Raw genomic sequence first — 143,200 nt, 5'->3', positions numbered from 1 at the left:
ATTTTTTTACATTTGAATTTACTTATGTTAAGAATTTAGGTGAACAAAGTTTTCAGTGTGGGAGACAAACAAATGCTAGACATCTGGTGCAGTGAGAAACATCATGTCTCCACTGTAGTGTCTTTAATGCACACCCCTCTTCTCTCACTGAAAACACAGTAAAGACTACCATTGCTACAAAAGCTTTTTAAAAATGTGTTGCTTTCTGGTTCAATCGGTGACCAGATGTTCATTCAGGTAACACATGGCGTCCTCAGGGATTCTTTATACATATACATGAAAGACCAAAACTTTTAGCTGTTTGTCTTCTGTAGGGTTTTCAAAAATTAGCCAAATATCAGAAAATGCAAGGAGAAAAAACATGGATTTGAAGCGATTGCTTTTATGACACAACTTGGTAATAGATTGAGATCCAGCTATATGGGAATGGTCAAATTAAAATAATTTGATTATTAAGCTTTTAACTTTTCTAATATATTATTACACGGTCACATTTTTGATGTACTATGTTGGTTCATCTATTGTTTACACACGGTTATCAACGTAGTCTTGCTAGAGGACTGTTGCTTGTGTCCTGTGGCCATTGGGGCAAGAGGCAAGGGACATCCCTGACAGGTCAGACGTCATTCACAGGTCAACATGAAGACACTGGACCAGCAACCATGTGCATACACACTTACTCATAAGATCAATTTAGAGAGACCATTTAGCCTGACGTGCATGTTTTTCCAACTCTAGCAAGAAACCAGAGTATCCATATTTGCTCTGGAGGAGGGCTGCTAAAAGAAGGAAGCTAGAGCATGTTGGAGTCTTTATGAAAAGTTTTACTTCAGATAAATGGACAGATCACCTCACTCTCTTGAATTTACATTTAAGCCATTTTTTTTTTTTGCTTTTTGGAAGTCATATTGTCGTTTAACTTTGTGTCTGTACCAAAAGTCTTTTAGCTTGTTGACCTCTGGTCTGGTGGTAGATTTACCTAATTTTGTAATTCCTTTTTTGTTCCTCTTTTTGTTCTTTCAATCCTCTGGATCACACATCTGTGGAAGTTGTAAGCGTTGCATTGAATGATTTGCTGACGTCCTGTAAAACTCTAAACCGCCACCCACTTTGGAAACTGAAGGCCAGTTTTTCCTGTCTCACCAGCTCTGGTTTAGTTGAGCTGTACGTTTAACAGTTGCTTTTCATAGGAACCTCAAAACATTTCTTGCTTCATACAGCGGGTGCAGAGAGAAATGACTTCAAGGGGAAACAAAAAAAATAAATTATATTTAAAAATCCTTCCCAGTGAGACGTTTTTTTTTTTTTTTTTCTTCTTCTTCTTTATCCCTGTCTCAAGCCTCCTGGGTACCGTGTCACACCAGCATTCACCATAATCTGATCTGAAGGCAGTTGTGCCATCACATCTCATTTCTTTAATGCAGGCACCAACATGTTGTCCCTTTTCAAAAATGTCCTCAGGTCAGTGTTATTTCCTTGCACCATTTCACCTTCGTTGAGCAGAATGACGTCTGACTTCCTTGGAGCTGCCTTGTGTACGTGTGCAGACATTCCTGACGATCAGCAGATTTCATGTTGGATACATGAGAGAAACGGTTTATAAATGATCAGAATGCAGTTATGTTTACTTTTTCACTTGTTTTGATGCATTGCTGACCTGTGTGTTAACTAATCGTGCAGTTTGGGTTAAAAGGTGCACCGAGCCCGAGTTTTATTAGTGATATTAGTGTAAGCAAACAAGCCCCACCCCGCACTATTGCTTGATTACCAGCCCACATGACTTTAGTTTTATGGAAGCGTTTGGTCACTCCCCTCTTCTAGCAGAATCAACACACTTCTTATGTTGCAATTCTTGTTTTGTGTCGGAAAACGAGTCGCAGCAGCTTAAGTCACATTCTTTATCTCTCCTCATTGCCGATTCTTTTCTTTTTTGCCCGCATGTACACACACAATGGGAAAACCACCTGCAAAACATGTCCCACATCCTGTGGGTCGTTTTGGTCGTGGTGACTCAGCCTGGAAATGCGTTTGTGGGGCGTATCAAAGTAAATTTTCAAAATAAGACACGAGGAGCTTTTGAAAGTGATTTATGGAAGTTGTCTCTGTAGGTTGTAGGTGAAGTCGGACCTGTTTTTTTTTTTTTTTTTTTTTTTTTTTCCCCCTTCCTTTTTTTTCTTTTTAATCTGATGTTGGCCAGCTTTTCCATTATTTTTGGAAGTGCTGTGTTATTGTAGAGAGAGCTGTGGGACCCAATCCTCTGAATGAGCATGTTTTCCAGAGCTCTTGTCTGCCAGCAGATTTTTGTCTTGTGAGGATTTTCCCTGAAACAACCACAAAGTCTTTTTGTTTGGGTTGGGTATGGCATATCCTCTTCTGGAAGTGGACCTCTCTGTCCTGTTCCACTGATAAACGTTCTTGTTTAATATTCGACCTATTGGAAGATGGGATCCTGAAATAACTAGGAACCCTTTAAAAAGGCTTTAAGATATTACACTTTTTTCCCCATAAAATATATCTACAATTTACATAACATTGGATTGCTTTCAGCTGTCAAAATAATCAGTGATATGTTTAAAAAAACCCACACACACACAGTAGCCTAACACATCTACATACATGTTGCTTCCAAGTGAAAGAAATGCTTTCAGTTTGCAGTAAGAAGTTCACCGACATTTGAACGTCTTAAATATTTCACTCTCCTCACTGCAATTCTGCTGAATGTTGCTTTTCTTTTATATTCGTTAATTTCAGCAAAGCGAGCCTTAATTTTCCAGCTGTTGCATGCAACTTTTTTTCTTTCTCCCCCTGCAGATATGAGACGAGTTGTACGACAGAGCAAATTCCGTCATATCTTTGGCCAGGCGGTGAAGTATGACCAATGCTACGATGACATTCGGGTCTCAAGGGTCACATGGGACAGCTCCTTCTGTGCAGTCAACCCCAAGTTTGTTGCCATAATTATTGAGGCCAGCGGCGGTGGAGCTTTTCTCGTTCTCCCTCTTCATAAGGTAAGTTTTCGATAATGTAGAAAATGTTTGTATTTACTGTACATGCGGCATTGGAGGAAGATGGAGAGATCCAGATGAGCTGATGAGTGTTTTTTTTTGCTTAAAGTCTGATTTCTGACTCGACAGTAGATTACAGATCATACCTTCGTTGTGAGATTTTTGAAAGGGTTAAAACATTTTACATATCCAGCATGTTTCATGAAAGGCAGAGCTTGTTGAAAGCTAAAAAGGCTGAAACTGAGCAACTCTGTGCTCTAATCAGCCTTTAACTTGTGCTTTATTTCGCAGCCTGTACATCTTAATTTGTCACAGAAAATATGGGTTTCTTTTTCCGACATGAATTTTCAAACCCTCACTGATGAAGAAAACTCAACTTCAAGTCTCCTTTCCTCTCTAAGTGGCCTGTTGGGGCTTGTGCTGATCGATGACAGTCATTTTATTTATTTTTTTCTTCCCAGTGGATCATTATCTTTAGCTGAAGGAAGTCCTGTTGTTGGTGTTACATATGATTACTTTGTCAAGTTAAATTGAACACATATTTGGATGAATGCAAAATTAACATGAAATATCTGTGTTTTTATTTTAAAGGGATGCATTGGTTAGTTTCCACTTTTCTTTTTTTTAAATAAAACAAATGGTCATTTGTAACGAGCACTACCTCGTTTCTGCTGAACCATCCAGTCGGTGTATTCTGGGATTAATGTTTACCAGCAGGCTGCTTGACACGCCCTTATGTGTAAACCTGAAACTACTCCAGAGCTCTGAAGTTAACAGTGTCCTGATTTTTTTCTCCATATAAGGAATCACTCCTAAGATTTAAGACTTTTGTTGGGCAAGACTGCTTTTATAGAGCGTCTTGATGTAAACAAAGTAACTGAGTGTACTTGCTTCTTGTCTTTAAATGTGCTGTCATAATGGGATTAATTAATGTGTGGCAGAGGTTAAACCGCATCTTAAACCAGCCTCTGTCCTACTTAAAAGCAAAAAACCCAAACCCTTAGATGTCAGCATGGTTAATGGCAGTTAACCGTTTAGCCTCTTGTTTCTTTTCAGCAGAGGCAGATACTGGCGGCATGGCAGGTTCTAACACTATGAGTGACATAAGCACTGCAATCTGTTGACAGATCTGCCCAAAGTCTGTAATTAATGTACAGTGGTACTCTGCTATGTCATATGAGAAGGATCTGGCATGGGAACTGGATCCTCAGGGCTGTCATCGCACAGCTTACACCTCTCAGCACCTCATTCAATGCAGGGCTTGTGCTGGAGGTGGGCTGTGGGCTCAGGGCTTTCACGTTCCTGCTGCCCTTCTTTCTGCGTCTATCTTTGTGTGAGCTGCCCTCTGCATGCCATGTGAATGCACAGCGGTGGTGCAGCCAGAGAACAAACTCTGCTTTCACGACTACATCTGCTGCTGAAGAAAACCCCGGGGCAATTACCTCAAATCGGACAGTGGGAAAAACGGATACATTTTCAGACCGCCTTGCATTTAGGTTGATGGGCTAGAACTTGAAAGACCAGTCCTTCAGCTGTAGCGTTTGACCTATTCATTGAGAAACTGGAGCTGAAAGGGAACACTATCTTTCAGAAGAGCTTTGTATGTATCCTATGACTTAAGACAGTTTGCAGAGTACAGCAAATGAGCCGGGTTCACAATTTGGCGAGTGGAAAGGATTTTTTCCTTGGAAATAATGGAGATTCCCTTTTTTAATTTTTGCTTTTTGTTCTTTAGATCATTTCAGCCTTTTATCTTTGTACAATTCTTAAATAGGTTTCTGAATTATAAAAAGTTTGTTGGGAAAAACTGTTCCTGCAAGCAGTAGAAACAGTGAATTACTCTTGTAAACCTGGACTCTGTGTGTGTTATGTTCCAATAAACCAAAAGTTCATTTCAGGAAACCAGAATTTCATAAAAATGTAAATTGAAGTAATTCATTTTATATGGATTCCCTGCACAGTATCCTGCCAATACCAAGAATGATATTCTACAAGTGTTGATGCTGCGACATTTTTTACAGCTACAACCTCATTTTTACATATTTTATTACAGTGGTCATGTTTTAACTTCCTTGATTAGGACAAAACTAATAACTAAGTGGAAATTCACCCTTTATAAAAATAGAAAATGTAAAAGTCACTTCCTCGTTTGCAAAACATATTTTTGCACTGTTAACAAAACTACACAGCAGCAACCCCGTACAATTTCTGTGTGTGTGTATTTTAAGTGATGAACTGCAGCAGCAGGGTAGTTTATGTCTGATTAATTTTTTTACCCCCACACGGTGGATTGTGATGTGGATTCGATCAGCCTGTGGTTGTGATGAGGTCCCTCCAGAAAGTTGCAATGTTGCGATCACAACTATTGACACAAATTCATTTTTCATTTGCAAATTTTGCGCGTACATGCAATTTTCGCCATCTCTTGTGCAAATCTGACCAATCACCTTAACGTTTCCTTCTTTTCTGACCAATCACTGCAACTCAGCTAAATTTTAACCAGGTAGATAATTTCTGATTTAATTTCCTGTTTCACAACGTCCGAGGCGTCTTTAAACGCACCGCGAGCGTTCACAGGCTGACGCTGGTTATACTGTGGATCTGATCAGTGAAGGGAGAGCTCCAGGGTCCGTCATGTTCAGCAACTAGCCAGAGCCAAAAAGCAAAAAAAGACTTTGCTGTTTTCTTCCAAACAAACTGTAAGCTGAGTAATGCTGCTACATGCAGCAAATGTTAGCTAAATCATTCATCTATTTTAGTTTATAATATTAAGCTGGTTAAGAAGAATACTAATGTTATCTATTTTACACCCCTTGCTTCTTAATGCCTGGAATAAACCCAATCCTCTTTAATTTCTGTACAGAAGTTATGCCCTCTGTTGCTTTCCACATATTTAATAGAAAAGTTTGTCACAACAGAGAAATCAGTGAGGGAGGGGACATTAGACCAGAGGCCAGCAGCAGGACGATGATGCAGGGTCTTCTCAGGTAAGGAGGGATTATAATTGATGAGAGAAAGAGGAGGTTATGTGCAACAACTTCAACTTTTTTTGTAATACCATATTATGGCAAAGATGAAGCTTGTAACTAACTGTTTTAACTATATGCTAGGACACTCTTGTGAAAGACATCTTTGATCTCACAGGGTTTTATCCTGGCTAAACAAAGGTTTAAGAAAAAATCTGTAACTTTGACTACAGCTTTTTGAAAAAGGTGCCACAAAATCGGTAATTTTAGGCTGCATCAATCGCAAAGAAAACATTGCAGCATCCTGGAGGGATGCTGGAGGGTCAAGGGAGCCTGGGTTGCTTTAATGGTGGCCATCAGCTTGAATGTCTTGTTGGGTTTCTTGTATCTCATATTCCTCTTGATCCCCACAGAGACTGAGGCTTAAGTCAAGAGCGTTTGCTGGCCAAACAAGGACAGTGATGGGCATTAAACCAGACATGGGTACTTTTGGAAGTGTGGCCTGTCCAGCTGGAAAATTAAATCTGCATCTAAAGAGAATTTTGACCCATTGAGCAACAGGGTAGTCATTTTACTCTCTAGCTCTAATAGAGACCCGTGTTGTTATCTCTGGTTCTGGAGTGGTTTAACATGGCTGCGATTGTCTCCTGGATGTGGCTGCTGTTTGGTGGCCATTGAAGCAGTGACTCCATTCTGCGTCTGTAGCTTGTGAGTGTTTCTGTGAATTGGCATAGCTTCACAATGCTGTCATGGCTGTGGTTTTTCTTGCTGCTTGTGCCAACTTTCTCCTGTACTTTTTTCTTCCACTTAACTTTCTTTTTCTTTTGTTTGATAAAGCACTCTGAAACCCAACTTTGTTGATCTTCCACGTTTTACCCTCTTTGCAGTAGGAGTTAATATGGACATGTCGAGTTTTCTTCATCATCGTGTAGGTCATTGTTAAATTATATGTGAATTTTTATTAAGTGTCACACTAGTTTCTGGTTCCCCCTAGCTGTAAGCCATAATCAATGCTTAAAACTGAGAGTGTGATTTATTTGGGTTTTGTTTTATTTTGGTGCTGTTACTGCTGCAATCCTCCCATCTCTGATACATCCGTTCTGTTAGCCCATCTGCTTGTGCTGTGCAGCTATACGTCTCTGTAGGCAGCCAGCTGCTCTGGGCCTTTGTCCTGCACTTACTCCCTCTGAAGCCTTTTGTCATTATTGCATTTTAGTATTGGGAGGAGGGGTTGGGGGTTTAGTTTGCTAGAAGTATGATCATGCTCCTTCCCCCCTCACAATTAAGCCAGTCATTGTTATTGTGGTGTAACAATAGGAGTTTAAAGAAATATCTTTCTACATTCCTATGTTCTCATATATCTGTTTTTTTTCTTATTAGAAATTTGAGTGTCATCAATAATTCAGAGGTACTTGCAGTTTTTTAAGCTAATTTGAAGCCTCATATTGTGATGGGATGGCTCTTTGTTTGACTCCCTAGGCTGTGGGTTAATGCAGCAGGTTCCCCCGATTCGGCACAGATATGATTATTGCTATTCATTCTGTCAGAACAAGAGTATATATATGTACACTCTCTCTCACACACAGGGGGGATCAGATGTCCAGCTAAACAGATTTCTTTTCTCGTCCCTCATGCTTTGAATCTCCACTTCTCATTCTTAGTTGAACACCAGCTAATTTATTCCCTGATTTCCATATGAAGGAAGTTGTGGGAGTGATGGCAACTAGCAAGTATTTGGTGATTCCTTTCTGTATGTGCTTAATAGGAAAAGGGAAGTTATTCCAAATACTTTGATTTAAATCTGCGGGAAAAAAAATTGACAGTGATTTATACATGCATCGGAACATTTTTAACATTGTTTTAGCTGAAACATTTATTTTCCATGCTGTGTGCGTGCCCACTGTTATCCACTGTATGTGGAGTTTATTTGATTTGGATTCATTCCCTCAATGATCCATTCATCCTGTGCTCAGTCTTAGCTTTTAGTAATCCCAGGGTGTGTGTACAATGACACAATATTTGTCCTTTCACACCATCTTTAGTTCTAACCGAGCTTCATTCAGCCTCTGAGTGCATAAACCTTTTGGATGTACATTATATCCCACATCTTTCACAATACTTTGGTCAGTTTGTGTTTAAAGACTTCTGTATTGCTCAGTTCTCTCTGCCTTTACCGCCCATTCCTGCTGACTGCAGATTTTACCATATATGGTCATTCACTGCTCCCTGCCTGACAGGCTTCCAAGACCATTTCCTCATGCTCTGCCATTGGCTGCTTCATGCCGTGTCGGTGCAATTCTGAAAACTGGGATAGGCCAAAATGAGACGCGCTCAAGATGATAGAGCTGGGTTGAAGTCAGATGTCGTCTCTATCAGAAAGACATTAATTGTGTTCATAGCCGATTTTTAAATAGTTGTTTTAATTTAGTCTGTCGGGGCTTAAAGTTTACATATATTTATTTTTAAGCAGCAAGCCCTGAATTTAATCTGCTTCATTTTTACTAAAAACAGGTGTAGACTCCAGTGTGTTTCCCCCCCTCATCCTCTCCCTCCACGTCTAATTAAAAGCATGCTGTAAATGGCACAACTTCAAAACACATCTGGAATTGATATTACTGCTTCAATCTGGCTGTCCGTTTTTACAGATAAAGATGCATTTTTTTATAAACTCCAGATTATTTGTAGTAATGTGGACTAATTTTAGCTAAACTGTCTGCACATGGATGGGGCGAAAGGCAATAGATTTTGATAACATTTGCACAAAGGCATTCCCCTCTATGGATGTACAATATCCTTTATGAACTTTTTGATCAATAATACAGCAGGAACTCGATGACCCCTGAATGTGAAATTCATTGAAGATTTAACTTGCATGAACCGCCTGATCTCAGCACTTGGACCTTGAACAAACTGGCAACACAATTGGACATGGAAATCGTTATAGTCAAGTCCACAATTATTCATACTTGCAGATTTGGATTTAAAATTAAGTCGGTTCAACCAAAAAGTTTGTATCTGATACAAAGTGATGATAATAAATCAGTGTAAAATATGTAGAAATCTTGTCAAAAGTCATGTACCTGTATATCCTTATTAATTGTATTGATACAAATTAACATTGTGGCAATCAAACTCTCCTCGTGTTTGCTGACCAGCTTGTTTGGACTTGTACTTTGATACTTTACCTTTTCTTAATGAACTCAAAGTCTTTCATGCTGGAAGGCCTTCTTGCCAACACCCTAATCTGAAGATCCTCTATCAGTCAGTTCTGACTCTTCATGGGCCAATGCAAAACTTTTATATTCAGTAAATTAAGAGGCAACTTTAAACCTAAATATGTGACATGTATAAAAAATGTTGAGCTTAGCAGTCTGTGTATTTATGTCTGAGTTAATCTCACATTCCAGAGTGAAAGACGTCTGGATATTCAGATGCAGTCTTCCACATAGCTACCTTTAGAAATGGACGGAGAAATCAGACGGCGGACACAATCTGAATATGTGCAGCTCGACTAAAGACCTGTTTCTTCTCACTACACACATTATACACTAGAAACATTATGTATTGCTTTGAACAACACTCTACAGTGTGAAAATTACTACCGAGTGATTCTGTTATGAAACATGCTAAATTTTGGAAATGAAACGGTGAAAGGCCTCCATTCTAAAATTAATACACAGTCTGATTAGTTGGTAATGCTAACTGTACTAAGGACAGATTAAGATGTCTCAAGAACCGTCTTACTTTGGCTGCTCTCACCTACAGGGTGTCGTCAACTCTTCAGATTTTTTTTTTCTTTTTTTTTCTTTTTTAAGCACCACGTCTTTCATACCAAAACGATTGCTTCACACTCTGGTATTATTGTCATGAAGAACTTTTCAATCTTTAATGTCATTCCTTCCCACTTGGGAGCTCATTTGAGTTTTCTCCCTTCCTCGGCAGAATGACAGAATCTGCAGCTCAACCAAGACTAGCCCACGCTAAACTGAAGATCATTGTGTTGTTGAGACTGCCCCCGATTGGCAGCAACATGCTGTGGCATGTATATTTCAGAGCGGGAGCATACTTGGTTTTCTCTCAACAGCATCTATCTGAAGAACTTCAATACTGAAAGTAATCTTTATTATTTTTCCTTTGTTCCACACGTACTTCCAAATCAGTAAATTAGCTCTTGGCTCAATTTCTCTGAATTTAATGAAGTTGTTCTTGTCGCACAATGGAGTATACACCACTCGGTGTATGCTTGGTACTTGTAGAAGGCAGTTTTATTGTGTGTATTTATTGCATGGTATTGTTCCCCATCATAAAGATAGGCCAGATCATAAATTGCTTTAAAAAAAAATCCAGGCGTAACCTCGTTACCTTCGCTGCCTCGGCTGTTTGCATTAAACTTGCATTCGAAGGCTTGTAAAAGTGGAAATTTCCATGGAGCTCTGAGCAGCTCTGGACAGTATGCATGAAGACCCTTCAGTGGTGTGTGTGTGTGTGTGTGGGTGTGTGTGTGTGCGTGTGTGTGTGTGCGTGTGTGTGTGTGTGTGTGTGTGTGTGTGTGTGAGAGAGAGAATCACATGTTGAACTGCAAGAAAAGGAAGTGTGCAGCCCTCTTATTTGAATGAAAAGAATGTCCTCTCTTGCCTTGAGGGAATATTGTTCATGGTTTTTTTCCCTGTGTGTGTTTCAGTGCTGTGCTTTGTATCCATCGCCTTGTGATTCACTCATTTTCTGCAACCATACGTGTTGCCATGCAACTGGTTGTTTTGAGGCCTCAGACATTCCTCTTAAAGGAAGTGTAGTTTAGTCATGAACATGTTAGATATTCAGCTGCTTGGCTGGAGTATGTGACCATGTAGCCCCTGCATCTTGTGTGGGTAGCTGCTTTATGGCTTTTAGGTGCAAGTGCATTTCACTTTTTGGATATTCTTTTACTTATGGATTACTTGGTGGCCACCTTATTTGAAAGTGACTCACTAACAGAGTCTGGTAGGGTCCTGTTTAGCACTGGTTACTGTTAGCTAAGGTTACATTTTGTTAGGGAAAACTCAAAAACCTACACTATTTACAATTTAATAACCTTAGATATTAAGGCTCAATGTATTGCATGAAAAATTGCACTATGTAATATGCAAATTTCTTGGACTGCAAAAAGAATTAGATGAAATAACATGCATCCAGACTCTCTATTCTTGTCATTTATTTTGTGACACTTGAGCAAAAGAAAAAGTAAAACAAAGTTGTTTCGGTAGCAAAAGAGCAGATGGCAGCTGAAAGCAACTTATTTAAACTTTGAATTGTGTATTTACTTATATTTTACAGTGGCTGGATAGAATGAAACCCAAAGCGGAAATATTTCAACATTTCACAATACTGAATCTATTGCATGTGATATCACAACATTGATCAGTATTTTTGCCTATTACCATTTTTTTTTTTCTAATATTGTGCAGACCTATTAGCTGGCTGGTAACTAGAAGAAGTTTTAGAAATGGTTTTATGTCCTCTACTTAAGCAAAGTCAGTTTTAGATTTTGGTTAATTAGTATATCTGCAAGTCACTTTTAGTAAACATGTATTAAATAAAGATTAATAGACATGACAAAATGTAGTGATGCAGCCGAACGATTGAAGTCAGGCGGCCAAGAGGAAGAGCAGCTTTTTATACACTTGCCCCATTTCATTTTTAGTTTTTGAATCAAGTACAGTGTGACTGGAAAGATTGTTAAATGACCTCTGCTTATAGCATTAGGAGCCATAACTGTTCCCAATGAACCTGCCACAATCATAACACAGCAATGCAAAGGTGAGAATAAAGCTGCTTTTTAAAATCATATCAGGCAAAACAATATGATTTATTTCCGTTTAAATAACATTCAGAAATGCTTGCTTTTAAAATGACTTACAAAGTTGTGGGGAAATTCCTCAAAAAAGTAAAATGCATTAATTAAAACCTAAGTCATGGCGACAATTTCAGAAGTAGTAAGATTGGCTAAAAATCTGCATAAAGCTGTTTTACACAGCCGAGCAAATTTAGAACCAATTTTCTCGCCCTTTAAAGAAACGGTAATAAAGCGCATCTCCCTTTTGTCAGATTTGCTACCAAGCCCTACCATAACCATGAGTAGCGGTCACAGAGGTGACCTTGAATCTCATATCTATCCAGACTTAACAGTAAAAGTTTTTCTTTAACTTCTGTACCGATGCTCCTTTGTCCTGAGTTGTTTGCCATCCAAATATGTGGCGTCTGTATTGATCCAATATCATACAATTAAAAACGGCAACTCTTTCTGGGCTGTTCATTTCTAATATTGTGCCTTGCTTCCTCAAAAAAATTACATTTACTATATGGTGACAATTGCCCTGAATTGTTTTAATTTCAGATTATTACCTTGACCTGCACTACATTTTCTGTTGAATTATAAATCTTAAAACAAATTAGTTTGCATTTGTAATTTGAAATGCCATAAGTCTGAATCGGCTGATCAGACCTCAAAGGTTACAGCAAATTAGTGTTTGCCACTAAAACCCGTTTGCTGCAGCGTTGCATCAAAGGGTGAAGTTTTTGACATATCTTCGCTCTTATTGGTTACATACACATTTTTGGATGCTTTTGGCCAAGCTATGAAAGGTGAGGAAGGTTTTGCTGCTTGGTTCCTCATCTCTTGAGAAGATCAATAGGTCTAATCTGATATCTGATTAAAGTTTTTTTTTGTCCAGCTTTTTCCCTATTTCATTTCAGAATGTGCTGGATAACAATAGACTAAAGCATCGAAATTTTGAGATGGTTTATGTGGTAGAAATTAAATTGGGTTCATTGACACTGCACATTCTGTTCCTAAAGTATTTGGCAATGTGAAGGATGAGTAAACATATGTACAGTACTAATTATTGTTGAAATATTCTTACATGCCAGAACTGGTTAGAAAGTGATGATACTCTAAGGGATGTTGAACTGGACTGAACGCAATCCACCGTATCATTATTTGGATAGCGTTTTGTATTTTCAATACTCCAGTATCTTAATCAGAGGATTTATTCTCACACTTGTTTATGTAGTTTCTGTCGCTACACCTGGTATTCATTCCATTTCCTTCCTGCTTTGCATCCTGCTCCAGTTGCCTTCAGGAAATGGAAGAACAGGAATACGTTGATATAAGCTGTTAAGTACATTAGAATCTAATATGTCCGGTATGCAGGGATTTAGTCTCGTCCTTTTGTTGAAAGTTTTATTTGTTGAAAGAGGAATTTCCAGTGAACCCTGCTACATGTAAGGCCACATTTTTCTCAAACTACAAGTGTTATCTGACACTGAATGGTGGATCAGAAATTTCTGCCAACAGTGGCGTCAGATTTAGCTTTTTGCCAGCTCTAGGGCAGAGTAGGTTTCTGGGTGTGATTTGTTCATGGTAAGGTTTAGAACATAATGCAAATAACATTTAATGCAAAGATCCTTTCATTTTTGCATTAAATATGTTGACATGTTAAAAGTTTTGTTTGCCAACTGTACACGCTGGTTTCCAAGCAGAATCATGTCTGCCAGATCTTTATAGTTTGCCACTATTTGTCAAACCAAAAACCAAAACGCTCCTGTCAAGGTTCCTAACCAGTGGCTGATTTAGAAACAAAATCATTTTCTTCCAAGTAAGGAAACCATTTCACCAACAGCACCAAGCTTTTGTTTAACCAAAGCAAAAAATATAAAACTAAATAAAAAATAGATGGCATTTTAGAAGTGTGATTCTGTAAAAATGAACTTGCTGCTTATATTTTAATTGGAGTATATTAAGTTTATTTGTACAGATATTTCAGCAACAAGGCAGTTCAAACCTTGCACCATAAAAACATGATACAGTAACAAGCGATAAACGGTACATTTTGTCAAATGTGATAATCAAATATCTTGATCAAGAGTAGATGACGTTCTGATCAATTTTGTTTTGGATGAAGAGATTAGTTTCCCTGAGAGACTTGGCCTTGCAGCTAGACAGAGGAAACCATTTCCAAAGAGAATTTAAATCTCAAACATGTCAAAGTACTTCTAAGTACTTCACATTATCAAACCTTTGCTGTTGTCTCTTTACATTTGACTATAATTTACATGGTTGCAGTGAAGGTCATTTGATTTGGTGACAGTATTTGTCCAGGGATTAAGTTTTATCTCGGCTTCAGAGTTGAAAATGTGGTCTGCTTAACCTGCATTTTTTATTTATTTATGTTTTTACATGAAAAAAGTATTGCAGTAGAGCATGGGCCAGTCCAGTCTTCAGTCTAAAACTAGTTCTATTTAAATAATAGACACATGCTAAAGTGGTGGTAGTGTAAAGATATCTGCTTTGAAAATGGCTCCACTCATCATTTAGCTCATGTCTCCAGGCAAAATCTGTTATCTAAAGTGAAGTCAACCAGAATTATCAACCAGAGGCAAGATATTGACTGTTCACAACCCTCTCCACTAAACCTGACAAAAACAAGGCAAACGTACGAGACAAACACTTCAGTTCTGCTGTGTTTACAAAGTTTAGACTGTTTGGCATTTACTGCCTGGTATTTTGATGGGAGGAAGTTAAAGCAGGTGGGAGGATGATGGTATTTATTCTCAAACTCTTCATTTTATGGTCCCCTGTTTTTTTTGGGTTTTTTTTAAGTTATATTTTTTGGGGACTTTGGTTATGATGCCATTTTTTTGACCTCCATCACATTTTATTTTTGAATGGGGGCATTATTCAGACATGACTAGTACACAAACCATGCTTCTTAAAAACTGAAGCTTTTCCTGGTGAAACAAGAATGGGACAGCAAAGTTGTCCACTGACCATTTATAACAGTGCATCTAACCGATCTGTTTTTCTAAGTACTTCAATAGGCGCTAAATTAGTCTTGGCTCTGCTGTTATATCCAGTCAAATAATCTTCACCAGTTTCTAGTTTGTCCATTACATAATATTCAGTTTTTAAGTTTTAATGGCTATCCTTCAGTCTTTCCTGGTACGATGGTGGAGTATCTGCAGGCAGTGCGAGACTGTTTCTGCTATTAGACTGTTAAGCTTTAAATAGAGGCGCTGCTGCAGGGCTGCTCAGCAAGTGACATCATCTGGCCCTGTGGTGGTACTGAAAGTAAACGCAGACTAGGGTGTGTCTTAGACACCCAAGATATTAACCTAAAGGCTCGCTAAGGTAGCTTAGTATTTGGAGAGAACGTGTCAGAACCTGTTGTCTCTAATAAAGCTTTGTGTTTGTATGTCAGAAATTTCCATCCGTTTAGTTTACGAGTTGCATAAGTAGATTATGTAAAGGCCACAGTTCATTGCTTGATTTAGGGTTTCTAGCTTAAATGTAAAACTAAGTCTTGGCATGACATCACCACTAATGACGTTCTTTAATTACAATGGCTTAGATGTTGGAGCTGAATCTAATCGGAGTTTACTTCTGCGTAGCTCCAGAAACACTGGGGAGGTTTTTTGTTGTTGTTGTTTTGAATGAAAAAGATTTGCATGTTTTTTTTTTTTTATTAATATTATTTTGGTTCTTTGTTGGACAACATTCAGAATATTTCCTTTATTTCTTGCTCATGTCACTCATCTATTGTTTTTACGTTGGAAGAATCCAGCTTTGTATGTGAACGCTTCTTCCTGTAGCTGGGAAGAAGAATTGTCCTGTTTCAAAACACAGACCTGATTCAGACTAATCTTGTTCTGTTTATCTTTACAGTCAGGACGCATTGACAAATCCTACCCAACAGTATGTGGTCACACAGGCCCTGTGTTGGACATCGACTGGTGCCCACACAACGACCAGGTCATTGCCAGCGGCTCTGAGGACTGCACAGTGATGGTAAGGTTTACCTTCCCTGTTCTACCTAAAATCACGCATCTGATTAAAGTGATTAAAGGTTGCATGTTTTTTTTAATTTTTTTATTTTATTGGAAGAGGCCTGGCTGTTGTAGCTCGGAGATGGGTGCAGGCCTCACCCTCTGGATTAGATTAGACTGAAATATGTGTTATAGGAATCAGAGGAGGGGAATGATTTAGCTGTTTATTGAGCTGAGGTCACTGACTTCTTTTGAGACTGTTGTTCCTTTTTCCTCCACATGTCCTTATTTGGGCTGTTAAATGCAGAGATTAGTTTTCACAGATGAAACATACCAGCTATTAAAGTTGAAGAAAAGTGCATAAAATTTGGGATCTTTTGATGATGTTGAGGATAACTTTCTCTGTAGCATTGCATTTTTTTCATGCTTTTTAAAATTAAAATACATTTTTGTTGTGCCTTTTATTTTTTGTGATTCTAGATCATTGTTCCATGGGATAACACTTTAATCTCTTGTTTCTGTGCAGCTGATTTCAATATTTATTTGTTTTCTTGTTGTTTTTATTGAGCATTTCATACATTAAGTTTCTGTTGCTTTGGTGTTATACTTCCCTTTAAGGTGACTTTACCCCATGTCTTGGTCAATGCTGCCCCCTGCAGGTTCCTAATAATATTTAGGATATTTATAGCCAGTAACACTGTATTGAGTCAATTCCATGCTGGTTGCTGTCAGTGAAGGATGAGATGCAACCTGTGCAGTTAATCTTTTCATTAACTTTTCTCTGTATTAAACCGAAAACAAAACAAAGGACAGCACATGTTGAGGCAACTACAAAAGTCCAATTTTAACATGATCTTCAGATTAGTTCAAAGCAGGGTATCGAGAGCTTTCTGGAATAGGAATTTCTTGCAAATCAAAGTGTCAGATTTAACTTGTAACCCCAGAAGAACTGTTGTAGTTGTGTCAGATTTAGCATCACTGCTAGACTCTGAAGCAGGATACACTTGCTACTGGTTTTCAATTCGGAACAAAAATACTTTATTAATCCCAAAAGAAATTAAAATTCAACAGTTCTTAATTGACTGCATTGCACCAAGTTTAGATTTTAGAGGTGGTACTATGGTTTAGGTTGCATTTTTTTTCAGAGGCACGGTTCAAGTTACAGGAAACTCTTAATACGACTGCGCACAAAACCACATTGGATAACTTGCCTGATTTGGTCCATAAGGACATTGTGTACGTTTGGTGTGGAGGAACTTTACTGGTCTTCACAGAAGCTTGACCTCAACCCAGTTATACAACTTTGTGATGGATATCCCCGTGAACGTTTGTGGAAAGCCTTTCTGAAGAGTTGAAGCTGTTATAGCTGCAAAGGCTGAGCTGACTCTATATTAAAGCCTCCGTATCAAGATTGGGATGTCATTAAAGATCATGTATATTTAAAGGAAAGTGTGTCATTAGTTTTGGTGATGCAATATATCCTGGACTTTACACACACTAAAAATGTATTTTAATCCAGAACGGCTCTTGGTGGGTGTGCTTTTCTTTTGAGCCTCATTCATATCCTTGTCCGTTGTAGGTGTGGCAGATTCCTGAGAATGGCCTCGTGACCGCCATGTCTGAACCAGTGGTGGTTCTGGAAGGCCACTCAAAGCGTGTGGGAATCATCACATGGCACCCAACGGCACGAAATGTCCTTCTTAGTGCCGGTAAGAGCCCTGCATTTGTCTTCAGCTTTTTAAGTTTAACAATAATATCACAGCAATAACCCTTTCTGGCTCAGTGACGGTGTATGTTGTCTGATTTATCGCTGCTCTCACCAGGTTGCGACAACCAGATAATCATCTGGAATGTGGGCACAGGAGAGGCCATGATCTCCTTGGAGGACATGCACCCTGATGTCATTTACAATGTGAGCTGGAACCGCAACGGTAGCCTTATCTGCACTTCCTGCAAGGACAAGTCGATCCGTGTCATCGATCCCCGCAAGGAGACCATTGTTGCTGTAAGCCACTTCCAGATAAACTGTTCTGTGTCTGTTTATTTTGCCCAAAGTCAGAGGTAATTATAAGTGGATTTTAAAAATGCATTAAAACTGGGTTGTTTCTAGTTATTGTGGTACAGAATGTAGATTTATTTTTATTGCACAATTATGCTAAAACTAGGTGTTGTCTGATTGCTGCAAACATCAAGAGCCTGATTGGAGACAACAAATGAATACATTTGGAGAAATGAAAACCACATCACACCTTGGTTTTAACTTTGTGCAATCAGCATATCATTTTCTGTAATTTTGGTTTTCAACTTCCTGACTGCATGCACATGCATTCAAAACTCAAAAAAGGTGATTTTTTTTTTTTTTACTTTTTTTTTTCAAACGCATTTAAATTCATGTTTAGCTGCAGTCTGGTTAAAACAACAGCCTATGAAAACTACTGTTTTGGGAAAGGCATCACAATTAGTAAATTATTTTTTAAAGAATCCAAATTAACTGTCAGATGCTTTTTTTTTTTCTTTTTTGACATTGAAATTCTCAAATAAAATTTTTTGAAAAGTAGAGGATTGCAGATTTTGAAAGGAGCTATGAAGTTAGTCCAGATGCTGGTAAAGCAGCACAATGTGCTAAAACCAACCAAATTAGAAGCCATTTTTATTGTGCTTCATGATCTGTGGAATCTGCAGATAAGGAAACTATTAAAGCAGTTTAATTTGAATACGTTATAATCAAATACCTAGAAAAAGTCTTGAAATTTGATTCTGGAACAATCAGAAAATGTTTAAAACGAGAAATATGTAGGAACACTTTTATACGCCAATATTTTCACTCTGATCATGTAGCATAGAGTAACACAAACTGGTGATAATGGTATCTTCAATAAGCGCCTCTTTGTGTTTTGCAGGAGAAGGAAAAGGCACACGAGGGCGCTCGACCCATGAGGGCCATTTTCCTCTCCAACGGCGACATCCTCACCACCGGCTTCAGTCGAATGAGTGAGAGGCAGCTGGCTCTCTGGAATGTGGTGAGTTGTTTCATGTCCCCTCCAGACCCCACACATGCAAAGTCCTTCTCTTGTGTGTCCCTCAAGAATCAGAAGGATCCTAAACAGCTTTGTTTTGTAAAGCTTTGACTATATTTATATATTTCTTTCCTGTTTCTCCAGCAAAACATGGAGGAGCCGATGACCGTCAACGAGATGGACACGAGCAATGGGGTGCTGCTGCCCTTCTATGATCCAGACACCAATGTTGTTTACCTCTGTGGAAAGGTGCCTTTCCTTTTCAGCCATCGGTTACTCGCATAACTGACATTATTAGATTATTAGGAAAAGATTTAATTTTATCTTTTAAGCAGCAGGAATAAACAAACGACTTTATTCCTCTGCAGGGTGACAGCAGCATTCGTTACTTTGAGATCACGGATGAGGCTCCGTACGTTCACTTCCTGAACACCTTTGTGAGCAAGGAGCCACAGAGGGGCATGGGGTACATGCCCAAGAGAGGCCTTGATGTCAATAAGTGTGAAATTGCAAGGTAAGCAAAGATGGGAGGACATCCCTCGTGTTCTTTCCATAACCTCATTCAATGCTGTAGCCACTTACTGACTTCACCACCAGGAGGCAGTAAAGTCATAATGATGCACTTAATTCCAAATCATGGTGTATGCTGTCATGTTATGCACTGGACTGTGAATAAAGCAGTGTGTATTTGTGTTGTCAGGTTCTATAAACTGCATGAAAGGAAGTGTGAGCCTATTGTGATGACTGTACCAAGAAAGGTGAGTTCACAACCAAGTTGGCTTAAAATCTTCTTTGTCGTTGTGTGTTGGTCTTGTCGTAGGTGAAGTTTTTAATATCTTGTCCTTCCTTGCCAGTCGGACCTGTTCCAGGACGACTTGTACCCGGACACAGCGGGACCGGACCCCGCCCTGGAGGCGGAGGAGTGGTTCGAGGGCAAGAACGGAGACCCCATTCTCATATCCCTAAAGAACGGCTACGTCCCCGGCAAGAACCGAGAGTTCAAGGTCGTCAAAAAGAACATTTTGGACAGCAAGGTCAACAAGAACACGGAGAACTCGAGCCCTGCCAACAAGTCTGCTTCTTCAACTCCATCTATTGTGAGTTGCATGTCATTTTCTGTGTTTTCCAATGTGTCAGATTGCCACTTTAAAATGTCTGGTCTGCTGTGACTTTAAACTGCTGCACCTTGAGTCTGGAGGAGTAAAAGAGTAATTAAAAAAATATTTGAAAGTTTTGTGGGTAGACTGAAGAAGAAATATATGATTTTAAAATTGGATTCACTGATATTTTTCCCCCCAAAACTTTGGTTGGGTGGGGGGGAAAAAAGCATGTTGGTTTGAAACTGTTTCTGGACGACTTAAATACTCAAAGCATTTATATATCCAGAACTGGCTGTTTTCTGTAGTATTTTTCTCTTTTAACATGTGATCTTTTGTAAAACTAATTTGCAGATAGCTAGAAATCAGCCTGAAAAAGCCAAATTGGTGCCCTGTTTTTATAGAAAACTAAGATTCTCATCTGTCTCTTGTTCTTTACAGAAATCTGAGGCAAAGATGGAGGAGATCTTGAAAGAAATCAAATCCCTCAAGGACCTGATCAGCAGTCAGGAGAAGCGAATCATCAAACTTGAAGAGCAGATGTCCAAAGTTGCCATTTAGGGGCCATTTATCCCCCCATCCCACTACAATTCAGGACGTTCCTTTAGCTGGGGACTTCAGGGTGAGCGGGAGCGGTAATCCTCTGTCTTTCTGACGGCGTTTGGTCTGAATCCTGCCAGCCAACGATCCCCAGCAACATTCCAGACGAACTTTTTCTTAGCCAGATCCCAACCCTCAGTCTAACACAGGTGGAATAAGAAGGATTTGGTAAATTTAGCAGAAAGTACTTTTGCTTTTTGATGAAAAGAACATTCCTTTTATTCTGTTTCAGTCTTTTATTTCCCCTAGCTGATTTAAAAAAGAGGTCTTAATTCGTCTCATTTTAGACTGACCAAATCGACAACAGTTCCACTTTTTCTGATATCTCTTCATTTTTAAGTAGGTGCCAGTGTTTTGTGTTGGCGTGTCCCGAAACGAAAATGTTGCCAAATTTAAATTGTGTTTACACCTCCTGAACAGTATTTTCTTTCTCTTTCTGCGAGACTGTTTTAGACTCAAACAGTGAAGTTTGGTGAAGTGGACCGTTTATATAAAGAGGAGAATTTAATCATTTTACTACTATGAAAACAGGTAACGTAGCTGTAAAATGATTGAAATTTAGATGCCGGTTAAAGAAAAGGCCTCCCAGTTTTTCAGTCAACATTAAACATTTAGATAATACCCCAAATGACAAATCCCTTGTCTTAGTTCAACCTGCACAAATCTATCCCTGCTTTCTTTTCCATTGACCTCCATGTAGACATGCATACCTTTCCTTCCCGCTACATTCACATGAACTCTGAAATTTTTGTAGAAAATCACATTCCACTGATCTTATCATGAAAGGACCAAAAAAAGTTCCCGCCTCCTCTCTGTGTAAACGGTCTGCTGTAGCGGCTCTGGTCACCTAGTTCATGCTTTATGTGCTGCACATAGAAAGAATAAGAAGAGCTTTTTTCTTTCGTCTTTGCCACAAAAGCGGATTTGTCTTTGTAGGACCTGCAGCTTCCAATCTCAGTGTTTGTTGTAAACAGTCTTGCTAAACCCACATGTAGTTAGTTTGTTTTCTGTATAATTAGAGAAGAAAAAACACCAACAACAAACTGATTTATTTCAGAGCATCTTATGATAAAGGTGGATATTATAGAAGAAGCTGTTCATGGTGAAAATCACGGGCCTGGATGTCCCTGCTTTGTTTCCAGCTCAAAGCAAAATGAAGGTCCATTACCTGCCTATAATTTGGGAAAAAAACGAACAGTTTGGATACCGCTTACCTGTTTTTTTTGTTTTTTTTTACTATTATTCTGTTTCTTGTTCCAGCTGTGCTTGTATCCCTCTTAGCACTTCCACTTTTTAAATCCTGTGAGTTAATTATGTCCTTAAATCAGTGTAGTTATTCCAAATACCAGAACCATTGGATTGTCCAACTGGAGTCGTTGCGGTCCAAAAGAAGCTCTATTTTTCTGAGGTTTTAGATTTGTTTCCCAGTGGGAAGCTGAGACGGGTTAATGGTTCAGTCTGTTGTTTGCCTTTGTTAATTAACACTGTACAGACCTGAAAGTGCCATAGAAGAAACCCTGAAAGTGTGTGTTGGAGGTTGTGTAGTGAATGGACGAATTGAAAGGTGCCTGGATTTTAAAACCACTTTGAGGTGCTATACTTTGTACTGACCCCCTGTTCCTAAAGTGCTGATGACACCACCGAGTCCTGCCAGTCATTCCGACACCAGGCAGCGTCTTCGCTCTCCGTTCAATCTGAGCATTGAGCCACTGACATTCTGGCATTTTTCTTCTTGGTACGGGTATAAAAATCTTTTTAAAATTGATTTCAAACCAAGAATTTTGCGGCTGTAGCACGGCCGTGGAAGTCAGCGGCCATCGGGATGCACTTTGAGCAGCGAGTTGTACATAACAGGAAATCTAATGAGGCTGCCACTCCGTAGATTTTTATAGCATGGTTGGTGCAAAACTTTAGTATCTAACAGCAATCCAAAGGGATAATGTAGGTGGAAGTGGTGCTGAAAGATAGGTGTATGTTTGTAATTAAGGTTTAGAAAAATGAGTGAAAGCTGTGTAAATATGATCAGGAATCTTTTTTTTTTTTTTTTGTGGTTGTGCTAAAGAGGGTGTTTGTATGGGTGATGGGTTTTAAACGTCTTCCCCCTCCCCTCCTGTTTTGTGTTCCTTGCACCTTTGCCCCCGTACCACCATAAGAGAAAAGCAGAACCTCCATCGCATATGAAAAATGAGAAACTAGATCAGACAAAAACCAACCAGGACGAAAGCCTCGGTGAGGTCTGCTCAGCTTCTTTTGTTCATTATCCTTGCTTCAAATATTGGACATTGATTATAAGAAAATTAATAAAGAATTTTTAAAATGAACTCGCTGCTGATTTTGAATTGAGTGGGATTGGTGGGCTTGATAAGAAAAGGCCTGCATTGATTTCAGATTGTAACAGTTTGAATCACCGCAGGACGTTTCTCATACTCCATATTGTCAAAAGTGTTTACTTGTCTTCCTAAACAAACATGAAATAAGATCACTGGGATCTGATGAAGCATGTTTTAGACAATTATGAATAACATTTTATATCCATTAAGTAGTTAGTGGTATGTTGGACAGCAGTTATGAGGCACAAAATGTTATTGCAGATGATCTCCGGTTGTGACGAAGAAGCTACCTTCCATTCCTGGGATGAAAATGAACTCTGGATGCCAAATGGACACGTAGAACGGGAACTAGTAAATAAAGCATCGATCTGTCTCCTAGAGTAAAAGAATGAGAGTCAAAGAATTTGAGGGAGGATGGACGAGAGCTGTGACGGTACCTCCAGCACCCTCTAGTGGCGAAACTGGATTGATGACTTTTTTTTAACGTTCTTGATAAGCATGATAAAAATGTTAGATTTAGAAAGTTAAGCTTAATATGAGTAAAGTAAAAAAAAATCTTTATTTAAACAGGCTAGTGAGGCTTTTGGCATTGAACTGACCAGCTGCCAAGGCCTTGCAAACGTGTTTAATCTCCTGGTATGTTCTTTCATTTTAATGACCAAAGAACACACAAGACAAGTCAGAGATGAAGTGTAGTTTATAAAATGTCTCAAGATTTAGATGTTGATTTGTTTAAGCTACCGTCAAAGAGTAAAGCAAACCTACCACGACATGGCCGTCCACCTAGACTGACAGGCAATCAGAGCATTAATCGCAGAAGCAGCAAAGATTTCCTGACGACCTGTCCTGCAGAGATCTGCAGCTCAAATGGAAGTATTTCAAGTAATATTTGTTGTACACTCCACCAGTCTGGCCTTTATGAAAGAGCTGCATTTGCAATTAGCCATGGAGGAAGATGCTCTGGCAAGATGAGACCAAAATAATCTTTGTAGCTGATACGCATGACTGTGTGGTGGGAAAACTAACATTACACATCACCTTGAACACAGCATCCTAGTTGAAACAAAGAGGTGGCAGCATCATGATGTGGGATTACGTCCCTTCAGCAGAGACGGTGAACCAGGAAGTTGGATAAGAACAGAGCAAAAGACTTGAGCCTGGTGTTTTAGTTCACCTTCCAGCAGATCCAACGCTCCAAGCATACAGCCAGAGCCACAATTAAAGGGTTTACAGATGAGAGTATAGTTTGTGTTTGGCCCAGTCAAAGTCCAGATCTAAATCTGCACTGAAATTGTGACATTTTGCTTCAATAAATGAGCGAAGATCTCAGTCTCCAGCTGTGCCAAACTGCTAGACCCATTTCAAACATTCAGTTGTAGCTGGAGTGGAAGATGGTTTTCCACATAGAACTGACTAAACGTGGATAATTACAAATATGTGGAACATTTGTCTAATTTGCTTCATTTTAAAACGATTGATATTTTAGTATATTTAAAAAAAAAAGTGTTTTAAACTGAAGCATAACCCTTAAAGGCAAAAACTGATAACCAAACGGCTCGTTTTCTGCGAGGCGGTAAATCACTGCTCAGTACCTAAAGTTGAGGTCTTGTGAAAGAATTAATTTCAATCAGAGGGACATGAACAGCTTTGAACAAAAGCCTTTCATGTTCAAAGGTAAGGACGCCAAAATGGTCCTTAAGTTTACATGTTCACTTAGTTTGGTGTGTTTTTGGGAGGAAACTGGTGCTTTTTCTTCCCTGTGCTGCCTTCCAGAGTAAGGCTGTAATCACCACGGTCTTAATTAGAAAGGACTCGGTGGGAGGCAGGGACTGTTTGGTCAGACTCGCCCCAACAAAACCAGAAATAACCATTTCTGCTAAAACACGAGACCTGCGCACCTTCTGCAACATCACTGCAGCTGCTGGGGTTAAAGTGCCAGACAAACTTTGGGTTGAAGAGAAAAACGCAATGTGCTGAAATAAACACATTATGTAAAAAAAATAAAAATAAAAAAAAATCTTCTTTTTATTCTAAGATAAGAAATCAGTATTATAGACAGACTTGATTTTAAAAAGGAAAGTAAAAATCCAAAATGGCTCCTGCATAAACTTGGATGGATCCTGAGGATGGAAAGCTGAGAACGAGGGAGGAGACGCTGAGGATGGAGGGCTGGGCATCCTTTTGCTCCGAGGAGACATTTTAAAGCTGAGTGAAAAATCTAAGTATAACTCAGCAGGGAGGGGTGGAATATCCTCACTCTCTCCTTCTTGTTGCTTTGTCCCTTCTCTTTTTTTATCAGTCCGAACCTTTCTGCTCTGCATCTGCTTCCCAGTCAGACAAACGAAGGAGATTCCTTCTGTAAGTATGTCATTAACATTTATATTTAACTTACAAGCACAGATAACGGTAGCTTCATTTGGTCATGTGTGTCTTTTTCAAGCTTACTTGTGTTTTTAAAGATTAAAAAAAGAATTGCTTTCCTTACTAAAATGTGGTTATTTAACATAATACATCAATTTTATTTAAAACAGATGTAGATATTAATTGTTGCTATTTTTATTATGCTACATATTCAACATTTTGGTCTGCAAATCTTTTCTCTGTATTAAATAATTTAACATTTGTCCCTCTTATCAGATTCTCAGGTTTTGTACTGATGATTTATTTGCAGACTGTGTGTAGTTTCAACGAATCTTTTAGATAATTACTGATAGTTTTATAGACTTTTATGTTCGAAGACGGGCCTTTTAGCTCCTCACATAAAGGATCGGTCAGGTCGATTTGCCTTTTCCAAAGAAATATTGTGGTGCTCTTTGCTTGGTGGCAAATCTATCGTCAACATCTAAAAATACTTAATAGTTGCGAAACTTATTCACAAAGTTAAAGAATTGTCTAAAATGTCAATGTCTATCTGTGGTTTTCCTGAGAAAGGTAGTAGCCATCTGCCCATCTCATTTACACCGACATGTAAACCCGTATAACTAATAACTAAAAATATGCTTGATTTTGTTCCGGTTGTCCTCTTTGTTTTTCAGGAAACAAACATTTTTATTATTTGTTCTTGCTCCTGAAACAACCAGACATTTAAGCAGCGCTCTGATTAATCATAGTGAAGGAGCTTTATAGTATTTTCCATTCTTTCTACTGAATGTTCTCCAGCTGGGATCATATTTCCTGTCCATCGGCTGCAACAATTTGTTCAAGTTCAGTAAAATGTTTTAAGTACAGACTCACTTTTAGAATCAGACTCACACAGGAACCAGTAAATGAAATTTTCATTGAAAATTTGTTTACTTAATATGAAAAGGTGCAGTGTCATTTAATTTCATACATAAAAAGTATTTTTTTTTGTACATTTTTTTTTTTACAACTGACTGAATGTCCTCCAATAGTTGGGATTCCATTTCTTTTTCTTTCACCAGGTGTTGAAATCATTTAATGTTGGAAATGTTAGAACTGGAAAAACAGAAGATCAAACTTTCCAATTATGGCTTATAATTATACATCTAAATATCCAGCTCTGGAAAAAATTTAAATGATCACTTGCTCTGATTTTACTTTTTATAGGTTTGTGTTTTGAGTAAAAGGAACATCGTTCTTTTATTCTATGAACTGCTGACAACATGTCTCTGAAATTCCAAGCAAAAATTTCGTTTTTATTTGCAGAAAATGAGAAATGGTCAAAGCAACAAAAGAGAAGCAGTGCTTTAAGAGCACAAATAATGCAAAGAAAACAAATTCATGTTGATTTAGAAACAACAAAACTAATGTTTTAACTCAGGAAGAGTTCAGAAATCAATATTAGGTAGAATAACCAGGAGGTTTTCAAGGGCTTTCAGTGCAGTGGGCTCTTAAGTTTTTCCAGAGCTGTATACGTATCTATATGTCTTTTTTGCTGGTGATGTTTTTATTATTATTATTATTATTATTATTATTATTATTATTAGTGGCAAGAGTAAAACTGCAAGTAGTTCATATCTCAGCCTAATCAAAATTTGAATCACAAATATAAGAGAAAAAAAAAGTTCAACTTGGCTTCATCATGCAAAGCTGCTTTTGGGGAATATTAGAGCTTCACTGATTTTCATTTTTCACTTCCAAAGAACTGACGCTGTCAGGAAAATTCACAAGAGGTGCTCCGAATATTTAAGTTGTTTCTTTCTCAACTTGATGTACAATTTTAAAGTTACATTTTTGAAGTACTTTGCACAAAACCAGAGTTGATCACCTGTTAAATAGTTTCATGTTTTTGCAATTGATTGAACATCTTCTAAAAGCTGCGGTTCCCTTTCTGAGTAAAATTATTGAGACTGGAATAAATTAGACAAACTTCAGATAAATCCGTTTTGTAAATACAGCCCTTTGAATAGGATTTAGATTTTCTAGCCCCTCTACGTTCATCTTGAAGATCATCTAGAAGATGACCCCGAATGTAACACAACACCTCTGTTGTGCTCCCTTGGGGGCTTGTGGAAAACTTTTGAATTTTTTTTTTTCTCTTTTAAAAATGACTTTCTTCTTCCACAAAGACTGGAGACAGATTCTCCCACCTGAGCTGTCGATCTCTGCAGCTCCCCCAGAGCCACCACAGGCCTTGTGGCTGCTTCTCTGGTTGCTGGTCTTCTTGTTAAGCCTCTCAGTTTAAGTGGGCAGCTGTCTTGGCACACAGCTTACACAGAGCTGGGCTCTATCTACAACAACGATCTGGGAAGTTAAAGTGGACTGAATACAAATACTTGATATGATTTTAGGTTTTTATCCGTAAAGATGATTTTCTTATAGTACCCAACCATGCACAACTTTGTGTCTGTCTCTACCATGAAATCCAAATCAAATAACTCTTCAGGTCTGTAGCTGTAATGCGCCAAAAAAAAAACAAAACATGGAAAGCTCAACTTTTCCAACTGACACGACGCGACCGGTCGCGTAAATCTTACGTCTGTGACGGCGTGGAAGCGCCTTAGAAGATTTAAATGAACTCTGAGGAAACTGAGCAATGTCCTATCTGATCTCTGCATGTTCTAATCTTACGTGGTGACTGAGTGGTAATCTCAGCCCCGTGGAGATATTTTGGAAACGTAAATTTAGCTGTAATTGCCAGACTCAAGACGCAGAGCGGTCATGTATGGCTGTACATCCAAGGATGAATACCCAGCCCCACCATGTGGTCCAGCAGAATACACACTGCATGTTTGACCACACAAGCAGCGGAGGGGTTCGCACTGCTGCGCCACGACGAGCAGCAGCAGCTTCGCTCCAGCGCGATGCTGATTAGAGGCTTGTTTTCATAGCTTGGTGCTTCATAATTATACGCCAGATTAGGAGGAAAAAAATGTTGCTAAAATAATGGCAGCTGGAGTTTTCCTTATTAGCGAGAGAAAATTCAGTGAAAACCCAAGAGGCACCGTTTGGTTGGGGGAGTTTATTCAGTCAGTTGGCCTGTTTCACAAACACAGGTTTTCCTGGAAGCAGAAATATCTCCCTCGGGCCTGAGCTGCTGTGGGCGGGTGTGCACCAGCTGGTGCCCGGTGTAAATATAGAGGCCACAGCCACAGGTCTCCCACGCCTCTGTGCTCCCACTGGAATAAAGCTTCCTTCTGGCTTTGGTGTGGTGGATGGGTGGCCTCCCTCTACTTTACAAATTATAAGGCCAAACTTTGCCGTCTCCACCCCAAATAAGTAATGGCTACTCTGGAGTCGGCTGAAATAGATCTGGTGCAAAAGCAGGGAGAGGCAGAAAACACGGACACACCAGAGATGGAGGGAGAGTTCTTCACGGAGAGACGTCTCACAAAAACATTTAAATCTAGATGCACAACGCATCTAGGTCTTTGGTAGCAAAACAGAAGCTTCGTTATTATATGATAGCGGGCAAAAATCTTTGGTCATAGTAAAGATAAACACGTTAGACCTTCATTGTCCCTCTGAGGGTAAAATTAATCTCACCTTTCTTTTGTGTTTCCTTTCCAAAGAGACATAATCGTATTCGATCTTTTAACGATTTAATTACATTGTTCATTAGGTTTTCTGTCGACTTCATTTTCTGGCAGAAATTCCTGTTGACTTCCATTTAGATACTCGGGATTGTCATATAGTCTGGATAAACCAACGCAAATGTTCTGTCCACCATTTTCAGGAGAATTGTAGTTTTGCGAGTTAACACTGATCTAAAAGTGTTTCAGTAACTTTTTTTAAGCTCTCTAAATAAGGATTTAAGGATTTTTGTCAAACCCTTTTTGATTTTAATTCATTCGTTGATTTAGTTGTTGTGTTGCTTGCATGTACTGCTTTAAATTTGACTTTAGAAATCAGTTTTCTTGTGTACGTTTTTAAATAAATTTAAAAAAAAACCCAACTGATTTTGCCGTTGTTGTAGGACCCGCCGTTGACGATGAAGTCCCATCTGGTTTTTCCCGTCTCCAGCGCCGCTCTGCTCTGGCTGTGCTGCGGCCTGTGCCACTGCAGTCCTCTGTTCTACAACATATCTGTGGACGGCAGCGGCGACGAACCCGAGCTGGAGCTCATTTTCCCCACCTCCTTCTCCACACGAGCGCCCGTCGAAGTCTCTGCTGCCACTCCGCCTCCCAGCCTCACCAACACCATCACCACCACCATGATCCGCCTGAAAGACTTTGTCCTGAGCCGAGTGGTGGACTTCCTGCAGGAGAACCTGCTCATCATCATCGTTGTCACCTCTCTTCTCATTGTTTTGGTCTTCATCATTTGCTGTGCGTTCGCCATGAGCCATAAGCGCAAGCTGGAGGCTTACAAGCCCCTGCCCAGCCCGCCCAGGAAGTACGCCGCCAGTAAAGCCGGAGCTCGCAAGAACTCAAGCGAGCTCCAGGAGAAACCGTACGCCGTGGACCACGTCAAGAGGGTCCACGTTCAGGGTCCGGCTTCCCCCAAGCATCTGCGCGTGCCCTCCAAGGCGCTGGTGGGAGACAAGGGAAGAGACGTCAGGTCGTCGCCTCGACAGGAGGCCAGGAAGGTCGGAGGCACAGAGGAAGTGGAAAAAAGGCGGGAGGAAGTGAAGTTCAAAGAGCCAGTGAAGCAAAGGGAGGAGGTCCAGAAGAGCGCCAGCTCCAGTCACCCGGTCTGCACCTGCCACCTGAAAAAATCCAACCACTAACACACAGCCGAGCCAAAACCGGCCAGAGTGTCACTCAGAAGGGAATACGTTCAGGTGGAATCACACATGCTATGAAAACGTGCATAAAATCGGAATAAAGTCCAACAAAAGACAGAAAAGCTGAGTGTCTTACTGAGCGGGTCTGTAATTAATCCACCGCGCCTCAGCGGGTTTCATTATCAAGATTAAAGAAAAAAAAAAAAAAACAGAACCTCTATATATTTATGTGAGGGAAAGGAAAAAGCTGTGCAATTTGTAAACAATGCAAATGGGAAATCCTAATGACAAGTAAGCGAATGGATACAAAATGGGTGGATAATTATGTGCATAATGTGTATGAATTCATGCACACAGCAGCACCCTCCACAATTACTTATGCCTCTAGTTAAGATGTGTGGAAGATCTGTAAACTTGTCAAGCCTCGTTTTCCACTGATCGTTTTTTTTTTTTTTTTGCTTGTTTGTTTTGTTTTGGGGGGTTTTTGTTACAGCTCCGTCTGCAGATATCGACACATCCAGGAGCGTAACTATTTTTATTTTAGCCATTTCCTAACTAATGAAGACCAACACACATCTGCCTTGCTTGAATGAAATGCTGTCTTGTTTTTCCCCTTTTGAAGAATGGCAGAGAAAAAAAAGCTCCTATAAACGAGGTCATATTCATACCTCAGGGAAGTGCTACTTCATAAAAACTCTGATCAGCTGAAAAAAAGTAAAGTATAAATAAGACAATGCTTCAGGTTTTACAGATGCAAATAACTATAACACCTTTAGTTGTATTTAAAAAGACATTTTTATTCCTTATTCATGATCTCCCACCATGGAATAAATTCTGCCAAATTAAAGGTTGATTTTTTTTTTTTTTTTTTTTACATTTTTCAGGTGAAATTATGCATTTTGTAGATGAATTCATTTAAGAGTTTCTACACCAGGCGGGTCAATAAACACGGAGTGCAGTGTAATTATTACAGTACATATTTTACATCAGGCTGATGCTTCTCAATACTTTGCTTCATGAAACCACATCACCATTTATTACTTATAAGGCAGAGATGAGTAACAACGTCTGATTTTTCCAAATGTTACTTGACGGGACTGTGATTTCAAAAAGATCATCGTGGCCAAGCAGAGGTTTTTCATGTGGGGGAAAGTTTTACCCCAACCAGAAAATCTCCGCTTTGTGTTGTATTTTTAAGAGCTTCAGAGCTGAACCAGCCACTCAAAGCAACGTCTTTGGCGACGTAAATAAACACATAAATGCCAGTAAACCTGACTTGATGAGCAACAATTATTCTTTTCTTTATTAATATTAACTTTCATATTTACCTCTACTTTAGTGTTGTTATATCTGGTGTCTTGTTGTATTTTGTTTCAGAACCCAGTCAGAAAACCAACATGAAGAATTGTCATTAATTTTATTTCAAAAAATATTTTTAACTAAAAGAGAAAAATATTTTTATTTTATCCTTCATACGTTTATCGGTGTTTTTGTTACCTGCATTGTCACATGGAGGGATGAAAAATAGAAATTATAGGGTTCGTTATTTTATATTTATATATTATATTAACGTCTGCTTTTCTGTCATACTGTAAAGAATAAAAAAAAATGAGTCAGAAAGTTAAGTGATTAAATGGATTATATTTACACCGAGCATCTAAACTTAGATAAATTTGTATGTTTTGTAGGTTGTCTCTGTTTAATCCGAACCTCACACGTTGCTTTCTCTGTGACATTCTACAAAATGGCAGAGGTTTGTTTTGCTAATGTTTAATAAAACTAAAGAAGGACGTGTGCTTGTCATTCTTGTATGTGCTGCTACTCAATTAAAAAAAGAAAAAAGAAAGAAAGAAAAAACGCAGCCCTGAAGACATAAAATTAGGAAAGACAACAAGGTTCCAAAAATAAAGGAGGACTTCTACATAAACATCACGTTCCTCTGAACATCTGTAATTTGGAGCTGCATCCACTCAGGGATCACAGATGACTGCTTTACGCAAACAAAAGCTTCATAATATCTGCTGCGACAAGGCAGAAGATCTCCTTTAATTTCGCTGACACGGCAGGAAAGCCTTGACTAGGCCGTCGACGCCGCAGCTCTGAAAGCGGGAGAGCAGAAGAACGGATTGGTTTCTGGCGCTGACGAGACGGTCCTTTGTCCCCACCGGCTACTGTACAAGGTTCTTTAAATATTTCAGCAGATGTAACCCAGATACACACACGCCTCCTTTGGCCCCTGTATTGTCTGCACAAACGACACACACTGATTTGTTCCAGTTTAGGGTTCGCAAACAAATAAAGTGGCTATTAGGCAACACGCAGCATCCTCTGGGAATATTGACAGAGGCTGGTAGATGTTTTGAAAAGATATTCAACTAAACTATTTTCAGTTGCAATTAACTGCAATGGAGTGTCTCGAAAAAGTTGGGAGGCTGATACTGTGAATAAATACACGCTTTATGAGTAAGTTTATAACTGTAAATAATCCTGCAGCTTCTTGTTTCTCGGGGATTTAAAGACGATGTGACACGGAGGCTCATATGTCTCAGCCTCCTCCTCCTCCAGAGGGGAAGACGAGAAAACATGCCACTCAAGTGAGGCAAATTACTGTCGAGCTGCGTGAGTCACAAAATTGTCACAGGAGAAGAGCCGTTTACCCTAACTGGACGATGCTTATGGCCAGAGCAATCATTACAGAGAGTTAAAATAACTGTAATTGCAATAAACAACACAAGCTGGACCCGAGGCCGTCCTGTCACCATGCAGTGGAGGATGGTAAATAAATCACAAAGTTAAGCAAAAACACCTGGTCACAACAATCATTATTTAAAAAAAAATAAAAGTATGGTGGATGACTGGTAATGCTGCATTTTTTTTTTTATCATAAAGGCTTTTCCTTATAATGCATCAGGAAGTTTTTGAGTTGTGCTTTTGGCTATTGAATTGTTCTGAACTTAAATGGATTTTTTTTTTTTTAAAAAAAGAAGAAGAAAAAAAAATACTGCCCCCGTGTGACTAATTCAAGCACTGACTTTTCCTTTTCTCCCCCTCACCCCCCACAAGTTTCACCATTTGTCTTTGTGATGGGATTATATCAAATTTATATATAAACTATGAAAGTAAATCTGATCTGAGTCATGAGCAGGTTAAAACATCAGAGATCAAAAATAAGATGACAGCAACTCACAATCAAAAAGCAGCCAGGTTGGCAGGAAACGTGAGCCCTGACAGAACCCACGGGTCAGATTCCCTGCTCTTTAGCCGGCAACGCTCTAAATAATTCGAGAAAGTACTCCCCCCCTTCACTTTCACTCCTCCCATCAGGTAGCAGGAAACACAGAAACCTTCTCTTGTTAAGGAGCCCCGCTCGTGAGAATCAGGGTGTTGGATTTTTAACGAGCCCGGCCTGCAGAGACCTCAGCTACAGAGGACACCTGAGACGCATAGACCTTTCTATTCCTTTCTCAAACTGATTGTTTTCGTGTTTTTGCCTGCCTCTGACAAACAATAGGACCTCTCAGTCAATGTGCATGGTGAGGAGGATCCAGAAGAGGTAACAGAGCACCTTGAGGCGCTCGTGAAACTTTGATGAGAGTCCGCCTGGAATTTGGAGCAGCAGTGGTCATCGTTAAAGACCGAGGATCACAGACCCCTGACCGTCCCTACAGAGGAGCAAATAATCCCAAAGCAGGATAATGGTGAGTTCAGCCAGAATTTAGCTAAACGGGCAGCATTACGGTCAATCCCAGCCATGTAGTGTCATATTGTAGCACAATCAAGTGATTATGTTACCTTCAGTTGATATGAAAATGCTACACTTGTCAAACGTGACTTAAAAGAAATTTGACTTTGTGATTTAACATCTTAAAATTGGGCCTCTGTCTCTGTAAAACAGATTAAAGTAATTTAAATAAAATAAAGTTGTGAGTTGCCAGATTGTGAAAAGAAAAAAAAAGGTCAATCACGATACATATATATCTCAGTGATATATTAAACTTTTTTTTTTTAATTAATTCATAAGCTGAAAAAAAAAATCAAAGATTCTCTTTGGAAAGAGGTGGTGAACTGCTCCCTGTTGTGACTGTAAATCTGAATTTAAGCACGGCGCATGATCTGAAAGAGGAAAAGCAGAACCAACAGTGGATGAGTCAGGAGTTCATATTTCTGTCTGTGACGAAGCTGCTGCAGGTGGAAGGACATTTACTTTAGTATCTGTAATGCAAAGATTCAAACCAACTTTCTGCACGGTGCTTCTTTTTTTTAGTTACGCTTAAGATTTATATCTGTTGAAAAACAGCATCTGGAGTATAAGTTTATAACCTGGCAGTAAAATTTTGTTTCAGGAGTAACTTTCTCTATAAAACAGCTCACTTTATTTTAATTTCTGGGCTTCTCATTGCCGTTTTCTTTTTGCTTTGGTGCCAAAGAGACTTGATTCATTAAGAAAAAGATGATTGTTTCTATATTAACATTCAGACATTACAGTATTATCTCCATGTTGCAAAGTCAGCCAGCTGGAAACTGCTAGGTGAGAAATCCTTGAGGTCAAATGTCCCCTCCTGCCTGCAGTGGCTGTTCTTCCATTTCTTAGAGAGGCATTCATTCTGTTTGCAGCAGAAAGACAAATGTTCAGGACTGGCGGTGACTGACTTGTGTCAGAGTAGAGACTCTTCAATGTTTTTATATTAGATCCAGCACTAACTCTAACACATTTTATTAGGATTTGTCACGGTAGGCCAACTCAAAGCAGCGCTTAACTGCGGAAGAAGAAAAAATATTTTTCCAACAGTCTCATTTGTGCATTTGTGTTCCACGTTAATCCCCAAATAAAGGCGTCACCTTATTGGTAAACAGAGACCAAGGAACTCAGCGGACAGGTCAGAGACAAAGTTGGAAGGCCGACGGTGACTCTGGAGGAGTTGCACTTCTCCAGAGTCACCGTAAGTTTGATGTGAATTGCTCATGATGAGTGGCAGGTCTTTAAAACTTTGACAGGACATTTCCAGATCCTTCCTCTCACTGCCTCCTTGAGTGAATAATTGATGAGGAAGGGATCCTCTGACGATCATCACACAGTCACCATATGTCAACAGACTGGATCCGTCCTCTAAATGTTACATTTTCAGGCAATCTGTCAGGGAGAAGTGTGCTTAAATAAAATGAATAACGATCCAAGGAGATCTGGTTGAACGTTGGAGCAAGAGGATCCAACGGTATCAAATGTAATCAGTGGTTCTTAATAAGGCATAAATTAGAACGTTAGATGACTCATTAAGTAGTAAAACTGTTGCATGTGTCTAACTAGCTCCTCATCCTTCACAGTGAGTCATGCTGTGGTACAGACGTCATGTCCTCCTCGCTCTCTTCGTCTGTCCCCTGGCCTGCCTCGCCATGTCCCCGTGTCCCCCCGGCTGCTGCTGCCCCGGCCCAGGCTTTCTGGTCCTGTGCGAGTCTCTGGGTCTCAGGTCGCTGCCCCGCTCCGTCCCTCTCAGCACCTCCGCTCTGTCCGTGGCCAGAAACCAGCTCTGCAACGTGGACCACCTTCTCCAGGCCTTCTCCGGCCTGCAGGAACTCAGCCTCAGCCACAACCTGCTGGCCCGCTTCCCCCGCGGCTTGCCCCCCAGCCTGGAGTCCCTGCTGCTCCAGGAGAACCGCATCACTTACATCACGTCAGGAGTCCTCAGGCAGCTGAGGAACCTGACCCGCCTCCATCTGGAGGACAACCGAATCCGTGCCATCCAGCCCGGAGCGCTGCTGGGTCTGAGAAAGCTGCAGCTCCTGACACTGAAGGGGAACAAGCTCACCAGCCTCCCTCGGAGTCTCCCGCCATTGCTGACACATTTGGACCTGTCGGAAAACTGCATCTCGTCTCTGGACCTTCCCTCTCTCGCCGCCCTGGTCAACCTGCAGGTCCTGCAGATCAACAGCAACTGCCTGCGCTCAGTGCCTGAAAACACCTTCGACAGCCTGCCACGCCTCAGGTCCGTGGGCCTCACCAACAACCTGTGGGTGTGCGAGTGCGACATCTTGTATCTGTACCGCTGGCTGCTGAGCGGCAGACTGAAGATGGCTACGGATCTGGTGTGCAAAGAGCCGGTCCACCTCGCTCATCGCCTGCTGCTCAATCTCTCCGTCGTGTCCATCTGTCCACGTGTCCTAAAGCCAAATGAGAAGACACACCTGCCTGTGGTCGCCTCTGTGGAGGCGGTGGGGACATCAGATCGAGGTTCACATGAAAACTGGGATGATCTGCAGTGGAAAATGTCAAAAGAAGCCATTGTCACAAACGAACAAAACCTCCAGGGTTCTCGGGTTTTGCCCTACTCCTTCGAGACTCTCACCTACGAGGAGTGTTTAAACTTCAATGCGTCTCCATCAGTCACTCCCACTGACCTGAAAACTACATCTTTCCCAGAGGACCGGGGATGCAGAGAAAACACGACATTTCCCTACCCTCAAGGCAACGTGTCCTCTGCTGCAGGGACACAGTCAGGACTGTCCACCAACAGAGAGGAGACAGTCCCTCCTGTGGACCCCCAGGTGTCCCCCCAGAGCGACTCGAAGGTGATCGTCTCTCTGCTCGCCCTGCTGTGTGTGCTTCTGGTTCTTGTGATGCTGGCAGTGCTAACCCTGCTGAGAAAGGTTCTGATGCGCCAGCAGAGAGTGGCGCCGGCAAACGAGCGATCTGTTGGGTGAAAGCAGCGGACACACCGAGGAGGTTGAATCGTTTATTTCAAAAATAAATATATATATGAAACTGTATGCCAAATAAAACCACAAAGCCAAAACAAATAAAGACAAATGCGAGTCATTTTCATTTTGCTCCTGGTTTATTAAAGATCTCAATTTTGTTTTTTGTTGTTGTGTGCAGGAGCAGGAGAACAGTCTGGGCAGCAAAATAAAAACCATAGATGTCAAATATTCAACTTGAGACTCAAAGCTTTTCAAATCATCAGCACTTCTGATCATTTGAACCCAAATGAATACACAAACGTCTTCAGGAAAAGGCAGCTAAACTTTATTAATGCTCCCTGAAGGCAAGACTCAGTCACTCATCTTGACAGCTCTGCCGAGAAATGTTTGTCATCCTGACGTTGATGAAATATTTCAGTACGGTCGGTGCATCGTAGCTTAACTGCTGGCTTTGGCACAACCCTATTTCTTCTCCTCTTGTTTTAGTCTGTAGTCCGACAGCGCGGCTTTAATGGCGTCTTCTGCGAGCACTGAGGAAGAAGGAATGGAGGAGAAACAGAAAGAGTGACCAACAATAAAAAAAAAACCATACTGAACTATAAAACACAACATTATAAAACATATAATCTGTTCATATAAACTATTTACATATAAGAAATTCCATATAGAGAGCAGAAAAGGACAATATTTAGTCATATTTGGACAGTTACCTTAAAAGTTAGTACTTAAAAAACAAATTAAGGTATTTAAAGAGATTAGAAGTGAAATCTATAAATCCTTGTCAACAAGAAAGTTTAAATTACTAGTAATGAACAGTTTCTAATACCATTTTGTCAGCTTGAGGCAGAAATCGAAACATTATGTTTACTGAATTAACTAATCTACTTTTAAAATGCACCTAGTTTACATAGCTAAAATAAAGTCAAGAATTTCTGTCACAATGTTTGCAAAGGTGTAAATAATCTTCCATAATCTGGTCTGAAAGTAGAACCTGGCCAAATATGAATTATTCTTATACACTAGATACAGCTGCAAAAATAGGACCTTGAACTTTTTCATATTATTACCACAAAACTTGGTTGCATTTTATTTGGCTTCTATTTGATCGATCAGCACAATGCAGAAAATGGTTGTAAAGTGGAAGGAATTGATACGCGTTTCAAGTTTATTAGAAGAAATTGAAAGGTGTGGCATGCAATTGTTTCCAGCCCGCTTTGCAGGGGTCTAAGTGGTTTAGTCTCAGTATAAATCCAGCTGTTCTCTTACAGCCTCACAGATTTATTGGAGAACAAACATAATTATGACGACCAAGGGAAAGAGCAGAACAGCCAAAGGTTAAAGCTGTGGAAGAGTTTAAAGCAGAGTAAGGTTAAAGGGGAAAGAGTATACTCAGAGGGCAGTTATTATCCATGCAGTCCACAGACCCGTTAATGATGGCTTAAGCTTAATCGCAGGTTGGACTCTGGAAGAAAACCTGTTAGAGGTGGATTGCTTCTACAGTTTTAACTTACTAGAGCAATGAAGCTTGACCGGAGGAAGGCAGAGTTCTTTGGCAATGTCTGTGTTCTTGATCTTGAGAGCTTCATCAACCTGCAGGATGAAATTAGATCAATCAGGTCCTCTATATTTAAATAATCAATCAATCAACATGATAGTGCTGTTCCTACCGACTTCCCCTTCACCCACTCAGTCGCAAGAGAGCTGGAGGCGATGGCTGATCCGCAGCCAAATGTTTTGAACTTTGCTTCCACGATCTTGCCGTTTTCATCTACTTGAATCTGGAGCAACACAAGAGGCAGACCGTTAGTAACACACCTGTAGGACGGAAGTCCTGGCAACGGTCCTGTGCAGCTCCAGCTCACCTGAAGTTTCATAACATCCCCGCAGGCTGGTGCACCCACCAGCCCTGTCCCCACGTTCTTCTTGTTCTTGTCCAGTGAGCCCACGTTTCTAGGGTTTTCGTAATGATCCACCACCTTCAGAAAAGGTAAACATGCGTGAGGTTATCTGTTTTTGACTTCTAAAGGACAACATACCAAATTTCCTCTACTCAAAAATAAAATGGTTAGCAGCCTGAACGGTTCAGTCGGTTACCTTTTTGTGATAGGAGCAAAGCGCGTTGAGCTCCGGTCGGAAGAAACTTTTGCTGAATAATAACAGCAAAGACCTGGAGTTTCGTAAAGTGACGGCCGCCATCTTTGAGTGCCAACGGAAGTGAACTAGCAGGCACGAGAAACTACGGCTTCTTTGTTGACAAACAAGTGGGTATGAGTTTTGTATCAGGAGAACGCCCTCTACCGGCCAATTGTAGACTGAACGTTGTTGGACTCATGAACGTTGTATGGCAGGCTGAGGTAACTTATAATTGCACCACAATCCGAGCTGTACTTAAGGGATAGGACTCCCGCTGGCATGATGAGAAATGTGCAATAGAACAGAAAGTAAGGAGAACTGTTTAATTCAAAAATAGCACGTCGTCATCTTTCTTTTTGAAATTACGGATATATGTAAATCCATTACCAATACAATCATTATTTTAAAGACATGGAAGTATACTTTTTCTTGTTTATGTTGTGCTTTAAATCTCAAAAGTTAAATGTCACATGGACAAGAATTGACTTTAATATCAACCTGAACACAGCTCCACAACTGAATGACATGTATTACCACTAATACCTTTTCTATTTCCCTTCCACTTTTTTAACATAATATACCACAAATCAACACAGAACAATATGTCAAAAGTTTTTTTTCTTGATCTTCATTTAAAAACCTAGAAATAGGCGTCTTCAAAAACTTATAATTTGTTTTTACTTAAAAGGTAATGTATTTGTGGGGCTAAAATGACTCTTTGGATAGTAAAGGTTGCAAAACCCTGACCTAAAACAAACTGTGTGGGTTAATTCTATACTACAACGGCCTACCATACAACCCGCTTCCCATCATCGTGTCGCCTTGTTGTTACCAGGCAGACAGCCTTTCCAACATGGCAGCGCCAAGCAACGCAGAGCAAACGCAGTTGCAAGATATGGAGGAGGAGGAAGCAGGGATGGAGGAAAGGGAGATGGAATCGGACGAAGAGGAGGGCATGGGTGTAGAAAACTCCGAAGACGAAGAGGAAGACTCTTCTGAGGATGAGAAGGAAAATGAAGCTGAGATCCAGCGATTGGAGGAACAGGTAACTGAGTAGCAGCCCTGCCAAGCTGCTCGGCTAACCACCGCTAGCCGAGCACCTAATGAGAATGAATGAGTGGTGAACACACTTAACCACCAGGGGGGAAAACAGTAGCAAACGCTGAGCTGATATGGATTAAATAAAACAGATTTGGTCGTTTTAGCGACCATTAAAACGTTTAAGTCCACGCATTAGATATGTCGTAGTTTGCACGCCGTGATTAGCTAGCGCTAATCTGTGATGCTAACCGCCTGTCGTACATCACCCGCCACTTTACTCCACATGATGGAGTCACAGTAAGAAGCAGAATCACATCAAATATTGTTTAAAATGAATTGACTGCTCAATCCAGCAGTCAATTCAGAGAGACGGGAGTAATAATGATGTTGTTCAGCTTCCAGTTTGGTAGACTGAACTGAATTAAACATAGTTCAACACGAACTTTATGTTAAGACGGCTGCATTAAAACATAAAAAAAAATCTAATTACCTCTCGTGTATTCTGTAAATACGTCATATAATATTTAATCATAACCATAGCTACTAATTAATAGGTCAACTGGATATCAGTAAAACAGCATCCAAATCTGGATCATGTCTATTTTATTGCGCTGTGTGGTGCAGCTGACACTTTTATCTGGATCTGGCTTACATGTATAATTATTAAAACATCGGTTCTTTTTGTCCTGGAAAAGAAAATAAAGCTATCAAAGATAACATACTGTGTTCCAGATTGTACCATTAAATTGTATTAAAATTGAAAGTTAGTTCACACCCCATAAATCTGTAAACTAACACTGCCCAGTCTTTCTTTGCATATGTGGAATTTGAGGTAAATACTTTTGTGATAAAGTGCCATAAAGACTACCAGAAAAATGTAGAAATGAAAGATTTGTGAAAATCCAGAGAGGGGAAACATTTCTCTACTCATATTTCTTTGTACACCTGGAGACAACTCTGGCTGTATTTCTGTGCTTTTCATTAAAGAGCTCCAAACCATAGGGTTTGCACGAAGGAACATTTTAACTGGAAAGCAAATTTATTTCAGAAAATGGTTTCTAAATGATGTCTTAGGACCCAAACAGCTGGAGGAGCTTTGAGATGATGTCTGGAAGATCTAAGGATCGTTGAGCTCTAGTTGGAAGGAAGGAAAGCGAGTGACTAAATGTGCTCTTTATAGAAATACTCATGAGTCAGTGTGAAGGAAAAATCCTGCAGTCATTTAAGACAAGAACAACCAAGTTCACTTTCTTTTTTCTTCAAAACTCAGCGATACGAGCTTGAACGCGAAACCTATTTTAGCTTCATGTGCTTGTCTTAAGTTCTCGTCAGACTTTGTCATACTTGTTTTTATGAATCGTTGCAGCTGTCGATCAACGCCTTCGACTACAACTGCCACGTGGATCTGATCAAACTTCTCAAGCAGGAGGGAGAGCTTTTCCGCCTGCGAAAGGCGAGACAGAAGATGAGCGAACTTTTCCCTCTAACCGAAGGTTTGTTTGTCTGATCCAGCTCAGATGTCAAAGGAGGCAGGATTTCCAAACGAGCCGCAACTAAAACGTTTTGTTTTTCAACCCTCCAGAGATCTGGCTCGACTGGCTCAAAGATGAGATCCGGCTGACCGAGGAGGATTCAAACCGAGAGAAAGTGTATGAGCTGTTTGAGAGAGCTGTGAAAGACTACATCTGTGAGTGGGCCTCCTCCACGGAGACTGTTTGGTTTCATATTTGGCTCTTTAAATGAAGTTTAATTATGTTGTTGTTGTTTAGGGCTGAAACGATTCCTCGAATGATTCGAGTACCTCGATTACTAAAATTCCTCGAGGAAAATTTACCTGCCTCGAAGCTTCGTTAATTTATGTTTTATTAGTTAGCGCACCGTGTTCCGGCCGGGACTTCATTTGCGTTGCGCGGAGCTCTCACTTCCGCCTCTGAGTTGTTGACAAAAGCTAAGTCTCAGCGGCATAAAGTCCAATCTTCAAGATTGGCCCGTGGGGATTTTATTGATTGATGATAATGCCCGACTTTTTATCGTTTTTGGGGAACCAATAAGCATCCTTAAAATGACTGGGGAATGCCTGGAGTACGGCAGCATTTCTCCTCCGGGGCTGCTGGTTGAAAGCGAACGGCGGGAAGAGCGCTGAGGTGAGCGGATAGCCTGAACAGGGCGGGCGGCTGAGTAGCTGATGCTTACCGTGTAAATGTAGCTTTACCGACGAACCGCACAATAAATTTCATATCCCGGTCTGAAGAAACGGGTGGCGGAGCGCATCGTACATGGCTGGTAGATGAGTTTCTGAGTGACCAGTGAAGGTGTCGTAAATATCCCGTATTGTTCCCCCCGTGTTCGTCCCCCGGTCTAACGGTTCGTCAGTCCGCTGGTCTATTTCCTCCCCTCCACCCCATGTTCGTTCATTCGCCCTCTCCTCCCACTCCAGGCAGCATTTCCCGTATTTTCAAACCCAAAGCGTGACAGGTTAGGTGGCAAGGTGAGTTTAATTAATCTATTAAACTCACTGAAGATGAATACATAAACTAAAAGCTGGATTGTAGACATTTTTTATAAGCATATTTGTGAGCCTGCCTCTTTGTTATTAAATTCAATATAATTTCAGATTTTTCTATAACTTTTCTTCTGGTTAACTTAGAAAGTGAGCTATTATTGTTACAGGTTAGTTTTCTAAACTACAAAAAAGCAACTGTTAGGGATGCTCAAATATGAAAAATTGGACTGATATTGATATCTGATAGTAACACTGGTATTATGCCAGATTTACCAATATTTCATTTTATAATTTTTTTATCCGATTACTCGATTAATCGTAAGAATAATCGATAGATTACTCGATTACTAAAATATTCGTTTACAACAGCCCTATTGTTGTTGTTGTTTTATTTTTTATTTTTGCAGGTCCGGATATTTGGCTCGAATACGCCCAGTACTCTATTGGTGGCATGGGGTCACCAGGTGGGATAGACAAGGTGAGGTCCATCTTTGAGAGAGCGGTGACGGCGGTGGGGCTTCACATGACCAAGGGACAGACCCTGTGGGAGGCGTACAGAGAGTTTGAGAACGCGGTTTTGTCCACAGTGCAGGTGTGTGTTTCCAGACACTTGACTCTATATCCAACATCCACATGCATGACTTATACCTAGATCGCTCTCTGGCCATTTAAGGGATAATTACCGTTCTATCTGCTGTGTCAACGCTGAAGCTAATTCCTCTCGTTTTTAAGCAGTCTCCACATTTCAGTGTCGTTTTCTCTGCCGCCTCTGTCTCAGCCTCCCCCTGGCAGGATTCCCAGCCGCGAGGAGCAGGAGCTGCTCTCCGCTCAGCTCGAGCGAATTCATACGCTGTTTCGCCGCCAGCTGGCCGTTCCCTTAATGGGTGAGCACGGCGACTCCTCCGTCCAGATGGATTGCTGTAAAGTGGGAAGGATTCCTGTTGTGTCGTGGCCTTTCTGAAAGACCGAATTGCATCATTTAAATGTTAATATTAACAAGATGACACTTTCTTCAGTTTGTTGTAGGCAAAGTTAGACGTATGTTAAGTTATTGATTGTTCCAAATCCACAGTCTAGTAATGTGTTTTGTGGTTCTGCAGACATGGAGACCACCTACGCAGAGTATGAGGAGTGGTCAGAAAACGGAGTCCCCGAGACGGTCGTCCATCTGTACAGAAAGGCTCTGCAGCAGAAGGAAAAGTGCAAATCTTACGAAGAGGCTCTGGTAAGCGACTGACCATGTTTTTGATCTGCTGTCTTCAGTTTCTTTTAATCACATGCACGGTTTTTGCAACCGAGTACATAATGTCTTCCTGCAGCTGGTAGCCGAACCTCCCAAACTGGCCGAATATCAAGCCTACATTGATTTTGAACTGAAGGAGGGCGACCCGGCACGCGTCCAGATAACATTTGAACGGGCTCTGGCTGAGAACTGCCTGGTGCCGGACATGTGGACTAAATATACCACATACCTCGTAAGTATTGGTTAGTGACCGACACCATCGTGTTCTTTCAATCAGATTTCTTTTTAGGGTTTTTTTTCTTTTGCTTTTTTTTTTGCTTTTGTAGAAGCCTGGTTAGTTGAAGGTTACCGGCAAAACGGCAACTCAGACTTAAATGTTGAACATATAGTAAAGTTCATAAGGACAGATTCAGATAAGACGACTTGTTCAGTGAGGAGGAGGAGGAAGTCAGTAGAAATGTTGTGTGAGTGCACCAGCCTGGAGACTTAACGCACCGACACCCTAATCTGTGATTTATTTAGGCATGCAGTTGTGAACCCATTCTCCCTGTAATCCACCACAGTGATGAATGACCACTTGTGAGAAATATTGTAATTGGGAAAACTGAAAATCTGTCATCATTTATGCATATGTTGTAATTTCTGCTCCTCTGTTGACCAGCAGTGTTACTCTGGAGAACATTGTTCTGAGTCAGCACTTCTTTTCTCCAAACAGTCCGACAGGAATACTTCAGCGAATTAGTAATACCTGCAATGAATAAAAACAAACAAAAACATTTGTGTTTTTTTTCTCAATAACCTGCAGTTTATATCTTAAAAAGACGCTCTTACTAGATATGTTGAAGAGAGACGAACACAAAGTGAGCTTTTACTGATTCAGTTTCGTAATGAAGTCTGCAGATGTGTTCGTATTGACAGTGAACACATAAAACGTGAAAACACTCATTTCTTTTAACTGGGAAACATTATGCTCACAAACAGCATTCTTGGAGTGAGAGGCTGGTTTTGGTGGGTACTACCGTTACGTATACTATGTCTTCATCTTTATATGATATTTCTGTTTTAGAACGATGTGGCTTATTATTTTAAAGTTTTTTTTATTAGTTCCAACATAAGAAATTGTATTATTAAATCTGCAACCGCTGACAGCAAAAAGTAAAAGAGATTTGACTGGTTTTAATCTTATTCTCTTTTATTTCATGCCTAAGGTCCCTTAAGATATTGCAATTTAAAAATGTTTGGTTATCTTATGTGTTAGTGGGAAGATGTTTGCTATACACAAGCCTAAAGTGTAAAACAACACATCTTGCTTGTTGTTCTGTAGTAGATTTGGCAGATATGCTCCCATCTTTTCTTATTTTATTTTTATTTTTTTTATTTCTTTTTAGGACCGTCAGTTGAAGATCAAGGATTTGGTCCTGTCCACTCATGAGCGAGCCGTCAGGAACTGTCCCTGGACCATGAGTCTGTGGAAGAGCTACCTGCAGGCTCTGGAGAGGCACGGCGCCGACCATCAGAGTGTGTCAGGTAACGGCTGAAGTGACGCCTCTGCATGTTTTTAATATTGCCGTTCCTCTGTAGAAGCATCGCGTTGCCTTGACAGCGTGTCGGATCTCATTTTGTCCTTCCGCTCAGATGTTTTTGAAAAGGCGCTGAATGCAGGTTTCATCCAAGCGACGGATTACGTAGAAATATGGCAGGCGAACCTCGACTACCTGAGGAGACGAGTGGACTTCAGTAAAGGTGGGAGCAGTGCTGCATCATAGGTGAATCTGGGATCAACCGTTTAACTGATGGTGTTGTGTTTCTGTTCTCTAGAATCCAGTAAAGAGCTAGAAGAGCTACGCGCCGCCTTCTCTCGATCCCTAGACTACCTGAAGCAAGATGTTGAAGAAAGTGGGTGGATTTCTCTGAAACAGATTTTTTTTTTTTAATCAGCTTTACTTTGATTCAGTTCAGTTCTGTGTGTTTGTCATGCAAATTCACAATGTGATGTCAAGGATCTTTACATGGCAGACTTATTTTCATACATCTTGTTGTTCGAAATAAATAAACATGAGTTCACATCAAATATCTAAACAGAAACATGCAACCAGATGAATCCAAATTGGAAATGCACTCCAATATGATGCTGCTTATAATACATTGCAGGATAGTTTTGAAACGCGAGACGTTGTTTACCTAAACGAGGTTACGCCGTTGTGGTCTTGACTTTGCAGCAATCCCTCCACCGGAGCAAGAACATGGCAGCAGTGGATGACTGATCTGAATCATTAGCCTTGCAGAGACTCATTTCTCTGAACTCGCTCTTTATTTTGACACATCTCTCCATGTTTTGTGACCTCAGGGTTTGGTGAGAGCGGAGATCCGTCTTGTGCCATTATGCAGATTTGGGCTCGGATAGAGGTAGGCAAACCCTCTTGTGACGAATCACTTTTTAAGAGAGTAAGTGCTGTTACAATTATGGGATGTTTGTCAAGGCTAAATGGGGATTTGACACAAGATTTTCATCAAAAACCTTTAAGCTTCATGAAATCAGTGCGGAGAAAGCTACTGAAATGCAATGTGCAGTTTGTAGAGGACTTGTTCAAAATCAATTCAAAAGTATGTAATATATTCTGTCCTTTTAGGATGTAGAACAGGAAAAGCTGAATTTTGTCATCTTTTACATCCTCTGCCCACCAGGCCCACCACTGCAAGAACATGCAGAAAGCAAGAGAACTGTGGGATAACATCATGACTAAAGGGAACGCCAAGTACGCCAACATGTGGTTGGAGTACTACAGCCTTGAGAGGTTTGTCAGATGGACTCAAAAAGAGGGAAACTTTATTTTAAAATGGCACAGAAAGGCTTTATAGACTTAATTCCCCCAACATTTGTTTCCCCTCCTTTCTGACCCATAGAGCTTATGGAGACATGACTCACTGCAGGAAGGCTCTCCACAGAGCGGTTCAGTGCACCTCAGATTACCCAGAACACGTGTGTGAAGTCCTGCTCACCTTTGAGAGGGTAGAAGGTGAGTTTCATCCTGGAATAAAAAAAAAGAACAGAGAAATAAAGAACTTTTTACGTGGCAGAGGAGACATTTTTTATAATTTATTGGACCGATGCCGACGTTAATGCATCCCCAGTTGAAACGCACCTTTATTTATTTAAGGATATTGAAAAATGTCAGTCTTCTTAAACTTGATAGCACCTATTTATTTAGTTTAAATTGCTTCATATAAACTTTTTACCACATAGCAAGTCATAAGCACTGTACACATGCAGCAGTTTTCCAGGCTCCTAAATATTTGAACCGTCTTAGTGTGTTTGCTGCAAAGTCTGAATGTGCTGAATATTAGAAATGAATATTTACTGAAATATGTTGGAATACACATTCTGCAGAGTTCTAACAATCACCATCATCCTCAGGCATGTCGGCCTCAACCTGACTTTAGCCCTTGGAAGAAATGTCCTGCTTACTTCTACTTTTCAAACTTCAATTGGTGTAGCAGCTGCTTTTCAAAAGCTTTTCTGCTTTTTGAAAGTGTTTCCACATTAGACTGACTCCACACTCAGACTGTTCACGTATAGATGTGTTCTAATCCAGGTACGTTGGAGGACTGGGACACAGCGGTGCAGAAGACGGAGACGCGGCTGAACAGAATAAATGAGCAGCGAGCAAAGGTAGGAGCGTACGACGGCCCTGCAGCGTCGCTCTATTATTGTGCACCTGCACACCGTGCTGATGCACTGTTTGCGTGCGGCTGTGTTCGGCTGACGTTCCCGTGTTCTGCCCATCTGTCAGGCGGCAGAGAAAGAAACCAACCTGGCGCGTCACGAGGAGGAGAAAATGGAGCAGCGGCGGAAGGCCAAGGCAGAAAAGAAGGCCCAGAAGAAAGCCCAGAAGACAAGTCGAGGCGGGGAGAAGAGAAAAGCAGAGCAAGATGATTATCAGGGGGACTGGACTGAGGAATCGGGTAAAAATGTTTGAGTGATTTACAAAAGAAAAATAACCTACATTTTATTTTCCGATTCAGGGAAATGTTGACTCCCCCCACCCCCTCTCCTCCCTGTATTTTACAAGCTCCTAAAAGGCAGAGAGGAAACGGTGACAACAACCCAGACGAGTACATGGAGACTGAGACCGGACTGTTTGGGAGGAACGCCCCTCCTGGGAATAAGCCTGGCCCGGGTGGAGCTAGAAATGCCCAGCAGGGGGCAGCGGTTGCCGCCCAGAGGCAGAATGACGACCGGCGCGAGCTGCGAGACGACAGCTGCAGCGTGTTCATCAGCAACCTGGCGTACACCCTGGAGGACCCAGAGGCCAAGCTGAAGTCGCTCTTTGAGAGCTGCGGTCCGATCCGACGGGTCCAGCTGATCACCGGCAACAGAGGGATCTCCCGAGGCTACGGCTACGTCCAGTTTGAGTCGGCGGCGGCGGTCCCCGAAGCTCTGAAGCTGGACAGGAAGGAGGTGGAGGGCAGACCCATGTTTGTGTCACCTTGTGTTGACAAAACCAAAAATCCCGAGTTTAAGGTGAGAACACACGTGTGCTAATATCATCAGAAAGTCTTCCCAGCTCAGTGTTTATGGAATGGATCACATTTACCACCTTATGCAAATGTAAAATTATTAATTTTAAAAAACGACATGAAAGTTAATTTTCCTGGGTCGTGTTGATTTTTGTTTTTCTCCCATTTAACATTTAGATTTTTATGTTAAAAATAAAAACAGAAACTTGGAACACCTCTTGATATAATGGACTAAAGAGTTAATTTCCTGTGTTGCTATAAGTTGATTAAAACTTAGTGAAATTGCAACAACACTGAACGGACACTGAAACCTTAAAGTCCCTTTGACAACACATTCGATTTCAAAAATGCTTAATTTTCATTGGGCAGCCAGTCACTGAAAATTCATATGTGTGCTTCAAATTATTTTGATGAACAAAGTCCTGCTACATGGTGAACATGTCAAAATGTTGTTGTACCTTGAAACCACTCCCCAATTGTTTTGTTTACCTAGGAAGGGAAGACTTAACACATTTTCACAATGATGTTCTCCGCAGGTGTTTAAGTACAACACATCGATGGAGAAACACAAAATCTTCATCTCTGGGCTGCCGTTCTCCTGCACTAAAGAGCAGCTGGCTGAGATCTGCAAACCTCACGGCAGCATCAGAGACGTTCGCCTCGTCACGTTCCGCTCAGGGAAACCGAAGGTGAGAGATTCGGTTTCTTGCAGAAGTATTCACGCCCTTTGAACTTGTCCACGTTTTGATGCGTTACAAGTTTAAACTTCAGTGTTCCTCGAGGAGTTTGACGCAGTTTATTTATTTATTTTTCTTAACTAAATTGCTTGTGCGACGTCAGACTTCAGATCAGTAACAGTAAACAGCAGATTTTAAGTGTTGCCACATTTCTAGATTAGATTTTCAGTGTTGACTAGGCCGATATCACACATAAATATACTCTGATGTAAACAATTTTCTGCAGCAATTCCCTGAAATATTAGTTTTCTGCCTCTGGAACGTAGGACAAAAACTTCTGTGCTACTTTGTGTTTGTCTATCACATTGATACAGATTAAATTGCATTGAATTTTGAGGTTATGATGCCATAAATTGTGGAAATGGTCAGTGGCTGTGAATATTTTGTCAAGATCCTATAAAAGAAGCCAGAAGAGTTAAACTATCCAAGAGAGCCATGTTTGTGATGCACTGACCTCTCTTTGCAGGGTCTGGCATATGTTGAGTTTGCAGATGAAACGCAGGCGTCTCAGGCGGTGCTGAAACTAGACGGCATCGATGTGGAGGGTAACAAAATCTCGGTTGCCATTAGCAACCCACCACGCAGAAACCTGACGGATAAGCCTGGCTCCAGCCGGCCCACAGGAGACATAATGCCTCGTCAGGCTTACGGATCGTAAGTTCACCAGCGTTTCTTCTGCATTTCCAGCGTGTTGCTTGTCGTTGCAGCTCCTAAAAGTGATTCCACGTTTCCCCGTTTCAGGAGAGGGAGAGGACGCACCCAGCTCTCTTTACTCCCTCGCTCTTTGCACCGCCAACCGGCGCCTCCAGGCAAAGTGGAGAACGGGACCGCAGCCGAGCCAGCGCCTCCGCCGCCGCCGCCAACAGGCAGCACGGCGGCCAACGCGGCCGGAGAGCCGAGGTCTTTGTCAAATTCAGACTTCGCAAAGATGCTTCTCAATAAGTGAGCGAAGCCGAGGGGAACTGTGAACTCCTCCTGCTGAAAGCCATCCTGTGTCCTTACAAATTAGTGTTGGTGATTTCTGCTGTAGTTGGTTTCCTGACAGTCCCTTTAATCTCACTCACACCTTCATCATCCGTTCTGCAAGATTGCCTTAACAGTCATGCACCTTCCCTCCGTCAAAGACCCAAACAAACAGAATATTTTTTTTTCTCCGGTGTGACTGATTGTTTGACTGCCAGACTGGTTTATATATGTATAAAAAAAAAAAGAAAAGTGTATTATATTTGTGTGTAAATATGTGAAGCTGTTGAGTTTTCTGCTTTTGTTTCTTGCCGTTTAAAGGATCTGATAGATGATTATTTGAGAGTATTTTTTAAATATTCAAAACAGCCGAACTTGTATTGATTTAAAAGGGAAAAAAAAAAAGTATATGCAAAGGCTCTGACATGGTGTAATATAGTTTGTGTGTACATAGTGTGGACGTGCTCTGGTGACGTTTTAATTTTGTGTTACTTAGGACACATCAAACACGTTTAGCCATTATATTTTTTACAGGTGCGTGGTTTTACGAGTCATTGTTAAGTTATTACGGAGTGCACCTAATTCATCCATCAAATTAATACGGATTAACTTTTTTTTTTTTAATCCATTGTGAGAGCTTGTTTTACAGTAGAGAAGCTGTGACACTCCTGAAGCTGGATTTTTCTGTCGTCATTGAGCCGTTCCAGATACATTGTCCTATCATTTATCGGTTTTATTGCATCCTTTCAGTCGTTACAGAAAACGGCGTCCGCTACCAAGTCGGTTACGTCTCAGAAACCGATGGTTGTTTACGGCCCAAACGGGGATTTATCGGAGTTGAACTGGATTTCCTTCTTGCTGTGAAGTTTTTAGTATTCCAAGATATTTGCTCACTCCGTGACGATCAACAGCTCACCGATTGTCCGACCGCGTGGCGCTCCAAGAGTCTGTAGGCGAACCTCTTATCAGTTTTGATAAGCTGTTGAGTAAATTTAATTTCACAACTTGTGGGGAAAATAAATGGTAAACGGAGTTGCGAGAAACTTTTAAAGGGAAAGTGCGACTGGAAAGGTGACGCTGTGCCGTTCAGTCCCGGGTTTTGTCCTCAGAGGTTCGTTTCGTCCTTAATCATGTCAAAGGATCTCCACGGTAACCCACTAAAACAAACGACGGCTGTCATCTCACACGTAGGTCTTTGGAGAATCTATGCAGTTTTTCCATGTCGGGGTGAAGAGGTTGGGTTCTTGTACATACTGTTCGGTAAACAAAGATCTCCTTAGTTTGTAATAAAAGCAGATTTACATTTACAGATGGTATGTGTTGCTCTCACCACAGTGCCCTATGTCTAGAGTGAACTAAAAGTGTAAATACCAGTCTGAAGTCATCTTCTGTTTTAATGTCCAGTACTAAATGGTTGTATTGTGAGTTTTGCTGTTTTGTATGATTTCTAAAGTTCATGTTTTAAATTTGGAGGATCTGAAAAGAATAAAAGGCTTTCAGAATTTATTTTAGTTTGTTTGCAGGTGCATCAATTAGACCATGGAAAAGTTCATGTTCTAGTAGTGATCAAAAAGTGAACCGTATAGATTAATTGCATACATTTTTAATAATGCTTTTGTGGTTGATGAAAACCTTAAATTCACTTTTTTTTTGGAGATTTGAATATTACACAAGACCAATAGTTCATTAGTTGGGCTTCAAGGAGGTTCTGGATTCAAACTGTGGATTGAGGTCTTTCTGCATGTATTGGGTCAGTCCATCCCTCCTGCCCTCCTTCGTGGTGGTATTACTTATTTGGCCACCCTTCCTTTTTCACTTATGCCCTGACGTCTCTTCCGCAAATTTTCTTTGTTCATTTCATCTTTTCATCTATGTGAGCCTAGTATATTATATTTTAAAATTAATGTAATGGATTGAGTACTCTGGAAGTTTGCATTTCTAAAAGAATGATTTTTTTTCTTTTACATTCTATATGATGATGTACTTATTATAGAATTAAGGCCTAGACATTGATGGGAAAGACTAGCTGCTTGACAGAAGCTCACTGTTCACAGGATGCAACATCCAGGCATATTTATGGAAAGTTAAGTGGAAGAAAAAGGTGCACCAGCAAAAAGGATAACTGCTTTGAAAGGACTGTGAAGCAAGGCCCATTCAAGAGTTTGGGGCAGAAGAATGGAGATTCATTGCTTCTGTTCCTCAACACATTCATGCAGTAATGAATGTAAAAGGAAACCCAACAGAGCACTTTTTACTGTATCAGGATTTTTTTTTGTCATTTGAACACTTTAGTATATTTTAACTAAATTTAAGGTTTTTATAATATGAGTCAATATTAACAGAACTAAACACTTGACATGCATTTTTGCACTCATCTAATAACATAAGAAAATAATTTCAATATTTGAATTAAGATGCTCCTGTGCATCTTTGTTAGACATTTTATAACCAAAATCTCATTCGATGTCAAAAGGGGTTTGCGCATGGTAAAGAAACAATGACTTTTATTTTAAAATAAATACATGAAAGTGCTTCACAGTATTAGCAAACAACTTTTCCTCAAGGCAAATATTTAAACACTTTTTAAATTGCAGCTTAAAAATTAAATAATTTCCTCACGTTAGTAGTCAAAACTTCCGTTTGCACTTAAAGAGAAATAAAATACTTGCAAGATGTTTAATGGTTTGACTCTGGCCAAATGAACACCATAATTTAGAAGAAACTACAGACAGAAAAACTTCTAAATTAAACGGTGCACGGTGGTGCAAGAGTACATCATGCTCCCTCTTCTCTCCGTTTAGTTGTGGGCTGGAATGGTCTGTTTGCAGCTGGGACAGGCCTGGTTCCGGTCGGCTTCTGGGAGTCCCACGGCGTACTCCGTTGTGGAAATCAGCAGCGTGTCCAGTGTCATTTCCGTGCATTTGGCTATGAATCGAATGAAGGGACGCACGTCCCCCTCGTTGGCCGTGTTCAAAGTGGCGTAATATTCTGCCCGTTGCTCTTTGCGGATGGTAATTGGCGGATATCTCGCCTGCATGAGCACGAGGTTCATGAGCAGCCGGGACGTGCGTCCGTTCCCGTCTACAAATGGGTGTACGTACACCAGCTTGTAGTGGGCCAGAGCTGCGTACTCCACGGGGTGCAGCTGCAGGGCTTCCTCAGAGTTGAGCCACTGGACCAGCTCGTCCATGTGTCGCTGCAGGTCTTTGGGGTGTGGTGGGATGTGGTGGCCCACGAACACCTGGCTGGTCCGCAACCGACCGCCCTCCACAGGGTCTACGTAGCCGAGCACTCGTCGGTGAATCTCCAGGATGTTGCCGACGGTGATGGCTCCTGATCTGGACAGCAGCGTGGTGTTGATGTACTTCATGGCTGCATCCACGCCGATGGCCTCGTTCTGCTCCTGCAGGCTCTTACCGGGTACGGCATAGCGCGTCTCGATGATGTGTCGGATCTCGGACAGAGTGAGGGTGTTGCCCTCTATCGCCACGGTGTGATAAATGTGGTGGTAGTACGTCTCCTCCATCACTCGACGGAGCGCCGAGTTGCCTTTGGGAATGGACATCAGCCTGCGCACTTTACTGTCGATTAGGCTGAAGTAGCGCTGGTCGATCTCCTCCACCAGGGGAAGGGTTCGGTCTCTGCTGACCAGAGCTCTCTCGTTACACGGCGAGAGGGCCAAGGCCTTGGTGTAGAGGTGGTCCGCCTGGACCACGTCCTTCTCCTCCTCCAGTATGGTCCCCAGCTCCGTCAGAGCGTCCACAAAGTCAGGATTCATACTAAGAGCGTGCACCAGCAGCTTGTGAGCCTTCTCCCTCTTCCCAAGTTTCTTCATCTCCAGAGCCTGCTGCAGCGCTGCTTTGGCCTCCAGCTCTGTCTCTGCATTCAGAAAACAGAAATGATGCAAGTGAAACATACAGCAGGAAACTAGACTCTTGGGGTACAGAATAACAATTATTACAAAGTACTCATTGAGACACGTTTTTAATTACTCTTATTTGTTATTTTAGTCACATTACAACCAAAAACTTTAATCATTTTGAACTTTTTCTAAACAGATAAAATCAGAAAAGTGTGGTCTACAATTATAATCACTTCCTTTTACTTTGATACCCCTAAATACAAGTGAGGACTACTAAGAACCTTCAAAAAGTCACCTGTGTAATTTAGTTGTGGTACGATTACAATTTGAATTGTTGTTAACAGTTTGAACTCTAGTCACTGGATACCAAAATATTAAACTTTGTGGTCCATGTGTAAAACAGGATGCAGTAGGAAAACTCACACAGTCCATTATTCTCAATATAATCATACAATGCAGGTACTTTTCTTTAGCAGAGACAAGAAGGTTGATGGAACCAAATCCTTGGCAATGGTGAGAAAACAAACTGTTTGAGGACATGGCAGATTTAAGTCTGGGGTAGAGCTTCGACCTCGAGCTGCAGTAGATTGATTCAAACAAACAAACAAACAAACAAACAAACTCCCAGTGCCTTTAATAGGCCATCCGTACCTTTGCTGGGTTTGGTCCTCTGAGGCAGCACATCCAGGGCAGTGAAGGGGACAGTCAGGCTGGTGGACTGCACAGCTGGAGGAGGCTGTGAGCTCCCCCACAGCTGGCAGCGGAGCTGGCTGATGCCCCTCGTGGAGCCACAGCACTGGTTCTGCAACCCTATCAGGGGAAGCAGGAGGGCCACCAGAGAGCCGAAAACCACGCACAGTAGTGGGCCCCATCCTCCGAGGACACGGCGGCCGCTGATGTAGCACCACTCCGTCACAGCAACCATGGTGATCCCAAGTTAAATCCTCCATCCTTCGGCGCTAACAGCCCCCCATCTAGAGCCGAAGGGTGGCTGAGAGGAGGGAAACCTCGACCAGAATGAACACCTGCCTGGTCACTGGAGACTTTAAAAAACCTACGCTAGCTGTTTTGATTTACGTCTCTGTCGTACTTTGTTTCTTTCAGTTAGCGCTTCACAACAAATTCTGATGAAACCTTCAGAGTAAGATTGTTTCTCTCCGTCGGCACGAATGTGTACACATCAGACTTCCTCTTGGAGACATCTGAGTAATCTCGCGTATTATTGGTCAGAAGCTTACTGAAAAGCTGTGCCTATTGGTTAGAAATACAGCAAAACAATATGAAGTTCGTAACCGTTTCTGATTGGTTCATGTGTGGGATAGTTTTCCCTCAGCATAATCTGTCAGGCTTAGTTTACGCAACAGTTAGAAAATTACGTACACAGAACAAAGAGGAGTTAAAACTATTTAGATTTCCCGATAAAATGAGATTGTGACGTCGTTTTATTTTTTTTATTTTTTTCCCTGTCACAAATTTACATATTTGTCTAAAGATGAGTAAATAGCCTTAAAGTAATTTCAGCTTTCGTTGTAAGTCCGTTTATTTGTAAAAATCTAACATTTAGCTTGAGTAATCTTATTAAGTGTATTTTTTTTCTAACAGCAGTATATTTTGTATTTAAAAGAAAGTGACACTGGAAAAACATCAATTTATTTAATCTAATTTACTCTGTGTAGAGTTGACACCTACGACTAGGTAGCTGGTAAGAGTCAGAAGCATTCAAGATAGTTTAGTCGGTAGCAGTGAGTATTAATATGAAACATATTAATGGTTTTGTAAACACGATTAATACATTATTTTATGAGATAGGTGGACTTATGTAAATATAAGTCCACTGATATAATTAAAGTATTTGGTTAAAAGCAGAAACTCATCAAAAATGCATAAGATACTGAAAGACAATAAAAATGTTTTCTTGTAGACAGAAAATACAAATTACAGTTTAATGATATGGAGAGATGATAGAGTTAAAACATAATATAAACACACAACATTGAAAGAAAAATGTAAAAAAAAAGTTTTTTCTTAATTAACAGCTGTGTGGATATTCATTTCAACCTAATTAACACTGATACCCTTAAATGAATTAATGTGCAACCAACTGTCAGAAGTAGTTATCAAAGTCCACGTGTTTGTAATTTAATCTTGACATGAATGCATTTTTTGTTCTGTAGGGGATTTGTTTTTAAAAAAACACCAGTAAACCAGCAATATAATGATTACAGACTAACACAGGACACTGGTCAGGGTCTGAAGAGAGCCGGCTGGAGAAGGTTTTATTTTAGACTGAAGGGAGCTTAGTAGAAAAGCATGGTAGATTTCCCAGATTACTATTAAGTAAAATAATTATGAAAATCTTGCATTGTTTTCCTTCAATTGCAATAATTTAGTCTTTTTTTTTTAACTATCGGAGGAAGTTTGAGTACCCAGAGAGAATTCATACATGCACCATAAAATAATTGTGCACAGATTCATAAAATCTGTGCACAATTTGTCTTTCAAATAGCAGTTTGTAGACGCTAAGGTGCAAGTGTGATTTGTTACTCTTTTAAAAGGCCAAGATTTCTTCAGAATCAGTGTGTAAAACAGTGTTTTGATACTGCTGCACCACAAGGTCACTCAGTATAACCTTATCACACTCACACTGCCGAGGCATGAACAGTTCATGTGGGTCACAGACATAAAAACACTAAGACACACACACACATAGTGAATCTTAAACAGTGTGCTTCTCTTAGAAGAATGGGAGTTGATAGCATTAATACAATAATTGTCTGAGGAGGAAAGCAGAGGAAGAGCAAGGTTGTTCTTCCAACCATTCATAATTATTTTGTATTCCCATCATCATGCATTGCATCGAGAAACTGGGAACCATGTAAAATAGAGAGAGAGACACCTTGTGTAACCAAAGGTTGAAGAAATTACCAACAATAGTTCTGCAGTTTTCTATCCTCAAAATAAATCCAACACACAAGTTTTTAAAACTCCAACAATTCGAGCTGAGGACCTTTCTGTGCTGCCATCTGCGGCCTTCTAGCCCACATGTTGACCACGTGAATTTTTATTTTAAGGACTGTAGCGCTCTGTCAATTTTTCAATTTTATGTCCTTACAAACGCTAGAGGGCAGTAGTGTCCTTTTAAAGTGACATGCCAATCACAACCCAACACCTCTTGTTCTCACTGCAGCACCCATGGCCTAAAAATCAGTAATTTTAAGACATGAGCATATGGCTTCTAGATTTTAAACACAGACTGACAGGAGAGTCTTAAAGTTTGTTTTTTTTCATTAAACCCCTGTTCTGTAATACACCTTATCTATTTATAGCAGCTTTAATGTAATTGCCACCTGCTATGAACAGCATGAGGTGATCAGGACTGACTCCCTGGATAGTTGCCAAAGCCAACGCACTTCTCTTCAGCAGATGGGCATGGCGGGCGATCAGCTCTAAGTAGCTGTTATTCATGCACAGCCTGTGACTTTGCACACCCAAATACAGTCACTACTGCTACTACAGTTAGAGTTATGAATGAATAATTCTCTCCCTGTTTCTTTGTACTTTTATAAGTTTTAAGTTTATGAGGTTTTCCTCGTTGTGTTAAAAAGCCCAAACCTACGGCATTTCCCACAACTGAACAGTCTTTTTCTTCTCCTTTGGCTAACATTCACCTTGAAGCATAATAGCGATGACTATTAGTACGCTTCTATGTTTTATTTATACCCGTTAACGAAAAAGGAGGCTGTGTAAGTTACATTTACCTTTATATCCCAGTTGTCTGTCAAGGATGATGGATGGAAAGGAGCAAGAAAGATGGAAAACATGATGACATTTAATCAGCCTGCTGTCACTGATTAACTGTGATGGCTGGAAGGACAGCTGCGCCTCGTGGGATGCAGGCCTGAATATTGTGTAACTAGGTTAAAATTATACAGACTCACTGCTGTATAAATTTTGCCACTGCACCAGGACATATTCGTCAGGCTGCAGGTATAGGAAGCCGCTTTCTCTCCATAATGCATGAAACCAGGCCCATTGCCGTGGAGGCCACAAGGAGCCACAACAGGAATTTCCACATACGCAGCCTCAGCATGCAGTCTGTGTTTGGGCCATTAGAAATGAAGAGCAAAATCCTAGCAGCACGCAGCACTGCCGTGGAAACAGTCATTATGACAGCCTCACCCTCTCCTAATCAGCACTCAGGGAAATATTTACCTGTTTAGCTGCACTGAGAGCTGCTTCATGCAGCTTTTACTATGACCACAACTACATAAGACACTTCTATGCAGGAAAAAAAAAAAACTAATCAAAAAAACAACAACAAAACAAACCTTTTCTAACCTTTCACCACTTTATTTTATATAATCTATATTCTGATGTAATTTATCGTTTGCTAAGGAACTTGTGTAATTATGTTGAAATGGTAATGCTAAAAAAAAAACTACCAATAACATTTTCTTTGTGCTACTAACCCCTATCATCTTCTTTAACAGTTCCAGATAAACCAATAACTTTCTAGTAAGTCAAAATATTTGGTCAAATTTAGGGGATTATTTGCTGTAACAGCACAATATCATAATCAGCAGCTGGACGTTCTTAGATCCGGAACCTGGGGGACAAATTTGCAGGGTTAAAAGATGTCTGTCTGTCTGTCATTACAGATAATGGAGGATTGAGCAAAACGGCAAACAGCAAATCATAAAACTTTGTCAGTAATTCAAGATTCTTTCAAAATTGTATGTAAATCTTCATTACTTTCTGAAACTTCAGTTTTTGGGGTTTTCTTTCTGTTTTTGCCCATTTTTTAAATCGATACATTTAAAATTTGATGGATGGATGGATGGATGGATGGATGGATGGATGGATGGATGGATGGATGGATGGATGGATGGATGGATGGATGGATGGATGGATGGATGGATGGATGGATGGATGGATGGATGGATGGATGGATGGTGAGACATTCAGTTGTTAGAACCCAAAAGGCAGAAAATGTCCCCATCTACTGGATAGGTAGAGATTATATTCAGCCTGTTTTTGCTCATGAACACAGAAGTAAAAATTAAACACCATTTATAAATGGTATTTAATTAACTGTTTGCATATGAATATTCAGGATGAAACTTGCCTAGATCTAAATGTTTTGCTCTTCCTCCAACAAGGAAGAGCAAAGTGACTAATAGTGACTAATAAATCTATGTTTTTATATGAAATATGATTTTTCTGCGAGAAATTCCCCTTTTGTTTCTTTAAATTCATGCACATTACAGAAAGTCGGTGTTAGAAGTATTTCCCCATTCAGGAATCAGTGGATTCCGAAATAGGAGGTTGCAGTCATTTGAACTTCCAGACAAGACCTCGGTTTCTCTTTTCCACTGTGGCGTTATTGTTGCATTACCACTTTAGGTCTAACTTTTGTTCTTGCTTCCAAATTGGTTTGGTTAGAGCAAGAAATGACATAGATAAGCATAAGTATTAGTGGGTGCTGCATTCACATTTACCTATTAACCTATTTAATAGGTTTGAATTTGATTGAAAAGTTAATTTATTCCAGTAAATGAACACATTATATAAATTCATTGCACAAAAACTGATGTTTTCAAGCTTTTTTTCCCTGTTAGTTATAATGATTTTCAACTTACAGCTGATGACACATTTAAGATTAGAATATTACATCAGACCAGTGAAATAAAAAAAACCTTTTAATACAAATGTGGTCTTAATGATATGTATGTTACTTGTTTAATCTGCCAATGGAGCTTTTTTAGAAAAGTACCTTCTTCATTAGCTATGTGACAAAACAAAAATAGTACAATTTAAGGTATTCTTAAAATGCATTACATTAAATTTTATAATAAACAAATTACATCAAATTCACAAATATTTGATCTCCGTCTGATTTACATAGTTAAGTGTCCTGTTTCTGAATGTTATTGTGTGTTCTGTCCGGACTGTTCCTTTGAATAGTTTGGCATTTGCACCTTTCTAAGAAATAAAATATTTGAGCCTGTGATATTTAGAAATTTGTAATTTACCCACTTACCTGTTGCTTAATGTGAATCTTGATGCATCTACAACCTCAGGTAGTTAAAAATAACACGTAAAACAAGTTTTTTTTTTAACTTACAGCTGTTTTAAATTTTCTAATTTTCTTGTGTCAGTTCAAAAAAGTACATTTGCATTGAGCTTGTGCTTATTATGTCTGTTGTTCCTTATTATTTAGTTGCCTTTTTCACCCATTATAGAATAGGCCCAATTTTTGTTTTTGCTGTAAAACTTCAATTTAGCTGCTTAAAACATGGTTAAAAATCATAGCATTTCTGCTTTGGCCTACTTTTCTTTTCCAACAATCCAACTGAACCACTGCTTTGGTTCAGCGGCAAGACAAATGTGGAAGAATGAGCCGCTGATGTTGCAAACGTGATGGCATGAAATGCTGCAGATAAATCTGTGCCCATCTGGCATAAGCCCACATGAGCTTCAGGCCCCTCAGCTGCAGATGCAGTGAAACCGCATGGATATGCAGTAAAATGCCTTTTTCTGAATGCTTCATGGCGCTTTTGGATTTCTATCCGAATGGAAAAGTCTCATGAATAGCTTGGAGTCCGTTATCTTTAATATATAAGCCAGGTGTGCCTTTACCCCCTGCTTTCTTCGTGTTAAATGACCATGATGATGTATGGTAAACGAGGCTCTCTCATTAATGTCAGAGTAGTTAAGGCATTTTGCATTGAAATTGGAGAGCATATGCGGTTGGATAATTTTCGCTCCAGCTGACCTGCTAACTTAAAGCACACTCCAGAGATGACCTGTCAGAGGCCATTAAAATAACACTCTCTCTTTTCCCTGTTTGCTGGAACTGGGCTCCAAGAGGTGGAAAATCCCATCTGCTCACCTGAAAAAAAAGGTGACCTGTCAGTGCAGGAAATAAATCCCCCTGGCACAGGAACCAAGCATCCCTCCCTATCGGCTCACACTTCCCCGTCCAGCCTCCGCGGAGCCATCTGCAGGCTTGGCTTTCTGTGTGAGAAGAGACTTTGTTCTGGTTGACAGGGCTGGGTGTCAGAGATCGAGGATCTCGTTAGACAGTCAGAGCAGGAGCGATGGTGGCTCTCTTTACACTCTCTCAGTATGAATGCTTCAGCAGGCACAGTTGCGCTGCGGGTGGAGGAGGGTCGGGGGTCTCAATATGGATGGCAGAGAGAAGGAGAGTCAGACTTAGACCTGCTGCTCCGCTCAGCTTCGAGCATCGAAAATGTCCATCTTACCAGAGGGAGTCTGCTCCAAAATGCAGCAGCCACATTTTCATTGGCAGGATGACAAGTGGCGCTACAAGACAGTTTGAGTGAGGTCAGGATGGCTTTCTCCCCTCAGGTGGGAAGAAGTGAGGGCAGGCGGCGGACTCTGACCGCAGTCCACGAGCTTCTCTGGGATCAATAAACCACAGTTTACAAAAAAAGGGGAAACTATCACAGCTCTATTCAGCTTCCTCCTGTTGGTTACAGAACAAGACTGCTTCAGTGTTAGATACTTAAAGCAGGGATGTTGATGAAATGGCCAAACTAAAAACGGTTTTCCACACCTTCCATCATCACTGTAAAAGTTGTGTAAAATGTAATTTTGCTATTTCTTTAAACACAGTATTGTTCCTGTATATAATGGCAGAATCAACACAAAAATGGCTCACCAGATATATCATCAGCTTTCCTTCTGGTCAGTCTCCAGACCTACATCTGGAATACCAGGGTTGACAAAAAGGGGCTTTTCAAAGCATTAATAGTGCTGGCAAATATGCCACTGGTGACTTTATGCCCTGTATTGTCAGTTTGAGGTATTTATGTATTTATTTAGAACAGGAAAATGCAAAAGGCTTGCGCATAAAATGGAGAAGCAGTCCTTTTCTATAATCGTAAGAAACAGAAAATATAAAGGAAATAAAAAAAAAATGCAGAAGTTCTAAAATCAGCAAATGATCCAACTTAAACTGAGTAAGAAATACTCAGGGATGTATACGGAACGTTACAGAGGTTTTTTTTTTATTTTTTATTTTTAGCATAGGTGTTTAGATGCAATAAAGGATGCCAAAATGAAATAATGCATCACATACACATAATGTAATGTCAAAAAAAGGTTGGGATTCAAATCTATTGGCAAAAATCAGCATAGAAACAATGTTACCGTCTGTTTAGATGCTCTGCTCTTGTATTTCCCATCCATTAAAGCAAAAGTGGAACCATTGCTGTCTAAATAGGTGAACTCCAAATTATATTTTTCTTTCTTGCATAATGACATTCACAGTTTCCTCAAACTGCCTACTTAATACAGTGTTAGCAAATCCTGTGTGTGTTCCCACACTGCAACACGTAACCTTTAGAGCAGCTCTTATGTAAGTTATAGAGTTCATAGTGTGACTTCTTCTTAGGTTTTCACCAACTCTTTTTCCGTCTTTGTCTTAAAACTGACTGGAGAAAATATCTTTCATACTCTGTGGTAAAATGAAAAAATACTAAGACCAGAGGGAGGGTTGGTAATTCATTTTACTGAGTGTTTGTATGGATTAATATATCAACAGTGAGTAAAGTGGAGGCTGTTTGCTCCCAACACATCGCCCGAAGCCTGAAGAGACGCGCATGATTTATTCAGTTCATGCTCCATTCTGTCTGAGCGCTTTCTCGTTTTCACAAAGGCTTTCCTCTCGCAGAAATGATTGGAGGAGACTGACATGCTCTGAAGCAGGTTTTGGGGTCTCGCTGGCCGTCCTGATGGGCTAAATGTTGCCTTATCATAGCACAAACCTCAACATGACGGATGCTGTCCTTCGGGCCCCGACAGAAAGTCAAGTCCTGCTGGCAGGTCAGCAGCTCTGGCGCCTGAGCCAGGTCTAACAGGTGAGTGGAGAGAAAATGATCTGCAGGAAAGACAGCAGACTGAAATAATTGGATCTCCACAAAGGGGAAAGCCATTACCAAGGACCTCCTCTCGGGCACATCCTGCTGTTTTCACTTATTATCTCACTTCCAGAGTGGCCTGTGCGGCTCGGAGAGATTGGTGCCTTCACCGGCAGTCATGTCAAATGAATGTAGCAATGATTCAGGTGTTACTCATTAGGCCCCTGACAGTGGAAGAGAGCAATGGCTGTTGACTTTGTTTGCTTGTTTTGCTAACGTAATAACAGGCACACAATTAAATTATAGTGCCTTACCGTAGGAATAAAAATAACACAACTCTTCTAGATGACAATGTTTGCTCGTGATTGCTTCCTGAGAGAGTTTGTCTCTAGCTCATTTTCGTCTAACCCACAAAACCCTCAGATTGCTAATGCAGTCTGAGATATTGTCATCTAACAGCCAGCTCTCTCAACTTTGCTTCAGTTTGCTTTGCAAAAGAAAGTTTGACCTGTACCTTTGTTACAAGCTTTCAATGTTAAGTTTATGATTGCAAATGATGACACTGACGTTGCTGATCATCTTTAAAGGAATTCTTAAACCACATAGAGCCATTTTATAGTACAAATCAATATAGTGCATCTGGAAAGTATTCACAGCATTTTGTTGTTTCCATATTTTTTTCTATATTGCAGCCTTAAAATTAATCTGCTTTGCAAATTTTTTGATTCCACCTGTGGTAAATTCAATAAACTGGACTTGATTTGGAAGGGCACACACCTGTCTATGTAATGTCCCACAGCTGACTGCAGGTCAGAGGTCAAATACCAAGCACGAAATCAAAGGAACTGTCTGCAGAGACAGCATCGCCCTGAGGCACAAATCTAGGGAAGGATTCAAATATATTTGAAGGTCCCAAAAAGCTCATAGATCTCCATCGTTAATAAATAGAAAGAGCCGGCCGATCCTCTAAACTAAGTGATAGGAGGAAAAGGGCCTTAGTCTGGGATGTAACCAAGAACCTGATGGTCACTCTGTCAGAGCCACAGCATTCCTTTGTGCTTCCTACACTTTCCAACAACGCGTCTTCATGTTGTAGCATCCATCCATCCGCAGGAGCAAAGTAGTTTGTAAAATAGACCAGGGTTGTCTTTGAGGAGGCTCTAATTGTCACCCAGGTTCTTAAGAGTTCTCAACAATAAATTACTTCTCTTTGTGGTTTCCTCTTTAAGTGAACTCCAAATTATTATTATTCCAGATTAAAACTGAATAAATATTAACCTCATCATTTTTCAACTAATTGTTGAGGAAAATGATACAGGGTTTTAAAAATTTCTTGGAAGTCTGACCTTCAAAAGTGTGATGAATATTTGTATTGAACATCCCTGAATCAGTAGCTCAGTCATACAGCATGGAGAGCACCTTGAATAGCAATTTCCAAGTTATGCTAAAGTTTCTCATTAATATTCAAGCCTGGACTTTCACTAGGCTGATCTGATGCAAGAATATGATTTGATCTGAACCAGTCTGTGGCTCTGGCTCTAAGGTCTTGTTCTGCTGGAGGCTAAACCTCCACCCCAGTCTTAAATCTCTTGCAACCTTTGACACATTTTATCCCACGATAGCTTGTGATTAGCTTCACCCATCTTCCCATCAATGCCTGGTGAAATGTCAAAGCCTGGGATATATTTTTTTTCAATCCAACCCTGTTTCAAACTACTTCTCTACTTATTCTGGTATGGTGCTGTTCGTCCACCAGCGTTCTTAGCAAACCTCATAGAACTGAGTAAATGGAAGGATAATACAAACGACACGACATGCTAACATCAGCTCTACTTTCAGTAGTGTTTGCAGTTTCACTGAAACGTTTGAGCTTCACACATAAAACTTGATATTCAGGTTTTAATTAACAGAAATGAGTATAAAGACATCGCGCAGATATTTTCCTAAGAGCTTCCTCACATGGCGTTGAGTGATAGTTATGTATTACTGACAGGTGCCTCTGAGCCTCGGAAGCATCTGGCAACATCCGATAAATCACTCTGGGCCCATATGGTAATAATGCAAGCATCCCATCTGGAGGCTGATTTCTCTGTATTAAACAAAAACAAATTGCCAGAAGTGCTTTCAATCCTCTCTCTTCAGCTTCATATTTGCAAGTCCTGTCTGTCAGAGCTTCTTTATCTGCATGCTTGAAAGGACTGAAAAACCAGATCACAGCTGCTAACAGAACAAAGTTTCTGTCTTATTTGTCAGTTTTCAAGAAAAACTTATACATATAATGCAATAGTTCAAAATATGCACTATATCTACTTACCTGTCAGTCTGTCTGTCTTACTGTTTGGCTACCTATGCTACTGTGCATAATCATAGCTGTGTTATTTTTTTCTGTCATTTTGGTGCATTTCTTACATCATTGCTAACATTTGCACCACACCCAGTGTATTTCTCAGAACAATCAGCATCACAGACTGCAAAGCCTACAAATGTGTCACTTGTATAAAATGGATATGCCATTTTTCAAAAGAGAGTGTCCGTGTCAACAAAGTGTCACCAAAATGAAATGTCCTGACACCATGTTTGTGAACAAGACAGTAAAATGGCTTGAACGTGTTTTCATTTTGGAAGCGTTTGCAAAAAAGTGAGATCTTGGAGACCTGAAAACGCTCAAGACGAGACTATTTTCACAGCCAGTTGGAATCTACAGATGTTAACTAAATGCAAAGAAGTGAGCAATCAGTTTTACGGAGAATGACTATTCGTTATTTATAAGTATAGTTTTCATAAGCAAGTGATAATGTTACAAAGCAGAAGAGAAATTTATGGAAGTTGTTGATGCATGTCCAGAAGTGTTTGCAATTTGGTGAAAAAAAACATGAGAATCTGCCACTATTAAGTGAATAAATAACTAAATGTTATGAAGGTTCATAGAATTTTAATTCTGATCAGAGAGATGCATCAAATTAATTGAGAAACGTCACACTTAGCAGCAATATGTGGTGTAATAAATTAACAAAAATATTTTTTCTTACTTACCTTTTTCTGCTGTTTTATATTTACAGATATTTGACAGTGTTTTCAGCAAGAATATACAGGAATAATTAAACTATTGTTTCATTTCGTATTGGCTTTAGTTGGAAATATGGCATGAAATACAAAAACAATAAAAAACAATTAATTCATCAGAAAACACAGAAGATTCTTTGACAGTAAACATCAATACCCAAAGCATCAGTACCATAATTTGTTTTTCAGTATATCTCAGAAAAAAAGATGCCTTATTGAACAAATGAAGCCAGAAAAAATACAGTAAGTTTTCCCACATTTGAAGCGTTGTGTGTTTCACAAAGCTTGGTATTGGCTGATTTAAAGCTAATTTCTATGTGTTGGGACTGCAAGTTTACCTTCTTTTAAATCAGTGGAGGATACACCTCCAAGCTGATCTCTTCTCCCTGCAGTTAGTATAAAATCCTACTGATGTAAAGATGTAGCATGTAGCCATGCTGGCCCATCTGTGCATAGCGCAGCTGCCAAGTAGGCAGCTTTAATCTTCTGAGAGCAGGGTGCATGTACGTGTCCTGTCAAATCACAAAGACACGACACAACCGAAGCCTCTTTTGATCTCAGCCCAATTTTCTCAAAGTGCTCTCTGTCATTTCCACTTTCATGGTCGGTGTAAATTTTTAATATGTGCATCAATAAAGTACCTTGAGATTAGCGTGGACTTTTCCCACACAGTTCTGCACACTTGATTCAGCAAGACTCTCCACTGCAGAATGAGTACAGATTTTGATTTCTGGATGTGCAATTCAAAAGGCTTGCAGTCGTAATTATAGCTTAAAATATATGAGGTTCAGACTCATTTATACGCTACTTTGTATTGGTCAATCACAAAGAATCCCATTAAATCACAGTAATGGCTGTAATGTCACAAAATGTGAAAGAGGTCAAATAGTTGGTAAACTTTTGTAAGACTGTATGATCAACAGCTTTCACTCGCAAATAAAGCAGATAAAACACCACAACCTTTCTTGTGTCCTTCACCCACACCTGCAGAATATATTTATGTGTGTATGTGTATCTCAATACTTCATGATATGTAGTTTCACAAGCATGCCCTTAAAGCTGTATGACTTATGTTAAAATTCCTGAGAATGTATGTTTGACGAAATAAAAATCTAAATTTAAATGCATAGAAAACTACCTATTTTGCACATTTGACCAAAACTTTATGACATATGAGTCACTGAGTCCCAGTTAGGTAACTTGTCACAATGACGCTAACAAGAAGGAAACTTCTAATAATAAAAAGCAGAAGTAATAGAGGCTCTGAGAAACTGCAGCATAAATTTGGGAGTTCATTGCAACACCTTGCTTGTCTAATCATTTTAACACATTCTTCGCTCTTACCACTGACGACATAAAATTCAAAAACTCTGCCCACTTTTATTTTAGCTTTAAATCTGTGGAGAGAAGTTTTATGGAGCTGAGCTGTTTTTCTCAGCCGCACTTTAATCTCTGTAATGGATTTTAGATGGATGGCAGAAAAGTGGCAATAATGTTCAGCTTACCTGAAACTACTATAATACTTGTTAACATCAGACACCGGCAGGCAGGAATTCACAAAAGAGTGAGTGAGTGGACAATCTAATGTCATATAAGGGTAACTACGGTAAAAACAGGAGTTTTAAAATGATTGTGTTATTATATTAAAGGGAAAAGTGATGCCTGCATTTAATAGATATTAAATTTAAGATGAGAACCAAAGGTGATGTGTAAGAAAGCCTTTTCTAATATACTGGGACTCAAATGATCCACAGTGAGGGCCATTATCCACAGATGGTGTTCGCTGCCCTCAGTTGAGGTGAGTAGCAATGCTCTCTACAAACTATGGAAAAAACTGTTTCCTGAAGTACTTTCCAACACAAACCAAATGGATTACTTTTCTAAAATTGAAATACTGAATAATATAAACTAACATTCTTGCTGTGAATCAAAATGGGTGCCTTCGGATGGAACTGGTAGAAATAGACACTTTATAAAAACCCACAACGTGACTTAAATATGCAAGAACTGTCACCCTGATGTCTGTGTTTTTGTTTTGCTTTTGTTTATGTCCTACCAGTGTCAATTTTCTGTTCATTTTCTGCATAATGCAGTGCCACAGAAACACCCAATTTAAAGCCATGTGATGTCAGAGGGTGGTTTAAGAAGCTTTCATTTCCCCTAAATTTTCAGAGTCAAAGTTCATCTGCTGACATTTGCTATTTAGGAAACACAACAGCCCAACAAACACATTTAAAAAAATAGTTTTGAAGCAGAATCACATTGCAAAAATCGTTTAGCTTACATTCATAATAAATGTACTTTTTGATCAACATTAGGAAAATTCACATGTGAACTAGAAAATTTTAGTAGTGTTCCACTTTAAGGTGTGTGCTATGTTGCTGGTAATGCAGAGCAAATGTTGCCACGCTGACTGAGCATTTCCTGTTAAAACGCCTTCGATCTGCTAAAGGCAGCTGTGATGCTGATTATTTTAAAAGTACACCACACAACCCATTTTATAGAAATGGCAACAAAACTTTTTAGGTCCGAGTGGAAGAATTAAAAATCTTTTTATTTTTAATGATGCCACCCATCTAACCAGGTAACACTATTAGATAAATACTCCAAACAAACAAAAAAAAATCTATTTTTAAATTAACTGACTTGTGTAAATACTTTCTTTTAACTAGGAATCTAAATGATCCCCATCAAGCTCCTTGTGAAACATAAAACAAGAGTCCAGGTTTCATTAGAAAGCTTGCAGAGCATTTCCCAAAGTAAGTCTACACCTGCTCAGTGTGCATGTGTTTGATTATTTATAACCTTTGCCTTCATTAGGAAATTGAGTCTGTGAGGCACTGGACAGGATTTAGAAAGTAATTTTGCTAAAATGCATTTAAGTAGGTCAGATAATCTAGTTTACACAATCTATTATTTTCTAATTTTCCACAGAGTTAAATGATGATCCAGAGTGAAACAAGAAGTAATGCGTAACAAATTCTGTTGTCATTATCTAATGACATAGTTATGAGTCTGAAGGACTTTGTGACATGTTAAATGACATATTGTTGGTTCAGCTCTTCATTGCATAACTTAGGAAACTTCTATTTTTTTTTATTTTTTATTTTTTATTTGCAGAAGTGGATTTGGTTTCTATGGAGCCATTTTCCAGCACAATGACATTAGTGTCCTACAGCTATTATTGATTTTAATTATGACTTTCTGTATGTAGTTTGCATGTTCTCACAGATAACACAGCAAGTATGTTTTCCCCCCACAGTCATGAAACATGCATACCAGGATAATTAGCTGCTCTAATTTGCTGTTAGTTATTAGCATCTGCATAAATATTCATCTTGATGTTTCTGTTTTAGCCCCTCAGTTTCTGAATATTATCTGAACTGTCTTTCTGGTCTATTTGGTATTTGTTTTATTCCTCCTTGCTCCCCGTTTCAGTTCATTTTCTCACATGTTCCTTTTTTTCAGGGTGCATGTTGGTGGTGGTAGTGTGATGATCAGAGGCTGTTTGACTGCTTCAGGACCTGAAAGACTTGCTGTGATAAAATGGAAACATGAATTCTGCTGTCGACTAAAACATCCTGACAGATAAAGTCTGGCCATCCGTTTTGTGACCTTAAACTCAAATGAACTTGGGCTCTGTAGCAGGACAGTGATTCAAAATACACACCAACAATTCCACTTCTAAGTGGCTTAAGAAAAAACAAAATGAAGACTTTGGAGAGGCGCAGTCAAAGACCTATTGAGATGAAGTGGCATTTCATGCTTGAAAACCCTCCAGTGTGGCTGAAATATAACAATTCTGCAAAGAAGAGTGGGTCAAAATTCCTCCACACCACAGGAAAAGACTCGGTTACACTTTATTTGAAGGGGGGGTGAATAAGACTGTCATGACACTTTCATAAACATGACATAGCACATGTCATGAACATGAATAAGCCTTCATGAATATTTATGACTGTTGTCATAAAGCGTCATTCGGTAAATTATGACACTTTTAATACAAAGTTGACATTATTCAAAATGTCTTTGTTATGACAACTTGACATTAACCAAGAAATTATTACTGATATAAATTTGTTATAAAAGTATTACTGATTGCCCTTTAAAAATTAGGTAACTTTATGTTATTAAAGGTAAAGTTTAAACAGTAATGATTTCTTGGTTAATGTCAAGTTGTCATAACAAAGACATTTTGAATAATGTCAACTTTGTATTAAAAGTGTCATAATTTACCGAATGACGCTTTATGACAACAGTCATAAATATTCATGAAGACTTATTCATGTCCATGACAGGTGTTATGTCATGTTTATGACAGTGTCATGACAGTCTTATTCACCCCCCTTCAAATAAAGTGTTACCAAAGACTCTGCAACGTATTGCAAAAGCTTGACTGAAGCTGTTGCAGCAAATGGTGCAACAACCAGTTATTAGGCTTAGACGGCAACCAGTTAGTAAACCAGAACACCACCTTCTTTTAGAAACAATATTTAGAATTTCTTAGTTGTTTTTGACTAATATTTGAATTGGTTTGACATTTTGAATCACTGAAGGGGGCAAACACTTTTTCACACCACTGTGCTAAATATGTGATAAATGACTCAAGATAAAGTCGTAGAAATACGTTTTAAGCACAGCCTCTCCTCTAAAGTTTGCATTGTAGTTTGTCGCCAAGCTTATGAAGCAAAACAAAAGGGCTTTTGAGATCATACCGTCAATGATTAAATTAAAGAAAATAAAACAAAAAATCTACATGATTGTTTGCAATCAGCATTTTATGAATTACAGTGAAACATATAAAAACAATGTCTCAAAAAAAAACAACAAAAAACAACTGTCAAACATTGCCGCAGTGATGGCAGCATGAATTTAAAAAAAAGCACAAACCGTTCTGGAGACATTCAGAAACCTCAGTTTTTATTTCCTCTGTTGAGCAAAGCGACCACACTCAACCAGGTCAATCAGTAAGTACAGCTGGCGTATTTACTCCAGCTGTTACATTTTTTTTTTTTGAGAACTAAGTCAAACATCTGCAACAAAAGTTAGGGTTTTACTTTGTTCTTCACTACATGTGGCAACTGCTAGCAGCAGCGGCATTGGAGGCTCTCACAGCGAAGCGCGCCAAAGGCCTATTAGCCACCGTGGGGTTCCAGCACCGCAACGCTCTCGCCACTGCCGACGCTCTCGCGCAGTTCCCGTCTGCCAGGCAACACACACCTACATTTTCCGCAGCGCTCCCTGACAACGCACAAGTGCAGTCGATCTGAATTGCAATTTCAAGCTATTGGGCTCTTTAGAGGCTAACAAAAGTCAAGCCTAACATATTTACTGCAAATAGGATGATGCATGTATGATTTAGGACAGTCTTTCTTTCTTCCAACAGAAAGAAAGACTGTTCTAACTGCTCTAACTGCTCCTTCCAACAGGTGACTTCCTGTTGGGAGGGGTTGGGGCTAAACTGATGTCACCAATTGACCATTTAAATGTGATAAGCTCTGGTCTGTGATGAAACAAATGAAGTTTGATGCAGCTGGGAGCATATATGGGGAAGTTATTCCATCTTGATGTTTCATGGGGAATGGCCAGATTTGAGGCTTAACCACACCTACATGCTTTAACGTAGAAAAATTTATTTGATAACTTTTGACCCTCAGTGCCTCAAGACTGTGCTGTCTGAGTTTGAAGCCTGGATCTCGAAAGCTCTAAGACGAGTTCACTCAGATACGACATCAATAAAATAAAATGGCGGCTTTGATTCAACATGGTGGACTTCCTGTTGGGTTTAGAGCATGGCACCAAGAGACTTTTTTGTAGGTCCTCACAAGATACACATGTGCACCAAGTTTCATAATTCCGGGATAAAGCATGGCTGGAGGCTGATTTTTAAAAAAAATTCTAGGGGGTGTTGTGGAAGAATTAGGTCACGCCCACCAAATATTGGACTGCAGTCCTGTCAAGGGCTGGACAAGGATCAATCTCAGTGAGTTTGGTGTAGCTGGGAACTAATGAGGGGAAGTTATTCCACCTTGAAGTTTCATGGAGAATGGCCAGATCTGAGGCTTGGCCATGCCCACATGCTTTGACATAGAAAAATTCTTTTGATAACTTTTGACCTTCAATGCCTCAAGATTGTGCTGACCTGTGACTTCGACGCGCTGCCATGGCCATGCCCTCCACTGAAAACTCTTGGCGCTTTAAAGCAAGTGAGACCTACTTGTTATCAGTTATCTGACACAAGATCATCTTGATTAGGTCAAGAGAGCCAGAGTTGGAGCTTTCCAAGTAAAAAGAGTCACTCCCTGTTTTGAAGGGGAGGGGCTTAGGTGAGGTCAGACTATGACGACATAGAATCGTCAGGCATCCAACCAGGATCCCTCATGCCAAGTTGGGGGAAACCGTAGGTTGTAGAGATCTGAAACTCAGTCCGTAGGTAGATCCCCCTGATTCAAGAAAAAAAGTCTCTTGGAGGTACCCTCTAAAATGCACAGGGAGGCAGCCATTTTGGGTCAAAGGAGAAATTTTGGTCATTTTTCATTTTTACTCATGTCGAACTTTGACGAACTCCTCCTCAGGCATTTGATCTATCAGCTTCATTCTTGGTCAGAATGCAGTTAAGGCATGGGGCTTTAAAAGTTATCAATAAAATTGACTTTTCGTATATGTTCAGGGAGCGTGGCAGAGAGGCGAACTTGGTGTACTCGCCAAAACAAACGAAAGGCTAACTTTCTCATAAAAAGGTCAATTGGCACCAAACTCATGTTAGGGGGCGTTGTAGAGAAGTTTAGCCATGCCCACTTGCAATTCCACTGGAATCCAAAAATTTTGGTTGGGGGACAATTGTGGGTCAAGTTTTGTGGGTTTTTGAATATGTTAAAGGCCCCAAACAGCCGCGTAAAGTAACGGGAAAAAAATAATATAATAATCAAGGAATCTTGCGATTACAATAGGCCTTCACCAGCGCTTTGCTGCTCGGGCCTAATAAATGTCGTTGGCACAATAAAATGGAATATTCCTCTGGAAACAAAATGAACAATGTGAAAAGATCAAACAGATCACTTACAAACAAGCACAAAATATCTCCGATCTTTAAAAGTAAGAGCTCAGAATGCAGTACTGAAGTTTCATAGGGGATGGAAGTGTTGAGAAACCTCCCCATGTCAGCTGATCATATATGCAGTTTCTAAAACAAAGGATTTTTTTCGGTTTTGTAATCAATAATGTCTCAGAAATTTCATCTTTCTTCTGGAAGGTAAAATGGATGACGTCGATTATGTGGAATACTCACATTACAACTACTCAAGCATCACGACAGCTGAAGGAACAGTTTCACAACACAAAGAAAGTTGTCTGAAGGAAGGCACGTGCGTGCTTCTGACTGCAATCAATGTGGTAATTTTCCTGCTGGGCTTTTTTGGGAACATGCTGGTCATCTGGATCTCTGGCTTTAAGATGAGGAAGACCGTGAACACCACTTGGTACCTGAGCCTCGCCATGTCCGACTTTTTATTCTGTGCTTTTCTGCCGTTTAACATCGTCAATATAGCAATGAAAGAGTGGTTCTTTGGTTCCTTCATGTGCAAGTTCACCTCTGCAGCATTGTCCATCAACATGTTCAGCAGCATCTTCCTCCTCCTCATCATCAGCATGGACCGCTGTGTGTCTGCCATGTTTCCAGTTTGGGCCCAGAACCACCGCTCTGTTCAAAAGGCATCAGCCGTGGTTGTTTTTGCTTGGCTTCTCGCCGCCGGAATGTCCATTCCCTCACTGATCTATCGTCAGGTCCACACGAATTCTGATGGATCTCAGTTCTGCTACACTAATTACGGCACAAAATCTACTCACGTGATTACTGTTGTGACCTGCTTTATTGCGGGTTTCGTGGTTCCGTTCACCGTCATTATCATCTGTTACTCCATCATCATCTTCAAACTTCAAAACAACAGGATGGCAAAGTCCTCCAAACCCTTCAAAGTAATGACTGCTCTCATTGTTGCATTTTTCGTGTGCTGGCTGCCCTACCACGTGTTAGTCCTGATGGAGCTGAACCACCACCAACACGACTACAAGGTGTTAACCACTGGAATTCGAGTGGTTAGCAGCTTAGCATCAGCAAACAGTTTCCTCAATCCATTGCTGTACGTCTTCATGGGAAAAGACTTCAAGAAGAAACTAAAGAGCTCATTGATTTCAAAGATGGAGAACGCAATGGCTGATGAAGGACGCACTCCCAGTTGATACCTGTCCAGGTCCAGCTCTATGGACGGCAGAGCTTCCAGACACATTTAGAGGCGTGAACGTTTATATGAAGCAATAAATAAATAAATAAGTAAATAAAAGGTCTAGAAAAATATTTTGACAGTGAGTATGTTTCATGAATTGTTGAGTTCTGTGTTTCTGTGTATTTATTTATTGTTTTTTTCTATGAGTCTCCGTGTTGTCCTGTCTTATGAGTTGATTGATCCCAGCTGTGTCTAGTTCCCTGATTACCCTCCCTGTGTATTTAAGTCCACCTGTTGTCTTTGTTCCTTGTTGGGTCCTCGTCATACGTTCGTTGTCTGTCAGCTTCCAGTGCTGCCTGTGACTTTGAGTTGGTTACCTGAATTCATCATTATATCATCTTCTAAATATAACAACCTGGGCTCATCTGCATTTCTCCTCACCACTTCACCCACAAATCATCACATGAATTTATATTTTCTTCTTTTACCAGAAGTGAGTGGAGTTGTCATCTCTTGCTGCACACTTTTTTGACAATGTGTTAATAAAGACTATTAAAACAAGTCGTGTAAGGAAATGTGTACATATGTAATTTGATGTATAAAATTTTGTCATTTGTTCAATAAAAAACTGAATCTGCTCATTTTGTTGCTCTACAATCTGTTTGTCATTATTTTATCTATATTTGAGAAGGCTAGTATATTCTCAAAAACACAAAGAAATGACTAACTGAACAAGAATTTTCCTCTTGAATGGGGAAAACCTAAGATGAATCGGCTGGAATGTGTATTTGGAGGAATCCATTATTTAAGCCCTATTGCTTCTTTAACAAATAGAAAAACAAGAATATGGTGCACACATTTGAAAGTAGTAGTTTGTTTAAAGAATATCTTAACAGAGCTCTCTAAATACACAAATACAATAATTAATAGTAACCTAGAAAACGTGTTATTGAAAAGTTTAATTATTTCACGTTGTATGGATTAATTACTCACAGAATGACGTTTCAAGTTCTGCTAACCATGGGCGTCAAACGCATGTGGGTGTTAAACACCCACACTTTTTCTCACATAATGGTTAAAATGGCCCTTTTGGCGCCCTGGGTGAACCACCTTTCCAGCCCCTGTCCTGGCGTGAAGTTGCAGACGGGGGGTGGGGAGTTGTGGTTTGATGATGTGTTATGTTACCGGTCCCTGAATCAGTTCTGTGGTAAAAACATGATGGGTCGGTAAACTTACAGAAAAAGTGCAGCGACAATGAACACAATGTGTAGCTTTTGTCATCCAGTTTGCATCTGATGTGAGGGAAGCATTTAGCAGTCGGTTCCTCCAGGCAATTGACAAGATACACATGTGTACCAAGTTTCAGAATTCTGGAATAAAGCATGGCTTGGGGCTGATTTTTTATAATAGTCTAGGGGGCGCTGTGGAGGAATTAGGCCACGCCCACCAACTATTGCACTGGATTCCTGTCGGGGGGTGGACAAGGATCGATGTTAGTGAGTTTGGTGCAGCTGGGCTGAAACGTGTAATCTAGAGCCAAACGTATGGCGGTGGCGTGACCTGTGACTTCGCCGCGCTGCCATGGCTACGCCCTCCACCAAAAACTCTTGGCGCTTAAGCAAGTGAGACCAACTTATACGTCATCTGACACAAGAGCATCTTGATTAGGTCAAGGGAGCCAGAGTTGGAGCTTTCCAAGTAAAAAAAAAAAGTAATTTCCTGTTCTGAGGGGGCGGGGCTTAGGTGAGGTCAGACTATGATGACATAGGATCGTCAGGCATCCAAGCAGGATCCCTCATGCCAAGTTTGGTGCCAATTGAACATTTTATGAGAAAATTATAGCAATTCCACCTCTAAATAAAACAAAATGAAGACTTTGGAGTTGCGTAGTCAAAGTCCTATTGAGCAGCTGTGGCATTAAGGTCTTTCATGCTTGAAAACCCTCCAGTGTGGCTGAAATATAACAATTCTGCAGAGTGGGTTAAAATTACTCCACACCACAGGAAAAGACTCTGTAACGTATTGCAAAAGCTTGACTGAAGCTGTTGCAGCAAATGGTGCAGCAACCAGTTATTAGGCCTAGACGGCAACCAGTTAATAAACCAGTACACCACCTTCTTTTAGAAACAAAATGTAGAATTTACTTGTGTTGTTTTTGACTAATATTTGAATTGGTTTGACATTCTGAATCACTGAAGGGGGCAAACACTTTTTCACACCACTGTACTAAATATGTGATAAATGACTCAAAGTCGTAGAAATAAATTTTAAGCACAGCTTAAAATGTATTTAAAATGTATTTCCTCTAAAGTTTGCATTATAGTTTGTCGCCAGGCTTATGAAGCAAAACGAAAGGGCTTTTGAGATCATATCGTCAATGATTAAATTAAAGCAAATAAAAAAATTGACATGATTGTTTGCAATCAGTATTTTATAAATTACAGTTATATGTATAAAAACAATGTCTCAACCCACCCCTCCCCCCCCCAAAAAAAATATACAAACATTGCCGCAGCGACGGCAGCATGAATTTAAAAAAAGCACAAACCATTCCGGACACATGCACAAACCTCAGTTTTTATTTCCTCTGTTGAGCACAGCGACCACAGTCAATCAGTAAGTACAGCTGGCGTATTTACTCCAGCTGTTACTTTTTTTTTTTTTGAGAACTAAGTCAAACATCTGCAACAAAAGTTAGGGTTTTACTTTGTTCTTCACTACATGTGGCAACTGCTAGCAGCAGATTTCTCAGAAACATTACAGTCGATTCACAAGATATACTCGCTAAATCACGCATGTCTAATTGCTTCATTACTTCTCTTTTCTCCTGCCCACTAGAGTATTAGTTGCTTGTAAAGCTCATAAAACAATAATGTCTTGGTTACTGGTATTAACGTTTAGAGAACAACTCTCTAAATAAATGTATAATAAATGTCGTTGGCACAATAAAATGGAATATTCCTCTGGAAACAAAATGAACAATGTGAAAAGATCAAACAGACCACTTACAAACAAGCACAAAATATCTCCGATCTTTAAAAGTAAGAGCTCAGAATGCAGTACTGAACTTTCGTAGGGGATGGAAGTGTTGAGAAACCTCCCCATGTCAGCTGATCATATATGCAGTTTCTAAAGCATCTGAGAGAAACGGAGCAGCTCAGTCGGTGCTCAGCTCAGAACAAAACAACCACAAAAAGACGGCAGACAATTTGAGACCAAGCAAAAGGTATTTATTTTTACAATTCTGATGTTTTTTAGCTTTCATTTTAAAATCAACCGTAATTGATTTTTTTTTTAAATTTGTAATCAATAATGTTTGACAGAAATTTCATCTTTCTTCTGGAAGGTAAAATGGAAATCTCAGATTATGAATACACAGATTACAACTACTCAAATATGGACAACATCACGACAGCTGAAGAAACATTTTCACAACACAAACCAAGTTGTCTGAAGGAAGGCACGTGCGTGCTTCTGACTGCAATCAATGTGGTAATTTTCCTGCTGGGCTTTTTTGGGAACATGCTGGTCATCTGGATCTCTGGCTTTAAGATGAGGAAGACCGTGAACACCACTTGGTACCTGAGCCTCGCCATGTCCGACTTTTTATTCTGTGCTTTTCTGCCATTTAACATCGTCAGTATAGCAATGAAAGAGTGGTTCTTTGGTTCCTTCATGTGCAAGTTCACCTCTGCAGCATTGTTCATCAACATGTTCAGCAGCATCTTCCTCCTCATCATCATCAGCATGGACCGCTGTGTGTCCGTCATGTTTCCAGTTTGGGCCCAGAACCACCGCTCTGTTCAAAAGGCATCAGCCGTGGTTGTTTTTGCTTGGCTTCTCGCCGCCGGAATGTCCATTCCCTCACTGATCTATCGTCAGGTCCACACGAATTCTGATGGATCTCAGCTCTGCTACATAAATTACGGCACAAAATCTGCTCACATGATTACTGTTGTGACCCGCTTCATTGCGGGTTTCGTGGTTCCGTTCACCGTCATTATCATCTGTTACTCCATCATCATCTTCAAGCTTCAAAACAACAGGATGGCAAAGTCCTCCAAACCCTTCAAAGTAATGACTGCTCTCATTGTTGCATTTTTCGTGTGCTGGCTGCCCTACCACGTGTTTGTCCTGATGGAGCTGAACCACCACCAATACGACCACAACGTTTTAACTACTGGAATTCAAATGGGTGTCATTTTAGCATCAGCAAACAGTTTCCTCAATCCGTTGCTGTACGTCTTCATGGGAAACGACTTCCAGAAGAAGCTGAAGAGCTCTTTGCTTTCAAAGATGGAGAACGCAATGGCTGATGAAGGACGCACTACCAGTCGATACCTGTCCAGGTCCAGCTCCATGGACGGCAGAGCTTCCACGCACATTTAGAGCTGAGGACGTTTATATGAAGCAATAAATAAATAAATAAAATGTCTAGAAATATATTTTGACAGTGAGTATACTTCATGAATTGTATATTGAAATCAAATTTGTTTACTACAAAAACAATCATTTAAGCGATGTAAATGTCATGGTTTTAAGTGTTAAATAAGATCAAGATTTATAAAATCAATTGAATTTTATATACAAAAACAAACAACACACTCATCCAAAGCCAAAACCTTGTATATTTATGTTCAAGCATGCGCTCAAGCATTACATCCACCAAAGGTTTGCTATTTGCAATTAGCAGAAACATTTACTGGCTTTGGACTCTGCTGAATCCAGATTGGTTGAATTGATTGTTCAGAGTACCATGTGGGAAACTTGTAAAAACAGCAACAAAGTTGACCACAGTAACATGGGTGATAAGATTGGACCAGAATAGCCCTACCTTGAAAAAAGAGGTATGTGGATAGAGTAACAAACACAGAAAACAACCCGGATTTCACTCTTTAGTGTTCAACGCAACAAGATAGTGTATGAAAATATCTTTGTCCCCTGGATACTCTGAACTGCTTTTACCAGAAGTGAGTGGAGTTGTCATCTCTTGCTGCACACTTTCTTGAAAATGTGTTAATAAAGACTATTAAAACAAGTCATGTAAGGAAATGTGTACATATGTAATTTGATATATAAAATCTTGTCATTTGTTCAATAAAAAAACTGAATCTGCTCATTTTGTTGCTCTACAATCTGTTTTAGTCATTATTTTATCTATATTTGAGAAGGCTAGTATATTCTCAAAAACACAAAGAAATTACTAACTGAACAAGAATTTTCCTCTTGAATGGGGAAAACCTAAGATGAATCGGCTGGAATGTGTGTTTGGAGGAATCCATTATTTAAGCCCTATTGCTTCTTTAACAAATAGAAAAACAAGAATATGGTGCACACATTTGAAAGTAATAGTTTAAAGAATATCTTAACAGAGCTCTCTAAATACACAAATACAATAATTATTAGTAACCTAGAAAACGTGTTATTGAAAAGTTTAATTATTTCACATTGTATGGATTAATTACTCACAGAATGACGTTTCAAGTTCTGCTAATCATGGGCGTCAAACGCATGCGGGATGTGGGTGTTAAAACACCCACACTTTTTCTCATAAAATGGTTAAAAAATGGCCCTTTTGGCGCCCTGGGTGAACCACCTTTCCAGCCCCCGTCCTGGTGTGAAGTTGCAGACGGGGGGTGGGGAGTTGTGGTTTGATGATGTGTTATGTTACCGGTCCCTGAATCGGTTCTGTGGTAAGAACATGATGGGTCTGTAAACATACAGAAAAAGCGCAGCGACAACGAACACAATGTGTAGCTTTTGTCATCCAGTTTGCATCTGATGTGAGGGAAGCATTTAGCAGTCGGTTCCTCCAAGCATTTAAAGTAAGGTGTAAAATCTATCAGAAATAATATTAAAAAAATTATGGCAGCTTTGATACACAGGTAAAAAAAAAATAGTGGTGACACAATCATTGTGGTTGACATTCAGATCCTCCTCCACTTGTGAGAGTGTGAATGGGTGAAGGTTGGGGGGTGGAGATTTGACAACATGGGGTCTGGGTGGGGGGGGGGGGTCCCTCATGCCACTTCCCACAACATGTCGCCCTGGGTGGTTGCCCATGTCACCCATATTAGAAACTAGTTAAACGCCCTCACTTTTCCCACAATCTTGCTGAAGACATTTCATATTTGAGCAGGCCTATAAAACTGATGTGAGCACACATAACTATGTAAGCAAATCATAATTTGTGGCGTGTGCATTTAAATCTTACACTCACTCGCTGTGTGTCCTAGTGTGAGCTCTACTCCAGCTCTCTTGCTCCTTGCATTCTGAATACAAGTTTGGCCTTGTATTTGCTTTAACAAAGCACATGTAATTTAACCACACCACCAGCCACTCACAGATGGATCTTTTTCAATCAAATCAGAGTATTCATTTCAAATACTGCATGAACTGTCCTAAACCAAGTGACAGAAGTTACAAAACGGTAGGATTTATAATCTCACCCAAGATGATATAACGGGAATGTTGCAGCTAAGCATACTAATGCTACCATTGTGCATTTTAGACAACATTCTATATTTCTTGAGCTACTATGTGACATGTGACAAGTATTTCATTATTTTAAAGGAGATTGATAGAGATAGATCTAGTCAAAATAGATATATGCCCTACTCTTGCATTGAAAGCCAAAGTCTCTCCCCAGCTGACGCTCATCCCCAACACTTTGGAAGAACTCACTTTGCTAGTGCTGCTAAGAATGATTGTCCACCTAAAACTATTAAAAACAACATTTAAGATTAAAATATAATGTCAGATCAATAAAAGAAACATTTTTAATATAGAAATGTGGGCTTAATGAAAGGTATGTTTGGTACCTGCTAAAAAGCCAAATAGTACTTCTGACCAAGGTTTCTAATTGAAATGCATATTCCTTTTTACCAAATATGGCTGCACGTTTCAACATTTTTTTTTTAATAGAGATGCTGTAAAAATGTGTGAACGTTCTTTACGAACAACAGGAAGAAGCAGCTCTTTAGTTCCTCTTGCAGTTGAACTTTACCTTGTTACTTTTTCTCTCACACTAGCTTTGAGTCCATCAGTTCACAAAATACACGGTGGATCTTTATTCTGGATTTGGTTAAATCAACTCCAAACAAATAAATCTGTAATTTATCACCATCCCTTGTTTCTCAGGCTGTTTAAAACTGAGAAGTTTTATATTTTTATGTTCCCTTTATTGCTATGTGATTGGCACATGATCAGATTATGACTTGATTCCTGTTCTGTTGCAGAACTCTTTTATGAATGAAACTATATCTATTCTTCATCTGGCACAACTTCCAAATTAAGTATCAAAGGATAATTTCTTTCTTTACAGTTTACATTATTGACTCAGATTTTTTAATTGTTTTTCTACACTTTTCTACTTGTTCCTCTTTTTTGACTTTATGGAGTGCACATAGCAGAGAAGGAAATACAAATCGTAGGCTTGTAACTGAGTAACATCTAAGTCCCAAATATTTGAGAGTCAGCTCAAATTCGTGGTCTAAACAGCAACACAAATCCAAACTTAACTTGGACTTGTGTTGCTAAACTTGAGTCCCACTAACAATCTTTATCTCATGTAATAAGGAGTTAGTGCTAATCAGTTTGAAAGTCACAAATCAAGTGCAGGCGAAGTGCTCTTCAGCCTTATACAGTATTTGGCCAGGCACTGATATCTTGTTTTGTTGTTCAGGTCAAATATCCAGCAGGATCCAGTGGGAATGTTTTAAACAATGTCAGATGGTACACTGATGGGAGAGCTTCTTCAGGTCACTCCTGATCAAAGCTCAGAGTTGTAAACACCTGGAGCAAAGATCTCCTGAACTCTAAATGCACAGAAAACTTTGCTCGACCTCTCATATACAGCTAAATACTTGTGTGTTTGCTTTCCAACATGCTGTCAAGCATCACATCCAGCAAATGTTTGCTATTTGCAAATAGCAGAAACAATTGTCATCCATGAATGGCTCTCTGATTTCCTTTTGTGCAGCACATTGCAGTGAATGTCAGAATTTGGTGAGATAGACTCCAGCCATTTGGCAATGAAACGACTTTTCTCTGTGTGCTGATTGGATTGTTCGGTTTATCACATCTCAACTGTGACGACAAGAACTGCACCCAACAACAGGAGGCAAAAGCAAGATGACGGGAAAAGGTGATAAAGGAAGTGGGACGTGTCTTTGTGAATGCCAACAAGCCAACAAACCTCACTGTCATGGGAATAAGTGGCACTGTGGTATGAGTTAAACCACAGCACCACTGCACTATTAAATAAACCAAGTTCTATTCATTTGCACAAATTTAATGCCCCAGAAATATCTGTTTGTGTTGTTTGAACACCCTGGGCTACTTTTGAAAGGAGTTAAGTAGAGGATATCACTCTGACACGATGTGACCGCTAATATTACAATATGACCATCTGCAAATGTTCTTCCTGAACAACAGGAACAGACATCTCTTCAGTTCCTCTTCGCTGTGCAGTTCGTGAGTTTTACTCTGCTTCTCTCGTCTCACATTTGGTTACTTTGAGTCAAATCAGTCTGATAAATACAGAGTATTTATTGACTTTTTTTTTTATTATTATTCAGGATCATGCTTATCCAAAATTAATCTAAAATTGTGATGAATCCACTGTTCAGACAACCCAGTGCTTGTTTCCCTGTGATTAAAATAAAACGACTGTATGCATGAAAGTTCACAACAAAAGGCTTCAGGGTGTTTATATTAACATAAAAATGCATTTTACTGTTATTAGTTTAATTAACATGAAAATTTTAGCTGCTAATTTGTTCCAGTTCATGCTCAGTTTGTGAAATAAGATTAAATCTTTCTGCGGTCTATTAAGTGTTAGCGTGAGTTGCACTTTGTTAGGCTACGACAAAGTGACGACGCTTAGCAACATCTTTCCATCTTGTGTGACAACAAAAACCTTTGATGTAATTTATGATCAGGAAGGTTAGGAGACCACTTTTTTAGAAAAGCAGCCAAGAGGCAGCTTTTTATAGTAATGCAGCAGGAAAGAATAGTGGTTTTTGAGATAATTTATTGTTCCAGTCTCAATGTCTTTCTAGAATAATCTGAACCTCCAGTTGTCATTTTTTATGTGAACTCATTGCTCTTTATTTTATTGCAGAGAGTTTGACATCTGCATCTACATGAACAGTTTTTTATACCAAGATCCTACAAAAAAAACCTCAAAAAAGCTTGTGGTTGTGTTAATTTTGTGTTTATAATTGTGAGGTTTACCTTCCTGAATAAATGCAGTCAAATATAACATTTATTTTTTCTTCTTTTAGGTGACTTGGAAGCACTAAGATGTAACAAACCCTTCACATTTTGCCGATAAGTGTAAATGCCACTTAGAAAAATACTTGCTTTAAAAACTCTGGGAGAAAAAAAACAAAAACAAACTGCAGCCCATCTTCACTGTTTATTTAATTTACTCCTTTATTCTATGTTCTTGCCTTACATTCAGTTCATAGAAAATACATTCGGACATGACACCTGCTCTGAAAGTGTCAGCTTGTCAGTGAAAGCCAAACCCACAAACATTTTAAAGCATGAAAAGAGAAACGGCTTCTCCCACTTTTTCATAGTCATACAAATATTTCTGAAGTGTCATCATCCTGTACTATAAAAATATAGTCATATACTGAAAATGGAAGTCAGGTGAAGTCTTTTGACTATTAGTCAGTAGCCAGTGTTCTTCATTTGATTCTTGTTAATATTTATTTGTATATATATGGCAAATAATCCAGAGTACCTCTACTGATGTCTAATGACTAATTTTCTAGAACCGTTTTCTAAAAAATGTAATAAAGTGGAAATCGGCTTTAAGAGCTTTCCTTAAAAAAACAAAACAAAACATTTGCATGTAAAGATGATCTCCAGCCTACAGGGTGACTGTGATAACTTAGGTGATCTTTGGGGAAGGTGTTGCACAGTGCAGTGCTATTTGGATTTCCTTTTTTTGCATCCAGTGTTCAGAAGCCCCACCCCACCCAACAAAAATCAATGTTTTCAGCTTGTGCAGCGTACACCAGAAATAAATAAACATGGACATTAATCAATGAAAAAAACTCCAGATCTACTTTAAAAGCAAATGAAATGTTCTTAAAAAGTTCAAGGTGAAACAGAGATGAACTATTGTCGTCATTCTCTAAACAATATCTCAGACTAGATGTCTGAGTTTTTAGTGAAAGAGCAACTGAAAATGTCGATTTTCCTTTAATACTCGTTTTGTACAAATGAGGCTTTTTAATGCTCTTTGCAATGCTGTTTTCTATGACTTGTGCCAAATGCTGCTGGAAACACATCATCACCGGGGAAACAGCTGGGAAGAGAAGCTGCACTGAGGTCACAGCTGTACTATCTTCTTAGTATTAAGGCAGTGTTTCCCAACCCTGGTCCTCCAGGTACACTGCCCTGCATGTTTTAGGCATTTCCTTGCTTCAGACCAGCTGGTTTCAATCGATGACTGATTGTTGAGTCGGGCACATTAAAGCAGGAAAACCTCTAAAACCTGTAGGACAGTGTGCCTTGAGGACCAGGGTTGGGAAACACTGTATTAAGGCATGTGGACATGCCTACAGAGCACATGTGCATAGAGCAGGGAATAAAGTGGTTTTCATACAGGAAAACACAAATATTCCCCAGAAAATAAAAGAAGTTGGTCTGGATTAATAACTCTTGCAAAACAATTCAACTGAAAATCAAAAACAGAGGATCAGAAACAATAAATACAGAAGCAGATGTGTCATCACCAAGAAAATCTATTTAAGCCTTGCAATCCAAGAAAAAAAAAAAAAAACGTGTTTCAGTGTCTGTTAATAGAGACCTCCACTTAACAGGAGGGAAAAGAAACTAAAAACGATTCACATTTATCATCTTGGCATATATTCTGCAGGAACTCCGGACATGTTCCTTTTCTTCAGAGCAGCGTCTACGGTCCTGATCAGCTCGTCAATGTTCGCTCGCATATCCGGAGTGTACGGGTCATACTCGAGCTTCCGCAGTCCCGATCGCTTGAAGTTTCCGTCCTTCTGGCCCTCGACGCAGAGCAGCCGGTCCTCTGAGACTTTCAAGCCCAGGAACTGGACCATCCCCTTGAGGTGGGAGAAAAGGTCCCTCTTCAGCTCCTCAAAGTGAACCACGTGGACGTTCTTCCCGTACGTCAGCCAGTCCAAAGTGTGAGAAGCCCACCAAGGGGCGTAGTTCTTCACAAACTCAGGCCACTCTGCAAGACAAAGCGGATAAACAGGCTGTGAACGTCAATGAAACGTAAAAGAATATAACATTAATCTGAAACGCTGCCGTGACAAACCTTTCAGTGTAGTATAAATGAGATTTAGGATTTGATGTCTGTAGCTTAAAGCTGAAACCCAAACTTCAGTTTCTCAGAAAAAAAATTATATTTAATTAGACCAATAATTACGTCTTTGTAGAAGTATTATGAATGATAACAGAAGCGTAACCCACAAAACATGTTTAGTTTACGAGAAGAAAAAACAGGTAGACTGTCTGGATTGTTGCTCAATGATTCAAAGTTCTCCTTTTAGATGAAAGCAAATTTCACGCGTCTTACAATTTGTTGAGGTGCAGCTGTAACTATAGCCAGGCAGTGACGATTTGATTTTAAAATATTCTTCCCTTTGCACTATTTCACAGTTTTTGGTTGTCCACAGTTGCTTTATCAGATTGTACCCTTTACTTAACCTGGATGAGCGGAAGAGTGTGTGAGTAAAAGGGGAAATGAGGAGATTAGAGCAAGATAATGGTGTGGTTTAAACTCTCAGGTCTGGTGCAATTTTTGGGCAGGGTGTGCAAAGTAGTTCCTGAAGTGTCAAGTAGACATTTCAGTCATCAGTCAAACTGCAGCTGAACTTCACTGAAAAACCTCGCCTGCAACTTTTACTCAACAGTAATGCATAAAGCAGAAGCTGGCAGGAGCCGTGTGCCGCATCAGAGTGAATCGCTCCTGCTGCTGAGAGGCTGACATTAAAGTTTAAAGCCTGCTGAGTCTGCAAAGATGTCCCAAAACCAATGACGGGGGCAACTTTAATATTGCAATAGGAGGGTTAATTTTTTTTTTTTTTTGTCAAAGTGTATAAATGATGACCAAGCATTGATTTAAAACCTAGAAAATGACTTCAATTTAAAACGTAAAAAAAAATGTTGGAGTTGGAACTAAGAAATAAGATGTAACCCAGGCAAATGTTGGGGTAATCAGCAATTTTCTTCAGTTTTTTTTAGTATATTTTTGTTCGTCTTTCTCTACTCTGTTAGATTTACAATAATAAACAAAATTAGATTTTTTTTTAAATGATGTGTCCTCATTTCTAGTCCTTGATGACATTCTTGAGATCTTTGAGTCTCATGAATTTCCGGTCAGATGGTTAAAGAGGAAGCTCAGCTCCAAAAAAGGGGAACAATTACTGCAGAAATAAAAATGTTTAAACATGAAGAAGACAAGAGGGTGAGATGGAGTTGTTCTGGTTCGAGTAAGAAGTCTGAATAATGAACATAATTTTTATTCAGAAATAAGCAATGTTGCTACTTTTTGTTTTTCCCTCCAAATTGTTTCTGGTTTATGTTGAGCTACACTCTGCAGGCTTTCATAAACCTTTTTTTCATGGAGAGATGAATCCTTTAAGTTGTGTCTACTTGTAATATGAAAGGATGAAACACTATGAAAAGAGAAACTAAAGAGAGCTACTGCATCCAGATTCATCAGGATAATTTATGAGGTCATTGTTTCCTTCGTTGTGAGCTGAAGGTCTCCTCTCCCTAACCTCTGTCTCAAGGAGCGCTTCTTCATCATCCTCGAAGCACAACCTTCCTATGCTTATTTAAATATAATGTTGAAAAGAAATGAAGTCAGTTCCTGTGTTAAACCACTCCTGAACCACCACCACATGAGTTTTTCCTGGAGTAAGAAGACAAAATATTCTTATTCCATCTGATTGCAATGAGAAAGTTTGGTTAAAAAAACAACAACAAAAAAAAACAGAAACTAGACAAACTCTGAGCCTCCATCTGAGCATTGCATACGTCTGACAACTTAATGTATTCAGTAAAGCCATTTAAAGTGTGAATATGAGGAACTTAAGAACCACAGGACCATACTGGTTCTGTTTTCTTTTTTTGTGTTTTCCTTTTTCAAGAGAAACCAGAGCTGAAAATACAAGGAGACCAAAATAAATTTAACTTTTCCTGTGAATATCCTGTTTATAGAGCCTTGCAAAAACATCCAACCCCCTGAAAACCTTTACCGTTTGTCACATTACCTCTAAAAACGTCGACGTGTTTTACTGAGATTTTATATGACGGACCAACACAAAGTACGCAGAGTTGTCAAGTGAAAGGAAAATTATATGGCAGCGGTCCTGGATCAATATTTGTGGAACCAACGTTGCCTGCGACGGCAGCTGCAACACGAGCAGAATCAAAGCATGATGCTGCCTCCCGACTTTCCACTTCACAGTGTTTGAAAGGCAAAACAAATGTTGCATTCTGCTTTATTTGGGGGCAGCAGGGTAGAGGGAACGGACATGCATGATACAAAAAGTACAAAGCCTTGTATACAAGTTATATTTTCAGTGAACAACGGTGAAAAAAGGTGAAAGGATACCAATGCCTTTGGTGTAAAAAGCAGGCTGTCGAAATTAGACTACTGAAGAGAATTAAACACCAAACAAGGGAAATAAGTCGGTGTGATTTGTAAGACATGGCTTTTGAACTAAACTGCTCCATGCTCATAAGTTACTGACTTTATGAGGCCAAGATGAAGTGAATCAATGTCAGTAACTTCATCTGAACCCGCCTCACTGTGGGCCTCAGACGAGCGTATCAAATCAGACACGGCTCTGTACACAGTCTCATGCCGACACTCTGACTGGAGTCATTGTCTCTATTTGAACTGGCAGCTGTCAAAAAGAAAAAAAAACTTTCTGTGTACTGATGTCACTGCATGATTTGCCCAACAACAAAAGGAGGAAACGCTCATTGGGAATGGCAGGCCAAATGTGCTGATGCTCTGACAAAGAGAGACAACTGCTGGGTAGGCAACTCTCCAGCCTCTGGAAAATCAATTGAACCTCACAAAAAGCTGAAGAGACGGCACATAAGTGAGACAAAACCAGCTGTCATGGTTACGGAGACGCAGCGGGGAGGGTGGATCTGGAGAGACGATAATCACCCACGATGTGGGAAATATGAAGGATATCAAAGCAAATCGTGATGAATTTAATTTGTAAACTTGTGTCATGATAAATGAGACGGGGGCTCAGGGCGTCGGCTTGACTTGACTGTACTGAGTCGTTATTATGCTGTTTCAAAATGCACAGAGACTCATGAAGGTTTTCTGTGGGGTTCTTTCTGCTTGTGATGTATAAATACAACTTTCCAGGGTCTACCAAAAAAAAAATATTCAAACTCCATTTTGTAAAGTCATAGCCACAAACTTCAATGTTTTAAATGTGACTGGATGTGACAGAACACCACAAAGCAGTGCTCGAATATGAAGCAGAAGCCCAATGATACATTATTTATTTTATTTATTTATTTTTGCCTTTTTCTTTCTCACCCCTTGCCCCCCCCCCAAAAAAAATGGCCACAGATTTTCAATTGGATTTGGTGTGGGCTTTGACTGGGCCATTCTTTAAAAAAAAAAAATGAAGTGATGAGTTCATTATAATGGGAATTTTTTCATTTGTGTGGACACTGAAAGTGACAGCTTCAATGCAGTTGTTGTATTTTATTGAGCTGAGGCAGCCTTTAGTGCTATCTTGCGGATTAAGCTAAACCAAGGGTGTGAAATAAGCTAAACCAAACTGCATGAATTCAATGTGTCCTGCTTCAACACAAGAGATTCAAGTAGCAGAAGATTTTTTTAATTGCATGGAGCAGATAAATTGTGTAAAGTTACAGAATTACGTGTCTACTTTGTCAAAAATCAGCAGGTTTTTTGGGGGGATGAGTCAGGTAATTTTTGGTGACTGGGCATAAGGATTTTGCTGACAAGTGAACTCAAATGACTCCCCAGAAAAGTTTCGATGAACACTGAGCAACAAATTTGACCAGTTCAAATCGGTAAAACAAGTTCACACAGAAACATTTTCTCAGGATCACTAGTCGGGAGATTCCTGTAAATTGATATTTGATCAGACCAAGAAACACGAGTTATTTTCAGTTCCAGTTATGTTACTGACATAATGGGAACACAGACGAGCTGATAGAGCAAGATCTCAGTAAATGTTACTGCCACACGTCTCACCTTTAAGGGTATCTAAAACGTTTGTTTTTTTTATCTTTATGCAGTTTTTTTTCATACATGTAGTGGGCATTCAAATGTAAAACAACCCCAAGAGTCTACAAAACATGAATGGTGGTGAATTGATGACCAAACACTGACAAAATCTGTGGGTTTCTGGTTGGTTGTTTCATTTCTCTAAAAGGTAAAAATCATGTGCATGTTTTAGCAACAATCTTAGATTAAAAAAAAAACCCTTTGTCTTGGGTTTGACCCACATTTCCCTAATTTCTTCACCACCCTGCGTCATCATGAGTCATAATTTAACCTCTTTGCTATTCTACCATCTTCATGGAAAAAAAAAAACACAAAGCTCACACCCGCAGTTTCTCTCGTAGCTATTCATAGACTCGGTAAATTATTAATATTAACCTCAGTTTTCGGTAGCTTACCTTTTCCCTTCCAGTGGGCCTGCGAGGCAAACCCAACATGCCCGCCATATTTGCGGTTAAATTCTGCCATTAAGGCTTTGTAGGGGTTTCGGATCATGAGGATGCTCGAATCAAAGGCTTCGATCTCCTTCTTGCCGCTCTCGTGCGTCTTAATGCAGATCGTCCTCCCGCTCCGCCAGTGGTCGCGTTCCCCTTTAAAGCCTGTGAAACGATGAAAACCAACAACAAAATGCATGAGACACCCAAAAGTAGAGCTTTACATTATAATATCACATGCCGAGTTGTACCTTTGTTGTAAAGGGAACCGTCAAAGTAATAGCTGCCCGTGTAGAAGCCGGTGGCGAGCTCTATGAGGTGGCGCGCCCAGGTGTTGCCGGCGCCTGGGAAACTGGCGAGCGCCACCAGCTGCTTAGTGCGAGCAGAAAGGAAGCGTCGGTCCATGCAGCGATTATCTGAGAGCACAGAGTAAACAAGACAAATTAATCATTTGTTGTACAAAAACACTGATGCATTATCTAGATTTATTGAGAGACACGAGCTAAAATAGTTTCTAACCGTCAATTATTGCTCATTAACACAATAAAACCACAACCAGCCATTTTAGAGAAGGTCAAAGTGGTGATATTTTTCATTTGTGTGTGGGTGTTATTCTCTCTAATAGTGCCAAGTGATGTTTCGGTGTAATCACACTTGAGTTACGATAAATGTTGGATTTGAAGCAGGGAATGAAGTAGGAGTTCAACTTCCTAAGGCTTCACGTCTAACTTCAGCTTTTTTTGTCCTTCCGTCTTCACATTTAATATTCTGCTTTGCTTACTGAACAGCATTTCTGCTTATCTAAGCCACAGCTGTCCTAAGAAAACACTGTCTCAACAACACAGACAACCCACAGACAAACACTGCTAAAGAAATATAAGGAACTTGTTTACAAAATGCTTCTCCATCCTTCTATCACTTTTCACAAAAAACAGGAAGAATTGCATTTTACAGAAGCACACAAATCTGGTCCACTCAGGAAAATTGGAACAATTATGCAGGACACAGATTAATTATTTCATAATTAATTTTAATGATACAAATATTGGGTTTCGTTTCTGATATGATTTTTTTAAATCACAGTTCATATTAAGAATACATTTCTTCCTGAATGGTGAATGGATTGAAATTCTTCTCTTTTAATTTGATAATTTGTCTTAGACCCTATTTTAACCCTCCTGTGGTCTTAGCATGACGCTCAGGAGGAGAGCAGAAAATGTCACAGACAGCAGGGAAGCGGGGGAGTTGTCCCGTCAGACTGTCAGTTCCCGGAACAAACAAACAAAAAAAAATACTTGTAAAAGCGCTCATGGGGTCAAGGCCAGACCGCGCACAGAGAAAAAACCTTGTGGAGTCTAAATGACCCTGTCTCTTAAGACCGCAGGAGGGTTAAGGAAGCCTAATCTGATGCCTCAATATTAGATTATTACAAGCTCTAACACAAACTAACATTTTCAGCAAAGATCTTTGTAAAGGCAGTTTATCAACAAATCCATTCTGGTCAGGTTGTTAGTCAGGCCATTGCACTGAGTCTGCATTAATAAAAGTTTTAATGACACTTGTTTGAACAACACTTTTCATGCATTTGCCTTTATTTATTTTATTATGTTGCATGGCTGCGTTTGATACAGTTCACCCTCAAAATACTGGCTGATACAGAAACGGGTGGAATAATCTGGTACTGTGGTTAATTGGTTAATCTGTGGTCAAGTTTGGGTCATTTGGTATTTCTTAATCTGATCAAATAAAGATCGTGTGAGATTCTTCAGGGCTGAATTGTTGGTTACAGATTACAGCGTTTTAACAGATTATTATGCTATACAAACATAAATTCGACTTAATTTTTCTGTGGCACTCATAGGCCACAGTGTGAGGGAGTACATATCTCATAGAAGATCGTTGTTTTGGTCCCAAAAACATAAGGTCAGAGATTAAATAAACTCAATGCACTTTAGCTCTACAAGAAAACTAGAGAGGTAGAGATGCTTTTAGGACTGATGCAGCTTTCCCATGAAGGTCATATCTTACTTTCCTTTGTTTTCTTTCTCGCCAGTTTATTTGTTTTTATTTTGCATTTTAATGTTTCTTTTGTTTTATGTGATTCATGATCTTGCTTGCCACAAAAAGATTTTTTAAATAAGTGGATTTACAGATTGAAGCGTTGAGGAATAAGATGTAGGCTTGGTAACACACCAACATATAATAACAAAGCAATGAGTCAGTGGATATTCACCCTCCAGCAAAGCAAAAAGTCAGAGGTCAGAAGTCTGATGCCGTAAGCAGGGAAAATTCTGCAATACTGGATTTCATAAATAATCGTTTCTATTTTTTCTTGTGTGTTCCTGCATTATTATTTAAAATTGATCAGTTTTGAGGTTTTTGCTGCAAAGGCCTTGATTCAAATTGACTTACCAAACAAAACCGAATTATAATGCATACAATGTCCGCCAGTTAACTTTTAGCTTTTTCCCTTTATTTGTTTTCTAGCAACTACAAAACATTTCTATTTTCACCGTCATATTTTCTTTTGTCTCTTTGTGAAGTATGCTCAAAGTCAAAATTGAATGTTTCAGAAGAAAAAGCCACGAGAACACAATTTTTGCCACGTAGCACCATTTATCAGTGTCATAGTGTGTGTGTGTGTGTGTGTGTGTGTGTGTGTGTGTGTGTGTGTGTTGATACACATGACAACAGGCAGATAGAAAAGAAAAGATTCCAGAACGCTAGTTCAAGGGAGGCCTCTTAAGTAACCCTGAGCAGAAATAACACTGACCTGTGTTAGAAAAATGACTTTATTTTACACAAATATGTGGTGTTTTGCAAAAGCATTCGAAAGCAATACGTGTGATTTTCTTTGCAATGGACAAACAGAGCCTTATTGCAAAGTGGCAAAATGTTTGCAAATAAAAGAAGATTCAGTTACAACTGCACATCTTTCAGGTTTGTCTACAAGGTTTGCACCTCTAAAGATAAAAATTCTTCATTGGATTTAAGTTTGAGCCTTGAATGCACATATATATGTTTGATCTAAAGCTTTTAATTGCACCTCCGGCTTTATGTTTAAGACTGTTTTCTTACAGGAGGGAAACCTCCACTTCAGTCTCAAGTCGTTTGCTGCCTCTAACAGGTTTTTTCAAAGATTACACTATGCAGTATTTAGGATCATCTACATTCATGTCAACACTGACTGGTTTCTCTATGCCTTCAAAGGCAAAGCACGCCCACAGCATGACGCTGCCACTGTGTTTTGCAGTGGGAGAAGGAGTATTCATGAAAAAGTGCAGAGCTAGTTTTCCACCACAGATCATTTTGCATCTTTAATTTTGGTCTCTTTTGATCAAACACCTTCTTCCACATGCTTGCTATGACTATAGCCTTGTTTTAAAAACATCTCTCTTCTTTCCCGTATTCCAGAAAGGCTAATCTTTTGTCTCACAGGAGCCACAGGTTTCTGCAACTCCTCCAGAATGTTGCTGTGATTAAAAATCCCTTTGCTTAGCTATTCCTTTTAAGTGGAGAGTCTTGTCTTGGTACATTGTGCTGTACTCTGTTGTCGGATGATAGACACCAGTGCACTGTGAGATTTTTTAGGAATTTTTTTAGGGGTGTCAAACTAAAGGAGGAGTGAATACAAATGCATGACAGACTTATTTGCAAAAAGAAATGAAAACTATGTCTAAATCTCCTTGTAGCATGATAAAATGTACCATATCATAATCTTTTGCAAACTTGAACTATAATCTAAGTCAGAAAATGTTCTATTCAATTAAAATAAGACTCTGTGTAAAGCTGCAGGCACTACGTTATTCTAACCTCATGCGTTAAAAGCAGCCAAAAGCTTGACAAAAATACCAAGAGTTGAAAGTCCGCACAGGATGTGGCGAACACCTCTTCTTCGCCGACAATCCTCTGTTCTCGTCTTTGCACTACAAACTGCTAGTGACTGCAGTCAAGAGACACCAAACTCTACCTTGAACCTGTGTCTGGTACACCACAAAGAAGTTGTCATTTCCACAGCTCTCAAACTCCTCTCCGGGGCACCGGTAGAGACACATGTCCTCGTCCTCCAGCTCATGAAGGGAGAAGAGAGGAGTCGGGAAGCCGCAGTAACATCGCTCTCCAGCCAGAGCTGCCAGCGATTTCTCCTGAGGTACAACAAACAGCATTATGACAGTGAGGACAGGCGCACACGCACACACACACACACACACACCCACTCACCCTCTCTGTGCACATGTCCACACACTTGTCCACAGACATGTTTTGGATGACAGCGCTGAAGGGAAGAGCTGCTGTGACATTGTCTGGCCGGTGAAAACAGCCCTTGAAAATGGCACTGCCATCTAAAGGAGACAAAAAACAAACCGGGGTGTTACTCACCACCACAGGACAAAACACACAGCGGCGAGTCCAGCTTTCTGGTTACTGAGCACAGCCTCCCTAAAATCGCTCCCAGCCATTGACCCTTGATGATGAGATCCCACCGGGACTCTCCGCCAATCCACCGAGGCCCTGGCCTGGCAGGAGACAAAAACACTAACAGTGTGCACAACCCTGCTGTGTGATGGTGACCTTTAACCACAGACCCTCCCTGGGAGCTGATGGATGCACCGTATACCATCGAAACAGCGAAGAGTCTTTCACGTCCTTTTGAGATCATGTTTTGCTCTTTGAGTAAGACGACGGCGTGCCACTTAAGAGTTTCAGGCTCGAAATAATTCCAGGAATTTTTTTTTCTGTAATTTCTGTAATGAAAAGCTGAGTTCAAGATGAAAGCTTCGTCTTTATAACTAAAATGTTCTTTTTTAATGATTCATCTTCATTCTTCTTGTCGTAGTTGTGATTGCAGTTCTGATTATGTTTGCTGTTAAAGCAAGAGAGGCAAGTACCACCACATCACTGTGTCTGATAAACTCTTTTCAACTTTTCTTTATTTAATTTTATTCCCTCTTAATTGTTGCTTTCAATTTCAGCGCGTTACATATAAACAATGCATGCTGAAAATGTTCGACAAAATATGAAAGCCATAGCTTGCATGTGGCTAAAAACCCAAATAGCCACAAGAGGACATTTATTTTGTTTCCTCATTTATGCCTGGGACAAGCCTCACATGATGCAGATGCAGGCGAGAGGTGAATGAAAAGCTTGCGCAGCACTTCGGTGGAAGGCAAACACGGGAGCCGAAAAGCAGAAATGAAAATAATCAAGAAGACAACAACATGAGATGGGTTAGATTTAAGATAAACTGTTTTGATTTGATAAATGTGAAACCAAGTGGTTATTTGACAGATGAGGAAAAAGGAAAAGTAAAGAGAAAAGAGGATGTGCAACATCAACCTCAGCTTGAGGGAGCGGACATTTTTAGACTTCAAAGAAAAAATCTTAGCCAATTAAGAATCGAACAAATCCCCGTTTTAGGCGGCTCGATTCAAATGACGTTTTACGACCTAATTTAAACTTCGACAGCAGGTTAAGGTAAAGCATTTTTTTGTCTCCAAACAGTCAGTAATTTTCCTGCCACATTGCAGCGTTTCAGCGGCAGGCAGCAAGCGTTTAGCATGCAGAGCACGGCCGGCTTCATAGCTAGAGCAGTTCTCCCGGGAAAGAGGGAAACAACAGTGGCCAGCTACCAACTGTGGCAATAATCCAAAACTAAAACAATTATTTCAACCTCCAAAGTAGACGTGGATGCCATACGCATCCGTATGGCATCTTCTGCATTTATGACAGATAATTCAGGTTTGTTTTTGCATTTCCAAAAAAAAAAGGAGAATAAAAATAACACAATATTTTAAGCCCAGAAAACCTAAAGACCCCAACTTAGAAAAAGAAAAATTGACAGACATTGAGATGTCAATACCAAAACAGTAATTTAATCACATATGTTGATAATGATGATATAGGGTCTCACCACCTGGAAATTTTCAGCTGTAATCACAGAAAATTAGTTCTTGACAAAAAAAAAGCATAATCTTCACTTAAATGTGTTGAAAGGAAGTGGTTCTCCTTCTTTTCCTCAGGACATAATCTGCACCTTTACTACGCAAATCAAACCCAAAGAAGTAAACAGGTGGAAGAAATGCATTTTTCCTTAGTGACAAAAAAAACTGTCTCGCCACTGGAAACCCTTTTTGCCCCAGGATTAAAAAACAACTACAATCTTTGATTTAGGGGAAGAAACAACAGTGCTGAGAGATGCCTAGACAATATAGTTTATGTCATAACTCTAATGGAAACCTCAAGCAGAGAGTTTCCAGCCAAACCGTGCCTCAGGTGTTGTGAATGAGAATAAAGCTTATCAAGTAAGAAAATGCTTTTCTCCACAGCGGTTTTCACTTACGATGCGCCCTTTGCTAACACAAAATGTCTGGTAACGTCCAACAATCATACTAAATGTTCTCTCCAAATCGTCTTTCTCAACGCCAGTGAGCACCGGGCGTCCCTGGCTGCTATGTGATGGGGAAGGTCGGCCTGCAGGCTGCAGCTCCGGAGGAGGAGCTTCGTCGAAAAGGCAGCGCTTGGTCACACCGCTCGTTTTCTGCTGCCGTGGAAGATTAAACAATTTCTCAAACGTGCATGGGGGGAAAAAAAATCAAAGCAACTCTCTAGATATGTTTGTGATGTTGGCTCAAAGAAGTAAATTTGACATAATACTGCCCCTTCAGAGGAAATCTCCATTGAAATCATTGTGTTCATCATCAAAACCTATAACAGAATGTAAACAGTCCCTGAGGCAAAAGTAAAGAGACAAACAACAAAAAAAACTCTTCTTGACTCAGCATGAACTGCATCCACAGTGAGGCAAGGCGACTTAACTCGCTCCGTGTTTTTTATTTTCTTTGCGTTGCACAGCCATGAACACATCTGTACATTGGCTTTGGAAAATGTATCTCCTTATTTTTCTCATCCCCGGTACGCAGGTGGCAGAGTTTAAATATTTAAAGTAGAAACTTTATGGGTTACACATAAATGCGGAGAAGTGTCTCACATGAAGTTGAGTTTGAGAAAACAATGTTGCAGCAAAAGAAAATCCTACGCAGGAGATCAAGACCCGTCCTCACTCCATGAACTCAAATTGAAGTTTGAGATTACTTTATAATCTCCGTTCTTTTCGGCTTTTGACTGCGTTCTCTGCTGCTTTATGTTTATTTTGTTTCATCACATTTTTTTTTAACCCTCACCGTTTTTATGACAATTTCAAGCATCCATCTATACCCACATATCCTGGCAGGGCCATGGCGGCTTGAGCCTATCTCCAGCTGTTACTGCCTGAGAGGCAATTTTAGATATAAAGAAGGAAAAATAACCATCGTGACCTACAACACAGGCCATCACTTGGCTTTCCTGTGTGAGGCAGAGACTCACAGCGGCGCGCCGACTCCTGGCTCAGCTCCAGCCTGTAGATGGACAGTCTGTTGGCTCCTCCACACGTGTTGCTCCTCTCTCCCTTACACTCCATGTTGCATTCGCTCTCTGAAGCGTTGGGCGCCTGGATCTTGTGCCCGCAGAAGCACTCTGCTCCAAACTCCAGACCCGCATACATGTACCCTCTGGAAGGAAGGAAACCAGAGAGGTTCAAGTGTTTGCGCCGAGCCTTCGTCGTGTTTCTTAATCCTTCCTGGGCCGATATATTTTATCCCTCTGAACCACAGAGTGAGCTGTAATCGATAAAAACAAACACACGGTGCACCGGGGAAGCTGAGGCAAAAAAATGGAAATGCATTATAGTAAGAGATCTCCTTCTGCTGGCGGAAAAATGAGCTGTGCTGCATCCTCTGCAGGCCTCTAGGACAAAGCCAATTATAGGTGTGTGGCTTACACAGAAACCGAATCACACAAGGTCACCTGTCTCCTTCCTTTATGAAGGATTTGACTCCCAAAAGACCTCTCAGATGCAATTAGACGTTTAACATAGCTCAGACACGGGATGAATCCCCTGAGCTGTCAGTCATACTCAAACCTCTGTGTGCTGCTGTGTGCCGCACCTCATTTGTTTGTCTGTTTTTATTAACCTGCTGCCCTGGGAGACAGACAGGCGGCAAGAGACGCAAACTGAGAGAGAGGGGAGCCGAAAACAAGCATCTTTCTTCGCTCCTGCTCTCGGCTCTGCGAGGCAGTGATGGGTGTAATTTAATGCATTTGATAGAGCCGTCCCCGGGATTCCACAGGGGAGGAGAAAAAGAGGTGAGAGGAAGATGGTGACGGGAAGAAACGAGTGGCGAGATAGAAAAGCAAGCACAGATTTTTTTTCTAAAACAAAAAGGAGAAGAGAAATCTTTGAGAACTGGGCCGATCGGGCTTTCCTGGCCGATGCAGATTTTTTGGTTTGGTTTTGAGGTCTCAGAAATGAAAAGACAAAAAAAGCGGCAGAAACCGGAAAGATTGTCCTCATTTATTCATCAAGTGTCTTTTATCAATCCATAAAACGGCATCAAACTGCATGCTGCTGATTATTAAATTAATTTAAATGCTTTTAAGAAATAAAAGTACATTTCTCTTTCTTTATAAAAGTAGCTAAATTAAATTAACACATCAGTTAGTCGATTCATTTAGGTAATTCCAATTCAAAAGGTAAAACTTTATTTTTTTGTACATATATTAAACAGTTTTATATTTCAACTCTTTAAATGCTTGCAGCTATAAAACCCTATAATTTAGTTTAGCTGAACATTTACTGCAAATCTGAAAGCTTCTCATTCTTCAGCCACACTTTTGGAATTTAATTAACGTTTTCATGATATTTGTTTGATTTTCAACGGACTTCGGTGGGAAATTTTCTGTGGGATGTTTAATTGAAAACCATCTGGCAAAACAGTCTCACTTTCAGATTTACATAACATTTCAGATAATTTCAGTAACTTTCTTAAAGGTTGCTTTATTTGTAAAAAAAAAAATGATGTGGGTTTACATCACAGTGAAACTTTAGATGGGAAAAATGCATTTAATGTCTTCAATATATATTAGCATTGCACTATCAAGACTTTTTTAGATCTATAATGTCAGATCCTCATTCACTAATATCACTATCAATGATGTCATTATCTCAACATCAGACCTTTTGTTATCTTACCACCTCTGATGCAGTATAATTAATAAAGTACTCTACTTAATGTCTCTTATCTTGTTGTAATTTCAGCATTGGAAAAAGATAAAAGCCAGTAAAAGATGAGGTTTGTGTTTGCCTGAGTCGTACCTTTCAGCACAGTTGTCCTGGCAACGAAATACAGTCATTTTTTTGTAGTCAAAAAAAGACACTCCTCTCAGGGCTCTTTTCAGAGTGTCATCAACGTAGCAGCCAATGTACTTTGCTGGAAAAGAATCAAATATAAATAAATGCCAGTAAGAAAACGACAGAAACGTACAGTCAGATTTAACATTCATACATCATTCTGGAGCAGATCCACTTTAGATACGGGGAAAAGACATGAAAATGTTTCACAAAAGCATCAGAAGTAAGAAATATCCAACCAACAGTGTGTTTTCTTTCCAAGGTTTCACAGCGTAAAGACACACAAACTGGGGCAGTCACTTCATTTATTTATGACACACGTCTCCTTCTAGTGGTGTGTAGCCGCAGCGGCAGTCATCTGGCTGCATTCCTCAGACGTGTGAATGGGGGCTGGGCTCTGCAGAGCGAAACGCTGACCCTTATGCAGCTTCTTGCCTTTAATAAAAAACAATCTTCTCCAATTTAACCGGTCAGCACAAGCTGCACCAAGGAAGCGGAGACCATCTGCGTCGTACCTCCCTGAGCCTGATGATGTCCAGATGAGGGGGAAAGCCCTGCATTAGTTTAATTGTTATGGCATTTAAGCAGCCTGTGGTGAGCTGCTGCAGGCTGTAATCCTCCTACGCTACTATTGTTGAGCCGAAAAATAATCTGTGACGAAGTGCTGATTAAATGCTTTGCATGTTTGGACTCAGAACAACACGAGCACAAAGGGATGATACTTCAGACGCACCTGATTGCGCCCGGCTGAGTCATGTTTGTGTTTTAAGCATATCGATTCTCTAGGATTCGCCTCCAACTTTCACATGGGACATATGCAGCATTCTGCTCTTTTGCAGCACGCAGCACAAAAATCTGCTGAAGCCTGCATGGTGAATCACATTATTTCCTAAAGTCTGTAGCTCACAGCCTGAGAGAGGGACGGGCTTTCGGAGTACAGGGAGGAACGTAACGTCTGGTGCAACGTACGAGTGTTTTCAGGCTGCAAAGTGTGACAAGAGCTGCTGGATGCAAGAGGGACAACAAATGCTTTGAAGCTATTAATTACTCTATCATCACATTCAGCTGCTGTCCCAAACGGTTAGCATTAGAGAAGCAAGGAGGCGAGGGAGGGGCGAGCGAGACTGAGAGCTTCATTTCATCAGATAACCCTAAGCTTCCGCGTACACCATAAACTTGTTGGTTTTCTCGTCCTTGAGCTGGGAGAGATATCGCTCGGATCTGTTGCAGCTAGAAAAATATTCTTCTTTGATATTCTGCTCTGCGTGACACAGCGGGGCAGGTTACTGTGAACTCAGAGGGTTTCTAGATGAATACAGTATTTGCTTTCTTTTCTGGCTTGACCTCCCTCACACTCCCAGATGTTCGAGGCCTTCCCAGGAGTTCAAAATCGGCAGCCTGACTTCACAGGTTCTCTCTTCCAACGCTAAAGCAGAAGGAAAACACTTCCAGTGCTGCGAAAAGGTCGTCTTCCGAAGAGATTTCTTCTGTTTTGGCTTCGTTTTCGTTACGTTGTTTGAGTCAATTAAACTTATTTCAATGTCAGACGAGGAAGACCCGAGTAAATACAAAATTAGTTTTTCCAAGTCAGTTTCATTCAGTAAGGGGCAAAAATCCATCCAAATCAAATTATAAGCTCGTTGGACACCAGGATTTGTATTTATGTTAATGAATTTTGACCTAAGTCATGCCACAAAATCTCAGTAAGATTTAAGCCTGGACTTTGACTAGGCCATTTTCTTCTTTTCTTGTTCTGAGTCAATCAGAGTTGGCTCAGAAACCGTTTTGTTTCATGGTTGCAATTACTTCAAGAGTTTTTTTTTTTTTCCTTTTTAGAACAAGAGCAAAAATACAATGTAATGAGGCTAAGTTATTAGCCTCACCTACAGTCAAGAAATATCAATCATGATCAAAAGATACAAGCCAAATGCCTTTCTTCACTAAAGAAACACGACTCAAGAGACACGACAACAAGTTTAGGCAGCTAAAAGTAGAGATGCTGCTTTTTGCATCAAAGTCAGTTGAGGCAGTTCGGGTATGTAATCAGGGTGCATTCTGGGTGTTTTTTCCTGATTATCTGCAAAGAGACCCTCGGGCAGACCCAAAACCTTTTGGAGGGATTACATATTTCTTCTGGCCTGGGAATCCTTTGGGATCCTCCAGAATGGGCTGCAGAGCAGAGCAATGCCTGTTTCGTTCAACTACCCCTCAGCTTAGGCAGGTGGTAGACTATGATTGTTTTTTTTCTGCAAGGCTGTGTAAGTTTTCTGCTGGATGTAATGGAACAAATAACTTTCAAAATGTTTCACTCTGGTTAATGGATTTGGTGGGAGTGATAGCTGATCATTTGTTGACACTCTGAATTCAAGTACTGCAGAACTGAGAGGTGCATTGCTTTTTATCTCTGTTAGGAATTCAGAGATGCATTAATAGATCAAATATATGTTTCACTTCTACTTGATCTACAGAAGTAAAACCGGATGTTTTGCTCAAATAAATGCCAAATATCAGAGAAGTCATCTGCCTGTCTGTCCAGCTGTAAATAAACCAAATGGTTAATTATTTCTTTTTTTTTTAGTTTTTACTGAGAGAATAAACAAAGTCCCCACTTTATTAAGCCCAAAATGTATTTCAAGTCAGCCTGCATCCTTCATTTAAAAATCTGTCTCAAAACTCTATCTTTTCTTTCCAAAAGTGTTGAAATTTTGGTTTGATTCATGATAATGAGCTTAAACTAAAGCCATTTCAAATCATTAAGTAATAAAAATTTGCTCTTCTTAAAATCTAAATTTTCCCTTCCTGTGCACTCTCAACATTCACTGATAATGAATTTGCCATGACCTGTGTTGCTGAGGAATTTTAAATTATTTGTGGAGATTTTAATCGTATACCCACTGCTTTGCAAGGCCACAGAACTCTGGCAGATTCTCTGATATCTCATTAAAATTACTTTAAATAATAGAAATGTCTGGAAACTGCAGCTGCCAAACAATAATTATGCACATAGTTCCTTTGAAATATAAGTGGTAATAAAGCATATGCTTTTCAAATTATTTAGAGAAGGAACAAAAACAGCATAGACTTCAAAAACCCAGACTGGACTTAGTGCACAACTGTTGTCAATGTGAACCCTTACCCAGATTTTTGTTTTTGGGTAAGAATGCTAAGAAGACAAAACTGATGATACCATCTGAAGAGCTATTTTTACTTCAAACATTTTGCCATACAAGCTTAAAGGTGTCAGATCTGAAGAGGCAACCTGTCCTCACAGCAGAAACCTCTGTTGTCACACATCACGTCCCATGTGAACCCGGGGTTTACATGTAAACAGGCTGCACAGCAGCCTGCAATAATCCCAGATCAAATTGCAATTCTTACATACATGTCCCCGTTTAGATGCTGCCGTAGTCTCGTTTGGCCAAATATGTGCCAAAGCAAAGCTCCAGCTAAGGACAGAAACTGGGATCCTTGCAGGATTTACACAGGGAAAAAAAAAAGAAATAAGACAGAGGACTTAACTGTTATCTCACCTCACTCTTCACAGGTCTTTCAGAAGACCAAATACGGCTTTCAGTTCCAAGCTGCACGGATGCTGCAAAGATTTTTGAGCATCGGTTTTGCAATAGGATGAAGTGGGACACGATCTGCATGTGCGCTTGCCAATTCACCCATTATTATGAGTAGGTTTTGCTCCACATCCCTATAACTCTCCCACCGGGTATTGTTCTTGTTTCCCTTGCACACTAAAGTCTAACTTTGGAACACTGCAGATGTTTTTGCACCTGTTTTAAACTCCGTACTCTCCGTATAAGGGAATTCGTTGCACTCTGGAATTATGTAACTGAAACAGTAATGAGACATTGTAACAGGCGGAGTTTTGTCCTCACCTCTTCCATCGTCTACGTCTTTGGCATTGCGTCCTTTAAGAGCTCGATTCCAGCTGCTGGTGTAGTCTCCCCCTCTTCCCGCCGTCTTGTAGCCCCCCTGTCCGCTCTTCCTCATCCAACGAGGTCCAAACCTCCGACCGGTTCTGCGCGTCTCCTTGAACACCCTGCTCATGATGCCAAGCCCCCGAGTGTCCGATGACGAAGCCCGGCCGCCCGCCTCCGAAGCCACGACAGAGTCGCGGCCCCCTCGGGCGCCGGGACCGCTGTCCCCGACGAAGCCGGAGTGCAGGAAGACGAGGCTCCCTGCAGTCAGGTACAGCAGGATGAGGGAGAAGAAGCGGACAGGTTTCCTGCAGAAGTATCGCTGTATCCTCAGGAGGGGCTTGGCCATGCTGGCTCCCTCTGCCTCTCAGATACACTCTCACAGTGAAGAAAACTCATAAAGCAGAGGAATCAATACCAGCCCTCACTCCGCTCCCACCGTACAGACCCACTGGGCATTAAGGGGAGGAAAAAAAGTCTGTAAAAGTGTCTTAATCTCATAGGAAGGTCATCCAAGCAATCACATGACTCCTCGCTCATGTACGAGCCTCCAGCCTCATGAGGGAGATGCTCTGCATGGGTGCACCGCGCCTCTCTGCAGAATGCGTCCAAGTGAGAGTCCGAGTCCGTTCCCACCGGCAGCCCGGCCCTCACAGCCGGCTTACAGGGCCATGGCAATGAAAGGTGAGTGGCTCGCACTGAAAAATGATCTCTCAACGCTGCTTTCACTCCAGCTATCAGGCTCACAGAGATGCCACACCAGCACTGCAGCGGCACTTTCTCCCACGCTGCGTGGAGGGAAGAGGGCTTTATTTACCAGCCGAGCCGAGATCCTTCGGCTTTGTGAGGCCGGCTATTTACCAAGACGCTTCGGACAGAAGAGGGTATGACTCACAGTCTGCAGTAAAGATGGACATACACACCTGGAGAAATGAGAATAGAGAGACATAAGATGAGAGTTTTGAAGGAAAACACAAACATTAAAACTCAGCAGCTTTACTTTAATAAAATGTTCCTTGAAAACAAAGATGGACTTATCAGGATTTTTATGACCAGCTTTAAAATCTGACCTGACTGAGTGGGATTATTTTTTATTATTCTATAACATGTAAAAAAAAAAAAAAAAAAGAAGAATGTGCAACAGGTTGTTGGATAAAGGTTTTGAATCCATCATAAAGTTAGTAAGTGAATGAGTATTTTCTAATTGTGCATTAAAGCATGCGTCACTCATTAAAGTGCATCAAAGTATTTAGAAAAGAGTTGAAATTCTTAGTTCTGATACAGAAACATGCTGTGTATAGAAACATGGCGCATGATTACTCATAAAAAAATAACTTATTATGCCACAGCCATAAATACATAAATGAATGAAAATAGTGCTTCCTTGTAGTTACCAGAAAATGTTTTCTTACTTTTCATTTACGCCCAGTAGCATGAAGAAAGTAATTAGAAAGCATGTGCGAACAGCATGCAATTAACATTCTAGACATTTCCCTGTTCGAGGTTCAGAGTAATGCTCCATCCTTTGGTAAACAAGGTGAAGCTCCAAGAAACAACAAACAGAATCCTGTGCAGCATTTTTACTAACATGAAATCTGAGGACTGCGGGGGGAAAAAATTGAAAAAAAATTGTTAAAAACATAAATCAGTAAGATTGGAAATGAAGGCACGAGAGCCAACAAAGAATATGAAGGTTAAGAATCTGGGTGGCTATGAAAGCTTACAAATTACTATAATATGGATGGTTGTTTGCTTTTCATATCTCTGTTCAGATGATTTACTGATAACAGCCGCGTCTCTTGTCCTTTTCCCTCTTTTGTTGTTGACTTTGAAAATCCTCCCTCAAAGGAGTCTCTGTTCTGGGACGGGCTGCGAAGTCTACAAGTGGAAGGGGTAACGCAACACTTCACAAGGTCACAGAGTTTTCCAGAACACTGGAGAGGACGCGTCGCAGCCTCAAGGCTTTCTGTCCGCCCTGGGACAAACCTGCACAGTTTTTGTTACCTGAAACCTCAGTGGCACTGCAAACTTCTCCCCCTCCTCTTGGTTTATTGTTACTCTGACTGTCCAGACTTCAAGGACTTCAGTGTCCTGCAGCATCAGCACAAGACAACCCTCATTCTGTCTGAAGTGTCAAAAACTTCTCTTTCTATGACTGACTGTCTGTTCACTTCAGGATCACATCTTTTTCAAAAATCCTGACGGAAACACTAAAGGTTTTGACATAAGAGTTGGGGAGAAAAAAACTTCAAAAAGGGACCATAGGGATCAATACAAGCTGCATAAACAGAAAAAAAAGTTAACTGTATTTGGACGAAATTGGAAGTTTTGTCTAATTATTTAATTTCTATAAAACTTTAAAAATTCCTTCACAAATAAACCTTTAATATGAGCACATATTTTTAGTTGGGGAAAATACCATGTTGGCACTGCTAACAGTTCCAGCTATAGAAATGTAACTTGAGCATATTTTAAAGGATGACATTGTCTTTCGAAAGTGATCAGAGTGTCCGACTTGCATTTCTGTTTTCCTGCAATATAAATATGACACGATCTGGAGGCCAGTTTCTTTTCGTCACTCTTTAAAAAGGGAAAGACGAGAAAACATTCAAGTCAGACAGATGCGTGGTCAGAAAGTGACGACAAGAAAATAAACGTTTTCTACACTGGGGAAGAATGAGCTGGAGTTAAGAAAGCAAGGCTTGGACAAGGACATGGGTTTGTCTTTAGTTAATGGCGTAAAAAAAGAAAACATACTTTGTATCGTACAGTCGCAGACAATCATGTTTTTGATTCAGAATGGATTCTGTTTGCAAAGGACATGTTTAGCTATAAATGTTGAAACAAATAAATTAAGGCTCTTTTTAGGACATGTGTTATACTCAGCTCTCTCTGGGGTAAAAGATCTATATTAAGAATATGTGCAGCGTCCGAATCCTCCAGGAAGAGTCTGGTTTTCGGGGGAATACGTGTAAGTGACTGGTATGTCTGCCACAGGTAAAGAGCTGTGACGTGATGCTCTGAAAACACAACAGATGGCTTTATGAGCGTGAACAGATGGGGAAAATGTGCAGGTGATACCTAACAACTGTGCCACTCATGAATCCATCAGGGCCCCCTGCAGGTTAATTACTGGTGTAAATAATTCACATCTCTACTTAGTTAGGAAAGTGAAACTGAGCTCAGTTCGGTTAATGACAGACATGAAACCATGCACAGACTGCAAGTCATTAAAAATATAGTGGATGTGTAGAGAGAAACCCAGAGGAGCATTACATGAATTAATCTTTTTTTCCCCCCAAATTTGTTAAAGGGCAAAGTTATTTTAGAGCCCTCAAAATCTCAAAGATCTTGAAGGAATGGGACATGAATAAATCAAAAGTGTGCTTTAAAATTATTTAAAATACACTTTTGGGGCACACCTCTTTAAAACAGGAAGGTACTGCCATCTATGGAGGATGATGCAAAATAAGCTGATAATGCATTATTTTCTTTACAAAAAACAAATCACACTTTCTAATGGGGATATACAGCTCTGGAAAAAAAGAGACCACTTAAAATGATCAGTTTCTCTGATTTTGGTTTTTGTAGGTATATGTTTGAGTGAAATGACCACTGTTCTTTTATTCTATGAACTACTGACAACATGTCTCAGAAATTGCAAGCAAATATTTAGTATTTATTTGCAGAAAATGAGAAATGGTTAAAATAACAAAAAAGATGCAGCGCTTTCAGACCTCAAATAATTCAAAGAAAACAAGAACATGTTCATTTAGAAACAACGATACTAATATTTTAACTCAGGAAGAGTTCAGAAATCAGTATTTGGAGGAATAACCAGGAGGTTTTCAATGGGGTTCACTGCAGTGGGATCTTAATTTTTTTCCAGAGTTGTATAAATATCAAAAGTATCTGTAGTAGAAGCGGCACAGTAAGTACTTTGCCAATTGACCTTTGATGCAATAAAAGAGTGATGTCTCCTCAACCAGGAGAAAAATCATTTAAAACATTTTTCTCCTCCAGCTTTATAAAACTACTGAAATCTTGGTTGCAGGTGGAGAAATCAGCCAAAGCTAATGGAGAAAAACAACACAATTATGCCACAGCAGGGAGTTAGCAGGCAAACTGTTGATGAGACTACAAGTGTTTGTATTTTTTTATCATTATTTTATTTTTCCTTTGTCAGTAAAACAAAATTCACCTGCAGTCAATAACTGACTCCATAATTGCTCCTTTCAGATGCTCCTCCAGCATGTCAACTCAGGATAATTAATTATAGCAGTGATGTTTTTTTTTCTTCTGTGGCTCCACCAAATGATAGACAGAATGTGCATCTTAATTTCCTTTCCACATGCACAGCATTAAGAGACACCAAGTGAATCGCTAACAAGTAAAGAATAAATAATTATTTGAGAGAAAAATGAGACTTTCAACTGCTTCCATTCACTCTCTCCGTTTTACTCAAACAGGATTTTACCCCAGTATTTCAGTGACACGTTTGAATGAAAAAAGGAGGTAAAATTTCTGATTTGTTTTTCTTCTACAACCACTTTATTCTGAAAGCTAAAGTTCAAAGGTCAAACAGAAAATTAAACAAGACAGAATTAAGACAGAAGTCGTCACAAAGTTTTGTTTCTGCAGGAGTCGAGACGAACTCATTTCATTTGACTCTCCATGAACTCACAGTCATGCTAAATGACCCTGCAAAAAGTCAACAAGAGCAGGTTTACAACAGGAACTGTGAAATTAAATTTTTGAGGGACAGACACGGCAAGCTCTACTTGTCCTGCAGGCAAATGTCTCTGCAGGTCAGATCTATAAATATTCTTTACATCTGCCCCAAGCATCAATTGAAGAGGAGTAATCAGAACAGACATGCAGCTGCCTTGCAATGTTTTCAGAAACAAGTGGAAGCCAGAACAGAGAAACATGTTAAAAGCCATATTTAAAAAAAAGTGTCTGCAAGGGGTTTTGTCTGATATCAATTCCATAAATGGCTATTACCACAAACCAACAAGCTCTGAACTGACAAGTTTAGCATTTCAGGAGTTGAATGCACTACTAAACCATATCAAAGATTAATTCCTGCTACTATTTTTCTGTAGACATAATCAATTTCTATGCCCTTCTCTCTCGCTTTGCACAAAATATTTCTTTCGCTAAACGATGGGAGAGGCATTCTAACAGCCAAGCCCCCCTCAGCAGCATCACACCAGACGGAGCAAATTAACTGCGATATCCTCTGAAAGCTGAAAATTACTTTTCTTGCCGCATTTTCACAGCTGTTAGAAAAACAACGGAAATCAAGGGTGTGACAAAAACATCGGCAAGGTTGCTTTCTGTCAGCTGTTGGGGAGATACTTTGACCGTCACCAACAATAAGCTTTGAGACGCCGCTGTAAAGGAAACACTATCACCAGAGGCAGGAAGACAAGGTCATTCAGAGCTCCTGCTCCAGGATTACTGGGGGAAGGAAACGGTTTAAGTTTTGTCTCGCATCTTCTTCTGTATCTCCCTGTTTGCACAAAGAAAAGCTGCACCCTAGAGCAGATCTGCATGGTGTGACGCCTCCTGCACGTCAGCAGCAGTAGGGTCAGCAGCATTAGCAGCCGCAGGCCCGACCCTCCCCTCGCCCTGAGGCCAGACTTTCTGCTCTCCTCACATGCTTGGCCAGTGAGCGCGTACAAGCCATGTTTGTGAAGATCAAATCAAACTCCAGCCTTCATTTACAGCAATATTTTTTCCTAAATCAGCTGCCTAATGATGATGGAGCCGTATCACAAAGCAAAGAGAAAGCACAGGAAAGCAGCCAACAGGATGCTGGGAGATTCTTCCAGAGAAGCTTTGTTTTCCATATGCTGGGATAAGAATACAATGTAAAAAGAAGATGCTGATGCTTTCTCTTTACGTTACACGGAAGGCTGAAGATAATATGTTGAAGTGAGACAGCTTGAACAAGCCGCCGGGTAGATTCCAAAGTTTTGAGGCTGTGCAGAACAGATTTAAGTGGGTGGATCAGTGCAGAGGGCAACTCTCAGAAGTGCATGACCCTGAAAGGCTGGAGTGGTTGCTTCCAGTAAAACACGGTCACTCTGCCAAACATTCCTCTGTCTTTGGTGTTTGGCAGAAGCTTCCAAGGTGTGTGCTGCAGTTTTGCCTCCTATTTAACTATTTAACCTTAAGTATTTGTGCAAAACCGGCAAGATAATCATTGCTTCAGCTGCAGACAGAATCCGTGTCTCTCCTGACACCTCTTCCACTTTCTTTGTTACAAAGTTACTAAGTATAGTGTACCACTAAGTGCATTGGTCTTATCACATGGCGTTGATTAGTTTGTTTTCTGCTGCTGAAACTGACTTTTTGTTTGTCATCTTGGTCAAGTATGTGGCTTTTTTACTTTTAACATGTTACAAGAACAACTTTGGGCAAAGCTGTGAAGTGAAGCTGGATACATAACTTTCCACATTTAAAAATGAAATCTGAAGAGTGTGGTGCACTGCTCCCTTTACTCTGTTTCCCCTAAAGTTGTGCAACCAAATCCCTCACAAGTTACAAAATATTATATAAGCATAGAGAACATTAGTGAACAAAAATCTACACAAAGACCAAGGAACACGGGAGACATGTCGGGGATAAAGCTACAGAGACCTCTCAACATCGCGCACAGTTCACTCCATCATCCAAAAGTCAAAGGAGTATGGCACAATTACAAAGAAAACAAAATGAAGCCATCGATCTAAACTAGCTAGATAAGCAGACATTAATAAGAGAGGAGGTTTGTTTTAACTCTGTAGCAGCTGCAGGGATCCACAACTCGGATAGATAAGAGAAAGTCTCATGTGCAGTTTGCCAAAAAAGTCACCCGGAGGATCCATGAAACATGGCAGAAGGTGCTCTGGTCTGGTGGGAACAAAATAACATGTTTGGACACGTTTAAAACTTGTGAGCAGATGCAGAACTCTCAATATTTGGTGCATCTTAGCCTGCTGGGCAAAAGTCTGTGAACATCTGAAGATGACAGAGACACAACTGAGCTGCAGCTGCAGAGAACGGTGGTTTCACAAGGAGCTGACACAGGGAGGCTGAATCCATTGTCCACATTTTTCAAATTTATATAAAATCCTGAAAATAATGAATGATATTCTTTCCGCTTCACAAAAACGTACAACTTTGTACGTCAAGCACATCAAACTCCCATAAAACGCACTAAAATTTGCATTTTATTAACTAAATGTGGAAAAGTACAAGGGTGTGAATACTTTTGCACGGCACGTTGCTTGTTTCACATATGGATCCTATTGAAAACTTCGCCCTGACATTACTGCAGAGGAAGTGCGCAGTAATTCAACTTGAGATGTTGTGCACCATGTCTCCATGTTCATTAACCTCTCATTAGTGACTTGCTGAAAGGTTAATGTTAGACATTAACCCCAAAGTCTTCATGAATTCTTGTTTTTGTTCGACCCAATGTCAGATGAGTTCACAAAGTTTTTTTTAGGTCAATCAGAACCAGATATGTATTCATCCATATGACAGATTTTAAATCATCTGTGGTGGACTTAAAATCTAAATGAGCAGAAATGCATTTTATTCCAATGTGCGATTATTGCTTTTTCTACAGCAGTGGAAAGGAGCTGCAGTAGCAAAAGATTAACCAAAGAAGCGACATCATGGAATAGACATTAAAGAAACAAGAAATATACATCTTGTCAAGCTTAAATTATCTCCACTGGTTCGCAACCACATGACCAGAAGGTTCATGTAATTACAATCAGTAACACATTGAAGAGAGAAACATTATAGAATGATCCGCTGGATGAGCAAAGAAAAAACAGACTAAAATATCCTTACAACCAAATCACACATGAGCAAGCACATTAAAACTGATTCAGTGGGATTGTTTTCCACAGGTGCTGCAGGTAAAACATCTGGAGTAATAAAAAAGAAAACCCTTATTTTTACCTAAGCTTTAATTGTATCCAAATTTATTGTAAATATAGCCATATCCCAACAACAGAAACAAATCAATTTAAAAGAATGCCAATTTATTTATTTTGTTTTATGTTGTATAATTTAGGACACCTTCACACTGGAATAACTCTCCATGACCTTCAACGAAGTTAAAATGCAGTTATATTGCTGCAAACCTGGGAACTCTAACGTGAAGTTAATGTAAAATGACCACAAAGCTTCTCTTTGACAGCATAATTAATATACTTTGACTTTTACCTGCCAAGTGCAACCTATGTGCAATCTGGAGATGTGTGTGTTGCATCTCCGCTGACAGCCCTATTCCACTGTACGCCTATTGTGTACCTGACTGTAGATGCAAGAGGCCTTGTCATAGCATTGCATTTATTGCTTTATGTTTTGTGATTCGGGGTTTTTCAGCTGCACAGCGAGATCGCTTTCATTACAGCCAAAGCAGTGCAGAGAACATAGCAGCTTCTCTCCCAAGAGCGTTGCACTGAATTAGTCAGAGCGCTGCCTATACGGTGCACAGCCTAAACAGGTTGTAGCCTTGACATGAGGAGAGGGCAGCTCTTCCTTCAAAATCAGATGATCAATGTGCAGCGGTGCATTGCATGCAGCACAATGAAAAGGAGCCAGCACCGTGTCAGGACAGAAATGTTTAAAACAGTTAGAGAGGATACTGTGCTCTTAAATCACTGCAGAAAACACACCATGGTGTGGTGTTACTGTCTGGTGTTAAGGGAGCTTCAGTAACAGCAGGGAAACTTGACAGAGTAATTAAGAAGTAAGAGGTGTGACTCTGCAGAACAAGCAGTAATTTACTAGTTGAGGGGTTGGTGGTTTGATCCCTGATTTCCACAGTTCCCATGCTGGAGTATCTTCGTACAAACCAATAAACCCCACGCAGGCTGCAGTCTGTTCAAAGTGCATGTATGAGAGAGATAAAGCACCAAATAAATCAGGCTCAGAAATGTGTATACTTTGGAAAAGCTTGAAGCTTGCAGCAGAACACTAGGAAAGTGCTACATAAATGCAGCCCTTTCACAATTTAAGTGGGGCTTTTGCACAAAACGTTCAACCCATCGGTTTCTGCACGGCCGCTGTAGTAAACCAACTTTTTATCAGAAAAGGTTTTAGATCTCATGTGAAAAGAGGTTTCCACGGATTATGCCCGTCTGTTAAATCGTTATGCATCTGCATTTGTTTGTTGGGATTTTTTTTTCCTCCATTGCATAGTGCAAAACAGGCCTTTTCTGAAGAGAGTGATGTGCACCATCTGCTGAAAATCCTCTGCCCATTTTCGTTCCATGGGGCATTAGGAAGTTTGCGCGACTTAATGGCAGAGAGTTTTTGGTCTCGGCATAGCAGGAACAAAGCTTATTGTAATCCTGATAATTCTGAATTCTCCATTATACTCATGATGACCTTTTCTTTCAATGAGAGGCGACAAATTAAAGTGTCTAAAAATAATATAATCCTCATCATTGACAATAGCACAGTTGTGTAAACGCGCCGGTGTTGCAAAACGAGCGATCATAAACTTCCCCGACATGTTCCGAAGAAAACAGTCAATCAACGGGGACCAGCTTAATTTGGACAGATCATATCTGTAACTGGGAAAAAAGATCTGACAATTTCTGAGAAGAAAAAGGCTGAAGCTTTGATAGCCAGGGTTGTGATGCCCAGAGAAACGGACATCCAGACGCTAATGATGTGCCAAAAAGCTCTGAACCAAGTGAAACAACCCGGATTCCTACAGTGTCGGTTTCTGATGTCTGTGAGTGGCTGCCACACCCACGACCCCAGCGGGCCGCGTGGATGGATATTTCAAGAACAATCACTTGAATCGGTCTTCTCTAATGGCTTCATAAAAGAAGTAATTATTCTGCAGCAGTGAGGCGCTGTCAGCGGGAGATCAAATGATGTCTTTTTCTATCCGAGCTTAACAAAGCTCCTCATTCAGAGTCTTTCAGCGTGTCTGTTTTCCCCTCTTCAAAGAGGAAAAGAGATTCTCTTCTCACACCTCGACCAAGCAAAGATGATCTCTCTGCTTTAATTAAAAGTGAAATCTCACAGCTCCGTTCTGTGGTGAATCTCTGTCCTTTCTGCTTGAATAGACCTGCGAGAGGATTGCAGATGCTTTCAGCGAATGTTTAATTTGTGGGAAAGAAAAAGCAACTAGAGTTGGGGGGAGAGACAATCGAGGCTGTCTGGAAATGTTCACAATTTTCAAATAGTTAATGTAAAATCACCACGACACTGTTTACTTCTGACATCTTAAAAAGTATGATTTAAAATTAAGGCAAACATATGTATTTCTTTTAGAAAATTCTCTCAGTAGCTCTGAGTGGACTTTTAATAAACTCCAAATGCAAAAAAGTAAATATGTATAAATATTCACGTAACTCCACTTATTAAATATTTATATAACTGTTTTATTGGTTATTCAATCATTAACATCAACACAAGGCCAAATGACAGAACCTCCTTTCGTTTCCAATCATGTTTCAAGAGGTAATGCAATTAAAGTGTCACGTTCTCCACTAATCTAGACACACCTGTTAAGATTAGTGACCAGGAAGTATTAAAAGTTTACATAAGGTGTAATAAAACTGCTTGAGGATTTTAGATTGTGATGCATGATGGTGATTCATCCTGGTGAATGAATAAATGAAAAGAGGGAATTCACGTGTCAGTACAGCCCGTCCAATGAACAAAACAAGCGCACAGGACATGGGTAGTCGGGTGCGTGAGGCTGCAGCCCTGGAGGACGCCATGCTTTGGTTAGATGAGAACAACATTAGGATAGATGAGGAAAACAAAATCATATCTCACACTGTGTCCTATTGGACACAGAAGGGCGGGGGGCTGGGGGGGGGGGGGGTTGCAAAGCACCTTTGCACATGAAAGCAACTATAGACAGCATAAGTATGGGAGGCCAGCGAAGGCGGTGCATCTGCTTTCACTGAGGCCAGGAGGAATTGCTGAGCACCAATACGGAGCAGCTCATTCTTACCTTAGATGATAAGAATTAATCTTGACGATAAATAAGCCAAAACTTTGACGTTGGTAGCAGTTTCTGGATCAGATTGTGTGTAGATGGAGGCATCACCTGGAAAAGTCTGTTCTTCTAGTTGGAACACAGCTGTCAAGATATATGAAGCCCAGGCTAAGGGTTTCCAAACCGTTTTTCTTATTGCTTTTTTCTTTATAAAACGGCGACATGGACGGACGTGGAGTCGTTCCACACATCCCTCCTCCACCTGCTGCTGCACACTTTAGTCTCTCTTAAACTTGCTCACAAGAAAGATAAGCATGTGCTGAAACTGAAGAGCCACAACTCTCTTATAAAAGCCACACTGTTTCTAAAGTATAGAAGACAAGCTAAGAGTAGGATGTCTGATAGCTGCAGGTCCAACCTGCGGGTTCCACTCGATTCATTAAGCAGCTAATATCAGGTCATTATACTCCCAGTGTTATTCTGCTTATTCTGCATAATAAGCTCTTTAAATTAAACACTACAGCTGAATTTTAATATATAATTAATCGGTAGTCTTGTTTAAGTCCTTCATCCTGTGTCTAATTGCAAACAAAAATTGCAATTAGACACAGGCCAATTAGCTGCACAAAAATGAACCAAAGTTTCCAACAGCTGCAGTTTCAGCGACTAAAATGTTCAGCTATGTTTCAGGTTATCAAGCAAAACCGACGTGGTGATCGTGATTGTTTAACTTGTGTACCATGATACCTCAGTACCTAATAAGACATGTTTTGTGCCTATATCACACCAAACATGCCAGACGTTGCGTTGACTCCCTTTCAACCCATGGCGTCTACTTTCTACCAAAAGAAGAAATGTCAGTCAGTGTTTGTATTTACAAGTCTTTGAGTGGAAGGCCTCCTTGCCATCCTCCCAATCTGTTGCTGAAGATCAGACTAAAATCAGAACTCTGGATGGCTTAGCGTTGCTTCTAGTGGGAGGAAACATGATGGTCAAATGAAAACATAAATTTATAGCTAAATTTCCCAGGGGCGTGAACTAGTTAAATATCTACAGTTTTGATCCAGGAAAACTCTGGAAAATAATTAGGACCACATAAATCCCAGATGGATTTCCAATTTTGTAATGATTTGTTCAGTCACATGGGACCCAGAAAGGACAAGGGGTTCCCAACCAGGTTCAATTTGATCAACCAATGTTGGCCCCATACAAGGAGCCAGCTTTAGGGTCCAGGCCCATTTAGCACCAGGCCAGCCTGAAAAGAGTCCAGTTTGGACCCACATGAACATGTTTACTGGATGAAGCATTTTCTGTCCCAGTAAGCCAAACCTAAAACAAATAAAAGCCTTCTCACAAAGTTATGTAACCAGAAATCTAACATTCCACAATGTCTCCTTAGGTGATTATTTTGCTAGTTATTAGCAAAAACTAGGACATGTTTATGACAGTAAACAAGTAGTATAATAAAACATGTTTTAAATAAGAATGATGAGACTATCCAACAATGATTTCTGATTATTGAAAAAATGACCACTTTGAAGATAAATTAATAAATTGTGAGATCAAAACCAAACAATTCTTTGTCCACGACAAAGAACGGTGATACTGGAAATGAAAACAGAGGTACCAAAGCACCTGTTTCACATGTTGTCGTGTTGGTGGCACCTCTTGTCACATAAGGACAACGACCGTATCCTTGTGACTCGTCGAGGTTCTTCTGATTCATTGGGCAGAGAAAGAACAGAAAGCCCGTCGAGTGCTTTGGAGTTCGGTGAGCAGACATCACAGACCCTTTCACTGTTCGGGATGGATTCAAGCTCCAGTGTCAACAAGCCGCCACTTTGCTAAAGTGTCCTTCGGCAAGAATCCTCCAGCTCTGTTGTTCACAAGTCCTCCACTCAAACCTCCCTCAGCAAGAGAAAAATGACAGGGATGATTAGAGTTTATTCTCTAAGAAATACAAGCCACTGTACACAAGATGTGCTAAAAAAAAAAAAAAAAAAAAAAGGCAATAATATTCATGCATTCCTCCTAAGGCATACAAAACATCATTTGAAGTAACAAATATTTATATAATTTCCAAGACTATGCAGTGTGGTCTCTATGGGATGAATCCTGGAAATTACAGGCTGAGGGTTCTGAGTACTTGGTATTTTTATGTGTAAGTGACAATGTTCTTAATTTTTTGCGGGTAAGTTCAGGTCGTACAACTACAGGAACACTTGCCACAACCTATAAGTATCCTTGAACTTTTTCCCATTATCAAATGTCAGAGTAACAAACATCGTGACGCAAGATCGGTTTTGCACTTAGCCGAACTGAAGCAGATTGCAAAGCTCCTCTCTGCTTGGTGGTGCACACAGCTCAGCTCGTTGCACTCTGGTCAATTGATACTCGGACAGCCAAAGGAGACAAGATACCTATCAAACTGGTCTGGACTGAGCAGAAAGCAGCTGGCCGATGTGGAAACAGAGCTTCTTCGTAAGTACCACACTGGCCTCAGGATCCAAGCACGATCCATCGCCCTTGTCTTCTTTTTTCCTCTATTATCTCACCATAACAGGTTTTGGTTTTTTTCCAGGAACAAGAAAGAAAAATGCAGCTTTCCACATAAAATGTAGAGACAAACTACTTGCTTATATTGAAAACACTGCCTCATTGTAATCTGCTGTGGCATGCATTTATATTCAGCGCAAGAGATTCACAGCTGAGCTGGGAGGACGTGTTGACAGCCATTAGTCAAGCACTCCGTAAATCTGGTCTTTAAAGAAGAGTGGCAAAAAATAAATAAAGCAAGTCTTAAATTACAAGCATTACAGTACATGTCAAAGTCAAACTAATCATTTCAATTTCCTGCATCAGTAACTGTTTTGTTTGTGAATTTTGAATTAAAACAGAACTTAAAAATATATTAATCCAGGTTTCTGTGTTAATCAATTTTATCTGCCAATGAAAATCAAAAGCAGGAAACGATGTTTTTAGTTTCCTTCGGCCGTTACTTAAATATTGCTAAATACTGTGCAGAGACAACATATGGTTTCAGTCACTCACATCTGATCCATTAACCACTGCAAAAAAAATAAAAAAATAAAAAAAATCTTTTTTTTTTTTCCCTCAGAGTATGCGCTCTGTTTTGCTTCAACCACCTACACACATAACCCACAGCAGAATCTCAACTATTTCACACTCGTGCTGCTCGGGCCGTTTCCGTCAAACTAAAATATGTGGTAGATTAAGTGAAACCAGCAGAAAGACTTTGCTCACTGAGTATCATCTTAATAACTCTGATCACCATGCTTCTACGAGGTAGTGTATCCAGACGACCCTTCTCTAGATATTTTTTTTTTTGTTTTTTTTTTATTGAGCTGTGCAGCATGTTTGTGATAATGATCTGGATGCATCCATCTCAGAAACATGACGTGTTTTATTACAGGATGCTCTGTAGGCGTGAGTTGCAAAATGCGTGGTGAACTATGAACTTCGTCTGCATGACGCAAATCTGTGTGTAAAGGTCGAGGAGCACCACAGGCCGCCTGTCAAAATATCCTTTCCAATTAAGGAGAGACATTGTTAGAGGCCTTGTTGCTTACATGTCATGTTTTCACTCGAATATTCTTGGTGTTGTTGACGCCGAGTCTTAAAATATCACAACAATGACTAAGCTGGTTGTTCGCTGACCATAAATAGAAGTGGCTAACAGAAAAATCTAATAACTTTAAAAAGGTTGAGAATTAATGCTTGGAGGTTAAACATACATTAGTGATGGATAAAAACAATGCTAAATATTAGAATCAGGTTATCTGTAAGCATAAAAAGAGACACAGTGACTGTAGCCCTTTATAAAACTGGGAGAATATAAAAAATCTGGAAAACTCTAGGATACTCTTTAGGCTTTGATTTCCCCCAGATCGTCTCCAACATGGGTTTGTGTGTAATAAAATACTAGTTTTGTTCATCAAAGCCTGCGTACCTGTGTTTTGCAGAGGCATATTTATGGACCAACAACATACTCTGAATACACTTCAGTCACATTATGTGTCGTGGAAAATAAAAATCCTGATCCAGATGCCCCTCCTCGTGTCACGTTTCTGAATTTATTTCAGCATGTTGTTATGCCACAGAGTGTGTAGTTCATGGTTTGTTACAGTCTGTAACAAAAAACCCATTAAATGAATGTTTTTAAACAAAGCTACTTTTTCCTTCATGTCTAGTTTGTCACTTTGCTTCGTTCTGAGCTTACTTTATTTTTATTTGTGCTCTTGTTTGAGCCAGTCAGGTGCTGCAGGTGGTTCTCCAAATCTCATCCTCATTAGGTCTGTCTCTGTCAGAGTGTCTTAAACCCGGCCTCCACCTAATCTCTTTTACTTTACATCACCCGAACAGTCTCATTAGGAGTGTCGACCACCTACAGGCGCAGCCAATTGGACCCTGGTGTCGAAACTCCAGGAGCTTTTCTCCTTTCTTTGTTCAAGTCACCGTGCCACTTCTGATCAGTTAGCTTCGTCGTGAAAAGAAATAAAACTTGTACTCTAAGTGTGAAAGTATTCATACTTCTTGAACTTTTCTGTAGGCTTCAATATATTTTTTCAAACACTAAGTAGTAACTCACTGTTTGGTGTGATGAAAAAAAAAATCAAATAGTTTATTTATGACAAACATCTGAAGTGAAGAGACAAGTGAGGTATGACTTTCTATCCTGTTCCCTTTACTCTTATTCCCTTAAATAAAATCAGTTGCATTCAGAAGTCACCCAGTTAGTATAATTCTGTTTAGTTGTTCAGTGGATGCCTCATATCACACTGCTGAACAAACAGCATAGAGACCAAGAAACGCAGCAGGGGAGAAAGCTCGAAGGAGATTTAGATTTAAAGCAACATTCCAAGTTTTGAAAATCTCACAGAGCATCATTCAATCCATCATCCAACCTTGGAAAGAAAACGACGACTGTGAAATTACAAAGAAACAGTCATCCGCTCCAATTGACAATCTTGGCAAAGAAAACATTAATCAGAGACGTAGCCAAGGGACCCATGGCTTCAATTCAAACACTGAACAGCCCAGCTCCATAGTGAGAAACTGGTGCGGGCAGCTTCATGCTGTGGGGTGCTTTTTCTTCAGGGACAGGGAAGCTAATCATAGAATATTAAATGATGGATGGAGATAATGCATGACACTGGAAGGAAAACCATTAGAGGCTGGACTGGAGTGAAGTTTCACCAACCAGCCGGATAACAACCTTACCTACAATTAAAGCTAAAGTGCAATGATCTACAGGAAAACGTATTCATGTGTTAGCTTAGCACATTTAGATTCTCTGACGGAAAATCTCTGACAAGAACAGAAAATCAATATTCACAGCTGAACTTCCTCCCATCTGAGTGTATAAAGAGTGCAGCACAGCTGTATTGAGCTGTATTCATTTCTCTATATATATATTTGCAAAGCAGGTAGAAATATTCTGCTGCTCCACAGTCTGTGTTTCAACAGACTGTTGACGTCAAAAGCATCCCACACTTTTTAGATTTGCAAAAACTTTGTGCGGGTCTGTAGCAAAACAATCCCAAAGACATGTTGTGACTGCAACATGGCAAAATATAAAAAGCACTGCACACAAGATGGCAATGCACTGGATATGAATGCAGTTTCTTTCACCCCCCGCACCTGAAATACAGTGAAAAACGATGACATGCATTCACACAAAATCAAAAAACGCATCTTTATTTTTAGCTGTACAAAAACTAAGAATCTTGAGCTGTTTCCAAGCTAGAAAACTGAATTGTTCTAAAAATATCTGAGGAAATTGAGAAAGGGGTAACCTCTGCTGCAAAGGTTACATGAACTGAATGTGTGCACAGGAAAAGCCCTGTGCTATGTAGCTAAGCATGCCTGTGTGCGATGTCTGCCTGCAGGAGCAGAAATGGGCAATGTATCTAGGGATTCGGGCTCTCTGACAGCTGCCTGCTTTCGGCTTGCAGGAATGAGAGCGCCTCAGAGCTGCAGCCTCTCCTGAGATGAATAAAATATGACAAGCACACAGAGTAGTGCTTCACTGTTGCTCTGATGCAACATGGAACAACACCTCCAACGCTAAGGAAGAAGGAGGAGGGCTGCTCCTGCTTCCATCTGGGTGTGTGAGAGCAAAATCAAAGAAATATCAGCAAGATAAAACATAAGATTATCTTAACTTTCTCGAGAAGACATGCGCACTGTGACACACTGCTCCATCTATCTCATGGTCATATCTTCAGCTTGCCAAGTGTAGGTTTGAAATTTCTGCCCTCTGAAACTTAAAAAAAGCACTTATACCATATAAAATGTCTTTCCACAGAAAAACCTGGTGGGTTCTGGCCAATCAGCCTCGACTCACTAGGGTAATCAGTGAGTGCTGAAATTTTAGAAGCTGTGAACGGTGCAAATGAAAATACCTCACAGCTCCGATGTCACTGTAGGAGCTGTGCCTAAAACATGAAGGTGTTTGTAAACTGGGAGACCTGTGAGTTTAAGATTAATTCAAGTACCGTGAGGTTGAGAGTAAACAAAAACAATATCACCTCTCTAAAACTTCCCAACATGTTTTTTTTTGTTTTTGTTTTTTTTTTTTTTTGAGAGGAGTGCTCAGCAGTAGCGCAGCGATGATTAACCCTGCGGTGCTGCACGCAATTACAGTTACTGCTGTTGTTGTGTTCAACTGCAGAGGGAGCAACTATTTTATGCAACATAAATAAATATTCATTCAAATGCTTGCTTAGGTTTAGGTTGATAAATGGGCCTTTAATGTGGCTGCAAGCAGCTACAAAGGGGCAATCAGCGCCTTCCCGAGGCAGAGTTGCTATGGCAACGTGATTTGATCATGTTAAAGGTTTGGCTAAAGCAATGAGAATAAAAAGCATGTGGCTTAATAAAGCTCCCCGGTGGTCAAACAACCCAAAGGTGTTGAGAAAACCTCAGATGGTAAAAAGCTGATTTTTAGCCAGTTGTGATTAAATGTGGAGTCGACATGGAAGTGCTTTAAAAAGTAGAACATACTTGATGACCTCATGAATATTTTTGTTGGAGAATTCCTTTATTCATTTATTTTTACCCCATTTTCAAAGAACCTGCATTGCTTTTTACACATTCACTTTGCCTCTCTCTTCCCCCAAAAATGCCTGTGGCTTCAAAAAGCCTATGATGACAGAAAATTGAAAAGTCAATGGGTAATATCGCAGCAGCAGTAACAGAGCTATTCTTTTCAGTCTAAGGTAAAAAGTGCGCAAAACCACAGAGAGGCTGTTGTGGTTAAGATGGAAAGAAAAGAACAAATTTGGTGGGGTTTTTCTGCATTTAAGGCGAAGCAGAGAAATCCCATGGAGAGATTCATTCCCTCCCGTCAAGCCTGGTCTGTGATGCTTTCTTCGCCTCTCGGTGTGAAATTATATAAGGACAGAGACAATATGGGGGCTGTAACTGGTGCTGTTGTTAAAGCTTGTGAGCTGCAAAGGAAGCTGCCACAGAGCTGAGTTGGTGAGTAGGTGTAAAGTGGAGGAGGGCGGTGCAAGCAGCATCTTAGTAAAACAAACGGAGAAGCTTTCACTCAGCGGCTCTGCAAACACACTTCGCTGCAGTGCGTGTTCTGCTTATTTGGGTTGTTTTCAAGCAAGCAGGATAGCCTAAAGAAAAAAAAATCAACTTTGCATAAAATTCTTGAAAATGCTAAATGAAAAACGCCTTAAGTGTGAGAGAAGATTGAGAAAAAGATCAATACGTAAAAACTGCTTGCTAATGAGGAGTTATTAAAGGTTACAAGTCCAGAGACCTGTGGGAGGGCCTGAATTATTGATCTTGGCTTGGTCCCTTGGAGCCTTTCGGCATATTTAACGAGGTCAAAAATAATATTTGGTGTCACTGCAAAATATGCATTTTAAAGGAAAAGGCTTGCAAATCCTTGCCAAGCAGCTTTATGCTTTTGTGACCACACTGACATTATTATCAAAAGATATAAGGTCCATGGAACAGTAGCCAATCTCTCAAAACAAGGACAAAAGAATAAATAAATAACTGCAATCCCAGATTTTTAAAAAGAGGTGGAAAAAGGTCAAGGTTGTAGAAAAAGAGCTGAGAAAACCATCTAAAGCCACTGAAGCTGAATGCCAAGCTGAAGGCATGTTGCTTTCAGGTTGGATCATCTGTTGCATTTCACACTATAATAAGTTCCATGGAGGAAAACATAGGTTTTGTTTTGGGGTTTCTTTCCTGCGTTTAGCATGGGGAACATTGAAACTGTGCACAAGGTTTCATTTCACAATTATGGTTGCAATGAGACTGCTATTAAATGTCTATGGAAACACCTGGAAACCGCAGCGTGGGGATGACACATTTCATACTCAAGACTTAATAAGGGATTGCATGAAAGCCTATGAAACCAGATGTTTAAATGCATCAGGGGCTTTGCCACAGACTAAAAGATTTTTTTTATCACCCAAGACTCAAGGAGATTAGCAAACATAACAAACTTTTTGAGACAGTTTCCTTTCCCCTTGCATTCTTTGCTGAAATTAAAATGGCGTATGAAGAAAACCTCACTCACAACATTTAAGAAAGAAAGAATCATTCACATGGTGCCAGTTTAAATGAATTATATAGCTGATCATCTACAGCACAGGTGTCAAACTCCAGTCCTCAAGGGCCGCTGTCCTGCAGGTTGTAGATGTGCCACAGGTACAAAGCACTGCAATGAAATGACTTAATTACCTCCTTCTTGTGTAGGTAAGTTCTCCAGAGTCCTGATAATGGCCTAATTATTCTATTCAGGTGTGGTGCAGCAGAGGCACATCTGAAAGTTGCAGGGCAGTGGCCCTCCAGGACCAGAGCTTGACACCCCTGATCCACAGTGACCAGCTGTACAGGTGACAATTCAAGCAAACTGTTGCAATGGCCCAGTCAAAGTCCAGATCCCGGCATTACTGAGTAGCTATGGTCAAACCTTAACAGGACTGAGCAGAAATTTGTGTGAAAAAACGTCACTAAAAGCTGCAAAAAGAGAAGTCTCATAAAACATCCTTTTACATCCATCTGATCAATGAACTGGAGGATTTATCGGTACGACTATATTAACAGAGACAAAATAAGGCTGTGTGAGACTGATTACAGTATTTTTCTGTAAAGATAATTGAGTTCTTCTGGTAATTGTAGAGCGGTATATCATAATTTTACACAGCTGTGTATATAAACCATAATATGAAAAAAGGAAAAGAAAAAACAAACAAACAATGCACACTGTTTCTGTTTTCATTAATTGTAAAATCTTATCAAGCAACCACATGGATACTGAAGGATGCTGGAAGCTCTTAGACAAGACAATATAAAACACTGAAACTGAGTCCGACCGAACACCAGGACCGTGTTTATGTCGCTGGTCGACTGAGGAGAGGTCTGAAGTCTAAGTCAGTGAGACGCCGAGTCATTCTGCCCCTCGGCAAACTGGATGTGACAGGCAAAGACGCAGAGACATCAAGAGGCGATGATACGGGTTGACAGATCATGATGACTGGTTTGTGGCTGACCAGGCGTGTTACATCTACAGCACATGATAGTTCCTAACATCAGGGCCGACCTGAGTCATTCTACCGACAGATGGAGAACATAAGCGGCAAGGAGGAGCTCAGGTTAGCGCTCTGCTTTCTGCAAGGAAAGTAGCTGATAAGGGGATAGACTTAGGCGCTCATCCTGGCTGCTGCTGGAAAATTAATTGAACCACATGTAAGACTGTGAACGTAGGAATCATAATCCCCTATTTTAGGTGCGTACGAATAAGGTTTACCGCTACACATCTTTCACGTGAAATCCCAATGGATGTAATTACTGAGCAAAAAAAAAAAAAAAAAAAAAGATCATTAGGAAGTGCAACTACTACCCTTTAACAGCATATTCCCTGCAGGAGGTAGGTAAAAGAAGTTTATCCCCTCAAAAACCTTTAGCATCCCATAATTCCAGCAGTAGATGGAAACGTAATGATGCACAACTTGATTTGGGCATGGTGCTTCACTTCACAGCAACCTGACAAATTTCTCTAGCAAGTGTGAAAACCCAATTAGGGCCCAACACACTGAGAGGAGATCAGACGCCACTGTTGACGCTGACTTTGCAGGCTGACAGAACCAGAGGGAACTCCTGTTATTTATTGCAGGAGTGGGGTAGGGGGTTGGGGGCTCCTGCTTCTGTGCAGCAGTATTGTTGGTATGCTCCTTATCAGAATCTCCTGGCATCCTCTTTAAAGCTAAACCCTGTCTGATTCTGCACAGCGCAGGCTGCATTGATGTGCTTTCACAGATTGACGAACACTGTTTGAGGTGCAGCTGACACAGCATCCCAGCTGACGCCGATCTAATATTGACGCTGCTTCACTAAAGAGGCTATAAAAGGAATCCTTATATGTTTGACTCTCATTAAATTAAGTCTTCGCCATTCTTATCTTCAAGTAGAAATTAATTAGGTCTTCATGTGTCGTCTTCATTTTGCAATAAATAACTTTAATGTGGTTCAGTGATTCTTGAGAATAGAGACAAAATGGGTTTTAATTTTCCCATATTTTTTTATTATTTCTCAACCTTATGTATGCAAATATGACGAATAATGTTTTGGAAATGTAAAGATGGTAAGGTACAGGCTCCCAGTTGCAACATTTTTTTTTTTAATTAAATTTTTAATCGACCTGACCCAGAACTTTGTCATCACCATCTGACAAAAATAAATATAAAATTATTTTTAAAATACCCTATTAGTGATATTTTTACTCATTTTACAGACAAATGCTTCTCAAGAAACTAAAGAAATATTATTTAAAACAAAAAACAACAAAAAGTCCATCTGACGGAGTTGACACAGAACTGAAGGTGGTGACAAACTAGTGAATAATATGAAAAACTTGATACATGTTAAGTTATGCAATTTATGTAAAAATACATTTAAATGAATTAATTGCACATTTAAGTGAGATTTGACAACAATTTCACTGAAAGAGTCAGAAAAACTCTGATGGAGTTGACATCTGACGGAGTTGACGAAATGCCAAACTACCTCAATTTATATGATGTTATTCTGAAGGAGGCCATATTGTAGCTCATCAGGTCCATGAAATCTTTACAGTTTACCAAAATTAAGCTTTTATTTCACAAAATTTCATCAAAGTTTTGTAAATTGTCAGTTATGGAGTTGACACATCATGGTTGTGACAAGCAACTTAGGAATAAAACAGAAGAAAAAGAAGAAACTAAAGAATAACATAAGCTAACCGGAGCTAACTAGCCCTCTTAGCAAAGGAAGAGAAAAGACGACGTCATGGGGTCCTCAGCAGTTCTGGTGCCCCCCAATAATGCCTGATTTTTTTTACATTCTTTTCATGTCTGATGGTGTTGACAAAAACTAGGGACAAATTTCAATGGAGTTGGAAAATATCTAAAAATTATTTTTAATTCAATTTATCGATACTTTTATAATTATTTATATGACTACTTATACTTAATTGTCACAATATATAATTTTAGTATTTCTTTAATTGTTTTAAACTATTATAATGTATTGAGATATTTGAAAAAAATATATTCTGTGTATATTTTATTCAAATTTGTTGCCTTATCCATAGGATCTGGTTTGTCCCTATTCTCAAGAATCACTGGGTTACAAGTGAAGTTTCTGGTAAAAGCTGCAGTAGGTGCCTGAAGGAAACAGTTTTCCTCTAACGTTACGTTACATTGTTTCTCTGCCATTAGCAAAGCTGCAGCAAACCCACAATCACGAGTGTGACTGACAGTGTTGAGACCTTCCTCCTGGTTGTTTCTGACTGGAGCTGGTATATTTTCGCAAATGGGAGCAGGACCCTTTTACTCGATGAGCTTGATTTTTTCACAATTTCTCTGTCTCATATTATCCTGTCAGGACATAGTGACAGCTCTAACAAATATGTAAAGAAAAAAAAACTTTTTATAAAAGTTACCTAGTGCAACTTTAAGGTGAAAAGCATAACGCCCACAGCTACACAGACCTTTTTGTTTTCCAAAGAGGCAGAGCTATGCATCCAAATTTTCCCTGTTTAAAGGCTTTTCTGTGTGCAGATTGGAACTCTGTTGATGCAGCAGGTAAGGAAAACAGAGCCCATCAGTTTAACACCCACAAAGACCTTTTTGTGATGCAGGGATCAGGTTGAACAGAGAACAAGGAGGTCTGCTACTCCAGGTGAGCAATTACAGAGGCGATGTGTTAATCCTGCTGACTGGCACTGTCTCAAGGTCGACTACAGACCCCAGAAAATGAGTCTTTTGTATTCACTTGTCCAACCCCCCCTTCTGATTTCTCATTTCCCAAATCTTTTATACACTCTCCAGAGAGATTTAAGCACGACATTTAGAGAGCAGAGAGTCACTTTGAAGCTTTAGAGGGTAAATAGTTCAGGTCAGATGAAGGAGAGTCAGCTCTGACCTGATTGGTTCACAGACAAACAGTAAATGTTCTAAAACTCCTTCTATAGGAGAGATATTGTTTTTGTGAAAATATATTGTAACATTTATCACTTTAGTATCAAAATTAATGCTTTTAAATCAGACAGAAAAATCTACTCAACACATAGTATACAGCAGCTGTGTCCAAGATGCGGCCCCGGGGCCATCTGTAGCACTCTGAATAATTTTGTGTGGCACAACAAACACAAGCCAAAAATGACACAAATTTACCCACAGGAGGGTAATGTTGATGGAAAGAGATCTATATTATTTCTTCCATATAGAAATGAGCTCAATTTCAGAAATTGTGTGGCTTTCTTAATGCTTTAAGAATACTTCTATAAAAATCTGAATAATTTGTTTGTTTTAATGAGACATATGTTCAGCTTATTGTTCAGTAGGTACAATTACAAAAAATCTGAAGTCCTACAACTAATCCTAGAGGAGGCAATTATATGACTGGCTGCTCTAATCCTATGGTTGAGGAGTCAATCCTATAGTTGTGTAAAATAAGCTTACATTGGTGCAGCTTATTTTAAACAGGAAACAGCAATTATTTAACCAGGAAATGGAGGTAGGACAAGGTGCTTCGCCAATGATGCACTAAAAACAGAATAATTAAAGTAGCCATCTGTAAATCTGTGTAGACTGGAGATGTCCGGTTTGGTTTTGGTCCCTCTCAGATGACCTTTGAGAGCAGCTAATCTAGATTTTTACAAAGCAAAGGCATCAGAGTTACCTACTGCTGGTAACATATTAAAGACTCGAATCCTTTCAAATAAACATTAGTTTAAATAATTACGATGTATCCCTTTAACTCTAGCAAAAGGTTTCTGTGACTGCCAAAAAGAAACACAAAATGGAAACTAATGGTTTATAAGTTAAAGATATTCTCAGTAGGATATCTGTCTCAGTCAGAGAAAAGCCAGAACGCAGGTTTTACTGTATTAAGCCTTCAAATTAAATCCTATAACAAAAAATAAATGAAAGCCTTCTTAATGAAAATAAGATAAAAACTATACAAGTCAACATTTTTTAATCACTGCAGGTATTTCCTATTTTTACCAAAGTAACAACAAACTACTAAAATTATTTCTATCAGCAAGCCCCAGATTAAAGTGAGGGATTAGGTTTCGGGGTTTCCAGTTCTTATCTGGTTTGTGTCCTCTGGTATTTCCTTGCCACCTGTTTATGCAGGCATTATCCGAAAAGGTCTTACGGAAAAAGTCTGGTGTTGGGGAATAATCCTATTATAAGATGAAAATCTGTCTGGGAGGTGCATGAATGCAGCAAAAAGGGTGACAAACTACTCAAATCTGTGCAACAGTTTAATGCTTTTCTGTCTTATGTATCTATTTATAATGGAAAAAGTAAAACACATTAATTTAGGGATAGCGTTTCTACAGCCAGACTCTGGAGACAAGTCCTCATTCCACTTACTTAATTACCCTAATTTTTGTTTGCTCATGTGGAAGATGGAGTTTCCCAGTCTTTTCTGTGGATTAGCCAAAGACAAAGTGGTAATCCTAGCCTTCAAACAGACATGCTGTTCAGGGGAAGACAAAGGGTGCATAAGCTGAAATAGCAAAACACAAACTGCATGCAAAGCTGGAAAACTGCATTTATTCCATGGATGTGGTTTTGTTGATTGGACCAATAAAAACATTCTCTAGCAATCGCAGAGTTTTTCACAGTGACATTCACATTGATAGAGACTATACTGGTTGCTGCAGATTCCTGCCTGTCTGTAGTATCTAGAGTGGAAATATGCTAATGTTAGCCCAGCACTTCAATAAACTGCTCAGTAAAAACATGTCAATATAAACGACCAAGATGTGTGAAAAATAGCACAGTTTTCCAAACTCAAATTAACATTTTTCTTCCTCATCCGGACCTGGAAGGCAAACGGCAACAAACAAGACCGGTGTTCTGTAAAGAGCCAGAAACTTTCAAGATGACTTTGGCAAAGGCATCAGGGTTTTTAATGCTAAGCTATTTCAGTAAGAGCTCTAATAAGGATCTTGACATTCTTTCTTCGCAGTGGTATATCAAGAATCAGTCCACCCATCCAACCCACACACAGTTTCTGCTGCATGGCCATCATTTTTACTGTAATGACCAGCAAAAGTTATGCACACTGTAATTTCTGTCAGTTTCCCCCCAGTGATCGTCAAAAGATCGGCGGGCCACTGGACATGATTCACCGCACGTCCCTGAGAGGACGGCCGAGAGGGATGCAGAACTAAGCGGCGGAGGATTTCAAAGCCTTCCCGCTCTGCACTATGCCAATACACAACGGGCTCCATATCAGAGCCACTCTCAGGTTCTCCTCTGCAGCAAAAGCTAATCTAAAAAAATACAACATTACAAGGTGCAAAAAAATGCTTTTTCCCTCGAAGAATCTACTCTTTGTAGAGCATTTAAGATTCCTTTTTAATGCCAGAGGGGTTCTGGGGTTAAAAAAGCAGCTACCTTGACTCTGATTATTCTCTGCATCAACAACAGCAGTGGGAACAGCAGCATGCACTGAAACGAGTGAACAAACATGAGTTTCAGCTGTTGGCTTCTTCCCCCGATGTCTGTTCTTTGCTGCCTCAGGGAAGAGAAAGCTTTCAGGACATTACAGCAGCTGTTAGTAATAAGAAAATCCATGTGATGTATTTTTTATGACAGAGCCTTCACACGTTTCTCTTGAAAGGCTGAAACCATATTCATACTAAAACATGACATAAATGCTCATTAGGTCTTTAAGGGATTAAGAATGGGTTTAGCAAAGTTCATGGGATTGATCAGTTCAGCTCGTTCTGGATTCGGGATCTGTGAACCTGCTGTGGCCGCGTTCCCTCTGCCACAACAAGAGGTCTGTCAGGCTCCGTGCTTTTTATTTACTGTCACGACAAGTGCTGAAATAGCAGCAGCGTGAGCAATTAGTGTCATTCATGAATTGATTTAACCACACTGTGATCAATCTAAAGAACCACCAGGCTCCTCTTCAGCGCTTTCCAGTGAGAGGTGGCTCAATTCGGTGATGTATAATACAACAAGGTCACCGCAAACGAGGTTGGGACAGTGGAGATGCTCTCTCGGAATGATTACAATTGAATCGTCGTAGAATGATTTTGTTCTTTGTAAAGTTTTTTTCTGACAAATACTCAAATGCATGTTGCATTCTGCTGAGGTTGGCTCCACAACAAATGAAAGACTCGCTGCGTGAAACAGCATGCAGTGAGTCCTGAGGTGAAAATCTGAAAATAAACACGCATAAAGTCTCAGTTCTGCAAACAATCCCCACGACGCTGATTTCGTTCCAAAAAAATAAAAACAAACAGAAGGTGACAGCTGTCTATTCTACTTTTCTGTAGCTATATCAGCACCCTCCTGTGTGTGTCTTACTTCAGGTCATTTTAAAATAAGAGAGGCAGATATGGCATGTCCTGTTTGTACAGTTTGCACTTGTCAGTGCAACAAAAATATTATTATTGTCAACATACAGGAACATCTTTTTTTTTTTTTTTTTTAAAAACATAATACTGTGTAAAAGTGTAATTTTTCTTGCCAGTCACCTCACAGAGTAAAACTCATTTTATATATAGACTCACCAAACTTGGATAAATCTGAGTTTTACGTGATATTATAATTTTTTGAGACAGTGAAGTTTGGGCTTTCTTTACCTACAAGCCATAATCATTAAATTTGCAACAACAACAACAAAAGAAAATCTGAAAAATTTCAAACTATATGAAATGACTGTATCACTTTGTGAGATGACTGCCAAGAAATATTGCACTTTTATGCAGTATTCTAGTTTTCTGGGATGAGCCTGTTTGTGTGTAAATTAATTAATGATGTAGAAGTGGTGCATTTGTTAGAGCTGCTGCCTTGCAGCAAGAAGAATTGGGTGCAAATCCCAGCTTTTTTTTGTGCTTGTAATTTGTACATTTTCTCCATGTTTTTTGGGGTTCACCCCGGGGAAAACAAGATTCTTCTCACAGTCCAAAGACACTCATGTTCCACTTCCACATCACCTTTAAAAATAAGCGTGAGAGGCCACAGTGGTCTGTCCTGCGTGTCTGCTGGCAACAAGTTCCAGTATATCCAACTGTTGCCGACTGGACAAAAATATACACACACACACTTTCTACATTTTCTTTCTTTCTGGTTTTTTTTATTTTTGGCATTTAATTTTGTAAAATATAACATACAATTTCAGGGGTCAGCAAGGCATGTTGCATTTTATCATGCAGTTGCAACAATTACTGTTACAAACAGCTGACAAAAAATAAAAATAAAATTTTCAAATACGGTTTTGGAGTCATGGAGCCACTGACGTAGCCCTTTCCCAACAATCTACTCATGTGGCCCATTGGGAAAATTTAGTGGCCACCTCTGTCCACCCCACCATCAATCATGAACTAGACTTGGAGGAATTTACACTTCTACTCAGCGAGGCTCAGCGAGGACCTGGATGGAGCAGTTGCACCTTTTTTTCTTCTTTCCTTTTTTTTTTTTTTTTTTTTTGTTTAATTAGCTACATCTGTACTCTTCAGTTGAAAATAACTGGAGTTGCAAGTGTTTGCAGCTGTTAGCTTTGTGGGTCAGCAGCTGAAAGGTTCTGAAGCCTCACACTACAAAACAGGCTCAGCGCAGGTTGAACTCAGTCAGTGTGAATTGCAGCTGTGGTTAAAAATTAGCAGGAGGTCTCTAATGAAATTCCAGCATCTTCACACTTGGGGGCCCCGGGTGACAAAGGGGTCCAGTCTGTGGGCCACCAAGCATGCATTTGGTTTGACTTAGGCCTCTTCACAGGCCAGCAAACAAGTCAAACAAGATAAAGCAAAGACGTAGAAATAGCTGTCACAAACTAACAGAAATCTCTTTTATTGATATCAGTCGGCTAATGCCGCTCGGTGTAACTACTTGCAAACATGATCTGGAATCTAATTACTCGGAACAAAACAAGCAGTTGATTTCTTTCCCATTACACCAGGGCAGCATTAGCGCTGCAAACTAATATGTGGGTTTTGACGTTTTCCGCCACTTGTTTATTCCAGAAGTGTTCTTGTTCAATCAGGAACCAGCAGGACTCCTGCAGCACAGATCCAACCAGTGCTGCCACTGCACAGTTTTCACTTCAATGCTGTTTGATCCTCTGCTGCAGCAGATATCTGTGACTCAGGTTTTAATCAAATTAAGAGATAACATGAGTGCTGCTCTTCTTACCTCAGCCTTGAGACTGGGTGAAGCCTGAGCAGATGGTGTGGATGTTCATGCAGGAAGGAAGGAACTCAGCTGAAGATGGTCATCTGTCAGGCTCAGTCATGATGTTTCACCTCCACAATAAACAACTCCAGTGTCTGCCGCGCTTCCGTCCGCAGACTGCAGAGGTTAGTTGGTGTGGATCCCGTTAGCTCGCACGGTCTCTCTGCGCTGCTTCTGCGATGAGCCTCAGTCTGCTGTATACGGCGAATAACCCGCTGCACGCTTCTGTGTGTCGCTCGGAGAGGCAAGGAGAAGTGTTAATGGCTCCCAGCGCTGGCTCCGACTCCGTCCTCTTACAACCACTGCTGTAATCTGTTTAAGTCGAAGCTTGAATGCGATTTAAGCGGTGGGTCGACCTGTCTTTTTTTTTTCTTTTTCTTTTTTGTAGGCTGTCCGATGAGCAGACAGCTTCATGCTGCAGGGAGGCAGCGCCGCACCGTGCGCCCTGCGCTCCCACATGGACCAACAGCACTGCCTGCTGTACTTAAAGCGACACAGCAGAAATACCTCTTCTTTCTGGGCCAAGCAGGTAAAGCCAGGTCAGGGCCGGCCCGAAGGTTTATGAGGCCCTGCAGAATTACGTTTGGGGGGCCGAGTGAGATTATTTTATTTTTTGGATAAGCAGTGCGATTGGAAGTGTGATTTAAAGATTGCTCTGACTATACCAAATAAATTTAAAATCAGAAATTTTCAATCACTTGTCTTGTCTATCAATTCTAGTGCACTTTTAAAGACAATAAACAAACACACATGCTTAAAATCAAGCTGTGGATGTGATTAATGCTCATTCAGTAACTGAGCAGTGAGTTAAAAAAAATGTGTGAGGGTGTGGTAGTTTTGACCTTCACATGCGGTGAAGCTGTTAGCAAAAACTTAATGAGGCACGTTCAGACAAAAAAGGCTAACACTTACCGATCAGAATATAGAGTAGAATAGAATTCCAATATGTTTTTCTCTAACTCAAGAATAGTAAAGATTTAACAGATAGAGATTTAACATAACATAAAATAGACACATAAACAATATGCATTTAAAAAATAAATGTTTCCAAATTCAGAAGCTAGCTGTAATTAACAGAATATCTTTTTTTTTAATTATATTATAGAGAGTTTAGGTTTTGTATGGATCCATTTCATTCTTTAGTCCTGTGAGAATTCAGATTCTCACACTTCTTGCTATTTTAGTCTAATTGAGCAATTATTGATTGTTTGTTGGTAAGCAATATTTTAATATGTGCTTCATCATGAATTTCTTATTTGCATGCACTAATGTTTAATAAATGAATCTAATGTTTCACAAACAACTGAACACAGAACCACGTGTGTCTAAAGATTTGATCCTTTCAGATGCATTTTTCACTACATGTTCTTCTCTTAACATTAAAGTCTCCCTATGTTTTTCTTATGTCATTTATATCTATTGCCGACTTCCTACCTCTTTTGCTGTCTTTAGAGCTGCTCGTCTCTTTTCTTCTTGGACCTAATGCCATAATCCTGGTCTGTCAATTCATATATTATCCAGCAGGGATTTCCCAATCAAAATAAAGTTTTGAAGTGCTAAACATTGTATTAGTTTTGCTCTCTTCTTTGCATCTCAATCAATCAATCAGTCAATATCAGATATTTGAATGCTCAAAAAAAAAAAAACTTACCGGCAAATGGAAGCATGCAGATTCATACAAAGATAAAAGAAATATATATATAAAAACAAAAAGAGCAAAAACTGTAAACTTACAACACAAGACATAAAGGCGAATTAACAACACAAGAAAAATTATACTGTACAGCATTAAAAATAGCATGCTCAAATGAAATAATTGTTTAACTGAGTTGGACAATTTGAAGAATTAAAGAAAATATAACATGTGCATGCATATTTAAGAGTTAAAATAAAATCAGAAATATAAAGAAGAAAAAAAGTTATTCGAAAAGGCATTTGCAGTTCACCAATCTGAGGCTACATGCAGAAATGAAATGATGTAAATGTCAAAAACCTTCACGATACGAGGCAGAAGTACAAACTAATCATAATCAAGCTCACCCTTTCTGTCGCGTCGAGATTCGCTCAGTGGGTTTTCAATTTTTCCTGCTTTGCTCTCTGATTTTAATCCTTTATGCATCGCTCCTCTCAAACCCACCTCCAGATGTTTAGCCATGTGTGGCTCTGTTGTACACAGGATTTCTGCTTAAACCAGGATGATCATCTGCTCTGTTTAACAGCAGTGTTTAGTGTGTAAACCGTGTGGAGTCAGTTTTATTGCATTGTTCCTTACCAACTCTGCTGCCTAAACATACGTTTGTTCAAAGTTTTGTTATCGATACTCACCTGGATTTAGCCCTGTACTTTGACTGGGCCATTCTGCATGGATCTGCTTTGATGTTAAGTAATTTCATTGTAGATCTTGCTTTACGGGGTTGTAGTCCTTATGGAAGTGGAACCTGAACTTTAGTCTGAAGTCTTTTGCAGTATGTTTTATACTGAGGCTTTTCTCTACCCATCATTCTTGCCAACCTCTGGTCAGTTTTCTTGTCACTGCTGATGAGAATTATCAGCAGATTTTCTGCTGAACTCCAGAGCTAAAATTGGGCTCCGAGATGTTTCCCTGCTACATCGACTTCATGGCTTGTCAGGTTAGTTTGGCAGCCACAGCTTGTTGGGTTAAAAGTTATGCCATGATCTAAGGCCTTCACAGAGCAGCTGGATTTATACCGAGATTAAATTATACATGGATGGACTCCATTAGTGGATGTTATTTAGGGGCATTAGGATAAAGGCGGTTGAAACAAATACACGCTGCACTTTTAAAATTTTTATTTGTAAATAAATAAATAATAAGTGAACACCCTTCTTCCTCATTGTTCACATTTATGTGCTACACTGAGTCGATCTAATCACACGAAATCTCAACAGGACCTGCTAAAGTTTGTGGTAATAAAGCCAAAAACCTCAAGTGGTAAAAAATAAATACTGTTTTTCTCTTTGCATTACCACCAGTTATTTGGACGAGCCACTCCGTTATTAAAAGTTTTTCGCTGGCTTGTCCTTGAGGGATAACACGCTGACTCAACATCGATGACTCCTCATACTTCAGCAGCATCAATTCACGGGCTGCTGTCGCCAGCAGCGCTGTCATATACAATTATCTCCTCTGCATGGTGACTCAGCTGCACACTTCTACTTTTAAAATCACCAGCAAGCAGCAGTGATATTACTCATGCTGAATCAGGCAGAAAGAGAGAGAGAGAGAGAGAGAGAGAGGGAGAGCGGGACAGTGGCCAAAAACACTAGAACCCACTCCGAAATTCGAGCAGGGTAAAATGGATTTCTGCTGCATCGGTTTGGTAAACAACTCAACCGGATGTTACAAAAGGATTCACGATCCCTCTTCTATTTTTCATGTGCTTTTAAATGACAGACAGACGTACAAGAGGTCGCAACTCATGCAGTGAAAGTGAGAAAGCCAAAGGCAGTCAGTACTCGCAGCAAGCGTGCTCTGTGAGTTTGGCTTTCATGGAGCACGCTGGTTTATCTCGCCCTCAAACGCAGAGCACAGAACTAAATAGAGGATAATGGGCTCGTTGTGTAAAATCTCTTGTCTCTCGTGGGGATACGTTGGCGGTGAACTGAAATGGGGGGGGAGCATGAAAAAAAAAAACACACATTCTGACCATGTTTTCTTATTCCTACATCCTTCAAATAGATCTGAGCCCAGAGAGCAAGAAGTAAACAAGTATGCAGTGATATTAATGTCTCTGATTCCTTCGTGATGAAGTCAAATATTTATTAATACAAAACAACAACACACATCTCAAGGAAGTAATTGCTTTTTCAAATATTTATGTGGGCTCAGACTCTCAATGTGAAATTCTTGTGAAAGTTTCTCCCACGAGACCCGTCTCGCTGCTCCCTGTGCCAAAACAAAGAGCATCGTGAGAAACATAACGCAGCTACGGTTTGGAAAAATCGGTCATTTTCATCTGTAATAAGGAAGCAAAAACATTTCTCACAAAGCTTTCTAACTCGAGACACCGGGTTCGGCGAACATAGACCTCATACTGATTTCAAAAGTCAACCTCGTCGGCTCTGAAAGGCTTTCGGTTTCAGGATTATTCATAAACGCTTCAATAAGGGGGAAACCAAGTGGCAAAGTCAGACCGACCACTGTGTTGGCTTCAAGGGGGTTTCGAGTGACTAAAACTGAACATCAGTATGATCTCCAGCGTCCTGGAATCAGTGAACTGTTAAGACTGTAGCTAGACATGAATAATATGTAATCACATCTAATTCAACCCTCACATTTTGGGTATTTGTCTAACAGATGGAGAGGTATCACTTTTATTAGTACTGAAAAATGCAAGGAAAATTAACTAACAACAATAATGATTTTGTAAAATGTAATTGAAAAACATTTTTTGGAGAAGAACAAATTAGGAAACCCCCTACACTCATTCCCACTATAAATGATCTAAAACTTTATACAGATGTGTCACATCAGGTTAACGTGTAGCGAATGGAGACAAGAAGAATCACACCATATATCAGAGTGCTTGAGGAAAATGTGTCAAAATGTGTAGAAAAACTACAGACCACTGATACCCTGGACCATGCAACACAAGAGCGATCCAAAGCATACCACTAAATTCACCAAGGACTGGCTGACAATGATAAAATGGAAGAAAGTGACTTAAAACAGGCAATAAACCTGTCAAACAACTCACAGCTGAAAGTGATCAGTTATTATGTAAATGGCACAAACAGGCATCTCACCGAACTAATTTCAGCCAACGAGGATGAAACTCATGCTGAAGGGTTATGTTGATGTAATTTATTCTTCAGCACTAAAACACTTTTTTTTTATTTCTGTTCATTTCTGTTACATTAGTAAAGTAAGGCTAATTGTTGTTTAGATTTAATTCAGCCACTTTCCACAGATGAATAAAACATGTTCAGACCTCCATATGAGAACATTTCTGTTAAAAGAACTGAATATCTTGTGAGACTGTTTTTTTTTTTTGTTAGTTTTTTTTTTTTACAGTAAAAACACTTGAATCCAAACATAATTCAGAAAGAGCATATCTGAGAGACCAAAATGCAGAAGGGGATTTTTTTTTTTTTTTTTTGGATAATAATGTGAAGCAGCTGCCTCGAATGTTTTCCCTTGTGCAGAAAAACAGAATCAAGACTTGGCTAAGCTCTGACCTAAATAACACACTTCCAGAAATCTGATGAAGTGAAACTTTACTGGGTAAAACCTGAAAGGAATCTTTCACCCACCTGCCATGTAAACTTGCTAATCTACTGTGCCTGTTGTGCTGTAATGTGAGGAGACAGATTTCACCGTATCAACTCAGGAAGTGCTTTATAGATTGATTGTTTTTATAAAAACTAAAGGTCAAGAAAAACTGGAGGGAGAAAATTACTGTGAAGGAGAGAAAAAAAAAGAGGAGAAGCTTTCAGAGAGGGATCCGTAAAGATTGTATGAACAGCTGCCGAGGAGACGCAGAATGAGCTTCAAAAGGATCAGCTGAGGTTTGGTAGTGAAGGTAAGATAGGATGAGTGCAGAATGTAAACCGTTTCAATGGCGGATTAAAGGCGGTGAGGTTCATGTAAGAGGCTCAAGGCAGCAAGAGTCGATGTAAGCAATCGTTTATGTCTGAGCTGCAGTGGCATCTGTGAACGCTACAAGCCGTGGCTTGGTTGCCACTGAGGGGTCGCAAGGTGCACTTGCAGGTGGTTGACTTGCTTATCCAAATCTGTGGCTGCATGTTCTGGGTTGGCATGTTCTGCGGTCTCCAAGATGAAGCTTCCTTGTAGGTTAACTCTCTGCGAGCCGCTGTCATGTTTTAAGATGCTAGATTATTTACCTCGACCTAAAACAGTTTGCCTAAAACAGGATGTGACCCCGTGATTTCACATGACCTTCTTGCTTCTTTGTTTGTGATTTGACTTGGTTTTAATGAGGACAATGAAGATTTTTAATTGCTAGCTAGTATAAAATTATTCTTGTAAGATTCATTAAAAAGCATAATAGTCAAGTGCAGTAAGAGTCCAGTTTCCAGTTATGTGTGCTGGTACCAATGCTACGACTACAACAGCTGGAGTCAAATTCAAATTCAGAGAATGTGGAAAATGTAGGTGCACTTTTTCTATTCTAAAACAAAAAAAGAAAAAGCAAATGATCTGAAAACATGTGAAGAACTAGGACTGATCAAGAAAATAAGCTAGTTTGTTGTTTAGGTTAATAAAAAATAATAATAACCAGATTAACAGAACTGTAGGTAACAAGCACGTTAATGTGTATAGAAAAAAAACATCAGCAACACAAAAAGACTAACTAGTCTTCAATAAGGTAATTGTAATTTCCAGCTGTAATAGCTTTGTATATCAGCTCTGTGTTGTTAGTTGTTTCCTTCCTGGTGGCCTCGGTAACATATCGGTGATCCGTGATGGGAATACCAGTGACGTGTCTCCAGTATGTGTGACTTTCATCGATTATGTGCATGTGCACACGCACGCTCGCTGGAATATTTTCCCATTGATCTTAAAACTGAAATAACAGAATCAATGAATGTAGCTGCTGAGCAGCGTGTTTGACCTTTCAGCTAAAACACACTTGCCTCCCACTCAGCAGGAAGCATTTTGAATTCAGATGAAATTACATAAGCCTTTTTTTTTTCTTCCTGCTTCATTTTTGACTAATTTGTGTGTGCTTCATCTTAAAAGTTGGATTTTGAGCTCTAGTCTAAAGATAAAGGGATACAATTCTTGGTTGTTGAGGTCTATTTCTGCATTGTCTCTCCAACTAGCTCTGTTGTTGTGACTGAAAAAGCTCTTTTATGCTTCAAAAAAAATGTTTTCAAATTATTTGTTTGTTCCATACATTTTTAGGATTTCTTCATATGTATAGTATATTTGGCCATTAAACTTGAACATCTGTAATTGTTTCACTTGCTGTTTGATTATGCTCACCCCAGTAGGGGTGACCAAAACCTTACTTCCTCATTAAGGTTTTGAGCACAAACCCCATGAAAGGCTGTGAACACCAGAGATTCTTACAGGTTAAATGCAACCCAAAGCAGTTTCAACACACTGTGCTGTAAACTTCATTTTTGTTGGGTGTAATGATACTGTTTCAGCTCTTACAACACAATCGGAAAACCCTGGTCATTTTAGTCTTTCAGGTTCCTTTTCTCCTGTCTTAGGTATTTCTTTACTTCCTTGTGAAATTACTTTTTTGTGTGTGTTTGTTCTCCTTTCATGTACTCTAAATATATATATTTTTTTTATTTTAATCATATTCTTAATTTATTCCCTCTTTTGTAGTTGTTTTTGTGTTGGTTTGGAGCCATTTTGTCATAATTTTTCATTTATTATCCAATCTTCCCTTCTCTTTTTGGTAGATGTGCCTCGGTTGTGGTTTTCGTCATGAAACATTTGGTTTCCTGTTCCCCAAGAAGACGGATTGCAAAACCAGTTTTCCGCATACATGAACTGTTTTGCAAGTGATAAGAAATGAAAACAAAGGATACCTTATGAACATGAAGTATTCATTAAATTATTGCTGCATTTGTCTCATCTCTCCCTTATGATTTTTGACCAGTGTCTGCAATGAGCAATTTCTAAATTTAAAAACAGATTTTTTTTTTTATTTATTTATTTTTGTCTCAGGGAAGCATGTCACACTGAGATGATATTACATGAAACAGGTAACGGAGTGAAGGTAAAACATGTTTGAGTTCGAAAGAGAGAAAGAAACTGAAGTTAAAGAATTGGAGCGAGATTCCTTGAGGTGGCAACAACCATCTATGAAACCTCGTGACGGCGGCCGGTTTTAATAATTCAGCAGCTTCATTAAAAACTACCAAAGAAACATTTTGCATTATTTATAAGACTCACTAAATTTATTAGAGATATGTATAAGTCATGGCATTTTTCTTTTCAAAGCATTTGACTCAAAACTGGAACACAGATGGAGCACTTAACAAACTAAATGAGGTGTTATTGTCCATTTTACAGCCACAAAGCATGTTTTGCTGCGTCGACGGAGGCTGTGAAATCAACCGCACACTCAGGGGGGCGTCTCAATGTCGCCGCTGCAACACGAGAACGTGTTACTTAAAACCTGCATCTTTCACTTCCTCTAAAAAGACAATGATTATTTTATTGAGCTTTATTCGATCCCTTTGACTCTGCTTCCTGTCACGTCTCATCAGATACATCTGAAGCAAATGTTTCCAGCAGTTTTTCCTTCTCAGCTCAGATTTGTCTCACACAGTGCTACTGGTAAAAAAAAAAAAAAAAACTGGTCTCATTTCCGCCTTGTATTAATTAGCAATAATATACAACTGATATTAATAGACTAGAGACCCATAAGAGTAATGGAGTAACATAAAAACGTTAATTGAACACCAGATTTTCTTATTTTGAAAACCACTGTGTAAACACTGAAGCTTGCAGTAGTTTGAAGCATATTATCATTAGACGCTGGAGCTGTGGAGAGGTGAGTGACAAATCATGCCTCCCTGCCTGGAAAACCAATAAATGGTTCTGGGTTTGGTGGTTCCCAGGACAACAGCTCTTACCTGACTGCACTGTGTGGAGTGTAAAGTTTGGCACAGAGGGGTTTATGGTGTAGCGCTGTTCGAGTGTGTGTTTGAGTGTGTGACTCTGTGTTGCCCTGTGGTGGAGAGGCCCGGGGAACCCATGATCTTTGGAGATCGACACCAGCCTCCTCGTGACCCTGCCAGGATAATCGGGTTTTTGGATGAATGGATCATTGATAAATACATTTCCTCTGCAAACAAGACTTGAAGACGAGTTTATTTTACCCATGCAACATTCAAAACATGCCAGAACAAACAAGGTAGCATATTTTGTTTTCTAATATATCAGATATTTTTTTCGGTACTAATTTGAGTAATCTTTCCTGATTAAAAAATCCATTTGTTGATTAAGAAATACTCTAGGATGTTCACTAGCAATGTCTGAAATTGCACTGGCAGTACATATAGATCCACAATGAAGAGTCCCCAAAGCAGAGTCGATGGAAGTCAGTTCTTTGCTTATTGCAGGAGCGGGACAAAATAAACGTTGATTTTGAAGGAGCCGTCAAAAGGCAGCTCACTTATGTCACCACTCATTCTGAACATGCCCAGGAGATCTAACCCAATTCATGGCGCAATTTGTCTCACTGACATCCCCTGTCATTTGTGTCTCTTTCTTCTACTGCCACCATAAATATGCTCAGATGACCTAAAAAAAAAAAAAAAAAAGAGGATGGATGGTGCCTGCCATTTCATTTTTCCATGAGGACAGAACAGAATCAATAAGGATCAACAAGACTCAGCCATGTTAGTTTGACGCAGTTTGTTCCTGCAGCACCCGCCTTACTTTAATATCTCTAGATTCTGAACAGACTGATGGCACGACTCAAATGTGAAAGCTGTGTTGATAAAGATCTTGATGCTGTTTAGCTGAGATGAAAGCTTATAATGGATTGTCTGGGGAGAAGGTTTAAAATCATTTAAATGCTCATTAGTTATAGCTTCGTCTTCAGAAAAGCTCTCTTTTGTCAATTTTAATAAAATAACTTCAGCTATAGAGCAGATTAGCAAAGTGTTGTATCCTGACTGACTACCAGGTTTCACATTGAAGAGAAAAGTCTTGGCAAGAAATAATAAAAAATAAAAAGGACTTAATTCCAGCAATCAGGTGAGGACAAAAAGGGATGCAAATTAATAGAGAAAAGACAAACGTTTAATCACCCTTAGCCATGTTACTTTTCCTGCTATCTAAAGAAAATACAGACAAATTCAAGTGGCGTTAAATCTCTGTGACCTAATGGTAGAAACACACAGTATGCTGCATGTGCTGTGAAATCTTTTATGAGATAAAAGACTTTTCCTAAATGTGCGCCAGCACTCATGACTTACTTTCAGATTGTTTTCTGCGCCATTTAATGAAGCTCTTGTGAATAAGAAAGAGTGCTGTTGGTATTTTTAGCCACCATTTCAGGATCCTCAAGGTCATTATGTGGAGAAGTGTCTCCTCTGTAGTGAAGTTTATGCATATTGAGAGAGAAAGGTGAAATGCTGTCATTTCATATTTAATATTTATCTAAATCACTGATTTTCTTTTTTTTTCCTGCAGGTACAGTACCTTTCAAAAATATTTATATCCGTTTATTGTCAGGTTACAACAAGATTTTACATGATAGACCAGTATGACCCTTCAGTATCAAAGTCTGCAACTCCTGCAGAGTCAATGAATCTCTTTTGTATGATTATTGCACTCCAGTTCTGTGAAGTCTAAGGTCGCGTCTGTTTCAGATAACATGTTGAACATTGTGCTGCTCAAAAGCTTAGGATTTTATTTTTGCTCTGTTTAATACATCTCCAAAACATTATCACTGACCTTCGGCGTATTCCTTGGGTCTTCATGATCACGTTTGTTCACTAACGCCCAAAAAATACAAATAGAGAAAACAGAGGTATGTGGTAGTAATGAGAAGCTCAGGGAGCATGAATACTTTAGAGAGGAACTGTATAGATTAGAAGATATAAATGAGACAATTTTTCTTGGAAACAAAGGCAGAACAGAAAGGTCAAACAAAACTAAAAAAATGCTGCACTTGAAACAGTATTTTTGAAATGACCATGTGCACTAAAACAGTTTGCATTGACATCCAGCTTTACCTGCTGCAGGTTTCAGGAGGCTTCTTTGCAAGTAAGAAGTGAATTCTGGGGGATAATGGGTTATTTAATGCATATCTGTTGTTTTAGACGAGAAATGTGAAATAAAAAAAAACTCAATACAAGTAAAATGTGATGTCTATATCCTAAACACCAAAAGCAGGTGCTCTGACCATGTTACCAGCAAGGGTCGAGCTTGATTCAGCAGCAGACTTGTAATGCATGCACATCCTAAACAGTTTAATCGAAACGCTCTAAAAAAAAAAAAAAAAAATCATCATTACAAAGGCAACTGTGCAGTGAAGTGCACTGTTGCATTCAACCCTTGAAGCTCCTATCTGCATATGAATTCTTTGCAAGATTTATTCATTTGCATTTGAAAGACAGAGAGAATGATCTTAAATGCTTACTCGGCCATACTGAACATCTAATTCTCATATGATAATAAAGGATGCGTGTTACGCTCACCGTGTATTTCACTAGAGCCTGTGTTCATTATCGTTCTACTCGGTGGTGCAAAACTGCTGAGGCTTTGTCTGAAATGTTTTTCTATGCTTTTTAGGTTACTTGATTTGACTCGTGAGTCATACTTCGTAGCTGCTTACCAGATGAATCAGTCCTGTCTGAGAGTTACGCAGTTAAATGCAAATCAAAGAAACCACAAAAGAGTGCAAATCTGTAATGAGTGCCACAAAGGTGGAGAGGAAGAGATTTCAATGCAGGTCTGCAGTTGGCAAAGAAAAGGAGTGAAGAGGAAGTCGGCAAAAGAAAGTGATCGAAAAGCCGTCCACAAATCACAGTGGACTCTGATTTTTGTTGCTATCCAATGCCTTAAAAGACTTCATACTTCAATTTTCACACGCAAAAAGATGACCTAATTCATTAGCACACAGTTTATAAATAAAATAAATAAATAAAACTGATTCTAAGTGCTTAAAATAGAAGGCACTAACTAGATTTTCTTTTTTTTTTCTTGAAGATATTTTGTCTCTGCTCTTGAGTTTTAGATTGTGGGCTTTTTAGAGCTGAATAAGTCTTATAGGAGAGCGGTGAAACGTCACCAAGAAACAAGAGAAGAAATGTGGTTGCCTTCTGTTTAGTGCATGTCG

At 39.9% G+C, this 143,200-nt stretch overlaps 8 protein-coding genes and 1 pseudogene across 11 annotated transcripts in view; 6 read left to right on the top strand and 3 right to left on the bottom strand.

The window, feature by feature from the left end:
- Positions 1-22,807, top strand: part of coro1ca (coronin, actin binding protein, 1Ca) — a 32,465-nt gene extending 9,658 nt beyond the window's left edge. For both annotated transcript variants that reach the window (XM_014987706.2, XM_014987713.2), the window contains exons 2-11: positions 2,812-3,008; positions 15,672-15,794; positions 17,352-17,481; positions 17,596-17,777; positions 18,673-18,792; positions 18,934-19,038; positions 19,158-19,303; positions 19,490-19,547; positions 19,644-19,886; positions 20,328-22,807. In XM_014987706.2, the coding sequence (XP_014843192.1) occupies positions 2,812-3,008; positions 15,672-15,794; positions 17,352-17,481; positions 17,596-17,777; positions 18,673-18,792; positions 18,934-19,038; positions 19,158-19,303; positions 19,490-19,547; positions 19,644-19,886; positions 20,328-20,447 (1,424 nt within the window). In that variant the 3' untranslated portion in view covers positions 20,448-22,807. The remainder of the gene's footprint in view (positions 1-2,811; positions 3,009-15,671; positions 15,795-17,351; positions 17,482-17,595; positions 17,778-18,672; positions 18,793-18,933; positions 19,039-19,157; positions 19,304-19,489; positions 19,548-19,643; positions 19,887-20,327) is intronic.
- An 82-nt stretch (positions 22,808-22,889) lies between these two features.
- tmem119a (transmembrane protein 119a) lies at positions 22,890-31,732 on the top strand. The gene is made up of 2 exons (XM_014987694.2): positions 22,890-25,174; positions 29,193-31,732. The coding sequence occupies exon 2, from the start codon at positions 29,208-29,210 to the stop codon at positions 29,943-29,945; it is 738 nt and encodes a 245-aa protein (XP_014843180.1). The 5' UTR covers positions 22,890-25,174; positions 29,193-29,207; the 3' UTR covers positions 29,946-31,732.
- Positions 31,733-34,690: 2,958 nt separating this feature from the next.
- On the top strand, positions 34,691-36,686 carry LOC106918145 (uncharacterized). Its single transcript, XM_014987664.2, has one exon. The coding sequence runs from the start codon at positions 35,271-35,273 to the stop codon at positions 36,636-36,638; it is 1,368 nt and encodes a 455-aa protein (XP_014843150.2). The 5' UTR covers positions 34,691-35,270; the 3' UTR covers positions 36,639-36,686.
- Positions 36,687-36,753: 67 nt separating this feature from the next.
- iscua (iron-sulfur cluster assembly enzyme a) lies at positions 36,754-38,887 on the bottom strand. The gene is made up of 5 exons (XM_014987681.2): positions 38,730-38,887; positions 38,498-38,611; positions 38,303-38,413; positions 38,147-38,225; positions 36,754-37,165 (listed from the first exon to the last, which is right to left on the bottom strand). The coding sequence occupies exons 1-5, from the start codon at positions 38,829-38,831 to the stop codon at positions 37,098-37,100; spliced, it is 474 nt and encodes a 157-aa protein (XP_014843167.1). The 5' UTR covers positions 38,832-38,887; the 3' UTR covers positions 36,754-37,097.
- Positions 38,888-39,591: 704 nt separating this feature from the next.
- On the top strand, positions 39,592-51,279 carry sart3 (spliceosome associated factor 3, U4/U6 recycling protein). The gene is made up of 19 exons (XM_014987649.2): positions 39,592-39,813; positions 41,176-41,302; positions 41,392-41,496; positions 42,720-42,904; positions 43,091-43,196; positions 43,413-43,537; positions 43,632-43,787; positions 44,944-45,082; positions 45,191-45,298; positions 45,374-45,451; positions 45,903-45,961; positions 46,241-46,350; positions 46,460-46,572; positions 47,149-47,225; positions 47,347-47,518; positions 47,626-48,077; positions 48,610-48,762; positions 49,277-49,464; positions 49,552-51,279. The coding sequence occupies exons 1-19, from the start codon at positions 39,622-39,624 to the stop codon at positions 49,754-49,756; spliced, it is 2,850 nt and encodes a 949-aa protein (XP_014843135.2). The 5' UTR covers positions 39,592-39,621; the 3' UTR covers positions 49,757-51,279.
- Positions 51,280-52,260: 981 nt separating this feature from the next.
- Positions 52,261-54,855, bottom strand: ficd (FIC domain protein adenylyltransferase). The gene is made up of 2 exons (XM_014987635.2): positions 54,287-54,855; positions 52,261-53,652 (listed from the first exon to the last, which is right to left on the bottom strand). Exons 1-2 carry the CDS (start codon positions 54,558-54,560, stop codon positions 52,571-52,573), a joined length of 1,356 nt encoding a protein of 451 aa, XP_014843121.1. The 5' UTR covers positions 54,561-54,855; the 3' UTR covers positions 52,261-52,570.
- A 17,985-nt stretch (positions 54,856-72,840) lies between these two features.
- Positions 72,841-73,872, top strand: LOC106918129 (chemerin-like receptor 1; annotated as a pseudogene).
- A 3,004-nt stretch (positions 73,873-76,876) lies between these two features.
- LOC106918122 (chemerin-like receptor 1) lies at positions 76,877-78,921 on the top strand. Of its 2 annotated transcripts, none has more exons than XM_014987615.2 (2): positions 76,877-77,031; positions 77,152-78,921. In XM_014987615.2, the coding sequence occupies exon 2, from the start codon at positions 77,157-77,159 to the stop codon at positions 78,192-78,194; it is 1,038 nt and encodes a 345-aa protein (XP_014843101.2). In that variant the 5' UTR covers positions 76,877-77,031; positions 77,152-77,156; the 3' UTR covers positions 78,195-78,921. The 2 variants fall into 2 exon arrangements, with proteins under 2 accessions (XP_014843101.2, XP_087865001.1); XM_088008875.1 differs by having other exon boundaries at positions 76,938-77,031; positions 77,129-78,921.
- A 4,292-nt stretch (positions 78,922-83,213) lies between these two features.
- wscd2 (WSC domain sialate O sulfotransferase 2) lies at positions 83,214-132,161 on the bottom strand. 2 transcript variants are annotated; one of them, XM_014987603.2, is made up of 9 exons: positions 131,361-132,161; positions 102,651-103,615; positions 98,728-98,842; positions 96,900-97,084; positions 93,756-93,877; positions 93,505-93,679; positions 89,786-89,950; positions 89,499-89,699; positions 83,214-85,032 (listed from the first exon to the last, which is right to left on the bottom strand). In XM_014987603.2, exons 2-9 carry the CDS (start codon positions 103,039-103,041, stop codon positions 84,680-84,682), a joined length of 1,707 nt encoding a protein of 568 aa, XP_014843089.2. In that variant the 5' UTR covers positions 103,042-103,615; positions 131,361-132,161; the 3' UTR covers positions 83,214-84,679. The 2 variants fall into 2 exon arrangements, with proteins under 2 accessions (XP_014843089.2, XP_087865000.1); XM_088008874.1 differs by lacking the exon at positions 131,361-132,161 and having other exon boundaries at positions 102,651-104,500.
- Between the last annotated feature and the right edge of the window lie 11,039 nt (positions 132,162-143,200).

Source organism: Poecilia mexicana, unplaced genomic scaffold (assembly GCF_051168715.1).
Source record: "Poecilia mexicana isolate PSO_F unplaced genomic scaffold, ASM5116871v1 scaffold_9, whole genome shotgun sequence".
In the NCBI taxonomy this organism is placed as follows: domain Eukaryota; kingdom Metazoa; phylum Chordata; class Actinopteri; order Cyprinodontiformes; family Poeciliidae; genus Poecilia; species Poecilia mexicana.
Note: the sequence above shows the minus strand (reverse complement) of the source record. Positions and strands in the feature narration are given on the sequence as shown.

Excerpts from the sequence above, each read along its gene's own strand:
- iscua (XM_014987681.2), bottom strand. The coding sequence starts at position 38,831 with ATGGCGGCCGTCACTTTACGAAACTCCAGGTCTTTGCTGTTATTATTC. Across the intron at positions 38,612-38,729 it reads TTTGCTCCTATCACAAAAAG|GTGGTGGATCATTACGAAAA; the intron begins GTAACCGACTGA and ends CCTTTTCTGAAG. Across the intron at positions 37,166-38,146 it reads GGTCAAGCTTCATTGCTCTA|TGCTCGCAGAAGACGCCATT; the intron begins GTAAGTTAAAAC and ends CTTCTTCCTCAG.
- ficd (XM_014987635.2), bottom strand. The coding sequence starts at position 54,560 with ATGGTTGCTGTGACGGAGTGGTGCTACATCAGCGGCCGCCGTGTCCTC. Across the intron at positions 53,653-54,286 it reads GAGGACCAAACCCAGCAAAG|AGACAGAGCTGGAGGCCAAA; the intron begins GTACGGATGGCC and ends TTCTGAATGCAG.
- LOC106918122 (XM_014987615.2), top strand. The coding sequence starts at position 77,157 with ATGGAAATCTCAGATTATGAATACACAGATTACAACTACTCAAATATG.
- wscd2 (XM_014987603.2), bottom strand. The coding sequence starts at position 103,041 with ATGGCCAAGCCCCTCCTGAGGATACAGCGATACTTCTGCAGGAAACCT. Across the intron at positions 93,680-93,755 it reads TGGACATGTGCACAGAGAGG|GAGAAATCGCTGGCAGCTCT; the intron begins GTGAGTGGGTGT and ends GTTGTACCTCAG. Across the intron at positions 89,700-89,785 it reads CGGTTCCCTTTACAACAAAG|GCTTTAAAGGGGAACGCGAC; the intron begins GTACAACTCGGC and ends ATCGTTTCACAG.
- LOC106918145 (XM_014987664.2), top strand. The coding sequence starts at position 35,271 with ATGCTGTGGTACAGACGTCATGTCCTCCTCGCTCTCTTCGTCTGTCCC.
- sart3 (XM_014987649.2), top strand. The coding sequence starts at position 39,622 with ATGGCAGCGCCAAGCAACGCAGAGCAAACGCAGTTGCAAGATATGGAG. Across the intron at positions 46,351-46,459 it reads GAGTACTACAGCCTTGAGAG|AGCTTATGGAGACATGACTC; the intron begins GTTTGTCAGATG and ends TCTGACCCATAG. Across the intron at positions 47,226-47,346 it reads TAAATGAGCAGCGAGCAAAG|GCGGCAGAGAAAGAAACCAA; the intron begins GTAGGAGCGTAC and ends CCCATCTGTCAG.
- tmem119a (XM_014987694.2), top strand. The coding sequence starts at position 29,208 with ATGAAGTCCCATCTGGTTTTTCCCGTCTCCAGCGCCGCTCTGCTCTGG.